The sequence below is a fragment of the Euprymna scolopes genome, chromosome 6 (genome assembly GCF_053919585.1).
Source record: "Euprymna scolopes isolate OS-2025 chromosome 6, ASM5391958v1, whole genome shotgun sequence".
Lineage (NCBI taxonomy): Eukaryota > Metazoa > Mollusca > Cephalopoda > Sepiida > Sepiolidae > Euprymna > Euprymna scolopes.
The window spans coordinates 40,391,304-40,535,482 of record NC_136487.1 but is presented as its reverse complement, the minus strand read 5'-3'; positions in this window follow the sequence as shown (position 1 = coordinate 40,535,482).

Here is a 144,179-nt window from a genome sequence, read left to right as displayed (position 1 = left end):
AGAAAAGTTGGCTCAGTTTGGTCTGGAATACAAGAATCCCGAACGTTTAAGGGAAGGAGCACGTGTATTGGGATTGGATGTTTATGAAGTAGATGGCACCCTACAATGGAGGCGTGGCAGTGAAATTCCAAGCATCCCCAACTTCGTTACAAGGCGGACCGTTTTTTCTTGGTGTGGAAAACTTGTTGGTCACTTACCGGTCTGTGGCTGGCTCCGCGCAGCTGTTGGTGTGATTAAACGCAGAGCAAATTTAACAACCACGGGTTGGGATGACATATCCGATGATGTCCTACTAACTCTGATGATTAAGGAGACACTGGAGAGAGTGAACAAGAAGGACCCTGCCTGTGGGCGGTGGTGTGTTAACGGAGACAACGTAGGTGTGTGGGTTGATGCCAGTTCTTTGGCGTTGGGAGTATCGTTGGAGCAAGGAGGAAACGTGTTCGAGGATGCATGTTGGCTGCGACCCGTAACAGATTCTCAGCATATCAACCTGGCAGAGCTGGACGCTGTTGTAAAGGGGGTAAATCTGGCCCTGCAGTGGCAGTCTAAGAAGTTGACCTTGTACACAGATTCTCTCTGTGTCTACCACTGGGTGTCTGACACACTTTCAGGACGGGCACGAATCCGTACCAAGGCAGCAAGCGAAATGTTAATACGGAGAAGGCTAGACACGCTAAAAAACCTGGTATCTGAGTATGGGCTATCACTGAGCGTCACTCTGGTGCCATCACATTGTAATCGTGCTGACCAACTGACCCGTGTACCTCACAAATTGTATGAAGCCGCGAAGATGGGAATGGAGATTACTGCTCGATCTTGTGCAGTTGCAATCGACCCATGTCAAATACAAAAAATTCATGCACAGAGCGGACATCCGGGTATCAAGAGGACCCTTTATTTTGTGAGGCGTGCATACCCAGCAGTGACCAAGATGGATGTCAGACAGATCGTCAGAAATTGTGAGGCTTGCCAGTCTATTGATCCTGCACCAGAGCGATGGCAGAAGGGTCGCTTGGAAGTTGAGAGTGTGTGGCAGCGGCTGGCCATGGATATTACCCATTACAGTGGCAAGCCCTTTCTAACTCTCATTGATTGCGGGCCTACGAGATTTGCCGTGTGGCGGCAGATGACCAGACAGGATTCAGCAAATGTTGTTCGCCACCTATCATCCATTTTTTTTGAGCGAGGTGCGCCGGAAGAGCTCCTGACTGACAATGATGCAGCGTTTTGTAGCCAGCAAGTCCGGCAGTTGTTAGATGAGTGGGGCGTCCGTCTACGGTTGCGATGTGCGCATGTGCCATCAGGAAATGGCATTGCTGAAAGAAGCCATCGCAGCATCAAGAGAATTGCTGCCAGGAAGCGATGTACTATTGCGGAAGCAACATATTGGTACAACATTACGCCAAAGGACGGGACGTCCCCTTCAACCGCACCTGCGAATGCTATTTACACGTACCAAGTCGGAGTGAAGGGAATCAACACTACGCAGCCAACCGACAAGGGAACATATAACAGATATGAAGTGGGAGATCCAGTGTGGGTGCGGCCTCCAGGAAATCGGTGCACCGACAAGTTTAAGCGAGGACACATATCTGGAGTGATTAGGCAGCAGTCTGTTTTGGTCGATGGAACCCCACGACATGTGCGAGATCTTCGCCCAGCTACCGAGGTGCGTCATACAACTACAGAAGAAAGCAGTGAAGCGTCTAGCGATGAGCTGCCGATGCACGGATTCAGTGAGCCCCTTCCAGAGACTGATAGCGATACTTCATCTGATGAGGCGGAACCAGATCCAGAGCCCGAATCTGAAACAGTGAATGTACCTCTTCGCAGAAGCACACGCACTAAAAGGCCCCCCAAGTGCTCTCTATGTGATCATCAGATCAGGGGGGAGTGTAACGTGCATCCAGGAGATAAGCGCCCGCGTGTTTGCGTGTTGTGTGGGTACGTGGGAGAGACGGATGAGGGGAAAAAGACTTACCTCGAGACCAGCTCAGCGTTACCGACCAAAAATAGAAAAGAGGGACCAAGATGGCGACCGCCGTCTTTTGTAAAGTATGATGTCTCGCAAAGTCACACGAATTCTCGGAATATGCAAATTTAGCCGACCTAGAACGACGATAAAAGCGGGTGAGGGGAAAGACGTGGGGAGTGACGATTGAGTTGGCTGGGGAATCGTGTGGCTGTTGCTTCTTGTGCCGTGTTGAGGATATCTTACCGTGTTAAAGAGAGAGTCGGGCGCCATCTTGAATTTTTCCCTACATTTTTTTTCTTACAGTAATTTCTCACTTTTACAAATGGCGGCATACGAGCTATTACCAGAAGCATACTGGCAAAAGTTTCGAAACTATCGAAAAAACGAAACTCAGTCATATACGGAATTCCTTAGACAGAAGGAAACATACTTCGACCGATGGAGCGCACCCGAGGGAGCGGAGGGAGACTACGAAAAGCTGAAACAATTAATTCTCATCGAAGAATGTAAAAATGGCTTGAGTGATCAACTGCGGCTTTATGTAGAGGATAGGAGAGTTGGAACTGCACGCGAATTAGCTACTTTAGCAGATGAACATGCCCTGACACATAAGACGTTCAAAGCAAAGCACAGCTACGCGGGAATACCAACCATGCGAGGACAAGGCCACTATACACCGATCGAGAGTGTGCCAGCAAGAAACCATCTTCCGATAAAAGGCAGAGAAATGCAGGAGATAACTTGCTTCCATTGTGGAAAGACTGGCCATATAGCCAGGAATTGTAGATATCAATTCAGTCGGGAAGAGAAATATCAAACCACACCCCAGGGGATAGTGTCGCGAAAAGAAATAGAGGACGGCTATACACCATTCATAGCTATGGGACTAGTGTCACAGAAGAACGATAGTGGGAACACTTCGAAAGTTAAAATACTGAGAGACACAGGAGCATCACAGTCCCTGTTGCTAAGAAGGCGACTCCCCAAAGGAAGACGATCCGATACGGGTGAACATGTCGAAATTAAAGGCATAGGCGGAAAAGTCACGAAAGTCCCAATCCATCAAATAAACCTCGAATTGAAATGGATTTCGAAAATGATAAAAATAGAGGTAGTCGAAACTCTACCGATCGAGGACGTGGATATGCTTTTAGGAAACGACTTAGCTGGATCCAGAGTAATGGCTACGGGTATACCAGAACAGAGGGAGATCAGAAAATGGGCGCCAAAAGCGAACCCAAATCAGAAAAAGGCGGGAGTGGTGACGCGCGCACAAACTCGAACACGTAGCAGAGAGGAGGAGGTGGAGGAGGAAAAACAAAGGCAGCCAGAGGAGATGGCGCGAGAATCAGGAGAAAATTGCGGGAAGATCAAGAAAAGGCGCGAACTACCGACAAGAAAGGAAGATGGCGAACACAACATCTTACGTGATCAAACTACTACGGAAGATCTTATCGAAAAACAGAAGATGGATCCAAGCCTTAAGAAATATTTCGATTTAGCCGAAGGGAATATTGAAAAAGATAATAGCACCTCGGAATATCATATCTGCAATGGGATCCTGATGAGAAGATGGAGACCGAAGAATACCCCTGATATCGAAGACTGGGAAAATAGAGATCAGGTAGTAATACCTCAGGACTACCGGGTGCTTATCTTAAAAACAGCACATGAGATGCCGTTAGCGGGACATTTGGGGATAAATAAATCGTACGACAAGATAACTAGACACTTTTACTGGCCAGGGATAAAAAGAGATGTAGTAAAGTTTTGCAGCACATGCCATACGTGTCAGATAGCGGGAAAGGCTAATTCGAACATACCTACAACTCCATTACAACCTATACCTATCACCGGCGAACCATTCAGCAAAGTGATCATAGACTGCGTAGGACCCCTACTCCGAACAAAGCAGGGAAACAAATATATATTTACAATTATGTGCGCAACATCTAGATTCCCAGAAACTATACCATTAAGAAACATATCATCTAAGAAAATAGTTGGAGCTCTGGTGAACTTTTTTTACAAAATTCGGTTTGCCACAAGAAATACAATCGGATCAAGGATCAAAGTTTATTTCGAAGATCTTTCAACAGGTCATTGAACAACTGGGCATCGAAGCGATTCGGGCGAGCGCATATCGCCCTGAATCCCAAGGGGTGCTTGAGCGATTCCACTTCACATTGAAAAGCATGCTTCGAGCATACTGCACGCAGAGTCAAAAAGAATGGGATGAAGGACTACCGTTTGTTATGTTTGCAGCCAGAGAAGCTACCCAAGAATCACTCGGATATAGCCCATTCGAGCTGATATACGGACACTCAGTCAGGGGACCATTAAAACTAATAAAAGAAAAATGACTGGTGGACACTACAAGACAACCGAATTTGTCGAAATACGTACTGAAGATGAGAAAACGGATAAGGGAAGCAAACGACTTGGCTAGGGAACATTTGGAGCACACCCAAACCAAAATGAATTTAAGATATGACAAAAAGACGATCCAACGGGAATTTGAAGTGGGGGAGGAAGTACTTCTTCTATTACCAATGAATACCCATCCACTCAAATCCAAGTTCCAAGGACCTTATAAGGTTATAAGGAAGGTCAGTGACCTAAACTATATCATCGGAACACCGGATAAAAGAAGGAAAACTCGAAAATACCACATAAATATGCTGAAGTCATATCATAGCAGAAATAAAGAAATGGCAAAAATAGCCGCATGCGAACCGGAGTTGAGTGAGAGCGAAACATGTGCTGGTCATGATTATTATGACGTGCTCCAAGAAAAGTCACCTAAACTTCAGAATTCTGCAATCTTGAAAAAGCTGGGGGAGAAATTGGATCACTTTGGCACAACAGAACAGGAGGAGTTATCGAAGCTCATCGAAAGTTCCAGATGTTTATTCGGAGACGTGCCTAGCAAATCGAAAATAATAAATAAGTCGTTCTGTATCCGAAAACGTTATTTAAGGAAAAAATAAGTTTTCGGCCTTTTAAGGGGGGGATGTGACGTCAGAGCAAAGTAAACATTCAATCTCTCTACTTACTCTCTATATATATCTCGCTATCTCTCTCTATAAGATCTAAATAACCAGATAACCCCTCTCTCTGTGAATGATGTGGCGTGGCAGACACTTGGCTGAGGGAAATGGGACAGAGGTTGGGTGTGAATATCGCCGTAACGAGCGGAAATACGTCGTCATGACAACTAGAGAGTGAACATTCGTGGCGGGAAACGCGGAAAATAAGAAAAAAACAGTTGGCTAAAAAAAAGAGAGACAGCCCGTTATACAAACATTATCTCCGAGAATCGGACCTCATCGAAGATTGGGATTTGAATCAGTTGAATTGCGGATTATTAGTCAAATACAATCGTATTGTCGATTGAACTCAACATTTAATCTGATTGAGATCTGAATTAATTAAACTGCGGATTATCATTCAAATACAATCGTATTGTCGAGTGAACTCATATATTCTTCTTTAGAATTAAGATTCGAGGAAGAGATAGACTTTCGCCATCTGAACTTTTTTCTTGGATATTGTGTTTGCGAACTTATAATCCGTGTTTACCCTAACGGACAAAACAGCTAAGTTTGGCCTATCTCATGCCAATATCTTTTCCTTTCCACAAACTTTTATACATATTGTACTGTATTTGCATGTCGCATAGATCTGGCAAACATCTCCCAAAATACGTCTGTCTTACTCATTCTTTTTATCGGAGCTTTTTCTTCTTCCTTTGTATATAAAAATCTTTCTTGAATTTTAAACTTTTACTGAGTGTTTGTTTCGTCATTTTTGCTCTGTTGTTCGATTCCCCTTAATGATATGTTTCACTGGTTAGTCCGACATCCGACGATTAACCGAAGATTATTATGAGATATTGGATATAAAATAAAATAAATTCTTGTGTCTCGATCTGATTGCCAATCAATTCGGTCATCCATTAACCGGGTCGTGACATTATCGAGTTATCTTGTGCTGCAGTTATTAGAGATTCAGTTTCTCGGTGTATATGTCTTTTTCCCATCCATGTCCAGGTGTTTTCGTTATTCTCATCTTTTGTAATTCTTATGAATCTTCCGTGGAGTTGTTTCTCTTTTCTCGTTTTTTGTTTGTCCATCTGTTTTCTGGTTTGTGTTTTTTTTAGTGTCTCTCGCTGCTATAATTATCTTTTCAGTGTTTTGCATTATGCATTTTTCTAGTTCTTTTTTCGTATCCTTCACACGGTCTTCCGTACAGATAAGTCCTCTCCCGCCGTCTTTCCTTTTCACGTAGAGTCTGTCAATATCATCTTTGGGTGTAGTGCATTATGCATGGTCCGAGTTGTCTCAGTTCTTGTTTTGGCCACCTATAAACGGTCCAGAGTATCTTACTAGTGATACTGCACATGTATTTATACCCTTTATTAGGTTTCTGCTATATAATTTCGTTCTTGTTCTCCTGAGGTTGTTGTCGTTATTATTATTATTATTATTATTATTATTATTATTATTATCATTATCATTATTATTATTATTATTATTATTATTATTATTATTATTTCCACTAGTTACATATGTGTCTTTTGTATTAGTTTTATTTTTGTCATGGTGTCAACTATTTTATTTTTTGTTTGTTTTTGTTTTCATTGCTTTTATTAAATATTTTGTTATTATCTGCTTTAATTATCATCTCTAAATTTTCGCAACAGCTGAAGGATAACTTTAGGATATTTTTATTGAAAATTTTGTGTAAGGGATTGGTTGCGCGAAAGTGGTTTTCCATAAGATCTAAACATTTCTTGCCAAGTTTTGTTTTTAACATTTTATTTTATGGCGCCGTATACCAGATTATATTTATTTCTTTTAGTTTTAATTTTAGTATAGTTATTATATTATTATGTTTGATATTAATATTTTTGTATTTACTATTTTTAGGGCTGTTTCATAGATATTGGTTGACCTGTTAAATACATTTTCATCGCTTGAATCATTGCTGTCTAGTTACGATCGAGTTAGGAATCTGTTTTATAATTTATGGGGGGATGATTGGATTAGGGTTTACGCATATTGGATTAGCGTTATTATTTAAGTAGGGTTCATATGTGTATTTATCTAAATATAACGAAACGTCCAGGAAGTGTGTTATTTTTATGTTAGCTAAAAAATCATGAACAATTTTGTATTGTATACTTTAAAGAAACCCAGCATCTTTTAAACTGTATGAGAGAAAAAGCTAACAACTGTATTCACAGGATATAATTTATTCGAGGATAGAGATACAAAATAATTTTAAAACTAACAATAACAATAGAAAATAAACAAATAAAATAAATAGATAAATAAACATGCATATACATAAACTATCCCACATATATATGTATATATATATGTATATATACAGTGATGATCATATTTATTGGCACGGTAAAATAAAAGTTAAATTTTGTCTAATAAATTCTAAAAAATGGATTAAATTAAAGAAAATAACAACGTATATTATGTATTTTTAACTGGCCTTTCCGATGCAGCAATCGGATTTTAGAAAAAATAAATAACAAAGGAACAACAAACATAATTGCAAAAAACCCTTGTTCAAAATTATTGGCACGATTTATTTAATAATCAATTGTATAGCCTTTGGCCTTGATTACCTTCCTCAGTCGTTTTTCATAGTTTACAGCCAAGTTGTTGCACTCTTCAGTAGTAATTTTAGCCCACTCTTCCTGGCAATAATCCTCCAATTGAATAAGATTCTTAGGCTTCCTTTGCATTGCCCTCAATTTTAATGTTCTCCATAAATTTTCAATTGGATTAAGGTCTGGGCTTTGTGATGACCACTCCAAAACATTAATATGATTGTCCTCAAGCCATTTCTTAGTCAGTTTAGCCGAATGCTTTGGGTCATTATCTTGCATGAACCACCAACGACGACCAAGTGAGAGCTCTTTAGCATCCAATATTTTAACATGATCTTCCTTTTTTATGCTACCTGTGACCTTAACAAGTCGCCCTGGTCCAGAGGCAGCAAAGGATCCTCAAAACATCAAACTGCCTCCACCGTGCTTCACTGTGGGTATGGTGTTCTTAGGCAGGAAAGCTTCGCCAGATTTTCTGTAAATATAAGACACTTTATTATGGCCAAATAACTCTATTTTCGTTTCGTCAGTCCATAGAACGCGTTTCCAGAATGCAACATCTTTATCAATATGACGTTTTGCAAAGGCTAGCCTTGCTTTCAGGTGCATAGGCTTCAATAAGGGTGTCTTTCTCGGACGACATGCTTTTAAACCAGCTCTCTTCAAAACTCTACCAACTGTATGTCGAGATACATTCACTCCAGAGGTGCTCTGTTCATCAACAATCTCCCCAACAGAGATCCTTGGGTTTTGTTTTACTTGTCGAACAATTTTCCGTTCATCTCTTGGGGAAAGAATCCTTTTTCTCCTTCTACCCTCTAAACTCATAACGTGGCCTTGCGATTTGAACTTGTTTATTATGGCTCTAACAGTGGATTTGGGAAGGTTTAGCTTCTTTGAAATCTTATGATAGCCCTCCCCATTGGTATGGCATGCTACAACAAGCTTCCTGACGTCTTCGCTGTGTTCCTTAGTTTTAACCATGGCGATTGAAAATTATAATTTAGTCACTTATAATAGTTTAAATAAATCGCTATCTAAAAATTATCTGAAAAAAATTATTCACTGAATTAGCGTTAAACAAGCATAATATGGCTATAAAAAAGTTCAGAAAGCACGTAAACCGGAAATTGATTGATATTATACTGAATCTAAAAGAAAAACAAAGCCGTGCCAATAATTTTGAACGAGGGTTTTTTGCAATTATGTTTGTTGTTCCTTTGTTATTTATTTTTTCTAAAATCCGATTGCTGCATCGGAAAGGCCAGTTAAAAATACATAATATACTTTGTTATTTTCTTTAATTTAATCCCTTTTTTAGAATTTATTAGACAAAATTTAACTTTTATTTTACCGTGACAATAAATATGATCATCACTGTATATACATATATATGTATACATATGCATATATATATAAACTAACATATAAAAAATAACCTAGATTTAAAATAGATCAAGAGTCTAGATATCTACGCTAAATAGCACACACAAAGGAGCGGGTCAACCGGAGGTCAACTGGGCATTTGTCCTGTAAGTGCCTACTCATTGGCTTATTAGGAAGGCTGCGGTTGATACTAGAAACGCGATTTGCTAACTAAAATTTCAACGGAAGGTGCGTATATAAAAACGCGAGACAACCACACAATTCTTGCATAAGCCTGAAGAATCTTAGTGTGGATGAAACGCGGAATATTCACTGTAGTTTAATCGCCATATATATTTTATATCTTACTAAATATATATATATATATATATATTAACTGATTTTACAATTAACTAATATTTTTGAGTTACTACTGAGATAATACTCTAATCAAACCAAAATCCATGCGGCATGAGGACGGCTATAAATGTCAGCTTAAAGATGAGTACACACTTATAAATCATATGGTTAGCGCTTGATTCACTATGGCGTGGTCTATTACAAGAAAGTTTAACTTACATTAATTTAACGTGATTAATTTAAATCACAAGATAATTAGATAATAAGTACCCAATAGCGTTCGATATTTCGATAATGATTGTACAAAGAAACTCAGTCATATTTGAAATTCCTCTTCTTATTTAGCTCATGGAGAGAAAAACAAAATATTCATTTCGGTGGGGCAATAAAATTAGTTGGCGCCGTCATTATCTAACAAGTAGATATAAGCAACCTGTATTTACTAGAGGACCGTCCATAACCATAGCTTACAGATAGACCAGCGAAGTCGCTTATGTAAAACGGGATTACAGGTAAGCGAATTTCTCACTCCCATTAAATTCGATGTTTTGTATTACTGAAAAAATTACTCCCCGAGGCAGCGCACCAAATCAGGACGCACTAATCAACCCAGAATATTTACCGAAAATATAACAAACATACATTTAGAATAGCTAAATTAATCCAAGAAAAAATCGATCCTTGTTTAGATTTAAAAGATTTTATTTAAATATCATGCAGAAAAAAATAAATAACGAAAATAATTATTTTGGTATTTAAAAAATCTCTCTGAAAGGTTTAGTTTGAAAAGTCTAGTAACGTTAAAAAAAATAAAACCATACTTTCTGGAATCACACATGAAATTGAAGGGCGGCACATGTTAGGATATGAAATGTGTGAACCATTATGAAAGTACTCTTGGTGCATCGGGGTACAGCTTTACTTTATTACATATATATCTACTATAATTAAATCATAAAATCTGTGTGTAAGCACTAATCTCCATGACCAATCTCATACGATCTTGTGCATATGATCGTTGTAGTGAGAATTTCACTTATTTATAGCGCAAGGCTATCAAGCAAGGAGTATTGCGGCAATGGAAACAGGAGAGAAGGATAGTGAACAATGCTTTCAATCCGAATAGAATAAACGGAATTGGTTCGTTGCACAGCCAAAAAAGTTTAAAGACATTATTCCATGATCTCCGTCCGCCCAAATGATGATCTTGTGTCATCTTAATAGATATATTAATTCCTCATAGTTACATACATGACCGTTTTATTTTTTAGCCATGTTGTCTAGCAATCGCATATTATCGTCTCTTCAAAGCTGACAAAGTCGAAGAAGTTATTTCTTTCATACACAATGTAGCATTTAGCTCGCTCACACGGGCAGCCAATCAAAGGTCGTTGATAGTCTAAACGCCAATTGCATACTTTTTGTCTCTTTTCTGGCTTGCGTGTCGAGAATATTTATTCTCATGACAACGCGATGATGTTTTTTCGAATTACCTGGCTTTTCTAGGTGCAAGGATGCGACAAGTGTTGAAGGCAATCTATGATGTTAAACATATTCTCTAATATATACCTTTCATAACTCTTGTCATGTGTATGAATAATTATTTATTTGCGTGTTACACTATAGTCCAAATTCGGGATATATTTAATAAACCAAAAGCATCTGTAATGGCTTCCATACAATTATTAATCTTTGTTGCGATGTAAATATGGGAGCAGCTAGTTTTTCGACGGTGGGGAACAGCCAGCATTAACCAATCTCAGGTAAGGAATATGATAGAAAAATTTATTTTTTTCATAGAACATATACTGCAGTGTATATGAATATATTCTATTATATTTACATGTGCATAATCTGCCGTAAACATATCTTAGTTTATTTTATTATATATATTATATATCTTCTAAAAACACTAATATGTAAGCAACATGTTGTAATTAACCTGTAAAGGGGACAAATTATTTCAAATCATAAAAATTCTGGGTGGCTGAACATAAATTAAAAGCATATGCTGTTTTTGACCACGTAGAAACACTCGTTATGCAGAAATTATTGAGTGTAAGGAAAGTTATGCTATTTTATTGAAGATGATTCATCTCCTGTGGTGCACGATGATACAGTATGTAGTATATATGTGAGTGAATTGACAGATGTATTGAATACCGAAACAATATGTTTTTACTTTGAGTTTGGCTTTCAAGGTTATTTTTTTTAATAAAAATACAGTGGAGACCAGACAATATATTTAACGAGTATGAACCGATATAGTAAAGAACTATTGTTATTTTATTTTTATTTTTTTGCACATTGACAGAGAATAACAAGTGTAGAATAACAAGGCAATTTACTTCTTACCATACCCCTTAAATCAGATATTTGCTGGTTCGAAGCTCTCTAATAACAACGGTAAAGCACAAAACACGTATCGGCGATGACTGTACACCGTTTTCGTTTCATAAATGTCGATCAATGCATAAAATATTGATGCATAAAAAGAAAGAGTGAAAGTATTATCAAATAGAAAGTGTTTCTGTGTTTAAAACAAAACATTCTAGGGCATGTTTAGTTATGCATATTATAAGAACGCCACAGGAATAATATTTAAAAAATACTGCTGTAGACTTCTATCGTATTTTTCTTACGAATACTTAGCCACTTCTACTCCTGCGTTGTAGTAACTAAGTGACGAAAAAAATGGCTAGAACACCATGTTGTAATTTCTTTGTAAAGGAGACAAATCATTTTAAAACATGAAACATCCGGGTTAGTTGAACACAAATTGAAAATATGTACTGTTTTTGTTAAATAAATGTATGCTATTTTATGGAAGGCAATTTAGCATAGGCAGTTCTACTCGTGCGTTGCAGTAACTAACCGTAGAAAAAATGGCTAGCCTTATGCGGTATTAAACTTATAATGACACGTAATGATAATCGTACAAAACGATATCAGATGTAGAATCCTATATGTGGTTCACTTACTACTGCTATATATGTAAACACAGAAAACTACATTAACACACCGTCAGGCACAACACACACACATAACATTTCGATCATCTTCCTATTATGCGATTCACTTGGATTTTACTTGTGCGAATCGAAATTTAACAAATTTTCTTGGATTCTGCATCTTTGGATTTTACCGTCCCTGGATATTTTGCCCTTCAACAAACTATCCATTCCCGTGAAATCACATTTTATTCACCCTATTCCCTCTGCTTCACTTTTTGTTATCAAGTAAGATCTATGACTTACTTGTAATTTCATTTAATACTTTTGTAAGCAAAATCCGATCCCGCATTTTTCAAAATCCTACCCTCTGATAAGAAGGAAAGTATTTCTTCGAAACTCCGCGGATTAAGTACTATCCACTTATTTATTGTTTCCTTTTCAAATTAAATATATTTTTAACTCTTTTTCAAAATGTTTTTAACATGTTTTATTAACTACTTGTTTTTTATTATAAGCTCTCCTATTTGGTTTTATCGAGCTTTTACATCTAGTTGAGATTACTTTATAAATAGTTACTCTTTAATATTTATAATTTAATGTAGTTTTGCCATCTTGGATTATTTTGGTAAACTTAACTGTAATTCTTATTTTATATATATATATATATATATATATATATATATATTACGCAGAAAAATGTGAGCATTAAAAGTAATACGGTTAAGATTTTTAAACACGGAAAAGTAAAAGGACTAGTTGTAAAAACTGGGCGAAAAAGATGAAATATTCTAGTAAAAAAATATAATAAATGTATAACTAAAAATATTGCAGCATTAAGAATCTGTGTAATAATTCAATTTAACATTATATAATCAATTCTTAAATAAATACTTCAATACTTTAACATATAAATTCATAATATTTTCATACGAGAATATCTTGTCTTTTTCTTTTTCAGTTTTAACACCTGGTCATTTTCCTTTTTCCATGTTTAATAATCTTAACCATATTACTTTTCATGTTCGTATTATTCACTGTAATTCAGTAGTTTTCCAGGATTTGTTTTAAAATAATGTTTTTCCCTGCTTCACATGGTCGCTGATAATTATAAGCGACAGTATAGCTTAGCGCCAGACTTGACAGCGGTGACTTATTTGCAACAGTGTTTTCTATATCTTATTACGTCATCCTTTCCGACGTTCCTAGCTGAATTTTCATATCTTTCTGCGTAAGTATACTTTGATAATTATGTTTCAGTTTGGAGAAATATGATATAATAAAATTATGGGGTGTTCGTTCGCACCGGACCACCATAGAATGGAAATATGTCAGAAAGTTTAACAAGGTTTTTTTTATTGTAGATCCACAGAATATTGTGATAACTGTTTCAGTGTGAACAGGTATAGTACAATAAATTATGGGGTTTATGCATTTTGTTTTTACTTTCATCATATTTTGCTTTGGTTTTGATGTCCCTAAATTCGAAGCTATCTCTTTGCAACGCTTCCATTTCATAATCTATCATACTTTCATAAAACAGAGTCCATTTTCTGTAGGCTGTTTTTGAACCCAATCAACGACGGATACTTTTGCTAGTATATATATATATATATATATATATATATATATATATATATATATATATATATAAGCTATGCAATAAATTTTGCCTCATGCCTCAATAGCTTATTATTTTAGAGACGTATATAAAATATTTTATTTTGTCGCATCACTATAGAATGTAAATTATCTAGTCACCGAATTTAATTACTGCTAAAAAGAACGTGAAAAGAATCTTATAAACGTATTATAAAAATTGTGGCAATTTCTCTAATATTTCTAAATTGTTTAAAATGACTAATAAATAAGGAATTAATAAACTAACGTTATTTTTGGAGTCCGCTAATTATACAAATAGTTAATTTGTTACTCGTGAGCATTATGCATTACAACTTAATGTTTTCGAAAATTAATATGATACGCATCATAGAAGAGATAACATCAGTAACTCCTTACTCGCTCACAATCTTTTCACGGTGTTACTATCGTTTTGGCAGTGAGAGAACGTTAAGATAGTATTTTCTCTACAAACAGCAGTTGGTATACACAGATGGTAACACATTGACTTCTAACCAATGTAAATATTGCGTAACTTAAATGTAAATGTGATTATACATCTGATTGCAAGATTTGTCGTGAGTTTTGGATATTCAGATCTTTTGCCTTTCATGACAAATTCTGTTTCGTTGTATCAGTGTTCTGATTTTGAATGTCGATTATTGTTAAATAACAAATCGCTGTATATGAAACACACACACATCGTGCTTTATCTGCAAAGAAAGCGAATAATTGTTAAGTGAAAATACAGAATACTTCTAAAACACTCTAACTTTCAATTTCCTTATGTGAGGAACGGGTTTCTAAATAAGAATATTATTAGTTCAACATAGTAGTTTATCTTTAGAAGTAGCAGAAAACAGAAACCAATTATGTTTATTATCCCGTTATAAATTTTACGTTCTGAACACAAATATTCAATTAGGCCTTAATTAACTTTGTAGATTATGACAGTTCGTATAGTTTTACTCTTTCACAACAAGAAAATATTGCTGCGACTTCATAACATTCAGAGAACGCCGAGATGTTACAGCAGACTATGAACACGTGGATTATTTTATTGATACTTATCAAAAAAAGGTTTGCCGTCAGAATTTCCATTGCAGTTTACATAACATGCGAGACGATGTCTAATCTCTGGGGAAAGGAAAGGCAACAGCGTAAAAATCATACAAAATCATTAGAAATCATGTAATTGCTATTGTTGGTTTATTATTAAAATATTTACATTAATTAAAAAATCTTTTTAAAAAAAGAATAATAAAATATTATTAGATAATTTTTGTTTGCCATCAGTTGTTTGTTATCGAAAATTATATTATGTAATCATTAAACTTACTATACAATGTGTTTCATATTTTTTGGTTTGCACTTTAATTTTATTAAAGATTTATAACAAGAGTTCAAAAATATTCCTTGTATTTTTTTTTCGCTTTCATACTTCAATTAATTTTGCATTTAACTATTTTCGTAATCATAAATTAATTACAAAATATATACTGGAAATTATACTGAACATTACAAAAAGAGAAAAAAACAATAAGGTTTTCATCTTACTAGTTGGCAACCCGGCGTTGCCCAGCCATAGAATAAGCTTAAACATACTATTTTACTCCGTGCAGATTGCGTAGGTATTATTATTGAATCAATCTTCTATTAATCATTATATATTACGAAGAATAATTTGCCCGGTGGATTAATTCACAAAGTTCATAAATAAACGAATAAATAAGTAAATAAATAAAAAAAATCGTCTGTGTTCGTTTACAATTTAGGATTGAGGATGATTGCCCTGGAAACGTTACTTCTGATTAATGTTTAGTTTTAAATCATTTGCGGGGATATTAAATGGTACTTTTTTTCTATTAATTGAACTCTTCTATAAGTAAAGCTTTAAATTAAATGGTCAGGTACACCCGGGATTGAACAATGAATGATGAGATTTGTAGTCGAATCCCCAACCACTTATTCCGAAAATCATATTAATTATATCTAACCAGGTGAAGTTCTTTAGATATTTTCTATTTGATTCTTTTTTTACCTTTACAAAGTTGTTCTAACTCCTTACTTTGAATTCATTATCTCCCTTTAAGTTACTCTTTACTAAAACGTTACTTTCTTCTTAATTTCCTTTTTTCGGATTGTTTTTACTTCCTTTTTACAACCACTGGTGCCATAGCGTTTCTCGGTCCCCTTTTTTCTTTATCCGCTCCCATCCCCGACGTCAACGGTATGTTTTACTGATTTATTCTTCTGGACAAGTTGTTTACTTACTTTGCCATGCAACATGACATTTAATGTTTCATTTCTTTACAAACTTATTCAGACATTTAATTTCTTTAACTCCTTAATTTTCCTCTTTTGTTGTTATTATTTTACTTTCACATACCCACCATTTTCTCTCTTTAAGTTTTTACTGTTTTACTTTAATAAATATACTTATGAACTATGTACTAGTTTTCAGAGGCGTTATGTTGAAGAATAGTTTATCTAAGTGTGAAGTATAAGACCTTAGTACGACATTACATTAAGCGTGTTTCTATCTATATTTTATGTTTATAATTAGAATTGTCAGTTATTTTTGTGATGTAATGTTTGTTGATCACAAACGTTCAATTAAAAGTCTAATTTATATACAATTATGTATGTAATTTGGGAAGAACTTGACACTGAGTAGAAAATAGGCCTACCGATTTTCGCGCGTCTTATTGATTTCTGGGTCAAAGTAAGGTTTATTCTCTTAATGTTAGGAATTCATGTATACGTCAGACAGAGAAAATATAGCTGAATAATTTTACATTCGTTGCAGAATTTTGGAGCATAAATTAAGACTGGCAACATTATTATTTGCGATGAATATACGTTACAATCAAACAGGAAAAGGGTCGGTAAATTTACGAAGTTTGCTTAACTTGTTTACTTCAAAGTAATGCTGAGTGAATAAAATATGGCATGGGCACCTCATCTTGTATTCATTTCCACAGCTTTTTTTATCAAGAACTTAATGAGCTGGCTACAGATTTAAATCTTTTTAAAGAATGTTTTGAACGTTTAGCTTCAAGCCTCAAAGAAAAAACTCTACTTCAGCCTGGTACTCTCCTAACCTATAAAATACGTAATAGTCAATTCTTGCCACATTTTACTTAGGAAAACGACATAGTATATTTCAACTACGTCTTCGGCCTGCTTCGGGAGTTTTGTGTCAAACAGCATTATTCTCTAGATTAGCACCTTTTTACAGAAAGTTCCAAAAGAAGTTTTAAATGTGTTCGTTTTCAGAATATCAAATTATATGGAGCAGTTCCTCTATGCTAGTTAATGACCATAAAACAAAAATATGATGAAATTAAATTTGTTCTGGAAAAGCTTTCATGCAGACACCATCATAAGTGTCGATCTGAAAATGGTTAGGTTTTTCCTCGGCGTTATTTTTTTAGACTAGTTTATCTAATTTTGAAGTTTAAGTGCCGGAAACGACATTACATTCTAGCTTTATAATTAAAAGTGTCGCGCTAAAAAGTAGCTACACGAAATTCCCTTGCTTCTCATGTTTGTGAGATAGGAGGAGAACTCTGGATGAAAAATATGGCTCATGCGCAGGGAACTAATTCATGAATCTCTCAATATTCTGGCTTCTCTTTTAGTGAAGCGTTCCAAAATTGTTTCGTCCTCTTCACATAAAGCTTGGCATCATGAAACAGTTTGTGAAGGCCTTTTAGAACGATGGCAGCTGTTTCAAATATGTGTGCATGTAATTTCAAGGTTTAACAAGGCTATGTTAAAAAAAAACATCGACACATTTACAGAGAGGATAGCGGGTGTAAACTGATGTTTGACTACCTTTTGTAGCAAATAACGTACATCACCGAAATATATCGGAAGACTTAGACAATGAAATTCTCTTTAGCGGATAAGAAAAAAAAGCCAAACATTAAGTTTTAATAAAAAAAGAAGAAATCATCTGCGGATATAATTACTAATCTCTTAAGTAGAAAATAAACATTTTGCGGAAGTAATATTTTTTTAAAATACTTTTTAACGATAATATGAAAACAACTAATATAATTCACGGTTACATATTTGCACTTTTTAAATTTTTTTCTCCGAATATTAGTAGAAAAAATTAAGTATGAAAACGATTAGTCATTGTTTGAGAGATTAAAGTTTTGTTATGTACACCATTTTTAAAGGAAACTTTTCTGCTACTTCTAAAGATAAACTACTATGTTGAACTAATAATATTCTTATTTAGAAACCCGTTCCTCACATAAGGAAATTGAAAGTTAGAGTGTTTTAGAAGTATTCTGTATTTTCACTTAACAATTAAAAACAAAAAGTAGCTTTAAAGTCTCATTATTTGATGTTCAATGAAAAACTTCTTTCAGTCAGTGATAGTATGCGCTGATCTGTTTTCCCACTCGCATTGTACATTTCTGATAGTCGCCTTCTCCAGTGACCACAGCAATCTAGATTTTATTAGGTCTGAAATTTCCAGCGTAAAAAAACATCAGTTCACGCTATACAATTCGTGTGCTCTATTTGGAATTCTGAGATCTCCATGCATAGTTTAATCTCATGATTTGTTAATGTGCATGAGTTGCTCTCAGGTCCGGCATCTTTTCGTTCTGTTAATTAGTTTTTTTTTCTTGGAAAAATTATATAAAATCCTCCAGTTATTGTAGTCTTTCCTCTAGCTGCGATAATTTGTGCTCGCTTATGACAAGGTTGTCAATATATTGATAATTGATAGAATTTCACGACATATCCCAGCGGTTTAGGTTATCCGCCAAAGAACGCGCATGAAACCTCTGCTTATTTCCACTAACCTCTCTACAAGTTCATAGTGGTCGGTCAATTAGTGTAGAAATGAAATGCATAAACACCCACATCTTCTAAATGCCTTATAATTACTAGAAGAATATCCGTACTATAACAGCTTAACTTATTTTTAAGAAAAAAAAGTGTTTTGCATTAATTTCATGTTCATTTACCAATAAATAATCTGAAGAAATGAATCAGTACATGTGTGTGTAGCTATGTAAATATTTAACCGATAAACTTTTAAACTATTTGTCACACTAAAAAGAAATTAACAGGAAGTAGTCATCATACACGAAGAATTATTCTTAAAGAGTAAAATCTTTGTTTGGATGGACAAATAACGCATAAAGACATATATCGCAGGTTTAAATGACAAATGTTCATTTATAGTAGCTGACATATTTCATATTTCTTATGCATGTTGACTAACTCAGTATATTTCAAGTCGTCTAATATAAAATCTTTCTTATCTATATTACGACAGCTACATCGGTAGGAGAAGCGGCTGAAATGCTAAAAGTTTGGTTTCAATAATAGCTGAGGACACTCGATTAATCTATTAAACATGGGTTTTTTTTTTAATTACTATGATATAGTAAGTATTATATAGCATTGAAAAGATAATTTATTCTGAAATAATAAATATGAAATATGCATTAATTACAGCATTTTAAGCGTGTTTTACTATTCGGTAAAACCGGGTGTCACCGTAGTTTTAAATATAAAAATGTTAAAGCTTATATTAATTTATAAAGGTGAAAAAACATGGGAACAAAACTAATCTGTTTTATATTAATTCTAATCACCATCGATTACATTCCATTAAAATCTAAAATATTTCTATTTTCTTTAAAGTTAGGAGATGGTATTATGCAATATAGATTATCTTTAAGATACGTCAAACAATCTGAACTATAGAAATATTTATTAATTGATGTAGTATACATATTGGGAAAATGCCCTCAAAATCATAGGTATATATAAGTGTTACAAAATGAGAATTTGTGCTAGAGATATAAATCTATTCTGACTTAAATCGGCATGTTGGAAATTGCCAGTTGTTGTGCAGGTCAGTTAGTGCAAAAACAGTTAAAAGGATTACTATTGACGTGTATAAAAAACGCGTTAGCTAGGGTCATGGCACCTGGCATAACCCTAGTATTGCACCTTGGGTGTCATTCAGTTCGTGTGAAAAAAAAACGCGCATGAAAAATAAAGAGAGGAATATACCTGTTGGTTCTCATGCAAGGCAATCTAGCTTCCGATTTTTAACGAAGCAGACAATTTGCCTTCTGGACGAGACAGACCTGTCAGCAAGACACGAAAATGCAGCGAAGAAAACGCAAAAAAATATGTTCAGGTAGACAGTGCGATGGCTTTCCCCCATTCACCCGTTAGACGAATAAATAATCAATGCCAGAAAATCTGCGTTATGTTTTCGTCAGATGTTCACTTCCAGGATTGCTTATTCTCTTGAGAGTTTTACGGTTTAAAAAAAAAGTGTGATATTGTTTTAGCGGTACAATGTATGCACGGATACGAACGTTTTTTGTGGATCTTAGTTTCTTACTTTCTTAAGAGGGTTTTTATACAATTGTCCTTATCGACACAATTAATGTTATACAGACCCTCATATCTTCTAAACAACAAGCTGAAATTTTGACTTTATCCGGGCAGTAAATGAAATTATCAATAATATTCCCGTCATCGTTTTTTAAGTACCGTGTGTTAATTTCGGTACTGATTCATTATTAGACGTCCTAAATCTCTTTATATTATAACAGTTTGAATACTTAGTCGTAATGCAGATATTGTTGAGGTGGATTTTTCGAATACCATGTTAGTTCAAATAACTTGTTGCAACACTGAGGTATTTCAAATTCGAATTTTAAACATGCGTTCTTTCATCTTTTTCGACAGTTCTGGTGACCATATGAATAGATCATAATAGACATAAACAATCGGTTTTGATAGAAAGAATATATTGCACAAAACAATGATTACAAACAAATATTGTCGGTATTTACTCACTATGTTCTTAGACAATCTGTATTCTCACGTTAGGTCACGATATGCAAGGTATTTACACAAGGTCGAAAATTAAGAAAAAAGTCAGAAATCCAAGTGGAGAACAATACTCCTACAAAAAAAATCATAGCAGCCTCGATAGCAAAAAAATAAAACACTGAAATGGCACCTTTTCGTTTTTTTTTGTTTTTTTTACACATTGATCACCGCTTATCAAGGCCCGGAAACCAATCAGGGATAAGGGTTATTGCAAGTACATTACGTTAGTGTGGAGATTTGATGAAGTGTTTTCTTAAGGATGCGGTCGATGAGGAATTTATTAACATTGGACTTGAAGACATCCAAGTTGTAGTCCGATGGGAAGCAGGCAGACGGAACAGAGTTCCACAGGCGTGCAGTTCTAAGAAAGAAGCTTTGTTCATGAAACCCGCGTTTTGATTTAGGCACACATATAGAGTGGGGGGAATTTTTCACAGTGGATTCAGCTAGACGGGTGTTTTTCGTGAAAGAATTGCGAGGGGAGACCAGAGATTGGAGTTCAGACGAGCACCTGCCATGGAAATAACGATAAAACAAGGATAGGCTCGCAACGTCTCTTCTGTTGGAGAGAGGTTGCAGGGTAGAGAAAAGGGCATCCCCCACTAAGCCACGAAGTCTATTTTGTACTCTGTCAAGGCAGGATAGGCTATTTTTAGAAGCTCCTGCCCAGATATGGCAACAGTATTCCATTCTTGGACGTACTTGGCTTTTATATAGATAGAGAATTGCATCAGTGGTGAAATATCTTCTGGAGCGGTAGAAGGATCCTACCATCTTTCCAGCGACCTTGGCAACAGACTTGATGTACGTGTTCCATTTCAGATCAGGAGTAAAGGTCAAACCCAGAAGCTTGTCAAAACACGGGGCCTAACCCAGACGAGAGCCATCCATCACAATTGATGCCAGATGGAGATCTGAGCGTTGATGATGTAAGGATAGGAGTTTGGTTTTGGATGCATTAAAGGTAACCAGCCACACTTTCCCCCACTGAACCACGCGCTCGAGATCAGAGGAGAGAGAATTAGAGAGAACTTTGTCATTTACAGCATTTGATGTGTTGCCGTACATGGTCGTGTCATCAGCATAGATGTCAACGAATGATATAAGTATGTGTTTAAGGAGGTCATTGATGTAGATCAGGAAGAGTGTTGGGCCTAGGATTGAACCCTGAGGGACTCCAGCATTTATATTGCAGGCCTCCGATTTTTGTCCATCTACCACTACTCCTGTGAGCCTATCAGAGAGAAATGATTTAATGATTTTAACTCACTGTCGAACTTTTCAATGGCAGGATCCTACACTTTTTTCTTACGAGATTTTCTTATGGTTATGGTTACAATAATCCATTATATTGTAGTATGCAAGTTTTCATAACGTAATTTTTACTATTCATTTTAAAAAGATCTAATATGTACCAAAATTTTTAATGTTAAACACATCGGAGATATCTAAATTTTGATGGTCTTGGAGTCAATTGAAATACTTCGCCTAAAAAATAAAATGTAGATTCGAGAATCTTGTTATCAATAGATGAATTGCACACTTTATCATAATCCTCTCAGGGACACGCTATCGTAAAAACCTTGACACTTCAAAAGCATGTGGACCTGATCTCATCCCAGCTGTGCTATTTTTTTTATTCAATATTCACCCCCCAAAAGGCACAGTTCCACTTTGAAGCAGGGGGCTACTATTAGGGACTTAATTAGCGAGGTCATTATGAAGGGAGATGAGTAGAAAGATATTTGTTAACATTACACTTGAACTTCTGCATATCAGTGCAGTTGGGAAAGCAGAATCCCGGAAGGGAGTTTCAAAGACCCGCAGTTCTGGGGAAGAAACTATTGGAGGAAAATGCTTTCTTGCACGTAGGGATCTCTACTGTAAAGGGATGTGACTTAGTAGCTTGTCATGTTTGTCGGGGGTAGTTACGTCGGGGAGGTACAAGTTTTTGCAGTTCGTCAGAGCATTCACCATTAAAGTATTTGTAGAACAGGCGGAGAGATGCAACATCTCGTCGATGGGACAGAGGCTGAAGCCTAGATGACAGTTCAGGACCTATCAAGTTGGCAACTCTCTTTTGAACCCTGTCCAGGAGCGAGAGACAAGCAGCAGATGCACCAGCCCAGATGTGACAATAGTACTCCATACATGGGCGAATGGTGGCCTTATAGAGGTATAGGATACTGTCAGGCGTAAGTAGTTTTCTAGCACGGTAGAGGGAGCCTACCTTCCTTGCAGCAGCCTTGGCAATGCTCTCAATGTGTCTATTCCAGTTCATATTCCCCGTAAACGTAAGGCCGAGGCGTTTAAAAGAAGTACTTTCAGGTAATGTGTTCTTGGCCATTGCTATTGGTGGTAGAGAATGTTTCTTGTAGTTATTGAAGGGAGCAAGCTTAGTCTTAGCAGCATTGAATGTGACCTACCATTTTTGTCCCCACTCCGCTACAGATTGGAGCTCATCCTCTAGTGTTTCTGCCATTTCCTTGGATATGTGTTCATTTGTTTTCCCCTTATATATGTTATAGAGTGGTGTCATCGGCAAGTATACCCATCTCCGAAACAATTTTATCAGGGAGGTCATTTATGAATATCAGGAATAATAAAGGTCCAAGGATAAACCCCTGAAGTACTCCCGCATTTATGTCATATTGTTTAGATGTACGACCGTCGAGGACAACTTTGATTTTTCTATTACTTAAGAAGGATTTAATTACATTATAGATTCTTCCAGTGATTCCATATGATCTAATATTCCTTAGAAGACCATCGTGCCATACCTTGTCAAATGTCTTAGATATATCAAGGGCCACTCCTCTACCCTCCCCTGTTTTGTCCAATGAACGGTATATACGTTCAGAAACTACAGTTAAGATATCTGCTGTTGAACGGGCTTGCCTGAATCCATATTGTTTGTCAGTCAGGAGTTTAGAAGCTGTTAGGTGCTGGACTAGGGATTGATTAACTAAAGACTCAAATATTTTGGCGAAAAGCGGGAGGAGGCTAATGGGGCGATAATTTAGTGAGTCAGTTTTTTCACCAGAATTCTTGAAGACTGGTACTACAGAGGCGGTTTTCCAGCAGTCGGGAAAGCAAGATTCGTTTAGGCATTTATTGTAAAGCTTGGAGAGAAGTAGAGCAACCCCGGCAGAGCATTTTTTTAATAGCACAGCCGTGATGAGATCTGGTCCACATGCTTTTGAGGTGTATAGTTTTTTTATAATTGCATGTAACTGAGAAGGGGTGATTTTCAAATCGTTTAGTGTGGCGTCTGTTCGCAGAGGAAAATCAGGAGTGAGTGGTGTACCGAGTTCAGTGTGGAGTTTGAGGCAAACTGACTGGCAAGCAGATTAGCCTTGTCAGTTTCCCTGCAAGCAACCTCATGATTGTTTGATAGTGGGGGAATAGTTGACTGTCCATTATTTACTACGCTGTTGTAGATTTTCCAAACATCCCGCGTTCCTAATTTCTGTGCTTCGATGCGTTTTCTGGTGGTTTCAGAGTAATCTGTCTTAGCTTTCTCTATCACTCTCTTACAATTATTTCTAGCTTCTATAAACTTCTGTTTATTTGAGCTGGACTTATGTCGGTTCAATCTGCGGAACGCTTGCTGCCTTTGGCAAATGGCAGCTGCACAAGCAGAACTAACCCATTGGGGAGATTGGGGCTTTCTATAGAATTTCCGTGCGGGAACATGTGCTTCAATTGCAGTTTGAACCATTTAGTGGTCTCATTTGCACACTGTTCCGCTGGAAGAGTAAAGATATTTTTCCATGGGGCATCTCTGATGAGCTCTCTGATGGCTTCCCAATCAGCCTTTTTGTAATACCTCGTTGTTTTGAGTAGTGCCCCTTCAGTTTTAGGGCGAGAATTTAGGCTGATTTCTACCATTATCACAGCGTGATCAGCATTCCCGAGTGGGCTGTGGGCATTAGTTGTACAGTCATTGGGAACCGTTGTCAGAAAGAGATCTAGAAGTGAAGCCTGTTATCTTGTTGGTCTGGGAAAAGTGTCGAAAATGTAACCAACTGAGATAGGGAATGGGATATAGAGAAGCTATGTGTTGCGCTACCAGCTACGTCTGTGTGATTAAAGATCCCTAGCCAGTTACTGTGGTGGGCATTGAAGTCACCAAATACATGTATTTGTGTGCTAGTATCGAGGGAGAGTGCTATATCTATGCTGTCTGAGACTTTGTTTATTAGGGTACAGTCTTGGTTTGAGGGAGAGCGGTAGAAAAATACAAGTAGCTAATATTGTATTGCATATTTAGTCTGAAGCACACAAAGGCCTGGTCCTCTGATTCTAGTTTTTTTTTCTCTAGTCAGTGGGAGGGTGTTACGAATATAGACTCCAAGCCCATGCCTATGTCTGTCCGAATCCTTACGGTAGAGTGGGAGATAACCAGGCATGTTAAAGTGGTTAGAGGGAATGGAGGAGTGAAGGTTAGTTTCACTTAATGCTAAGATATCCGGGGTGTTTACAAGGAGAAATGATTCAACATCATCTAAGTTAGTTCTAAGCCCGCGGATATTAGTAAATGGAAGCCTCAAGTGGGGCAGGTTGTTGTATTTTTTAGTTTTGTCCTGGTTTAAACGTAACTTTTGCTTGAGATTTCATTTTATTTTATTTAAAGTTTCAGTTAGGGTAAGTGAGTGAGGGGGTGCTGGACAAGTAGTTGTGCAGAATACCAGACATGCAATACAAGTAGACCATCAGCTTTCATCACCCACAGGATTGTGGTCTCAGGAAAGCCCACCGGGGATGAGTGCAGGGTCCCTTTCTATGCGCGACATGGCACTACAAACATCCCGATATTTTACAACTGTTGATGAAGCAGCCGCTCTAAGCGCTACCAAAGAGTTAGGGCTCCTGTACTATCAGTCGGAAACAGCAGCCAGGAACTGTCAATCCGGTACCCTCAATCCACAAGGCAAAGCTAGCCCAGTCCAGCTGCACCGACATATATGGCACTGAAGCACCCCACTGTGTCCAGTTTAGGGGGATGGGATGTGGCGGCGTTCAATGCCCTAGTCAGGAACCAAGGTAAACCACTGGGTGATTCAGACGAGTCCTTGTGAGAGTACCTCTACGCCTGGCCAATAGGCAAAGAAGGAGTATGAAAGCCGGGTCATAGACAGAGCCGATCTCCTACTTAAGCAGTTTAGGTTTACCAACCGGTGATTTGTTAGAGTCACCAGCTCTAGGAAGGTTGTCGTCCAGGACTGAAGAGGCCTCCCTCCCCTAGGTTTAGTTTCAGAGTTTTCCTTCTCCTAGACGGATGGCCTGGGAAAACCTACGGGTCCATCAGCTCCTAGGGGGTTCGCCCAGCTCCTGGTTCCTAATCCAGGTATTTCTGCGACCCCGCATGAGTAGTTAATATTTATTGGTTATTTAGGTTAATATCTCCTTAGTTTATTGGATATTTAGGTTAAGTAGCTCCAGTTCTCTCCAAACTCTACAACAAATGCCTTAATGAATCATGCTTTCCGGGCTGTTGGAAAACTGCTTCTGCGGTACCAGTATTCTAGAATTCTGGCGAAAGAACTGACCCATCAAATTATCGCCCCATTAGCCTCCTCCCACTTTTCGCCAAAATATTTGAGACCATAATTAACCATGCTCTAGTCCGACACCTTACAGATGCTTATCGTCTGACTGACAAACAATATGGATTTAGAAAAGCCCGTTCCACAGCAGACATCCTCATTGTAATATCTGAACTATGTACCATTCACTGGACAAAGCGCGGGAGGACAAAGCGGTAGTCCTAGATATATTTAAGGCTTTTGACAGGGTATGTCATGAGGGTCTCCTCAGGAACATTAAATCGTACGGTATCCCTGTTAGAATACTTAACATAATTAAATCCTTCTTAGGTAAGAGAAACATCCAGGTTGTCCTCGACGGTCGTACATCTAAACAGTGCGATATAAATGCGGGAGTGCCTCAGGGGTCTATCCTTGGGTCTCTATTGTTCATAATATTTATTAATGACCTCCCCGACAAAACTGCCTCTGAGATCGGTATATATGCTGATGACGCCACCCTCTATAATAGGCATGAAAGGAAAGCAAATGAACACATAACTACAGAAATGGCAAAAACACTAGAGGATGACCTCCAATCTGTAATTGAATGGGGGCATAAATGGATGGTCACATTCAATGCTGCCAAGCCAATACTAACCTGGTTTCCTTTAATAATTACAAGAAGCCTTCTCTGCCACCAATAACAATGGTCAGTGACTCTCTGTCTGAGAGTACATCTTTCAAACTGTTTGACATAACGTTCACAGGAAATATGAGTTGGAACAATTATATTGAAAATATTGCCAGGGCCGCTGCGAAAATGTAGGCTCTCTCTACACTGCTAGAAAAGTACTGACACCTGAAAGTATCCTGTACATCTATAAGGTCACCATTCACCCATGTATGGAGTATCGTTGTCACATTTGGGCTGGTGCATCTGCTGCTAGTCTCTCGCTCCTAGACAAGGTTCAAAAGAGAGTCGCCAATCTGATAAGCCCTGAACTGGCATCTAAGCTTCAGCCTCTGTCCCATCGACGAAATGTTGCATCCCTCTGCCTGTTGTACAAGTATTTTAACGGTGAATGCTCTGATGAACTGCAGACACGTGTGCCCCCACGACGGAGACATCCTCGACAAACCCGACAGGCTGCTAAATCCCACCCCCACACTGTAGAGATCCCTAGATGTAAAAAATCTGTCTACTCCAGTAGTTTCTTTCCCAGAACCGCTAGACTCTGGAATTTAATTCCAGGTCCCTGCTTCCCTAACCGTAATGACATGCAGAAGTTCAAGTGTAACGTGAACCGACATATTGCTGCCCAAATCCAAACATAGTGTCCCAGCAGTTGCTGCCCCTGATAGTTGCCCCCTACACCAAAGTGGCAATGTGCCTTGTTTGGGGTGAATATGTAATAAAAAAAATCGCTTCATTATTGTAGTTATAAATCCTTGACATACACCATATAAACACACAAACAAACACACCCTTTCACACACACACACACACACACACACACATATATATATATATATATATATATATATAAATAAATATGTATATATATATATATATAAATGAATATATATATGCACGTATATATGTTAGTACGCGGGTTTCAAATCTATATGTCAGGAGAAAGAGATATAAACACATGCTCATTTCTGATAGCTTCAGAATAAGCCAAAAACGTATCAATGTATAGTACACGTGGTGATAGTAATAAAAAAAACTTGTTCTCTCTCTCTCTATCTCTCGTTCTCTTTCTCTGTATATATATATATATACATATATATATATATATATATACATATATATATAATGTAATTCTTGGTTCGTTCAAAGTCTATATAACCGTATTTCTACATTACGAATTTAATTGAAAATTTCATAAAAATTATCTGTAAAGTCAACGAATGTTTGCATGTTATTAAAATAAATTAAGATCATTAAGATCGCAAATTATAAAAATATATTAAATAAAATAAAAATATTTTTTGTAACTGCGAGACTGTTCGTCATTTCATTTCCTGTAGAAATTAGCCTTTCACGTGCACCACACGTGGACGACTTCCGAATTACAACATTTCACTATATAATATATAGATGGGTAAAAAAATCCCTCTTTTAAAATTTTATATATATATATATATATATATATATATATATATATATATATATATATATATATATTTGTACTTTAACCTTACAATTGAATAAAAAACATATCATAAAACTTTAATTAAACTTGGAAATACGATTTAAAAAAAAGTGCGGATCGGTAAGTGCACTAAGCGTCATTTGTTTATATTATTTTTTTTTATTTTTAAAAGCTTTCCTTGCGAAGCCTACCTAAATAAATTTGTCTAATTCTTAATTTCTTATTTTATTGGGAAAAGGTAAATATGAAGAATTACTACCACTCTTATAGGTTTTCGGGGTCGCCGAAACGAAAATAACGATTATAATTTAGGCAAACCAGTAGTTTCCCAGATATAAAAAATGTTAGTTTAAAAAAGTGGAAGATCACTTTTCCATAATATTTTAAAGTAAAATGATCACCCACTTTGTAGCCACGATTTTTTGTTGGGGGGGTTCTTTTTACCCTTGGAAACTCCTTTAAAATTACTTGTTTAAATTGCAAAATGCAAAAGAAATCAAACAAAACACTTTTTAGCCAAGAAACACACAGAATTTTTTTTTTTTAAATAGCATCCATTTTTTTCTATCGAATTCATTTGCTGTTTTTATTGAAAACTATTTTCTCCTGGATTTTTGATAAACTTTTCCATAAAGGGCCGTGCGTCTTACGTTCGTATATAACAAAATATTTTTTGTAGATTTCGGTGTGCTAATAACGAATCTGCAAACCGTTTCCGTCGAAAAACATAGTGTTTATGATATGAATAAATTACTTTTTCGAAAAGTAGGCGATCAGTTTTCCATGTAAATTTAACTTAAAATAAGCACCCGCTGTCTAGCCACCTGAGAGGGGGGATTTTCTCCCATGTTTATTGGCTAAACAGCTTTCGTTTATGATCGCGCGTAGCATAAACGAAGGCTACGGCTGTGAAATGGAAAATAGTCCCAGAGTTCAGGGGTTATTACCATGCAAAAGAAATTAAAAAAACAACTTTTTAGCCAAGTAACACACAGAAAAATGCCCCTCTCTCAGGTTGTCAGAAAGTGGGTGCTCATTCTAAGTTAAATTTACATTGAAAAGTGATCACCTACCTTTCGAAAAAATAATTTCTTCATATCATGAAAGCTTTCTTTTTGCGACGGAAATGGTTTGCAGATTCGTTTTTAGTACACCGATCTCTACAATAAAATATTTCGTTATATACGAACATGAGACGGGCCTTAAAGTAAAATAATACCGGATTTTGGGGCAGATTTGCCGTTTAGTTGTACAAATATCCTCAAACCAGGTAATCACTAAAAGGGATTCTTAAAAGTCGTCAGCTGTATCGAGCAAAAGTTTAAAACCACTGATTATATATCAGCCTACGTCACAGAAACATATATTGAGTGAGTTCCTAACAGTAGTTGTATAGTTTTTAGTTTAAACTCATTTTCCCAAAATTTCTCCAAACTTAACGTGTCTGATACAGTCTGCCGCCATTTGTATTTTTCAAATATACCGATAAATACTGCATGTATTTGAACCGATTGAACAGTATACATTACATAAAAACACTACAATCTTATCCAGTGAGGTAGAACATTTACTTTTCTTGACTTTGATAACATTTATTTGTCATACATATATTTTTTGACAACTTCTTTTTATCTTTGTTTAGTAATACTACTCCTTTTCATTTAATGTAACGGTTAGTCGGCTCGAAAAACAGCTTTTATCGGTGTATTTGAAAGATACAAATGGTGATGGACATTGGTGATTACGTTAAGTTTGAGAAAGTGAGTTAAAACTAAAAAAAACTATACAAAATACTGTCACAAACCCACCTATTATGTCAGCCTATGTCATGGTGACATATATTCGGTGGGTTGTTACACTGTATTGTATAGTTTTTAGTTTTCAACTTACTTTCCCAAACTTAACGTATTCAACAGAGTCTGCAACCATTTCTGTTTACGAGCCGATTAAACATTTTACATTCCATAAAAAACACTAAATAATTATCCAGTTAGGTAGAAACATAACTTACCTTACCTTTGCTTTCATTTATTTGTTTTTGGACAACTTTTTCGAATTTGTGTATAGTACCCCCCACCCCCATCACTCAAATATCAATTACTAACTCACATTTTTGTATACAGAAAAAAAACATTTAGCGTTTCAACATTTTTACTGCGTTCAGATTTATCCATGTTGGTTGAGCCGAAGCCATGCTTGACGGTAAACAAGGGGATCAGGATCCAATTCTGCAAGAGTAACATTTTTTTCATTTTCGCCTTTTTTAAAACTTTTTGGAGGGGATTGCTGTACTAAGAATATAAGAAACATGCAATTTCTCTTTTTATCTGAATTTTCCATTACACAAAATTGAGCCACAGCAACGCATGCAGGGTACAGCTAGTATATATATATATATATATATATATATATATATATATATATATAAATACATATATATATATATATATATATATATATATATATATATATATATATATATATATAGCGGAGACAACCTGGTAAAAAAAAGCAAACTCCATCCAAAACGGCAAAAGTGAAGCTGCTCTACTAGGACCCTATATATACAAATGTAGGCAAATTTCAGCATTGAAAATATAGGTTATTTTTTTTATCAATTGTCATAATATTTGTAACCCTTGATTGGTATCATGGTCTTCCAAATTCCTGCAATTTTCATGTAGTTTCGTCCCATAGAACCAATGATGTGAGCATTTCAATATTAAATTTGGCTACAGTATAGATATGTCAATATATAATATACCACTTTGTAGAAATTTCCTAAGTTCAAAATCTCAGCGACTATTGATTAGAATTTCACAAATGAATGCTCGTTGGAAAGGTAATGACCTGAACAATGTAGGATGCTTTGCGGCCTTTATCTTTAAGGTCGCACATTAAGGTGATCTTCCGTCATCCAGAGTTTATTTTTTTAACGTTTTAAAGATATAAAATGTTTTGGTAAACGTGCAGTATATTTCCAGCCTGAAAAGTCATTTCAAATAACAACTATTATATTTTCCGAGGGCGATAAAAATGAAAATAAGGTTTAAAATTCCAGGAGAAAATTTTTCCCAAGATATGAAAAATTATAGTTTCAAAAATTAGGAATTACTTTTCTGTATTGATTTAACGTAAAATGAGCAACCCCTTTATGACCCCCCCCATTGTTGGCCGGGGTCTTATTGTTTTTAGGCGTAGTGTTTATTGTAGCCTGGTCTATATGTTTTCGATAGTGCTGAAAACGAATATAGTATTTCAATTTTTTGCAAATACGTATTTTTCGAATATTAAACAAAATATGCGGCTTGCGTGTATAACAATAGCCACCACTTACAACGTAAAGAATAAAATTGCTTAATTCCGGGAAAAAATTACCGAAAATATTGATTCGATATTCGTTTTAAACACACCGAAAACCTATAACATTAATAACGGACGCCTTTCCTCCCCAAAAAATGGTGGCTATAATGTTGGCGTTCAATTTACGGTTAATTAACATAGAAAAGATATCACCCATTTTTTTAAAACTATGATTACTCCATATCTTGGAAACTATTTTTTTCCTGAAATTTTTAACGTTATTTTCATTTTGTTGTATTGAGGTGTGGCCCTGGGAATCGTAGTAGTTCGTAGGACCCCTGATGTGGCACACAGTAATTTTAATTACGTCGATCGTCCGTCTTTTTCTATTTACATTGCGAATTCTTTGTTTGTCTTTAATTCATACTAGTGGACTATCGACATTCGAAGTCAACCTTTCAAGTTAATAAAAAGGGATTTTATTTTAACCTTTATGTATCGGTTGGCCCTAGCCAACCGCTACATAACATCCCCCCCCCCTTTCTTTTTTTTTCTCGTCCCTTTTTCTGTTTTTTCGTTTAACTTAACAAAAAATAAAAATAAAAATAAACAGCAACACGAAAAGCATAAGGTCTTCTTCGGTATAAGTGCATCGGCCGCACTTAACAGCAAAATATACGCTGCAAATTTACCAATTTTACCGAAGTGGTCGATTTGTCCAATATTCTCCACTACCTCGGCTCTTTAATTAATATGACTAATTAACTAAATACGAGTCTAACATTTTAATTACTTGTTTAAAATGTGGGCAGCATATAGTACAAAAATTTCGACCAGAACGCCAGGATCCTAATTATTGGTGGTAACTCCGAACTCCCTATGATAAGGATTTTGCCTAACATCGACAGAGTAACTTTCTCACCCAGTCCAAACATCCTGTTCCGCGCTCCCGACCCGCAGTTCGATTATAACCTGAGTTCCCAACCCCCGTGCTAGCCCTAGCTACGGTTGGCTGATCCCTACTATTATAAACAACTCCGCACGACCTGGGCACTAAGTTATATATATCTTCCTTCGATATTTCATCAACTTCTTTAGCCCTTTCAGCCGTCATGCTGCGTGTTATTATTTTCCGTTCCATCAACGGGACCCTGTTTTCCTGACTTAGGGATTCCGGTTGATGGCGACAGATCTATTGGGAATAATTTTCTTCCTCCCCACTAGAGGATTCTTGATCTGAACTACTTTCTTCTACCGGTGCTGACAGGGTAGTTTTTCTACAGCCCTCTTGCTTGTTGGGGATATCCCATTCCTCCAGTCCTGCTTTCCGAAGGTGTTCCCCATGGGCTTTTGTTACTGCCCCCGTCAGTTGGCTTCTAATTCTATACGAGACTGGCCCCGTCTTCTCTATTATTACGTAATATGGAGACCATCTTACGTCTAGCTTTCCCTTTTTCCTATTATTTTTATAATAAACTAAATCACCAACTTGAAAATCGACTGCTTTCGTTTTTTCGTTGGCCCTATCTATCATTTTCTTCCTAGCTCTCTTTACATTGTTCCTGACTAATGTAAAGGTCCGATGCATGTCCTGCAGAGCGATCTCATGATCCTCTTCCCCGTAGTAAATTCTACGCGGCCTCAGTATGTTGTCTAACAGCAAGACAACGTCTCTATTATCGAGCAAGTAATAGGGGGAGTACTTCGTTATTTCGCTGACATGAAACCTTACAGCAGCTAACATCTGGTTCAAGTACATGTCCCACGAACAGCCATTGTCCCCTATTTTCTTTGCTAGTACATCATTCATCGTCCTATAGAATCATTCTATTTTCCCGTTACTTTGCGGGTGGTAAAATGAGGTGGTCACGTGATTAACATTAAGCTCTTCTAACACCCTTTTCGTGATCCCATTGACGTTCTCCGGTCCGTTATCCGTAAGTAACTGCAATGGTGCAGCAAATATGGGAAATATTTCCTCAATTAAGAGATGCACCACTGTCTCTGCCTTTTTATTAGGCACAGCGAAAGCCTCAGGTCAACCACTATACATGTCGATGAACGTGACTATGTATTGATTGCCTGACAAAGTCCTCGGATAGGGTCCGGAAATATCCAATGCAATCTTAGCAAAAGGAAAAGAAGGCATGTCGGTCTCCTGCATTTGAGGTTGTTGCTTCCTCAAATTTCTGGTCTGGCATGGGACGCACTTCCCTATGTGTTCGTTTACCTTCTTGAACAAACCAGGCCAGAAATAATTCTGTTTAATGGAGTGGAATGTTTTCTCCACGCCCATATGACCATTTTCATCATAGTATTGATTCAATACCTTCATCCTTAAATGTAACGGAATATATAATCTAATTACAGGATCGTCGTCGGGTTGCGATAAATAATATACGATATCGTCCATTACGATGTACTTTTTTCTTCCATCTTGGACGTTTTACCGCTCCTCAACCGTTTCTTTAATTCGACGATCTGACTATCGGCGTCTTGTTCTTTACACATATCCAAACCTGATAGTGTAGGACGCTCGCTTACTACCGGTGAGTCTTCGTCATCCTTATGCGATACAAACTCTCTTGGTTCAAAACGATTCGAGTTTATCGCACCCACCGTATAAATTCTATCGTCTATCTCTACTGGAGGATCGTCTTCATCCCGACTCGCATTTACCGCACGGGATAAGAGATCCGCACAGACGTTATCCTTTCCTTTCAGGTACTGTATGGTGCAATCATAGCCAGCCATACTTAATGCCCACGTCTGTATTTTCCTATTCTGTATCGGAGATTTCAGCAAGTACTCCAATGGTCTGTGATCCGTGTAGATGTGAACGTAGCACTGTGCAAGTAGTGATTCAAATTGCTTAAGGCATAGTGAATCGCATATGCTTCTTTCTATATTGTTGACCATCTAGTCTGGGTATCAGACCACTTATGTGATAGAAAATAAATGGGTTTCTCTATCTCCCGACCCTCCTTTGGGTCGTAGACCATTTGAGACAAGGTTGCTCCCACCGCATAATCGGAGGCATCCGTGTATAACCTGTATCCTTTGTTAGTGTCCGGGTATGCCAGCATCACCATCTCTGCAAGCTTCGATTTCAATCGATTAAAAGCAGACTGACATGCATCGTCCCAACAGAAACGTGCATGCTTCCAAGTTAACCGAATTACCGGTTCGGCGATCCCGGAAAAATCCTTGATAAATCGCCTGTAATAGGATGTCATGCCTATAAAGAATCTAACCTGCTTCACAGTGGTTGGGGTCGCAATTGCCTGAATTGCTTTAACTTTGTTCCCCTCCGGCTGGATACCTTTCTCACTTACTCGGAATCCCAGATATTGCACTTCCTTGCCGAAAATCTCACACTTCGCCGCCTTTAACCTTAAATTATGCCTACGTAAGCTACCTAGCACTTTTTCTATATACCTAACATGTTCCTCCTTTGTTTTGGAGAATATTAAAATATCATCCAAATAAGGCACAGCGAATTCTTCCTGTCCCTGTAATACTACAGACATTAGCTCCTGAAACACCCCCGGAGCGTTAGCAAGTCCGAATGGCATTACATTAAATTGGAACAGTCCTCTATGACAGGTGAACGCAGTTTTCTCTTTATCCTTTTCGTTCAACTTTACCTGCCAATACCCTGATTTCAAGTCCAACTTTGAGAAGTATTTTGCTGACCCAAGCGAGGCCAGTATATCATCAATTACTGGTAGCGCTCGGGCATACTTCTTTGTTATCTTATTCAGGGCCCTAAAATCTACACAGAACCTCTTTGTTCCGTCTGTCTTTTTTACTAAAACTATCGGGAAACTCCACGGACTGTTTGACCTTTCTATCACCCCTGATTTCCTCTAGTGTTACATTAACTTCTTCTCGTTGTTTGAGAGGTGTTCTATAAGGGTTTTTCTTTATGGGATCGTTTTTTCCTGTATCGATCCTCATCTCTACTGTGTCAGTCCGGCCTAAATATCTATCCTCTGTGACGAATACATCAGTATTTCGTCGCAGGACTTTATTTAAAACTTTCCTCATTTCTTCCGGCCCATTTATGCTGTTGAGGTTACTTTTGTTTTCCCGACTTCCTTTGTTTATTTGGCTTTGATATCGCCATTACCACTTCTGTTCTTCTACATCTACCTATCTTGTAACCTTTCCTTAATTTTACTGTCTTGTTCGTGTTATTCATAATTAGCAAGGGAAAGCTTTTCCTACCTTTAATGTTAACTACCGTGTTCGCTACGGATACACAACTTAGATCACTTAGGAAGCCCTTATCTATATGCACTACTTCGTAATCTAAAACCTGACCGTTTCTCATTTCGGCACGAGCTGTGCACGCATGTAAATGCTGCGGTTTCAGGGTGAGATCGTGCCTTAATCTAACTATACTCGAAAAATGAGCCTCCTCTTGCAGCGCTATATACTCGCTGCCTAATCGGCTTGCTCCTAAATCAAAGTACATTCTAACACTATTTTGCTTGAGCCAGTCTCGGCCCAATATGACGTTCCTATTAAGGTTTTTCGTCACTACAAAATCATGTCGAATGTACTGGCTTCCTACTTTAATCTGTAAACGCGCCACTCCTTGCACTATGAGAGGTGGCCCGTTTGCAGTCCTTAAATTCATCTCTATTTTCTTTATCTCAGGCTTCTCTCTGAGACCTTCTAATACAGTGCTTTTTATTACTGAAATTTCGGCGCCAGTATCTACTAAAGGCCTAAACTTATTTTTCTCTATCTTAATAGGGATGCAATTAGCGGCGCCCATATGTCCTATGATTTTTGACTGTTCACCCCTCTTCCTCTCGCTGGACGTCTTGCGACTGATGGCTGCTCGTTTCCCGACTTAGGGAAGGTGCAGTTCCTGGCTATATGGCCTTTTCTGCCGCAATTGTAACACTTAATCCCCGGCCAAGGGCGCTCTGTTTCTCTTGCCTTGAAGCCGGGCCCCCTATTACATCCTCTATAATTCCCCTGCCCCCTAGCGTGCTCTGGGAATCTTTTTTTCTTATCGCTTCTATATTCCTCTGGCGCCTACTATAATTTATTTCCTATAATTTATTATCTGCCCCTCAAGCTCTGATTTAGGACTAGTTAGTAAGAAAATCTTAAACATAATTATACCGCTGATAAAAGAGAAAATACAATTCTCCCTCTAGCAATGCTCCCAAACTGTCCTCAATTGGTTTATTCAACTCAAAGATAAAAAAGACTTAACTTTATAACTTTCGATAATCTATATCCCTAATACTGCTTAATAAAGCCCTGATTTTCGCTAAGAACAATTCCAATATAACAGATCTAGAAATGAACTCATTGTCCTGGCTAAACGTTCTCTGATTGACTTTGACGGAAAGTACTGGTCCAGGAAAGATACACCATCTAATTTTGACATTTTAATGGAATCGATCGACTACGCACGAGTTACTGATTTGGTCTATCTCTACTTGTTAAGGGAGCTCAGCTTAGAATTCAAAAACTTGCAGGGAAGCCTATATAGAGATGATGCCCTTTTCATCACAAAAGACAGGCCCCGACAATGCAATAATACCGTACAGAAATTACATGAATTATTTAGAAATTTCTATTGAAGTACATCCTAATAAGAAGGCGTCTGATTTGCTGGACATATCCTTAAATCTTAATTCGAACACCTACTCCCCTTAACATGAGCCTAATTTGAACCTTTTCTATGTGCATAACAATCGAATCATCCCAGATCTATTATCAATTCTCTAGTACCATCCGTTTCAAAAAGAATGTCAAGCCTATCAGTCGATAAAAATACATTTAGCCAAGCAGACACCTTTTACAATAATGCCTTACGCAATTCAGGATATACGGATAAGATATAATACTTAGGTTACAAACTGGAAAACAACAAAAAATAAATCAATAATTACGCATAACATGACCCAAAAGAAAAGCAATAATCCCATCCGTAACTCCTCGAACAAGCATAATCTTAATCCTAAGCACACAAAGTCTAAGAGTAAATCCAATAGCAAACAAAACAAAAAGAATAACAATAAATTAAGGCGAAAAAATCCATATGGTTCAACCCGCCATACAGCTCCAACGTCAAAACTAATATACCAAAGGATTTTTTAAAAATAATTGAACAACATTTCAACAACCCTATGGATACAGCACTATATTAAATAAAAATTCAATAAAAATCCCTAACTCCACTATGCCTAACATAGCACAAACGATAATAACATCAAGCAACTCTAATATAAGAAATTCCCAGGCACATCCTCCGCAGACTCCAACCACACAAAATTGTAATTGCCGAAACAAACAATCATGCCTCTTAGGAAACGATTGCATCAACAAGGACGTAATTTATCTATGTACAGTTACTGAACTCCAAACCACAACAAGTGCAACGGATAGAACACCAAAAACTCGTACTCTAAACACAACTACTGAACCTACAGCATTAGAGAGCTCCATTGACTCAACCTATGCCAAGCCCATAAATAAGACACATGATAACAGCCAAGGCACTCAGGAACCCCATCCTGGAAACGATTCGAACTTAATCATCCCGTCCCCCTCTGTAAGTTTATCCCACACCCATAGTAGAAACTCCGACAACTTAAACACAATTAATGCAAATGCAAAATCCTACACATATACCGGCGCAACGGCAAATATAATTAAACTGAGAATTTCCAACAATGTAAGCTCCTTTAATAATAAAAATCCAAATAATAATTGAGGCACCTCTCTAACAACTGATTAATATTCCATACTCGCTGAAATGGGAGTTATTGAAAAAATCCAATTCATACACCCCTAAATCCAAATTCTGCAACCGTTATATATAATTAACCACAGTATATAAAGCACTCACTCAAACATGAATTCCAACTCAACGAACAACAAAATAAACTCATCCATAGATCGCCTCCAAGCAGAAACATACGCATTTTAAATAAAATTTAAACAAACTAAATCTAGATCAAACTACGACAACAAGCGTATTAACCTGACTTAACTCAACTAACCAAGTCACCTTTAAAATATACACTCAAAAGAACCCTACCTTAAACTTAATTAAGTAACCCTCGAACCATTCCATATTTTCACACCATGACTCGTCTCTATCTCCACCTCATCAGCTCACCCATCCCCACAGCAAAAACAGCACACGCACTCCCTATCACGCACCCTCCCATTGAAAATAACAAGAATATCCATTTCCCACTTGAACTTAAAATCAAAAGGTCAACTCTTTTAAAGAATACTAAAACACAAATCCCACCCCGCAGAAAAATTCCATTACGAACCTGTATGCTCACCCAAATTTAAACCCCCTCTCTCTTAACCCTTTCGACTTCACCTCACTTTCCTCTTTCCGTCGTCTAAAAGGCTCCCCTTATCTACTATAAACAAGAAAACGAACTATCTTTCTACAGAGACGCACATCTGAAGCAAGCCGTTCGAACACACCGTTCCGAATATCATCTCCAGGATTATTTTGCTATCTTTGCTATTTTGATAACTACACTATTGATTCAGAGGTCCATTGCACACTCAATGCTCAATTTCTGTTACTCAAGGGGATAATTACAATGGAATGCTATATCCACCGAATCTCAGATATACTTTGTCAACACAGAGAAAGCATTTGGACTACAGCAACTAACACACAATCAACGCAACAATGAATAAGGCTGCCCGGTATACTTTTCGAAATATCAATAAGGAGCAGTACGCTTTCGTTATATGGGAATATCACTTTCTCCCATGGGCCTAATTTCTGCCCAACTGGATTTATAACCCCAAACGACATTGAACTCCTTCCCATAATGCATCACGCAGATTGTATCAGCTTCTCTTTGCCTATAATTTTCTTCATATTATTATCCACAACCACTCAAAAAACTATTTTCAATAATTGTTCTGAAAAGCAAAATAGCATCCATTCGCAGCTGAACATTTTGCTAACTGCATTTCATTTCCTCTGATGATATGTCCATTGTTGAAAATCGATGGATGAAGGGAAGTAAAATAACCCGTTCTATATATTCCTTTTGTCAATCAATAAATTCTTAAATCGAATATATGTCTCTATATGTTGTTTTTTCAGAATTTAAAAGTTAACCACGAAACTTATATATATATATATATATATATATATATATATCATTAATTTACGCGGTGTATGGTAAATATTGAAAACGGGCTAAAAGACTTTGTTGTCTTTCTACCTGAATATTGGTGAGTATACGTTTGGATAGTTCTAGTATTTGGACGGCTTTAGAAACGTTCCAGTTGCCACATGCACAAAAACAATTTTGGACATGTGTGATAAACCACGAAAAAAAAGAAATGTTAAGTTATTTTTATGTCTGAATAGTGTTAACTACTTTCTTGCTAGGGAGTCGCTTATTTTGACAGTAGAGATCCTGGTAGGATATTTTGAAAACTTCTACACCTGTGTTCCGCGAATGTTTTGTGTTACTGACTGACCATTCACGAGCCACCAGTTTTGTCAAAATCGTTGTTTTGTTTTCTGCGTGTCGTAAGCTCCTGAGATTACTCTGTGATTGTTTTGGAAATATCAGCCAATCGGGTTTTAAGCAGTTTGTTTTATTAATTCGCCAGAATCATTTACAGAAAAATTTGATTTTTTAAAAGTCAGTACATAATGTATAAAATATTTGTCTATGCATAAATTAGTCTTATCCAAAATAAATTGCAAACGTAGTAGGAATACAGTCTGTCTTGTAGGAGTAAATGCCGTAAAAATATCAAGTATCAGGAAGTACTATGTAAATTGTTAATTTTAAATACAAAATATATATTGATTTCTGGTATGGGTTTATATATAGACAGTTTCATCAGATCAGCTTGATTTTCCGATTCAGCGATAACATTTATTTAAGACCATCCCATATATATATATATATATATATATATATATATATATATATATATATATATATATATACATATATATGTATATATATATATATATATATATATATATATATATACATATATATGTATATATATATATATATATATATATATATATATATATATATATATACATATATATGTATATATATATATATATATATATATATATATATATATACATATATATGTATATATATATATATATATATATATATATATATATATACATATATATGTATATATATATATATATATATATATATATATATATATATATATAAGTGAATTTAGTTTACAAACACATGGCTACACATAAGCATACATGTTTCAGGGAAAACCCACTAAGGGAATCGCTTCGTCAGGCCCAGGACATCGTAAACTTTTTTCAAAAAACGTAAACTATTTATTTTATTTTAAACGTTAGTTACCTAATGAATTATTCACATAACTATATATTTTAACTGATTAATATTAATGTTAATAAATAATTATACTTATGATGTACATATTACATTTGAATACAGCCGTTCCCTTTTTAAAACTTGGGTTCCTATTCTACACAACTTACCTACTGAACTAGGAATTTACTGATAATATTGAAACTCTACTTGAAACTCTTGACGCACTATTAATAAAAGAAAATAAAAATAAATAAATTAATATAATTAGCATAATGGATGATCACATTTTAATGTATATACTTTCTCTTTAGGTCCTGTCTCCCCCCTTTACACTTAAATATGATGTAGTCCTAGTTATAAACAGACATTGTTTGAGTTGAAACAGCCAGAGATGTCCTTGTCCTGACGAAGCGATTCCCTTACTGAGTTTTCGCTGAAACATGTATGCTTATGTGTAGCCATTTGTTTGTAAACTAAATTCACTTATTTTGGCTCTGTCTAAACATTGGGCACTCTTTTGGGTGACACACTTGTATATTTTGTTTTGAACAAACAAATAATTACTACCAATACAATATATATATATATATATATAAATATATATATGTATATATATGTATATATATACACATATATATATGTGTGTGTGTGTGTGTGTGTGTGTGTGTGAGGCGTAAAGAAGGTATATATGTTGTCTCTTAGGAAAGCTAACACTTCAAAGTGTAAGTATCACATTCCTAATAGCTTGGGATTTCAACTCTTATGAATTCGCTTTATTGTTTTCGGATGCAAAGAGCGAACGCTGCGTGATAACTTTATTTTAAATTCTTTCTTGAAAGTTTAATATTCGTTTGATGTTGTTCCTTCAATGCAAAGAAAATAGTCTTGCAAAACAATCCAATGTATTTAGATATGAGGATCACAAGAACCATTAAAGGAATCACCAATAGCCCTGCTAACTTTTGGTGGAAGTTACCTTTCTACCCAACTGAATAATGCTTTTAATCACTTTAACACGTTTGTTCACTTCAAAACCTATAGTGTTGAGCGTCAGGTAAGAACAAGTAAAATGGGAGCGAATTTTTAAAGTCTTGAAAATTAAGTAATGATAAAAATGGAACAAAACACTCTGAGAAACTTCTCGAATATATGTAAGCGTGACATTTATTGTTGGGTTCCTAACAGCATGTAACCTCAATCTATTATTATTATTTTCAAGTCTTTACATATCTAGGTGTAAACTTGCGGCAATTTCGACTGTTCTCACAAACCACTTGGCACTATGTTTTCGAAGCGAATAAACAGCTTATAGTGATTAAAATATTTAAAATACAATATTGTACATAACTCGCCCTAAGTAAGGAAATGTTTTCCACATACGTACTGTAAATTTCCTGTCTAGTAAAAGTACAATTATTCCATATATATGTTGAGTAATATCCGTCCTATGTTAGGTAAGCTATTCCTTTGCTCAAGATGGCAAACGATACATAGACATAAAAAAGTCCTCTATCCTAAGAATAACAAGCATGTTCAACATTTTTCTCATCGTCTTATACGGTCCCAAGCAACGCTGGTTTGCTTTGCTTGTACAATATAGGTAGAAGGGTAACTTATGTGTCCTTTGGTAACATTTATTTATTTTATATTAGAGTTTAAAGATTTTTTGAATGTGGATTCTCCTATTCTTATATTATCTCGTGTGAACAGGCTGAAAATAGCCCCCCCCCAAAAAAAAAGAATAACACAAAAATCTTAATTATTTCCGAATTTACAGTGAAGCATCAGTTTCACCTAGACATTTAACAATACGGTGTAACGTTTTCTAGCCGTTATATAAAAATGGTATATGTTATACGTTTACATTTGGGGGTACTTTTTAAGGTGGCAGTTCAACGACTTTGCAAGTTAGACTTAGAGGTACTTGTAAAATATTAGTAAACATGCATAATCAGTTGGAATGTAAAAGAAATGATGATTAGTGATTATAAAATTATTTGATTCAAATAACGTCTAAGACTAGAACTTTAAATTTTGTAATACATGAGATTTTGCTAAGAATGGTAAAGTTGGTTTAATTAACATTCCATTAGATTATTTTAAGACTTCCAGATTGCGTTCAAATGTACAACAGTCAGGAAGTTATTTACATTTACAACTATGAATAATATTAAAACTGCTTACTTGTTTACAAAGAAACCGATAATGTGTAGTGGTGGGTTTAATCTTGAAACTGGATATTTATGTATAATTTTCTTATGACTATAATAATTAAAAAAGATATTATAAACCCGTAATCTTAGAAATAGCACTTACCTTTAAAAAATTGATTACACTTGCTTAAAAACACCAGTAAATATCATTAAATATTTTTAAAAAAATATTAAGGAAAATAGAAAATCTCTTATTTAGAAACATTTCTAAACTCTATCTCCGGTCGATATTTATTCCATATTTGCCTATTTTAGTACATTGCCAAAAATGTTCCGTTCCTAAATTTTTGTTGCCTAATTCTTCTAAAATCATTGTCAGTAGCAATAGCCAACTATATATATATATATATATATATATATATATATATATATATATATATATATATACTTACCGTAAAAACGTTAAATTCCTTGCTATAGGGAAATTACAAAAATAGTAAATAACGAACAACCGCACGCCTTTCTGTTAGGAATTGTTTTCAAAAGAACACTATTTAAAAATTTATTCTAGACGTGAGGATACGCTTTTTAAATTTTTTACACGGTATTCCTATTTAGTATATCAATCCTCTGATATTTTCAATTGATTATGAAAAAATTAGAATACAAGTTAGTCGAAAATAGCGTCGTTTTTGAAAGCAAAATAAACCTTGTACGAGACAACGTTTTGCTAAGTAGATCCCTTCTGACTTTCACGGACGTCCTGTCTAAAACCTTACCCGTCCACCAATTCGTTGCGTATCAAACTGATCTCCCTCGTAACTAGAACTCTACATCTCACAATCTATCTTTTCTATTACGTCATCACTACACGTAGCTTAAAGATTCCTGACAGTTTTTTGTCACATATCTTTGTTTATATTATGGTTAGCTTTATTTCTATCTATCAAATTTACGTTCCTGATATATTAATTGGCATATTTCAACTTCACATAAGTTTTGACATCAATATCACCTTTCTATAATACTATTAACAATCATAATGATCAACAATTATATTTTCATGCACAATCGACCATTTTAAGAATTTTAATGCTTTTCGGTAGACTAACAACATAAAATTTAGATACAGCGGCTTTTATTTACAGGATCTGCAAATATATTATAAATTTAAGGGACCATAAAAAATAAGACAACAGTGGTATATTAACACACACACATACACACAAATAGAATATATATATATATATATATATATATATATATATATAAAGGTATAAAGTACCATTTTAAACAAACTTTGCTCCAACACACGCTTTTCGCAATACATATTACCGTCTAGAATAGTCCAATGATAATAAGAATATTACCATTATGCCATTCTGTTTAGTGTTACCCTGGATGGAGTAAATACTTTTTCGTTTAGCGTTTTATTACAGTACGCAATCCACATTTACCTTTTTATATTAGCTATACAGCATATTTTTGTAGCATTGAAATCTCAAATGTGTCGAACATAATAGTTTTTTAGTTCATCCTTGGAAATGTTATGATCGATTATATTTAAATATCGTTTCCACATCTATTCCTGTGCTTTTACCTTGTAAACGTTGACCCCTACTATGAAAATCATGTTTCCCAACGTTTTATATTATTCATTTTTCCACAGTAGGAGTTGATTTTGTAACATCTGAATAAAACAGTTTCTCCAAGTGTAAAGCGTACTTTCGAAACAACTGGTCAGGACCAGATTTCTAATAAGTTTGCAATAAGTTATCAATCAGCGCACAATTCTTCCATACATATATTTCTAGAGTTATGCAAGAGAAAATGTTATTATTTGGGGCTATTTTATGTACTTGCTTAAATTATATATTTTCCGTAGGTGTTACTTCCGTTATGTAAGTGTCTCTGTAATCCATGCACTGCTATGTCAATATGCAAATTTACCAATTAAAATAACATAGTAAACTAAAAAATAACATGCTTAAATATCGGAGAAAATAGTCTCACATAGAATCTTGTCTGTCTCTCAAAAACGATACATAACTCCAGATATATTTTAAGACTTTATTGCAACCACTTTTACAAATAGAGTTGAGTTACAATGTGAGAAATAAAACGATCTGGGTCAGTTCATATTTTATTTGCACGTCCATTTTGTTTTCAATGATTACATTTACTCGTTGTACACATACTTAATGACTGCTTTTATTTTATAGAATTAACACTTGATTATAGCGGATAGATTTTTAATATAGAGATAAAGGGTTTTATTTTCACATATGCTAAGCATATATATCTTTCTAGACAGTATTTTATTCCAGCTGTTACGCAGCCCGTGTAAGTTGCGTCCTATTCTATTATTATCAAGTGTTCCGTACTTTTTTCGCAAATATAGGTAACTTTTCTTACATTTTATCATTGATATGTCATCACCATCTGACAGTTTATTTTTTATTGAAAAAGAGCAATCCTGCATTCTAAGAGAAAAAAAGCGCAATTCCAGCACACTGTTTCATTGCAAGACATGATACCGATTGTGTAAAAATATTATCTCGCATGCAAATCATCGAAAGTACATACCGTTTAAATGTTTGATGTATATTGCGATGAAAACAGCTAAGAATCTGGTAAAACACTTTTCGAACATCTAAAACGCTAATCCTTGGGAGTATCAGTCAGATTCTACATATGTCACAGAATGAATTACAGGATTGATTTTCAAAAGGAGCGGATGGTAACGAACAAATATATACTTCATTGTCCAACAACTTAAAGATACGTAATGCCTACGTGGAGTGCTTTCACCAACAGAGCATATGATTTACTACACTGTAAAGGATAATATAATATCTAGGGATGATATTATGAAAACAAAACATATACTACGCTACACTTCCATGAATGGAGCAATTAAACATAGTGCAATAGTACAATTTATAGAAGTGATATTATACTCCCAGCTTTATATAGATACATACTTCCATTGATATTAATCATTGGTCACATGTTATTAGAACTTGTAGATCATAAAATCCTTCATCCGCAGAGGATTAATTATCCGTTTTTGCTGATGAAGTTCCTATTTATCGACATCAAAGTGTGCATGAGAAATCCCGCTCTATTAGCTTATTTCACTATTATTGTGACCGTGTGTACCAGGTACCTCTATTTTACTTTGAGGAAAGTTAGTTAATTGAGGTAAATGTGGGTCGACTAGGGTTGATATATGTTAACAAAATGTATGAATTTTCGCTGTTATGATTATATTCTACAGCATGGCTAATCTTAGCTTGATAATTTAATAGAAATAAATGTAAGTATTTTATTCCGACTCAGCATCAATAGCGCAGCTAAATTTGAACCAGTGTATGATTTAATGGCATAAAATGACCACCATCTTTTAGAAACTGGCGTATTGTTTGTCTTTCTTCAAGGGATGTATATTCAAACGTCACTGCCTTTCATTGCTTGAATACGTGCATATGTACGTCGTAAGAAGAAACATGATATGAAGTCATCTCTAAGTCTGTCGTTAAATCATTATACAAAGTGTTTTAACATCTGATAATAATTTAGATATAAGTATCAGAAAAAAAGTTCAGAATAAAGGAAAATGAAACTAAACAATCCTTGAATAGCATGACATCTATTGCTTCGGATATCAACATAGATAAGTAAATATGTATATTAAGAACAATTCTACCATTTACAATATAGCAGCCACTTAAGAAAGAAACTGTCTTTTCCGATATTATTTACCGATAAGATGAGACAAAGAAAACTTTCCTGTTCTATTTCTTATGCTATGCCTAAATATAGTGCGCCATTAATAATCTACTCACAAAGGTAAGACGCCATCTTGACAGACTGTTCGTGCATACGTCAATATGCAAAATGCATTTTATTTTCGTTAATATCATTTTTATTACTTATAAATTTATTTTCTCATAAATCATATGAGTCTCCTGTTGGCAGCTGCCTATCGTAGAAGTTAGGGTTATTTCTTGAACGACCTCGGGTAGTAATAAAGAAGACTACCGAGGGTTGTCATAATTTTAAATAAACCATTCCTGTGGACTGAAATTGATTCAAGATTGTCAGTCTGTGTCATGAACTACTTAAATATGGTCACGTTATTTTATTATTAGTGTTGTTAACGTTTTATGATTTTTGAACGAAAACTGTCCAAGTTATTTGATTGCGAAATTATGCTATCTCATTTTCGAAGTAGTTATTCTGTCAATCACCTTATTCATGTGTCCAAGTATATTTCGATTTACTATGTTGTAACGCTGATTGTTATATGCAGGTTTATGTCTTAGGAGCATAGAAAGTGTTTTTTCGAAATACTGATATTAACGAAACCGATCCGTTTTATTTATCACAGTAAACAAAGTGGATTGCAACTTGGATGTAAGGGACGATTATGTGGAACCGTGTCTACAGAAGACAATGTAAAGAGTTGAGCTGGGAGACCCTTCTTTGTATTAAATTCAAACACTTTCATGATATTACAGTAAGGAAAGCAGGAAACCTGGAGGAAGTTTCAAGGGCTAGCAATCCGAATAAATATAATATGAGAGTAGTAGCCTTTTTGGCATCTCTGTATATCAACAGACAAAAGTCGGATTTTACTGCTTGCCAAAGTTATCGGGGTATGTACATTGAAACTGTTGTCATAAGACATATTTCATAAAATTATGGAAGCAATTACGAATTAAAATATTCGTATATGATAATCGCCTACACACTGTTTCTGTCCTAATTTAGTTGGAATGATTTTGTATTTTAACTCGGCGTTTTTACGTCGAAAGAAACAAAATTAAAATATAACAATTATCTTGAAAGACGGGAATTAAACGAAACAGATTTCACAAAAAAATGAAAGTAATTAACAATCCTTATATTTGTAAGTGATAGCCATATAAACAATGTGTGCTTAAAATAAAGGTTTACTGGATCAAACTATATTTTATTGATTTTATCTTGTTTCTACATAATGGTCCACCGTTATGTGCATCGATAAATTACTCGAAACACAGCGTTCAATTCGCCAAAAAAATACTCAGATCAAATAATTTCATAAGATGTCCTCCTCGCTTTATTGTGAATAAAATATGCCGTAATACTTTTTACGATCCAATCAATAATATTTTTTCACACAACATACTAGCTTAAAATTTTTAATAAGAATAAAAAATTGACAAATAATTTTAAAGGGGGGGGGGAGAGATTAAAAATACAAAATAAATGTTTGCTAGAAAATGTGAGTAAAATAGCAAAGAAAAAAAAACTGCAAAATAAGGGAACACTAAGAAAAGACAGAAATAAGTTTCATAAGTAGAGAGAACCCGAGAAAGAAATAAAACGCAGAATTTTAAATACGGAAACGTGGAAATAACAATGCAAAAAAATTGGACGAAAATAACATATATAGGAGAAAAACTGGGAGAAACGACAAGAGCAAATATTCTAAAATTATAATAATCAAAATGTTCCGTAAAACATTGCTTCGGTTATCTTAATATAATCTCAAATGTAAATGATTTCTTTAATTTCAATAATTTTAATGTCTGGTAATACTGTTGAGTATATGCTCCTCTTTATGAACATTATATTTGTATATTTTATTTTATAAAATAAGTGAGGATTCTACTGTACCTATATGATAATCGATGCTTCTGTTCAGTCTCAAAAGGCAAAGGATACCCTCTGTGCGGGCAGTTGTTCTTGTGATTATGTGCCAAAGGTTGCGCAATCCTTAACAACACATCTCCTTATTCAGTACTGCTTATGCTCAGGGGCAAGGGGAAGTCCAGGACGACTGTAAACAATGTCAAGATAAGCGGAGCACATACCTCGAACTCCCTAATGGTCACCCATCTGGTACTGGCCATGCGCATCGTTGCTTATACGATAATAAAACGATAATAAACAAATAAAAGTTTCAGCTAAATAATAGCTGTGAAGTGTGATATAATTTCTAAGAAATGAAGTATATATCACTAATCTCAAAGAATTGCACACTTCTACTATACACCTAGTTCTTTAAACATGTAGAACAATAGAACTACAAGTCCTACTATAAAGAACTGTTAATAACCAAGTCACGTATAATACACACTAGTCAAACAAATAGAACTGATGACGTAGAAGGAGAAGACTACAAGATTACTAGTAGCCAGAGAATTAGACGAAAATGATGCAATAAGAAATGCTGATAAATATGAAAGAAATGTTAAGCTTACAATGAACATTCTCACGATAAGACGCAATAGGATCAGGTCAATAACGCGAGAATCAAAAATCAATAAACAAAAACCAGGAAGAGAAGTAATAATTTATTAAATGATGTAATAAAGAAAGTCCACATCGCGAAAATAAACCTAAAAGAATCTTTACTCACAACACGAAGCAAAGTGATCTAATAAATTACATGAAACTCAAAATGCACTGGAGATAGCAGGTTAGCAAATGTAGGCTATATGAACAGAGATCTAAAACAGTGAACTACATGAAAAAGGGTTCATCAAATTGTGTCCACTGCCCAGACAAAACGTTTCATTTATAGACAGATAATACCTACGAATATCATAGATATTTCATTAATTCAATTTAAGAAAAATCGCTGTTACTAAATCAAAATGTTAGAATGACATTAAAACGTGTCCTTTTAAACGCCATTTTTTTTACAGCAATATATAAAAGAAGCTATAATAAGAAAATTTAATAGGTGGAAATATGAGACAAACTCTCAGTAACTTGATGAAGTTAAATAAAAATTAAATTTACTAAGAAACAAATTCTAGATCAATAACAGAATATAAACAGTCTGTTGAAGAAATAGCGTGTTAAGCAAAACAGTACGACAAAGATTGTCAATGAAATTTTTGATAAGCTGTCGATTGACTAGGTATGGTAGCTGAATCATAATCCCATATATATATATATATATATATATATATATATATATATATATGTATATGTATATATATATATATACCAGTTATATAATAGCTACGCTCTTCTCTCTGAAAATGTTAACGAATGACGGATATGAAAAAAATATAAGTCGTGTGTAACAAAACATATTTAATCTTAAAGTGTTTAACAAGTGGATATTTGCGTGATCGACTTGCAAGAACGTCGTTGATAAAGCCTGGTGTAATCAACAAAATAAAACCATTTCAAATGCGCTTGAATCAGAAAGGTCGTTTACGAATATCGGGAAAAATAAGAGGTCCACGTATCAACTCGTTGCTATACATGCAATTACGCAATTTTTGATTTATGGTCACCGAAAATAAGTATGGTATTCCGTTTAGTTCATAATGTTCTGATTACATTTAATATTGGCACTTTAATACTGTACAGATACATTTTCCTGGAATGAGCATTGCATCAAACCTAGTCAAACTTCAGCTATAGCTACACCTGCCTTATGCACTTTATGGCATATGTATTGGGATATTACCATTAGTACAACCGCAGTAGTACGGGGTTTTGCTGTGGTCAGGAATAAGTTTAGAAATTTCGAAGAGGTGAACTATAATAAATTAGATTAATAATTTATAGTTTAAGTAAAGAAATGTAAGAGTTTATGATGTGGTAATTTTATGTCTAAGTTCTTTAGCAAGATTTTCTGAAGACTAGTAAGAGAGAAAATATTTCCAGGTATAAACAAAGCAATGTTCAGTTGTAAAAGTTGAATTTGGCTCAGTGGGGGCATATTTCTTACTATAACCGTGATGAGATCCGGTCAAAATGTTTTTAAGGGTTTATTGGTAAAGTCGTCTGATTCGATTTCTCATTATAGAAAGGGATTTGGAAGATAGTGTTTTGTGGAATACAAGTAGGATTTAAACAACAGTCTAACTTTCTCCACTGCCATTTTATAGATATTGCTGTCTTGCAATTTTTTAAATTCTTTTTTTTTTACTAAGCACGGGTTTAGAACTATGCGTTTCATACAAAGAATCTCTCCAGGACTCCTTGCCATAGCTTAAGTAATTTCAATTAACAAAACCTAAGCCAAGTAAACATGCACAAAGACAAATGAAACACATCATACGCACAAGCACACACACACATACACGCACATATGTATATATATATATATATATATATATATATATATATATATATTTGTGTGTGTGTGTGTATTAAGCGCTCTTAGAGTTTAATACAGTTTAAACAAAGCGCTGATGATCATATTTGTGCCGGACTTCTATCAATTGAATATGTTCATGTTCATATACGAGGGCCGTGCAATAAGTAATGCCCCTGGCTCACTTCCCATTGCAGTAGAGCAACGAAACTTTGCAGGGTTATTAGCTTTTTTCTACATAGAAAGCACCCAGAGTTATGCATTTCTCCCATCGTTTCATGCAGCTCTGGAGACCGTTTTTGTAGAACACCCCAGGTTGTCCCCCCCCCAACAACAACTTAACTTCAGAAACAAGGCTGCATCATCTGGGAAATGCTTTCCTTTCAAAAACAACTTACTGGCTGGGAAGAGGTGAAAGTCAGCGGGTGCAAGGTCAGGAGAGTAAGGAGGATTGGGGAGGATTTCATAACCACACGCCCGTGCTTCTGATCTGGCGACATGCGTGTTGTGGACGTGAGCGTTGTCCTGCAGGAGCAGGTTACCTTTGCTGATCTTGTCCAGCCTCTTGATTTTGACAGCTTCCCTTAGTTTACTCAAAAGTGAAGCATAATTGGCTTCTGTAATTGTGGTACCCTTTGCCAGGAAATCTGTCATCACTACTTCGTCCTGGTCCCAGAAAACTGTGAGCATGACCTTGCCAGCGGAGGGTCGCACCCTTGCTTTCTTTGGAGGTAGTGAGTCCAAATGATTCCACTAGATTGGCTGGACTTTGGTCTCTGGATCATAGGGATGGACCCAGGTTTCATCCTGTGTAATCAGTCTTTTGGAAAATTTTGATTCCTCTTCTTGACGCATCTCTTAATTCATCCTCGAGCACTAGACGCGTTCTCGCTTCTGGAATGGTGTGAACAACCTGGGAAGCCATCTGGCAGACACCTTATCCATATGTAAATGGTCATGAATGATAGTTTCCACAGACCCTGTACTAATCTTGACATCTTGGGATATTTGGCGATTAGTAATGCGCCTATTTTCCAAAATGCCAGCCTCAACTTGGGCTGTAATTTGCCACATAACCCGTAGAGATGTAAATCATTGCACAGGAAAAAAAATAAGCTAGATCAGACAAGTGGGTCAGGGGCATTACTTATTGCACGCCTTTCGTAGATGTAAAACTCATTAACCACAAAATATGAATCATGATATATGAAACATTCACATGTTACTGATACTGTAGAAAAGCTTTTTTTTATTTTTACGTCGACGTTTACCTACGAATTATTGATACATTTAATTTATTTTTTAGTGCTTGACATTTGAAATTGACTATATTTTAAAACACCTTTGTCTGGTACTACTATTTTCTAATCAATAAAAGTGATAATATTGCTTCATATATATTAAGACAATATATGATAATGTTTTAAGTGCTGAATGCTATGATATGAAAAATATAGCTTCCCTTAAAATAATGTAACGCAGTTACTATGTTGAATGTCCATGATTAAAATAACCTATTGTTCTTTGTATATAACAATATTTAAATAGTTATATATTAACTAGTCAGTATCAGTGGAAATTCTACAGCCGACTCTTCCATATAAATATATATATATATATATGTATATATATATATATATATATATATATATATATATATGTATATATACATATATAAGTTTCGTGGTTAATTTTAAATTCTGAAAAAAAAAAACATATAGAGACATATATTCGGTTTAAGAATTTATTGTTTTACAAAAGGAAAATATAAAAGTGGTTATTTTAATTTCCCTTATCAATGGGTTTTCAACAATGGCTCATATCATCAGAGGAAATAAAATCCGGTTAGCAAAATGTTCAGGTACAGATGGGCGCTAATTTTGCTTTTCAGCAAAATTGTATCAGTGTCTTATCTCGCTTATATATATATATATATATATATATATATATATATATATATATATATATATATATATATATATATATATAAAGTTGACAAGAAAATGCCTTCGATTTTTAAAATTAAAGGTCAAATGAACAAATCGCGGCTTAGAAATAAGCACTATCAGAATCAACACGTTTTGCCAACGCAAAAGAAGTGCATTTATTTACAGTAGCCTTAAAATCTTGCGTTCTGAGCGATGAAGTCGCTGAACGTGTTTTAATAGCGCTTAGGTCTTTAGCTTTTCTCAAAGAGAACATTTTTAAGATGCTTAAGAAAAGTGGTAGTTGGTAAATGAGAGGTCGGGAAAGTATCGCTGCCGAGGCAGAGCTTCATAACCCAATTCGGTCACCTGCTGTATGGACGGTTTAGCTACGTACGGTCAGCAATTTTCGTGGACAAATATTGAGCCTTTTCATTTGACTTATGCTGGGTGTTTCGAAGTTACTGATACAATTCAGCCATTTGTTGACAATACTTTTCCACCGTAAATGGTTTCGCCTGCATTCAAAAACCGTTATGTATAAAACCGGTTGCAGACAACAAAACAGTTTGCATGACCTTCATTGGTGCAACTGTTGCTTCGAAAAATGTCGTGGCGTTTGGTCATCGTATAACACTGAGCTGAGTGTCGCCGGTTGTCGTAAAAAAACACTTTTATTGCAAGCAACAATCCGGTCAAGGAACGAGCTGTTCTTGTATAAAAAAGGCTAAATGACACTTAATAACGGCGATATTTTTGTTGCCGTTCAGTTCGTGAGGTACCTATTAATCTTTTTAACTCTTCCTTAAGTGGTAGAAAATCAACGTATATTATATGTCTAATTAAGAAGCAAGTTCTCGGACAATCGTGCGCATAGGATATTAATTGATCGTTGTAAAAATCTGATGGTCGACAACTACACTCATTAACTTAAAAACTTTGTCGCCGCCACGAAATTTCTCAAAAGAAACATTGTGCGTGCGATCAGTGGTGATTCCTGGGCCAAACGCTTCTTTGATACTGCGATTTGTTTCAGCGGATTTTCTGGTCTGACTTATAATTGAGATGAGAAAGGTGTGCTAATCTGCAATTTTCAATCTTATTATTCAGTATTATTATTGGTTGAGAACATAAAATTCTATCAAACACATTGTCATAAAAAACGAACATATCACACCTTAAACATGATTGCCGCTCTACGTACACGAATAAGTACTTTCATTCATATTAAGCTCCCCAAATATCATACTACTCTCCTATTAATACATTTACGGAGTTATATCATCACCTTTCACTACACACGTGAACAGTCGACAGAGATGGCGGAAATGTTCTGTTCTATGTCTATCCTTGTAGCCATGTCACTAGTAAGGGTGCTGGAGGTAAACGTTTTATCTGGGCTGACGTTATCCGCCTGATAGTCAGGGACCCGAACCTTGGATTAACCACTAAGGAGGCTGTCCTATCAGCAGGCGCAAAGTACTGGGGCTGCTGTATTGCCATTTGGTGAATGGATTCTGGACCATGCAGTAGTCTCTGGTGGGGCCTCTCGATGCCATACAAGTCGGTAATTGTTACGGCCTTACCTTATGTGCTACAAAAAAATTTCTTCGTTACTTTTCTCTCTTTGTTTCCCCTCTCTGTCTTGCTCTAAGCAAGTCTGACGACCTAGTGCACAAACTCCAAAATTCCATCATGACAAGTTTCAATAAAAATACACGATTAAACCCGGATCTGAAACTTCCAACGTAGACCCCCACTACCATGCCTCCTTCTCCAACATCAGGGGTCTACGTTCTAACCTTCCAGAGGTTGAAGCCCTTTTATTTTTAAGCGAAACTGGAATTGGACAGACTATTTCCCTAACTGAGTTCGTACTTAAAGGATACTCTAACCTAACTTCCGAATCTGACCCCCAAGGTCGCCATGGGCATGGAATATGTGCCTATATAAAAGATGGCTTTCCATGCGATAGGGACATATCCAGAGAAGATCCTAACTTACCCTATATGTGGTTCCGAGTAGCACTAGCTCACACTACGGCATTTATATTTATCTCTATCGCCCCCATAACAGCGGAGTTACAATCTTTAAAGCATATCTGAGAAAATTGACCAAGTTCTATCAGCATATCCTTCAGCTAACATTCACGTATGTGGAGACTTCAATGTTCACAATGTGGAATGGTTGACCCACTCAAACAAGACCGATGATGATGGGAGATTCTGTCATGATTTCTCCATTGCTTATGACCTCACTCAGATTGTTCACGAACCCACCCGTGTGCCCGACAATGACGGCCAGTATGCAAGTATCCTAGACCTTTTTCTCACAACTTGCCCTGAACTATGTTCCGTTTCCGTTCTGTCTCCTATTGGATCTTCCGATCACTCAGTTGTATCAATAAAGATGAAAATGAAATGTAAATGTCATCAGACGTACCTCTTCATTGAACAGTATATCGATGCACTATGGCTGACTGGGATGGTTTCCGTACATTTATATGTGATCCTCATCTGCATTCCATGTTTAAAAAGGATGTGTTGTCTATAGTATCAGACCTGACAGAATGGTTAATTGTAGGTATAGACAATTTCATACCCTCGAAAAAGTTTCAGCAAAAACCTAACAGCCATCCCTGGTTTTCTCCAGAATGTGCTGCTCCTATTGCGCACAGAAATCACTTTATCCACTGCTTCCAACGTAATAGACGTATAAAAACTAAAGCCGCTTTCAGGACTGCCAGCAACCATTGTAAGAAAGTAATAAAGAACGCAAGAGAGTTGTATGCTCAGTCCGCAAAGTCCAAAGTAGCTGAGCAGCGGCTTGGTTCCCACCAGTTTTGGCAAATTGCAAACAGAATCCTGAACTGAAGCGTGTGCTCTATCTTAACTATCATCAATGGACCTGAGGTTATCTCGTCAGCATAAGACAAAGCCAAACTCTTTGCCAAGAACTTTGCAGCCAATTCTACCCTTTGCGACCAAGGCCGCAAACCCCCAATATTTCCTATTTATCAGAAAACACACTATGTGATATACAAATATCTGTATGTGATGTTGCCAAGCTAATCAAAAACCTTGATTCTAGTAAAGCAACCGGCCCTGACGTTATTCCAATTATAGTACTCAAAAAACTTCAACCAAAACTAGCACCCATATTTACAAAACTGTTTAAACGTTGTCTTAAAGAAAATTGCTTCCCATCACCCTGGAAAATCTCATCAGTATGCCCTGTATTTAAGAAGTCAGGTGATCGCTCATCCCCCTCTCAGTACAGGCCAATAAGTCTCCTGTGCGTCATGAGTAAGTTGCTGGAATCTGTGTTAAATAGACAAGTAATCAACCATCTCAGCAAAAAAATCTTCTTAGCGACATACAATATGGTTTCCGTTCTGCTAGATCTACAGCAGATGTGCTTAGAGTTACATCTCATAGGATTAGCGAATCTCTCGACAGAGGCAACCTTTCTAGGGCAATTGCTCTTGACATATCAAAGGCCTTTGATAGGGTATGGCATAAAGGTTTACTTCACAAGATCTCCAGCTATGGTATAGCTTGAAATGTCTTCTCAATTATAAAATCATTTCTCTCTGATCGGTTCATAAGAGTAGTAGTTGAGGGGCAAAATCAGAAGCTCACAGTATAAATGCTGGAGTCCCTCAGGGGTCCATCCTAGGCCCAACTCTTTTCCTGATCTACATTAATGATCTTCGAAATCACATCCTTACACCATTCGTAGACATTTTTGCTGACGACACTACCATCTATGGTAGCACATCTAAGACAATAAATGACCAAGGTCTCTCCAATTCTCTCTCCTCTGATCTTGATCACGTTGTACAATGGGGAAAAGAGTGGCTGGTTACTTTTAATGCATCTAAAATCAAGCTTCTATCTTTACATCATCAACGTTCTGATCCCCATCTGGCATCAATTAAAATGAATGGCTCTCGTCTTGGGGAGGCCTCAAGTTTTGACAGGCTTCTGGGCTTGACCTTTACTCCTGATCTTAAATAGAATACGTACATCAAATCTGTTGTCAAGGCCGCTGGAAGATGTTCGGATCCTTCCAGTAGATATATCACTGCTGATGCAATTCTCTATCTATATAAGAGCCAGATACGTCCAAGGATGGAATACTGTTGCCACATATGGGCAGGAGCTGCTAGAAAAGACTTGTCATGGCTTGATAGGGTTCAAAATAGACTTCGTGGCCTGGTGGGAAATGTCTTTTTCTCTTCGCTGCAACCTCTATCTCACAGAAGAGATGTTGCGAGTTTGTCTCTGCTTTATCGTTATTTTCATGGAAAGTGTTCAACTGAGCTTCAATCTATTGTCCCCCCTCGCCAAACTTTCACAAGAAACACTAGACTAGCTTAAATCATTATCAATAATTTTCCCCACTCTTTATCTGTACCTAAACCTAAACATAGATTCCATGATCAAAGCTTCTTTCTTAGAACTGCACGCCTGTGGAATTGTCTTCCGTTTTCCTGCTTTCCAGCTGTCTATAATATGATTGTCTTCAAGTCCAACGTGAACAAGTTTCTGATGAGCCGTTCCACTTAAGTTAACAAATTTACCGAACTTCCATTACTATCGATTACTATATTGTCCTTTTGACTACTCTACACTCTTAAACCCTCATCTTTGAGTGGCCTATCGGCCTTGATAAGTGGTGACGCCTATGTAAATAATAAAAAGATCACACCCATTGCCGCCACGCATTCTTTTAAATCAATTATATTTTCATGCCGTCGTTTTTCTGCGAAGTTACAGACTATTATTTACGAGAATTTACTATAGTAATTCGTTTTAAGTCACACAAATAAATAGTCATTAATTTGTTCAAACAATTAACGATGCTTTTTCTGGTAATGTTTACATCTATTGCTAACAGCGTTACTTTGTTGGTTCCAGCGTTGCAAATTTTACCATTTTTCATTATTTACGTAAATATTATCTACATATTGCTGAAATAAAAAAAAAATCGTCGCAGGTTTCTATCTATCATGTTCAGATATAGAGTATTAAATTATATGATGATAACAATAAATTAACTCTTAGTAAACGAATACAAACTGTTGTCAATACCTGACTATTAGCAAAATACCAACGAGCCAACGATACATTAATAACATGAAAACACTTACTAAAGAAGCGGCGCCATATTTCCTTTTAATTTTAAAGTAAGAGATATCGTACGGTTTTAAAAGAAAACAAACAATCTTTCCATTAAATGAAAACATTTTTAAAATAAGCTGCAGCAAATATTATTTCTTTTTTTTTAACCAGACATGTTATAGTTACGTTTTAAAATAATGTCTTTAACATTAAAGAAAGACTCGTCCCAACTTTCTCTCTTAAATATTTTTATTAAGTGAAAACTGTTGTTGGATCGAGCGTTCGAACTGATGAGATGCAAATAAAAACGACTCTCTTAATACCAGATTGTTGTTTCCCTCTGTACTGAACAAGTGTAAAACAGCGAAAAAGTATACTGTAAACAGACAAATTGCTGCTCAACTCATTACATACTGCCCATGTATTTACGCCCCAGATAGTAGCCACCTTATCCAAACTGGCACTGAGCCCACATTGGGAAGATTAGACATATATATATATATATATATATATATATATATATATATATATATATATATATATATATTGATGGCTACATATGTGCATACATGTTTCTGTAATCACCCGAGTTGGGGAATTACGTCTTCAGGCCAAGAATTATCGTCGAGAACTCGACGATAATTCTTGGCCTGAATACGAAATCCCTCAACGCGGGTGATTACAGAAACATGTATGCACATATGTAGCCATCAATGTTTGTATAAATAAATTTCATATACCTGCTCTGATTACTCATTGAGCACTCTTTGGTAGACACATGTTGTTTCATTGGATGCACTTCTAGGAAACTAAACTCTATGACTATATATATATATATATATATATATATATAAATATATATATATATATATATATATATATATATATATATATATATATTGGAGCGTTTGCTAAATCCTTACACCATCCAATTAACTTTTATGTGTTTTCTTTGTCTTAAGGGGGATGTATTCGATTCTTTGTATGCTTCGTTTGTTGACAGACTAAAAAATCATAGAAAATATGTATTTTAATATAAAACACATTTTTTCAATTAGAGCCTGAATAACATACACAATAATTCTCATTTTAATTACCTTTGATTCAGTTTGTATTAGACTACATTTATGTCAGTTTCTTATTTTTTTGGTCTTTCATTTACGCCGCTTAAGTACAAATTTACCCTTTTTATTACAGTATCTATTAAATTACTTATTTGTTATATAGCTGTTTATTGTTTAGTATATTGCACTGCTTAACCCTTTTTTACGTAAGTTCCACCTATACAATTTCCTTTAAACTAAACAGCGAATACCAAAGATAAATTTGGGGCAAATACTCGTGCAATCGCCCTCATAACTGGAGGGGCTAATCTGAAAGCCGTTCTTAACCATGGATTAGTTGGACCTGTCTATTTCATACGACGTTCTTAACATGAGAAAGTGGGGATGTCTAGTCCGATTGCTCTTCTTTACATTCGGGATTGACTACCAACAACTACTATAGTTTATGTCTTCGAAGGCAGGGGGCATGCTTCCACTGGGCAACGCCAGTTAACGGGTCCTGCTATTATAATAAATAATATCTACTTATCAGATGTTGATATTAATTTTTTTATACCTTTATTCGATGTTACAACAATATAGACATCAGTTGATATAAGGCATGGCCAAAAATGGTAGAAAATCCAAATTATTGTTTTTGTACGAACGAATTTAAATCTATTATAATCGAATATTCTTGAGCAACTTTTTTTCCAGGAAGATAAATATGTAAATTTTATCATATGAAAAGCAGAATAATATAACACTTTTTCTACTATTTGTAACAGAATTTTTAATTTTAATTTTTCTAACAAAATCAACATTGGCCGCCATTTTTTCTCGATGAATAACACATTTATATATTTTTAAAATGGTTTTTGAATCAATGTTTTTGTCTAAATATAATTTCAAATAATGTGCTATAAGAATATGCAAAACTATGATACCATACGTGCTGCCTTTAAAATAATTCCATGTTTTATCTCAGTCTATAGATTCCGCGAAGCGAAATTAAAAACACAAAGTTTTAACTCTATTATGGAATAAACTACTGTTGCCTTTACATGAATAAATGAAGTCATTTAAACCTGTAAATTTCTATGTATTTTTAACGTTTGTTTTATGTGAAGAATCAACGCTTTAATGGTTCATTTTTTTCATAAGCGATGCATATGTGCTGCCCCGAATTTAAATAACGATGACACGGGGCAGTACTTGATGGGTCACCGTTTTTGGAATGCTAGGGCTGTGTGTGCTGGAGACAACTCCTGCATCTAGGTCATCTTGTCCCTGTCTTGTCTTTCTAGACGAGAGAGTGTGGTAAATGCAAACCCCCCAAACTTTAAACTAAGTTAAGCGCAAGTCATACAAAAAAGGGGTCGATAACAATTGTTTGTATATACGAACAACTGCTTGAAGCTCTTATGATCTACCATAGGTGAAGAAATATAACGTAACAGAAAAATTGCCGAAAGAATTTACGTATATTTAGAAAAATGCTAAGTTATTTATCGATATTTTCCTTTTTGGTATCAATTCTTCAAATCATTTCTTATTTAATGGTATATTTGCATTATTTTGCTTACTTGTTTGTTTGTTTGTCTACCATGCTCAACATTCCCGCAATACAATATTACAATATATTTTGTTCAGTTTCAGCTGATTATTGTTTATATATTTGTAACCAAAATAATAAAAAGTGGGGGTTTGTAGGCTAAATATCTATCTATGCATCTATCTATCTGTATATATATATATATATATATATATATATATATATATATATTCAGGCAAACACTATTGAAAAAAACAGAGATATCTTGCTTATTAATTCTTTTTTTCATTTTTTTCGATCTTTCGTAAGATTTTTTTAACTTCAAGATGGAAGGTATTTACAAATGTTCCATGGTTCACACGAGCGCTTTCGATTCTTTCTTGAATCATCATCAGGTGGAGATAACATATTAAAAATAGAAGTGAAATATATAATTACAAATGATAAAAAGAGTCAATTAAAAGTCGATTAAAATATACATTTACGAGTGAAAAAACTCAATTAAAAATTAGGATGATAAAAGGCAATGTTAGTAAAACCAGTCGTATACTGGTTATGCTAAACATTTCAGCACATTATTGCTACTTTCAAAATTAATGCTATTTATAGATGGGTGTTGGGTTTTTATATATAGTGCTTCTAATATTTTGTATTTTTTACAATTACTTTCTCGTTGCAAAATCCTTGTGTTGTCTACGAGGACATTTCTAAGATAAGAGGGGGGACAGCTATGTTGATTTGTTAAATGCTGGTATATTGACCTAGTACTGTTCAAATGCATCGTTAATCGACGGGACAATTTTGTTTTTGTATTTCCAATATATGCGTTTTTGTTTTTGGGAGTTACACTCTCCTATGGAGCATTGAAATTTGTACACAATATTGGTTTGCTCCAACATTTTTGTCGCCGGCGAGGAGTTATTTTTAACGATGAGGTTCTGGGTTCGATACTTCTTATAGTATATAATACATCTAATCTTAGAATTGTTCTCTAGAGGTGCTGTATATCTATGTATGATACTTTATTACTTTTGTCTTCCACTCTTAAATTTGGTGTCATTTGGTTTTTATAAAATATGTCTATAGGGTTAGTGTTAGAAGATTGACTAGTATTGCTGTTAATGTTTTTAGGGGACTGTAACAATAGTTTAATTTGTTGATCAACAATATAATTCGGAAAGTAATTATTTATAAGGACCTGTTTAATATTCTTAATTTCTATTAGTAGTTCTTTTTTCGTAGAAGAAATCATCTTAGCACGGTTTAAAAGATTTTTGATTATGGCAATTTTATAACGCTGAGGCCACTCACTCTTAAAGTTCAAGGGGCTGGATTTTGTACTAGTTAGTTATTTTGTTTACAGCTGTTTCGAAAGTATTGTTAGATGAGTCTATAAGGACGTCCAGAAAGTCAATTTGTTTGTTATCATTTAATTCTATTGTAAACTTAAGGACATGTTTTTTTTAAAGATCTTGAAGTTTATATATCTGTTCGTCATTATCAGCTAAGAGGAGTATGTTCTCAACATAACGTACATACATAGCGGCTTTATATTATTTTTAAATGTTTTATTTTCTAAGTCTGCCATATAAAATTCGCTCAGGGTAGGTCCGGGAACCTATATATTTCACTTCTATTTTTAATATTGTATCTCCACCTGATGATGACTCAAGAAAGAATCGAAAGCGCTCGTGTGAACCATGGAACATTTGTAAATACCTTCCATCTTGAAGTTAAAAAAATCTTACGAATAAATTAAAAAAAAGAATCATTAAGCAAGGTATCTCTGTTGTTTTTAATAATGTTTGCCTGAATGAAGGAATGCTGCCTAAATACACTAATATATATATATATATATATATATAAATATATATATATAGAGAGAGAGAGAGATAGAGAGAGAGAGAGAAAGAGAGACGGAGAGAAATTATAAAAATAAGTACACAGTTATAATGTTTATATTTTAATTACTAATTAATGAACATTGTGTATTGATTTGATAATTACACAATTTTGGTAGATTATTAAGGAAATACCGTCCAAAATACTTATTTCCTGTTTCCGTTTTGGCGGACCTATATTATATCATTTTTTAAAACTACACTATTACTTATATGTTCCATTTTGTGGACTCAACGATGCAGAGCACCGTGTTTAGAACTAAATATAAAGAGCTAATATTATTTGAATCTAACTTTCTTTCACTATTCCCATGCTAATAATTATCTTCTAATGAATATGGGAATGAAAATATAAAAGCTACCGGTCGACTGTTCAAAAGAACACACTTGTCTCTTAAGGCAGACCCTCCGTCCCCCATTTCTGCTCTAAAATATGGGGTAATCTTAGCATTTCAAATCCATTTTACGAGGAGACACTGGTCTGTAAGGTTGAAATATATGGGTTGCTCAAAGGACACCAGGTTGAGTGCATGTATCTCTCCCTGCTGTTTGTAACCTCGATATGTAAATCTAATCCCAATAATTCTTTGTTTTGCTTTGTAATTTCCTATATATCCAGGTATGTAATATCGGTATTTTATTCACTTATTTTAAAATATATTAATTACTAAAGGCACATGGGGTTTTTTCACAATAATCAATGGGTACACGATTTATTCTTAATATTGAGGGGAATCTACCTCAAATCCTTCCTTTATTTATTTAGAAGAGAGCAAAACTTTAAAATAAGATACTTAATATTTTCATTCCTGCGGTGACGCAGAAATACCTGGTGTACAAACCAGGCGCATGGTTACCCCTCTCTGAATGTTTGACTTGTAGATCTTATCAGGTCACCTATCTCTTTGCGAAATTCTCATATTAAAACACAGCGAGGGAGACCTGTAGAGTCATGGTCGAAAATCTCCCAAAAACTCCTGACTCGAACAAATTTTCAATTTTGCAAAGCTTAATTGCTTAAGGAGTAGATAATATCTGCCTTTCACACTCCTTCTTTGTCTATTAGCCAGACTCATACAATACCAGCAACTCCCCAGTGCTACCCTGTGCATGGCCTTGTTTTCTGACTAGGATATTGAACAAGAGTTCACTATTCCCAATTCCTTTGACTTTTTCTCTCAAAAACTTGGAAAATTCTTTTTGCTTGCATGCCACTTGTGCTAACTCGGCTGGTCTGGGCAGGTCTTGCCTGAGAGTCTGAAATTATCTGATTGTCTTGCTGCTATCTCCGACTTCGAGGAGGGGAGCCATAAATCTTTGGCAGCACTTAGGGTTCTATAATATGTTGAATTGAGAATTCGTTCATCGAACTGAAACGAATACATTGAAGATATGACAAAGGCTGCTTAAAAGCTGGTAGGTTTCCCCTGTCATACTAAAAAAAATAATCGAACCATAGAGTATCCTGTACCGCTGCAAAACCACCATCTTCTCACGTATGGAGTATTGTTGCAACACCTGGGATGATGAATCCACCACGAGTCTTTTTTTCTTAAGTAGGGTATAAAAATATTGTTCAATTTAATAATTCTCTCTTTGTCAACGAAAATCCGACGCTTGTCTCCTTGCCGCAATGTTACATATGTGTACTTGTTTTATAAGTATTTTAATGGAATATTCACTGATGAACTTGTTGTACTTGTTACCCTTCGACAAACACGCTTAGTAACAAAATCAAACATTTTTCTGTTTAGGTCCGTAAATGACAGAAGGCCTTCTACTTTAATATTTTCTTCCTTCAAAGAGCTACACTTCAGAATTTTTTTCCTGTGTTGTATAGCAGGAGATTTCATATTTGGGATGATATATCAACAGGTGACGGGGACATGTAACGGGTACATGTAATACAGGATTGACGATGATGAGAGAGATGATGAGAGATGAGAATTTATTATTGATGGGATGTGCAATACTGTTCTTTTGCATCAGAGTGGAAGAGTGGAAGGGACACAACTTGGAAGAGGATTATACAACGTTCATACTAAGATGATAAACACATTACCTTCAACTGTTGAATGACGACACGAAGAAAAAGCAGTTACAAAATCGATCATGTTCTTTATTTCATTTGACCGGTCGAATGATAATGACGTCAGGTTCACATTTTTTCTATATGGTAAAACTTCGATCCCACTAATAGGGACCCTCCTCTGACGATGTCAGCTCTTTCCGACCGACTCTGCTGACTGCTCGAACTCGACTCCCCGACTGCTCGATGAATCTAATCTGCTAATCTTGGCTCCTATTATTGAGAATTCCCTTTTTGCTATGAGGTAAGGTGAGTGGTTCCAAAACGGGACCAACTCACATGGCTAAGAACATGTTTGTCCAAAAACACTTCTGCAAACAAAGAATTCTCAACTAACCTATTTTTACAATATATTCTTATTTGTATTGATCATTCTTTTAAGCTGATGTTTTTAATTCAGTTCTCATAAAAGAATGAATAATTAATTCTTTTTACAATACAAACAATATAGAACTAATTTATATGAAATTTAACAATACCGAAATTCTAACATTCCAATTTTAAATCTATTTCTGAACCTTGCTTACAAGGTTCGAGTCTCGGCTTATCCTAATCTCATTTTCCACTTACCTAATGTTTTTCATATTTACAGGAAAGGTGGGTATCCCCTTTTCCTGTAACATTTCTATCCTTCCCATTTTTCCAACAATCTACGCATTTGGAAATTCTAGTACATTTTCCCTATATATATAAACACTTGGATGAGAAACATCAGGCACTATCAAGAAATTACTTCATTTGTCAACCCTGTTTCAACTGACTTCATGATTCTATTTTCTAGATCAGAATCTCTCTCTCATCCTCCTGGCATTTCCTGTTTGGGTGTAGGTTATACCTCCTATGATTCACATCAGCTGTTCATCCAGCCACCCTTATGTAGTAAACCGAGGTCTCATTTTACCTCTCTCGAAATCGACGACGTATTTCCTCCAAAAGTGTCCTGATCCTTTCTTTCGCCTGGGTGTTCTACTAATTAGAGCTTTGTATTATTTTCTATCTCATTTCTTTTGGGACATACTCAGAGCTCATTTACTTAAATCTTTGTGGTTGGCTTCTAATTATTAAGATATACTATTTCATCACACTGATTCGCTCGGATTTCCTTGCTTGGACCCTTAGAACTTGATGGAGACTTAGAAAACATCACACTTAACTAAATAACCACCCATCCCTTGCGACAAAATTCCTATTTGCGCACGTAATGCTAACTATGGCCCAGATTTCTGTGATTGCTCTCTTTTTCTTTTCATCAGAGCGTCCAACATTCCAACAGAGATATTCCACTTCATATATATCTAAAAAATAAAGGTTATATCTTCCTACGTACTTACGGTATATTTTACTATTCTCTCCATTTATAATGCTATATGTGATTTGCCCGTGACACTGGCTCTTTTAGTCTTTTTGGTACTCTAAAGAATCCTCGTATTATTCACCGCCTGCCTTTTTAATTTATTGACCAAAGACTTAGAATCCTGCTTGGTGCCGTCACCTGCAGCATGCTTTATAAGCCCCCAGTTACGCAGGATCCATTTATATTTTCCTAACAAGGTCATCTCTAATGCTATTTCCTGATAAGCTACACTTCTTACGAAAAATGTTTATTAACATAAAAAAATAACAAAAAGCAAAAATCAAAAAAGAAAAATTCTCTCTTTTGGCTTATCGCATTGGAAAAACTCTTAAAATAGCTATTACGCAATTTTCCTTCTTCCTTCACTCCGTAGTCTTCCTCTTCCTTCGCCACACCTCTTTCCGACACAGTTACTGCTCACATTCAAATATACGGGTCACTTTTTTCTAGAGTGTAAACCACAGCAAAATATATTTTTTAAAAACTCATGTATACATGACACTTCTTTCGATATCGCTTCTTTTTTAATATTATGAAATGATCTTCGTTAATTAGGATCCCATTGAAACATGTATGCACTTATGTAACCAATAATTCTCATATAATAAACAAGCTATATATATATATATATATATATATATATATATATATATGTATATGTGTGTGTTTTTGCGTGGGTGGATCTGTGTGTAGCATCGTGTGTGTATGTTTTGTAATGAGAACTCTAATGTCAAATCTGTTACACTGAGCATAAATATATAAACGAGTTTGAAAATATGTGCTGAAATGTTAATCTGAGTTTTATATATCAAGGTATTGATTGATTAATGCCCGTTAAAACATTTTTCATATACTTAGATTTTTTTTCCAGTTGAGTAACAACTGTGTTTCCTTTGATATAGGCGTTCCTGATCGCATGGAAGGACTAATGAAAAGGATTCATGGATGAAATCACCGACATGGAAAATAGAAGCTTAATTTGATTCAATGATTATTTTTTTTTCTCGTTTGGCCGAGAAAATGTAGGTAAAACAGATAAGCGTACTTCTAAAAACGCAAAGACAGCTATTTATACATAGTCAATAATTTTGCCCGCTATCATTTCACTAGATAAATATGCCTACGTAATAAGGCTATTAGTAAATCAAACGGTGCTGCATATATAAATTATGAAAAAAAAGTGATATTTGATAACTTGCGAATAAGATTAGTTTCAAAAGCATATATAATTGTTTAGCTTAAGGGATTTTCAATTTAATCGAAGGTATAATCTTTTAGATAACTGTAAATACTTTTGTAGATATTATTACGGCGCTGTTTGCATAATAAAACCATATAATACATCATGGAATAAATCCTTTGCCTTACTCCTGTATAACCTGAGTAATAAACAGAAAACACGTGAAATTTATAAAATACGTACTTCATAATTACACACACCAATGTTTCATATTCACTAGATTATAAATTTACAAACTACAAATATATATATATATATATATATATATATATATATATATATATATATATATATATATAAGTGTAGTAATATTTGACACTTTGGAAAACATTAGAAAATGTGAATTTCTATGTGTGGAAAAGCCTAATTGATTGACCGAACGAAAGACTATTCAATTAAATTGGTTGTATAATAAGTATTATTCAGATTTTGGCCTACTTGAAACTACGATTAAGAGATTATATATTTATATAAACGCAGTTGTATAGTTCTTACTGAACGCAAAGATGGCAGAAACTAGGTGGTTGTGCCAGATAACGTTTTGGTAGATTGTAAATTTAAGAATAAAGAAGTAGAGTGCAATCAGTAGTCAGCGTTATAACAATTTGTATTGACATTTGTTAATTAAAAACATGTTTTCAAAAATGGTGTCGTTTTGTCACACAGTCGATACAAAAAATAATTTTCATACCTGCTTCAGAGCGTTGTTTAATGTTGAGTCGAATTTTCCCTGTAAATATTGGAAAACGGATTAAACATCAATTTATTATACATTTTCGGATTCTAATCGACAGTAACTTAAGTGAACAGCAACAGCTGAAAACCACCAGAAGAGAGTAAAACAAAAAAACATCAAATATGTTGGTCCCAGTAGTGTGTGAGACGGAAGATAGTTTGGCCTATTGAGTAAGAAATCGCTATAGTAGCTAATACGTTTATAGCATTATTGCTAATTTTACAAACGAAGATAGACTAGAAAACGTTGAAAAGATAAGGAAAAATAGGCAATGACAACCTTTCGTAATCACGCCTATATATCGATTACATTCATCATATTTTTATGTGATGTCCATATGATTATTATCTGTTTTAGAAAATTTAAATCGTCATAGAAAAACTGTACAATATAATGTTTGAAAGGTAATATTCGGCAAAATGTGTTGCTAGGCTTACCTAACACAGTCACAATCAGTGAACAAGATTTTCTCTTTGCAGTGTTGGTTACGTAAGAAAATCATCTCAAAGAAGGTCATTAAACGTGGTTACAAATACTTATAAAATAACAACCGGAAATGATATCGTCGTTGGTTGACGGTTGGCTGGATAATTATTTCACGCTCGATTTCCCCTGTGTGCTTGTGTTTTTTGACACCAGCTCACATATAAAGGCTATCAAAAATGAAGAGCAAAACTATCAGGAAATTATTGGAGGTTAAATCTATATATCTATAATAGTGAACGTGTATGTATGTTGGTCTGTTTGTCTGTGTGTCTGTGTACATTTCTCTATGCAATAACTGTCAATTTTACGTCTACATACTCGAAATTTGATATATAAGGTACTGAGATTTGGGAAAATCTTTGTAATCCGTTTTCGGACAGAAAATTGGCTGTTTAAGGGGTCAAAGTCCAACGATTTGACCTTCCAAACCCCTTCGCCAATTATTGATATAAACAATTAAAATTTTAGATATAGGTTCATTCGACATGGATCGAATTGGGCCCAAAATAATAAATGTTAAGAGGTCATATTGGAGGTCAAAGTTAAAAAAATTAGCGTTTTTTTTTTTTTTTTGCTCAACATACACCTCCAAAAACCCGGGCAACACAGGGCTGAAATTCCAGTATTAAATAAAAAAGAAAACTAAAACTTGATTCTGGTACAGACCTATCAATGATAAATGATCAAACATAAAAATAGAAATACAATAAAGTTGATAAGAACGTATAATACATCAAATAGCGAATAAAACAGAGAAGTAAATTTTCAAGGATATTAAACACCTATATGACAACCGAAAAACATACAGAAGCGTGCGTTCCATCTCAACCATTACCAATGGACCAGAGTCCATCTCGTCAGCATCAGACAGGGCCAAACTATTTGCCAATAACTTTGCAGCTAATTCCACCCTATCCGACGAAGGGCATCAACTCCCTATATTACCTCCTATAGCACAGAACACGCTATGCAACATTCAAATATTTGTGCATGGGGTGGCCAAGCTAATCAAGAACCTTGATTCCAGTACAGCAACTGGGCATAAAAGCTTCAACCAGAACTTGTTCACATAGTTACAGAACTGTTTAAGCGTTGCCTTAAGGAGAAGTACTTTCCAACAACCTGGAAAACCTCATCAGTATGCCCTGTATTTAAGAATTCCGGTGATAAGTCCTCTCCCTCTCAGTACAGACCAATAAGTCTCCTGTGTGTCATAAGCAAGTTGCTGGAATCCATAGTAAATAGAGAAATAGTCAACAACCTCAGGACAAATAACTTTCTTAGTGACACGCAATATGGTTTCCATTCTGCAAGATCTACCGCAGATATGGAAACGGTTATATCTCATAGGATTAGTGAATCTCTTGATAAAGGCTCACTTTCTAGAGCAGTTGCTCTTGACACATCAAAGGCCTTCGACAAGGCATAGCATACTTCACAAGATTTCCAGCTACGGTATAAGTGGAAATGTTTTCTCAATCCTTAAATTTCTCTCTGACAGGCGCATAAGAGTAGTGGTCGGTTGACAAAAAATCAGAGGCCTGTATTAATGCTGAAGTCCCTAAAGGGTCCATCCTGGGCCCAACTCTCTTCCTGACCTATATAAATGATCTCCCTAAACACATACTTAAATCGTTCGTTGAAATCTCTGCTGATGACACGATCATCTAGGGCAACACATCAAAGGCTGTAAATGCCAAAGTTCTCTCTGATTCTCTCTCCTCTGACCTCGAGCGCGTGGTTCAGTGGGGGAAGAGGTGGCTAGTTACATTTAATGCATCTAAAACCAAGCTCCAATCTTTACATCATCAACGCTCTGATCACCATCTGGCATCAATTGAAATGGGTGGCTCTAGACTAGGGGAAGCTCCATGTCCTGATGAGCTTTTGGGCTTGTCCTTTACTCCTGACCTGAAATGGAATACATACATCAAGTCTATTGCCAAGTTCGTTGGAAAAATGGCAGGATCCTTCTACCGCTCAAGAAGCTATCTCACTGCCGATGCAATTCTCTATCTATATAAAAGCCAAGTACGTCCAAGGATGGAGTACTCTCGCCACATCTGGGCAGGAGCTGCTAAAAACATCCCACACTACCTTGACAGAGTACAAAATAGACTTCGTTGCTTAGTAGGGGATACCGTTTGTCTTCCCTGCAAACTTTTTCCCACAGAAGAGACGTTGCGATCCTATCTTTGTTTATCTTTATTTCCATGACAAGTGCTCGTCTGAGCTCCAATCTCTGGCCCCCCTCGCCAATCTTTTACGAAAAACACCCATCTAGCTGCAACCACTGTCAAAAGTTTTCCTCACTCTTTATCTGTGCCTAAACCAAAACGTAGATTCCATGAACAGAGCTTCTTTCTTAGAACTGCACGCCCGTGGAACTCTGTTCCGTCTGCCTGCTTCCCAAGGGACTTCAACCTGGATGTCTTCAAGTCCAACGTAAACAAATTCCTGATGAACCGCCCCCCCTAATTAATTCACTTTATTAAATTTCCACACTAACGCACTGTGCATGCAATAACCCTTATCCCTGAGTGGCCTCCGGGCCTTGATAAGTGGTGGCCACCTTGTAAAAAAACATACTTTTAAAATATTCTAAACAAACAACTCAATAATAACGTAAATAAAAGAAAACGATTATTGGAAATGTACACATATTCCGTTGGTTCTTATTTAGAATTCGACACCATAAAAACATATATAAATATATGGATTAAAATGAAATAGCGAAACGTACACATCTTAAGCTACATAATGAAAGTAATTTTTAAAGATCCACTAATAAAATTACTCTTGATAGGATATTTAAAAATAGGATACATCTTACTGGGAACCATGGAGAAATGCTAAGCAAATTGCACATACGCTAGATGGCTAGGGAGCCAAATATTTTCAGATAAGTCGCCTTAACATTAGGAGAAAATCTCGTTCAGATTTTGTAGTAAACACTGCTCGAGAAAACGAACCTAAATGATGGGGTTATCGAAACTTTGGAGATACAAATCGTGCAAACTTGTTCTGAACACCAATTATGAAAAAGGTAAGGGTATGGCTTATTGTAGAATACTTTAACGCTAAAATTGTTTACACTATGTGAAAGAATCCTAAAGCTGAGAGGTGTTACGGTATGATTGTAATTTCGTGAATATTCGCTATTATAAACACTCTGTCCAGAAAAAACCTGCAACGTTCAGTTATCCTATAGTTCTTTTAAATGCGGACTTCGTTAAATATATTATGCTGATTTCTTTCTTGTTTAATGAAGTTCACAGCAGAGACGGTATATATATATATATATATATATATATATATATATGTGTGTGTGTGTGTATATATATATACATATATATGTGTGCGTGTGTGTATGTGTATTTATATATATATATATAGAGAGAGAGAGACAGAAAGAGACAGATATACAGATATATATATATATATATATATACATACATATATACTTTGTTTATTATAAACACATTATTAATTGCATATGTGCATACGTTCAAAGTGACCGTCACACTAGACAGAAAAGAGGACGTTATTGAAACGAGAATCAAGCTCATATTCGTTTTTTTTTATAAAATATATTCGGGTGTGCTTTATGCTCTGAACGAAAAGAGTGTGTATCGTTTATGAATGTGAATAGTATAGGTTTTTGAGCATGGTAAAAGAAAAGGAGTGGGGTTGGTAGGAAGAAAATTGGATAAGGAATGGACGGACTACGTGTGATCAAGCTGCCGCAGGTATTGGTTTCATTTAAACTTGGTGTTTTTTATTGTCCTAAGTTTTTGCTGTGATCTGAAGTAATATTATACCCTCATCGTCGTAGCTACCTTCTCTTGAGGCTTTATGGCTGAGTTTGCATTTCTGATGGCGACTTTCTTAATCATCTATTTCATTGATAAGCTCTATTTATTTATTTATTCATTTTTTCATATTTATTCATTCCTTGCTATTTTATCCATTTATTTGTTTTACGTTTTTAATCATTAAGTTATTTATTCATTTGTTTATTTTTTCAAAATGAAATATACGTCCACATTGAAAAATACCAATAACTGGAGAGATAAACAAGCTTATTAATATGTTTAAATAAACATAGTATACTGGAAGTCATAATTGCACTCTAACACATTTTCGAATCAAATTCAAACGACAAAATATATATCTATATATAAATTTTATTTCGATATGTGACAGTTTTTCATTTGTGCTGTTTATCATTTCCTCAATAATGGAATATAAATGTATTTCATAAAATTATCGGTCTCGTAATAGAGATAGGTTTCACAGACTATATACATAAAAGCAGATACATGATAGCATATATATGTCTATATTGGTAGAACATTCCGTTCCCATAAATCTTCTAGCTAGAGTAATAAGTTACCAGTTGGGATCGATTATGTTGTTAGTTTCCTTATTTATGCTGCTTTACGATAACGATTCTGGTAGGTATGTATCAACATTCCAATTATAAGCGTGTGCGACCCATAGATTATTTTATTTCATCTGTTTTGTGTTTTATTATTAAGTACGCAGAGTGTACCTACCTTTATCCAGTTCGTAGTATATTGTGTTTTTGCTGGTTTAGTTTAATATTAAATGGTAGTTTTAGGTGGTCTTGAGTGTAAGAAGAGAATGGCCCCTTCCTTAGTTTAACAAACTTATTGATGTTAAGCTATTCTTTTACGCGTTTCGGTAAGTATACTTATTAATTAGAAGTATGTCGGTTTATAGTAAGTATAATTATTCATGTGTGGTGTATCGTGACTACTTTCAACTATTGCCTTGTTTCATTTATTTATTAATTAAGTTACTGGGAGTGAGGGGTTATGTATTGTAGTATAATAACTATGTTGGGATGGCTGTTCATATTTATACTTTATTTTAACGTAGTCTCCAAAATCTTTTCAGCTTACAGCCGATTCTACTTTAATATTTAATAAACTTTCAAGTTCCTAAAATCTAATAATCTCACATTTATCTGCTAAACATAGACATATGAACTACATATTTTAGCCACCCTAAGAATTTTTCATTCGACTAAAGGTGTTTTGTTCGTTTCGATTAAGTCTGGATGTCCTGTAGTTTATCATGAGTGACAAATTCGCAGCATAAGTATTTTCCATTCGAGTAACGGTGTTTTGTTTGGTATGATTAACGTCTACTAGTATACTGTGCGTGAAGTGTTCGTAGCATATGTTTTATTATTCATTCCCATTGTATTACGGTTGAATCTGTTTTCTTAAAGGTCATTGAGGTGCTGCCCATGTAGTATTTTTCCATTTCTAGGTTTTCTACAGTAATTTTTTTAGTCTGGTATATAACCGAAGATGTTAGGCAATTATTGATTTGTGGACATTCGGTCGGTTTTGTACAGTTGCAGTTCTTTTTGTCACTACTATTTATATCATCCGTAGTTGGATTATTTATCTTTAATGATTTATTATTGTGCTTTTTGTTATTATTTCCAAATTTTCAATAAATCTGTACCACAGTTTGAAGGTGTGTTTGTTAAAGATTTTATGTATTGTACCACCTGGAAGTGCTTTTATAAGATGCAGGAACATATGCCAAAGTTTTGTTTATTTTACCATTAGGTCGACGGAGGGAGAATTAGCTTATTTTTCTACAGTGATAATTAGATCTTGTCGCATCTATATTGTTTCTATTGTATTTAATGTGGCATTTTAGGATCCGCTATTTTTAGTTCAATTTTATAAATATATTGAACGTTTCCTTACTGGAGGAGTTATTATTTATCATACGTTCGATTGATTTTGGAATGTGCATAATAATAGAGGGTGGGTTGTTGGAACGTGGTTCGATATATGTGGGCTTTGCGTTTTCTTTAATGCATGGTTTTAAGGTGTCGGTAGCTAAATCGAAGGTGGCGTCCATAAAGTTGGCTTGCTTAATATTGCTGGTAATTTCCACCCAAATTCGTTATTACCGTATATATATATATATATATATATATATATATATATACATATATATACATATATATATATTTATTCTAAGCACATCACATTTTATGCTAGTTGCGTCCGTAACTATCATCTGATTGTAAAACTTGTATCCTAAATTTGTATTTAACCATTTAGGGTAAGGTTAAATACTATGAATTACCCATCTAGGTCTGTAACTCTTGCAGAGTCCATGGGCCCATAGGTTAGTCAAAGAATTCATTTTGGTTATTTTTGTCTTTTGTTCACCGTTGTATCCTAAATTTGTATTTCACCATTTAGGGTAATGTTAAATAGTATGAATTATCCATCAAGGTCTGTAACTCCTGCAGAGTCCATGGAGCCCATAGGTTAGTCAAAGAAGTAATTTTGATTATTTTTGTATTTTGTTCACCCTTACTAATAAGTACCGTAGTACGGCTCCTCATTTTTATATCGATATTTCTGACTGATTGTTTTGCAAATTCAATAGCCTTCTATGAACAGTTTGTTAATGATCGGCGGTTAGTAATCCATAATGTCAATTTGTACGAAGGCACTTATTTCCTTATTAGCCATATGGTGAACCATTTTATCAAGATAAAGGTGTTAATCCATTGGATTAATTTGTACTTCGCTCTTATTTCGAAGTTTATTTTTCTAGAAATGTCTTGTTAATTTCCCAATTTCCGATCCAGTTTATTTTTAGAAAGTGGGGTTTGTGTTTACGTATGATGTCTGATTCATATTCATTGAGGTTACTAAGTTTGCTGCTAATCGGTAGATCCTCCGTAATTATCCGGCTCACAATGTTGATAATTTCAAATAGGTCGGTGTTGTTTGCCTTTTGGTAGTATTTAGTTAAATTTTTATCATTTTTTTTTTAGTATTTTTGTTGGTTAAGTTCATAACAATTCCTAGTTGTATCAGTCTTTACAAGGACGTAATTTGATTTCTTGACCTTTTTAACAATATTATGGAATTTCCTTTGGAAGGAGCCTTTGCTGTTATAGAATTTTATGTTTTTTGCCCGGTAATAAAGATCCTTTTCAAAAAGTGTGCGTACGGAGGAAGCTATGTGGCGATTTCATGCTTTTAATTTCAATTTTTTCTTCGGGCTGTTATCCTTATAATTAGCAGTTGTTTATTGGCCTAAGTTTTTGCTTTAATTTTGATACACGCATTATATATATATATATATATATATATATATATATATATATATGGACTCTGATTTATGAATGTACGATAGCTTATGAAAGGAAAGGGTTGTAAAGAGATAGCTTCGATTTTGGGGCTATCAACACCAAAGCAAAATATGATGAGAGTAAAAATAAAATAGATAACCCCCATAATTTATTATACCATACCTTTTCACCCTGAAAAACTTATCACAATATTCTGTGGATCTATATTAAACATCCTTGTTAAACTTTGTGACATATTTCCATTATATGGAGGCCAGGTTCAAATAAAACCCTCATAATTTTATTATACCATATATCTTCAAACTGAAACATAATTATCAAAGTATACTTACGCAGATAGATATGAAAAGTCTTTATTAAAGTTTGTGCTTATTTCCATTCTATGGAGGTCAAGTGCGAAGGCAGACCTCACAATTTTATTATACAATTCCTATTTAATTTACACATACTTATCAAAGTATTCTTATGTACATCTATATAAAAAACACTTGTAAACGTTTTTTTTTTAATTTTTAATTTTATTATTTTCATACTTTGTGGACCAGGCGCGAATGCAGACCCCACAATTTTAATGAACCACCGTTCTGCCAGATCAAATATACCCATTCCTGTGTCTCGATACATCTTCTATCATTATATGTAATCATTGTTTTTAAATAGTCAACCATATAGGAGCCTATTCGTGACCAGACACACACACACCCAGCATTATATTATAGATATACAGATATGTGTGTGCGTGTCTGTGTGTAGTCTCTTCCTTCTATATTTAACTCCTTCATCTATTACTGTAGCTGCATCAATATAAGCAGTACATTGTTGTCACTTAGATTGTATCACGTGATTATATCTTGGTCAGAAGAATCCGGCATCACGGACGCTTTTTATTTGCTAACATGTTTTGAAAAGCTTCTACTTCATAACGAGAATAGAAAAAAAAACACAACAAGGGTTGGTGTAATGTACGGAGACCCAAAAATTTTAATGAATCATCATTATGCCAGATCAAACATACCCATTTCTGTGTCTCTATCATTATATGTGATCAGTTTTCTATAATCGCCAAAAATATAGAAGCCTATTCGTGACCAGACACACACACAGACGTTCAGCTTTATATTATAGATAAGTAAAATTTTCTGAGTGTCTGTCTGTCTGTGTACATTTCCCTACCAATTACTCTGGCAATTTTCAGTCTACTGACTCGAGACTTAACATGAGGGGTATTGAGATTTAGGAAAATCTTTTTAATTCAAGGATTTTACCCGTGAAAACTCTAGCAAACATCTCTGCAAATTTCATGTACAAACATTTAAAATTTTAGATGTAGGTTACTTGGACAACGATCAAACATGTTAAATTGATTTTAGCTCAAACTAATAAACGATAAGGAGTCAGAATCGAGATAAAATCTTTAAAAATTGACTACAAAGTCAAGTTTTGGTTTAATCATTTAAAATTTTACATAATAAGTATTAAAACATATCGCAAGCTTTTTAATGGGTTTTAGCCGAGAATTTTACTACCAAGAAACAAAGTTAAAAATATTTTACTTTTGCGATCTGTAGCAAATTATTCAGAAAATGTTGGGTCTAAATTTTAGAAATTTTGCAAAAATTGTATTCAGACATGAGATTATTGATCAGTTTTGTGTGGAAACGTTTGCTGCCATAAGGTCAAATTAAAAAGTTAACCTTTGCAGACTCTACCAAACTCCTCCGCTAATTATGGGTCTGAACACTTGAGATTTTAGATGTAGGTTACCTGGACATTAGTAAAACTTTTAATACACACACGCGCATATATATATATTATATATATATATATATATATATATATATATAGTAGCGTCCAAAACTAAGTGATAGCATTTTAAAACCTAATATTTGTTAGAAATAACAACTCTGAAAAGCTGAAATTATGACAACTGGTATTCGTCTTCATCCATAATAACATACAAAAAAATTGAATAATTGCAACTATAGAAAAAGATAATAACAATTATTTATTTATTTTCAAAATAAGAACGCCCAAAAGTCAGGGACAAAATTGAGAAAAACAATGTAAACAGCCAAAAAAACAATAAAAATACATGTACAAACAGTATTTAATAAATGAGCCCTTGCCCTCAATTACTGCTACACATATTAGATCTACAAGAACAAATCAGTTCTTGACAATCCTTGATACTCATTTTACACCATTCATCGTGAAGCTTCACCTCCAAATCCCCCGTGTTAATGGGATTTCTTTCCATAACTTTAATTCCTAAGGTCTTTCAAAGATTTTTTTATTAGATTTAAGTCAGGACTTTGCGGTTGCCAATCCATAATTTCGAAATCTTGCTCGCTAAGATAACTCATTACCACCTTTGCCTTGTTTCATGGGGCATTATCTGGCATAAAGGTTGCCCTATCAAAACATGAATTCTGTATGATTGGCACAACATGATCTCGACCAATGCGTTTATATGTCTGCGCCCTTACACAAGTTTGTAACGGGACAATGGGCGTTGTACTTGAGTTAGAAAACATTCAAAATACCATGACGCTTCCGCCCTCAAACTTGACAATTTTCGTAGTACACTTTTCACTTAATCTTTCACCAATACGTCTGTTTACATTGTTTTTCCATTATTTGCAAACAAATTCACTGAAAAATATTTTTGCCCAATTTTCATATGTCAAAATCACATACTGTTTGCAAACTCTAATCTTTAATTCTTATTATTCTTCGAACTAACAAGTGGTTTCTTCCCTGGGTTCGATGGAACATCCCTATTTCTAACAGTCGTCTAGAGGCAGTCTGTCTTGACACATTAACAAATAGGGTCCTATTTTTAACCCTTTTCATTTCTCTGCAAGACTTAAAACGTTCCTTTAATGAAATACGCTGAATTATTCGATCTTCTCTTGCCGAGGTTTTGCGGGGTCTGCCGATTTTAAAATTACTAATTATTTTGCCAGTATCATTGTAGGATTTTTTAAATTACATTTTCACCCCAAACAAGGCACATTGCCACTTTGGTGTAGGGGGCTACTATCAGGGTCAGCAACTACTGAGGTACTATGTAGGGATTTGGGCAGCAAGATGTCGGTTCACGTTGCACTTGAACTTCTGCATGTCAATACAGTTAGGGAAGCAGGATCCTGGAATGGAATTCCATAGTCTAGCGGTTCTGGGGAAGAAACTACTGGAGTAAATGATCTTTTACATCTCGGGATTTCTACTGTGTGGGGGTGGGATTTAGCTGCCTGTCGGGTTTGTCGAGGGTGTCTGCATGGTGGGGGCACAAGTGTCTGCAGTTCGTAAGAGCATTCGCCATTAAAGTGCTTGTAGAACAAGCAGAAGGGGTGCAACGTTTCGTCGATGGAACAGAGGCTGAAGCTTAGATGCCAGTTCAGGGTCTATCAGATTGGCGACTCTTTTTTTAACCTTGTCTAAGAGCAAGGGACTAGTAGTAGACGTACCAGCCCAGATGTGACAGCAATATTCCATACATGGGCGAATAGTGGCCTTATAGAGATACAGGTATTTCAGGTGTCAGTAGTTTTCTAGCACGGTAGATAGAGCCTACCTTATTTTGTAGCGGCCCTGGCAACGTTTTCAATGTTCCAGCTCATGTTTCCTGTGAACGTTAGGCCGAGCAGTTTGAAAGATATACTCTCAGACAGAGAGTCACTGGTCATCGCTATTGGTGGCAGAGAAGGTTTCTTGTAGTTATTGGAGGAAACCAGTTTAGTCTTGGCAGCATTGAATGTGAACATCCATTTATGTCCCCATTCCACTACAGATTGGAGGTCATCCTCTAGTGTTTTCGCCATTTCTTTAGATATGTGTTCATTTGTTTTCCTGTCATGCCTGTTATAGAGTGTAGTGTCATCAGCATATATACCGATCTCAGAGGCAATTTTGTCGGGGAGGTCATTAATAAATATCAGGAACAATATATGTCCAAGAATAGACCCCTGAGGCACTCCCGCATTTATATCACACTGTTTAGATATTCGACCGTCGTGGACAACCTTGATTTTTCTCTTATCTAAGAAGGATTTTATTATGCTAAGTATTCTAACAGTGGTACCGTATGATTTAATTTTCCTGAGGAGACCCTTGTGCCATACTCTGTCAAAAGCCTTAGATATATCTTGAGCTACCGCTCTGCCCTCCCCCGCTTTGTCCAGTGAATGGTATATACGTTCAGAGATTACAGTGAGAATGTCAGCTTGGAACGGGCTTGTCTAAATCCATATTGTTTGTCAGTCAGAAGTTTAGCATATGTAAGGTGCCGGACTAGAGCCTGGTTAATTATGGTCTCAAATATTTTTGCGAAAAGTGGGAGGAGGCTAATGGGGCGATAATTTGATGGGTCAGTTCTTTCGCCAGAATTCTTGAATATTGGTACCACAGAAGCGGTTTTCCATCAGCCCGGAAAGCATGATTCATTTAGGCATTTCTTGTAGAGTTTGGAGAGAACAGGAGCTACTTCGGCTGAGCACTTTTTTAATAGCACAGCTGGGATGAGATCAGGTCCACATGCTTTTTAAGTGTTTAACAACACTGCCTACAAAACACTTAGAAGTATCACTTTCTCTGAAATCTCTCTAATGGCGTGGTTTTCCTTTTGTAGCTTCACAATAGCTTGTCTCACAGAGTAATCAAGTTGTGGCGTTTTGCCATGGTGCCGGCTGAGGCAACCTTTACAAATGACTAGGTAAGACCTTTTTTTAGTGGAAACCAAACAATTTGAATATAGCGTACTGTTTACATTGTTTATATATTTGTCTCAATTTTGTTCTTTACTTTTGGAGGTTACTATTTTGAAAATAAATAAACAATTGTTATAATTCTTTTTCTATGCTTTGAAAATGATTCACACTTTTGTACGGCATTGTGGATGATCACGACTACCATTTGGCAAAATTTCAGCTTTTCACAATTGTTATTTCTTACAAATATTAGAGTTTAAAATGGAGTCTCTTGGTTTTGGACGCTACTATATATATATATATATATATATATATATATACATATATATATACACATATATATATACATATATATACAGTATATAATAATAATAATAATAATAATAATAATAATAATAATAATAATACTAATAATAATATATTTGTGTCTGTGTGTTCTGTTCTCTGAGTAGGCACCTGTGTGTTTGTTTATTATGTCAATTGCTAACAAGGTACATTCATATGTATATGCAGATTTTTAAAGCGAGAAATGAGTTTTATCGTGTAGAGAAGTATATAGTTATTGAAGCATCATTTATGTTATACTTTTTATACTTGGAAGTTTATCCAACGCATATATCAATTATTTTGGTAGTTAAAGCTGTACAATATTTTCTCATAGATTGATCAGAAAATATTCCAAACTACAACTGATTAAGAACAGGGAAAAGTTTGGTAAATTGTTTTTTGTTCAATTTCATATAATTGTACGCCTCTGATTCTTCAATATGTAATGGCACAATCCTCATCATAAGACTCATTTATCTTTAGCGAAGTCTCAAGTTGTGCATACCGTTGCGTATCAAACGTGATTTCTATTGATAATGATGCTTTACATCCTATAGACGGAATAATGAGGAGGTTAAAAGAAGAATCATATTTATAGATAAAGTTTGATGCGATTATAATGCGTAGTTCGTCTATCACATTAATCCTAGGCTAAAAAATGATTGAAAAAGAATTTACGGAGAATAATATAAATACATAGTTTATTGTATACATAGATCGTTAAGTTATGTCATTTTTTAATTTATTTAGAATCTGTACTAGACAAGTAAATACTGAATAGTGATATAACAAAATTGCATGCATAATACATACATATATACACATATTTAGTGTAGTATATATATAGCTGTTTTTGTCGTGAGGAATTAAAGTAGTATAACGTATATAGTTGCTATTTTCTAGAGGAATTAAAAATAAGCTATAATTATATATATATATATATATATATATATATATATATATATATATATATATATATATACACTGATTTAAAAGTTATGAGGGTTTTTGGGAGCATAAAAAACGATGTTACTTTTTGTATTTAATATTTTTATTGTTATTTTTTGAAGCGGACACCCGCTCTTGGTCACAAAAAAGTATCGATACTTAGCTGTGACCAAGAGCGGAGGTCCGCTTGAAATATAAAAAATATCAAATACAAAAATTAACATCGTTTTTCATGCTTCAAAACACCCTCATAACCTTTAAATCACTATCCAAGAAGCATAAGTGGACTTTTAACATTATATATATGTTATTTTTAAAATATAATCATCCACCGACACGTATTTCGTCGTCAACGAGTGGCCGAATCCAACGAGATTCGAAAGCGGTACCTCGTGATAAGAAGCCTAAACCTCTACTACGGTGCCAACCTCGCCGGACTGCTAAATGTATCACTTTTCCGTAGATGTTTTATTTGTTTTTGTTAGCGATACTTTCTTGAATGAAATCAAGTATTTATACGAAAGTGCATTTTTACCTAAATGCTTGTTGAGAATAATTTTCACATTGACCAATCTGGTACCCTCTTATCACGAGGTGCCGCTTTCGAATCTCGCTGGATTCGGCCACTCTGATGAGTCGTGGGGGACGAAACACGTGTATGATTACATGTGTATGATTATATTTTTAAAATAATATATATGCCGCTCCCCATTAAAAGGGAGTACCAGATTGGTCAATGGGAAAATTATAGGGATTTGTTAATTAAGAAGTTTGTGTTGCTACTTTCGCTGACGTTTAATTACGCGATGAGCATCAAATAATAGAGCTGAACTGGGTTACCTACTTTTAGATTCTAAAGTGGATGAAGAAATGCGAATAAATATAGTAGTCTTGCTGCTTGCACGGTTAGTCAACAGAATTGATCAACTCTCTTTGTTTAGTGATAACATTATTCAATTAAATTTTACGGCGAAATTCAACTGATTAAATGTTATCATTAAAACTTTTAGTGGTCGGCAGGAGTGATATTATGCCTTATTACAATAACCTCAGTACAGAAACAATCTTGATCCCCAATGCTAACAGTAATTTCATATACAGAGTTAAAGCACACATCATAAAACATTGAGAGAATAAGGTAAATATGGAGTGTAACTTGCAATGATATGCATACTGTCATGTTTTCCACAAAATTAGGTAATCTGCGTCTATATCATATCGGAAGCCACCATTAACCTTACAAGCTGGAGTTCCGAGCATAGCATTGCGTATCATACGTAGTATAGTGTGCCGGAAAGAGCTATTGACATGAGAATTTACAGAATTTAAGTGAATGATATATTCTTGGTAAAATCCTTAGACGCTATACATACACTTCACATGTGTAACAAAAAAAACTTTAAATCCCTTGAATGTTTAGAACTCGGCGATCGGCATGACGCAAGGAATCTATGATTATTGTGTAAGATTGTATGCAAAGCACATATAATCATCCATCTTGTCGCATATTTAAGGAAGCAATTAATGCTAGACGCCACACCCACATTTCAGATTGATCATGTGTGTGGTCTCCGTGGCGGGCTATGTCGGGCAAGATCTGAACTACTGAAGCAGATTAATTCGAACGATCGAAAAAAAACAAAAAACTAAACGACTTTTAGCTTTATACAAACAGAAACCCGCATACTAACATTTCATATCTGCATCAAATACGTCAAAATGTTTGTCACCTCTGCAAACATATTTTTATATCAAAATCAATATAACTTATTTTTGAGCGTTAACTTAAGTATGATATTCTTACAGTATATTGCAAGTGAAAAGTGGATCTGTCTTCTTTTTATGTATGGTAATGGTAGGTCGTAACGGCGCTGTAAATATATCGACACGATTATTTGTGGTAAACAAATTTTCGAAATCAATTTCCATGTATAAAGATTTCTCTTCTGCAATTAACACAGAGGCGTTGGTTTGCAACTTTATAATTTTCTATACACGCTAGTGATTACAACTTTTATTTTATTATCGATGTAGGCTTTATGTTATTAGAGTAACGTTCACAAAATCTGTATAGTTATTCGCTTTGATCGTTGTTTTATTGTCTCGATCTCAGTATACGATCGATATTTTATTTGATTTACATACGTGGTTGCATATTTTAATCTAATATATTATAGGAATGGATACAGCATAAATATTATATATATATATATATATATATGATAGTAAATTTCGCATATAATTGCTTACCTTGATTTAAACATTGTCCAGAATAAAACTATTTATTTCTTGGTTGTCTTTACTTTAGAAGTTTTGAATTAATTAATATTTAAAACAAGGACAAAGACACATACACGTATATATATATATATATATATATATATATATATATATATATATATTAGTGTGTAAAAAAATTGGAGCCATGTGCAGTCGAGACCAATTAATACATGGTGTAAAGGAGAGAAATTTTATGAAATTCAATTAGATTTAATAGTAAATAATAAATAAATACTGTCAAATATCATAACGGTTTATACGCTGCCCTTTTTTCCTACTCCTCCCTCTATTAATTGTCGCTGACCCCATATGACCCCATCTATATATATATATATATATATATATATATATATATATATATATATATATGTATGTATATATATATATATATATTAAATTGTAAATTATTATCGAGCAATCCTTGTTTAGATGGGATAACTTACAGAATATTACTGCCAGTAATATTTTGTAAACCTACAATCTCACGTTTCCATTACAACTGATTGTTAAATAAAAACTATTCTGAAGTATATATATATATATATATATATATATATATATATATATATATATACGCCAATATGATGAAAAATTCTTAGATTTCATTATCTATTGAATAACATTTTTTTTCTTTTGGGAAGTTTTATCCATCCGCTGCCTTTTATAACGTCGTCTATAAATCTATACAATTATAGAAATGTTATGTAAGGGAATGAAGTAAAAATCGATATGTCCTAAATATTGATATTAAAATCCAATTCATTTAATTGTATTTTACTTTCGTTTCTTTTCATTCTATTTTCCTCTTTTAGATCTAATTTGTTTTCTTTTATCGTAACTGTCAAATGTATTTACTTATTTTATGAGATTGGCTCTTAAATTGTAAATATCAGACGTTTTTTATCTGTATGAAATTTAAAGAATAATTTTCATGAATGAATCTTTTAACAAGTGTACATATTTTTTCCAATATTTTTTTAACTATTTATCGTGTTCTTTTGTATTCTTGTTCACTCTGTTGTTTAGACATAGACGTCCGTATGTGAGAGTTCTATGAGACTATACTGTTGCTTAAATTTTAGATGGTTCTATTTCTAGTTAGATTTTGATGACAATGCTCACACAAAAAATTTCATTTAAATTGAATTCTTGAAGCTTATATACGTACTGATGAATAGGTGATATATATATATATATGTCTGTGTGTGTGTTTGTTTTTGTGTGTGTGTTTGTATAAATATAAACTGTATCAATTTATTGCAGATAAGAAAATATCTATACTTCACTAAATATGCGTCACACAAAAATTAAAATTGTATAATCAAATGATTGTTCAAGGTTAGTTATTTCCAAAAATTTAATCTAAATCCATGCTATATTCAGGAAGATATGAAATTGTATTCATTATCAAGTAATTTATGCTACCCATCGCTTTATTGCACGTCTTTTATAATGCCAAAAAGGGGCGATTAACTGTTATCGAAAAGGAAAGGATTGTTGCCGGATTCGCTGAAGGATTGTTAATAAAGGATTAAGCCATGGAGCTGGAAAGGGACCCAAGAGATTTGGCTTCATTCGTGAGCAATCCCAATACCAAATCCAGGAAGGATAAGGGCACCAGGGGAAACTTTTCACATTGTGATAGTCGCTAAATTCGTAAGGAAGTCAACCGAAACCCAAACAGCACCAGTGCTCCCATTTTTGAAAGAGCTAAAGTCGCCCCAAAATCAAGACACCCCGATGTAATGTGTTGAATGAAATGGGACATAAAAACTATACAAAAGCCTCTATTATCAAACAGCAGAGGGGTAAAAGGAAAGGCTTGGGCACGGAATTACCTGAAAATAGATTTCCAACGTGCCCTATTTAAAGTGACACCCGTGCTGCTCTTGACGGTCCGGATGAATAGGCCAAAGTTCGGAACTCTAACCGAATTCCAACCCCTTACAGTTTTCATCGCCAACAAGGAGGTGGAGTCATCATGTTTTGGGCGGAAACAATTAGAGATACGTTGGTTGGATCATTTCGAGTTACAGAAGGTGTAAAACTTACTAGCAATGCGTACTCGGCCTTTTTGCATAAACATTTGTCACCATGGCTAGAGGACCTACCATTGTCACGTCGTTTTTCAGATGATTTTTATGCATGAGAATACACCATCCCATTCTGTTAGGGAGACTATAGCCTCTCTTGAATCTATGGGATTCTTTGAAGAAACTCTCATGGCCTGACCACCGTGTTCCTCAGACCCTATTCCTATTGAATATTTCTGGAAAACATTAAAAAGAGGAGTTTATGAGGGAGAGAGCAATTTACTTCAAAATATGCCTTATCGAGAACATAGTTGATATTGCTCGAGCCATCACTTCTTTTTGAGAGCAAACAATTGACTTTCCGGGGGGATAAAACGTTGTTTTAAGTTATTTTAAAAATGGTGGATAAGCCGATAAATAATTTATTTATTTGAGGCTTAACACCTAGGCTGTGCTTTTTTCCATTATTCTTTGACAGAAAAATATTATAAAAAAAGTTCGCATGATAAAACATTGTAGTTTTGTCAAAAATTAATATTTTTAGAGACATGCAATAAAGCGATTGACAGTGGAAATTCAACGGTAAATATTAAAATGTCATAAATTCGTGAATATTGCATGAATTAAAATAATTTTCTTTTTAAATTACAAACCTTAAAGCAGTCGTTTAATGATATAATTTTCATTTTGTTGTGACGTATATTTAGTGAAATATTGATATTTTACTAATCTGCAATAAATCGATTGACGCAGTTTATAGGTGTGTATATGTTTGAGTGTGTGTGTGGGCATATTTAGTGAGCGTGTTTTATCGGAAGCATATTTCATTTCATAAAATAGACGTTATGTGTCTATAAAATCTATTCTTTCTAACTTCCGAATAACATTCTTAACTTTTGGACAGAAATGACTGATGTGTTTATCGCTATATTTATCATAAGTCTATAAGTAATCGTAAGGGATAGATAAACTGCTCCTGAAACATTTGCGTACATTATTTCACTGTGTTAATTATTTATTTTTTCATTGCTTAATAGTAATAACATCCTGAAATGTTTGCAAAGTGATTAAAATAAATAAATAACTATTCAAATATCCTAGGATGTAATTACTATTGGTAACGTTTATTTTATCAATATTAAGCGTTTTATTTTTATTAGTAATGTTTCGTATATTTTAAGTTTTCGTTTATTATTGGCCCCTTTAGTATAGATGTGTGGTCAACCAAACGCATTTTTAAGTTTGGACAAGAGGACAGGAACATAGATTAGACAAGTGGTTAAATAGAACAGTGTTCTCGGAGGATGCATAATTGATTTCCTCTACAAAGTGGGGGTAATCAAACCTACAGATATGCTTTCACCTTTATTATTGGAGACGCAGTCTTCCAAATGGCAATTTAATTCCAAAATTATATTAATCGAATACAAGCAATTAAATCGACAGGGAGGGGTTATTAGTAGATGTTTTAAATTCATTATAGTAAATTATTAATATTATTTTTTGTTAGAATATATAGGGTGCACATTCTTATTAATGATAGTTTTAATATATTTTCATAAAATCTATAATTAAATGGGGTTTTACATTTTAAAATCCAATCGCTTAATAAATATGTATTTTTGTGTAATATTTGGTATTGGTCAATTCAATTACAAAGATTGTTTTTGGATAGACAGATTCCCACACGTTTGTGATACTACCAAATGATCTCGGTATACGATTTCTGATTCAGCTTAATGGTAGCCTTTTATATATATATATATATATATATATATATATATATATATATATATATATATATGTGTGTGTGTATATGTCAATTTAACAGAAGAATAAGGACTGAGTTTGGGCAATTCGACAGTTTTTCAGGTCTTATTGCCAACAGCCAGTATGGCGTTGATTGTAACTTTTCCTTCCGCGTGAATAAACATTCAAAAAATGTTGTCAACTAGTGCTGACTTTCCGTTTTGCAGGTATAGCACTGCGGCTTCAAATTAATGTCTCAGGATACCCAAAAGAAAGATTCGGGCCTCTAAAGGACTTAATTCTGTTGATGGCCGTGATTCACAGGAATAAGGTAAAGGTGCGACATGTGATAGATTATCGCGAACATGAATCACGTGAATGCTTTCATGGCAAACAGATTTGATCAGTTGCTACCAAGCGCAAATCGGTTCAAGAAAATTCATACGTGTCGCTGCTGGACCTTAAAAGTGCGTATTTACAAAGTACGAGTCCTGAGACACTGTTGAATATCATGATAATTGATGAGCGGAAATACTGACTCGTTTTGGGTTTGGATTGAAAGAAGATCATCATCTGGAAAGTATTATCGCAGGTAAAATATGTGAATCATTCCACATCTGCCTACATCGACGATATCATTTTCGAGGAAAACGTAATCACTGCGTCTTCAGTCCAGGAATATTTGTCCCGATTTTGATTAGAATGCTAACAGCAAGAACAGTTAGAGAACAGCACATGCGTGTTGTGGTGGGCGCTCTAGGGTAAGCATTTCTTCTTACGGTGGAAGCGAGAAAACACGGCTCAAGAAGTCTCTAATATCGATGATGTCTGTTCATTTTCAGAAGACAATGGATATCCAATTTAAAGGCAATTCTTAGTGTTAGTGTTAGTGCAATTCCCAACTACACCTCTTATAGATCGGCACTAATCGTGTCACGTAGCATGGAGAGGCCCAGGGCCCCAGGACTGACTACAAACAATGCCGAAATAAAGGGAAGATAACACACTGCACCTGAGAATTCCCAAATGGTCACTTATTTCAGGACTGCCCAAGCTCAAACTGGTGTACCAAACTGATGATACCGTATAACACTAATACCATCACACGGCGAACTATATTATCCTTGTGCGGAAGGCTTGGTGTGCACCTCCCGGTATGTTATTCGTTACGGTGCCATGCGGCGTTAACAAATAGAGCTACTTCGATTACGAACAGCTATGATGAAAAGATTACAAGCGCCCTACTTCAGGATATAATGTGTGATACTGTGCATTTAGTGAAGCGAAATGATTCAGCTTATAGGGGCTGATAGTGTACGACGGGCAACTGAACGTATGCGTCGATGCCAGCGAGCTAGCAACCAGAGTTGCGCTGGTAAGACACGGGACATTTGTGGAAGACGCTTGTTGGCTGAGAGATGAGAATGATGCGCAACATAATTATTTGGCAGAACTGGATGCGGTTTTGAAGGGATATAAAAATAAGGTTTAAGTGACGGCCGAAAGTTACAGTAAAGATTACTCTGTGTGGGTTTGGAACTGGGTGTCAGACACTCTCCGCAGGAAAGTGCCAGTTCATATTAAGGTTCCCAATGAGATGCCTATAAGGCGACAATTAAGTACAGTCAAGATACTCTTATTTGAGTGTACTTGTTAATGTAATTTATAATTACTAACGGCAGGTGAAGAGAGTTTATGTTATGCAACTATCAGCAAATACTGAACAAGTCTCTACTTGATTGGTACTGTGTTTTAGTGATGGCACAAGAAAGTTGCTATACTACGAAATTTGACATGGGGGATAACGGAAGTAATATGCCCACACTCCGTTCTAGTGGATAGGAGGCCCCGACGCGTAAAGAACATGCGCCCCTCGCTACAACGTCCCATGCTAAGAAGATACTGACGGAATAACTACTTCGAAGAGCGGGTCAAATGTTTAGCATACGGTGACGATGAAACAGAGCCAAACGATTTTCACGAGGCAGAAGTTGACACATATACCCCCGATGAAGCGCACAGTTCTGAATAAGCCCCACTTCTGCGAGGAAGTACCCGATAAAAAAACGAGCGCTACTGGGATTCGCCTGTGTGGTAGGAGAGGTGTACTAATGATGTGGAGAGCCACAGCAATAAGTGCCCACAGTTAGTGCATGCCCTATGTAGTGAAGCCATGGCATTTGAACCTGAAAGCCGCCTAATACGAAAAGTTATTACAAAAGTAAGATAAATGAAAATTTAACCGTCATCGGGTTGGAGGTGGCGGCATAAAAATACATTTTTCTTTGTTCCGTGGTATTGACATTATCTCGTTGACGTGAGGTTGTTGTCAGTTTAGAGGAATACGCAAATAAATGCGACGGTTGCCTGGGGAAGAAGCGAAGAAATTGCAGAAGAAAAAAAAAACCTCTTAAGTACACTGACAAGAGTCAAGAAAAAGTACGACCTTTTTCTCTCTTCTTTACTTTGACGATAAGCTAAAACAAACACAGCTTTGAAGTTGAAAGAAGGCACGTGACTGAAATGCGAATTAATTCAGGGAAAATAGTGCTCGGCTACGAACAAATTTATAGACACTCTTTCAATATAATCTTACACTTTTTTCGTGGTGGGTATCTATTGTTTTTTTTTTTTTTTTTTTTTTTATTACATTTTCACCCCAAACAAGGCAAATTGCCACTTTGGTGTAGGGGGCTACTATCAGGGGCAACAACTACTGGGGTACTATGTAGGGATTTGGGCAGCAAGGTGTCGGTTCACGTTACACTTGAACTTCTGCACGTCAGTACTGTTGGGGAAGCAGGGACCTGGAATGGAATTCCAGAGTCTTGCGGTTCTGGGGAAGAAACTATTGGAGTAAAAAGATCTTTTACATCTAGGGACCTCTACAGTGTGGGGGTGGGATCTAGTAGCCTGTCGGGTTTGTCGAGGGTGCTCGCGTCGTGGGGGCACAAGTGATTGCAGTTCATCAGAGCATTCACCACTAAAATACTTGTAGAACAGGCAGAGGGATGCAACATTTCGTCGATGGGACAGAGGCTGAAGCTTAGATGCCAGTTCAGGGCCTATCAGATTTGCGACTCTCTTTTGAACCTTGTCAAGGAGCGAGAGACTAGTAGCAGATGCACCAGCCCAGATGTGGCAGCAATACTCCATACATGGGCGAATGGTGGCCTTATAGAGGTACAGGATACTTTCGGGTGTTAGTAGTTTTCTAGCACGGTAGAGAGAGCCCACCTTTCTTGCAGCGGCCCTGGCAATGCCTTCAATGTAATTGTTCCAACTCATGTTTCCTGTGAACGTTAGGCCAAGGAGTTTGAAAGATGGACTCTCAGATAAAGAGTCGTTGGCCATTGCTATTGGTGGTAGAGAGGGTTTCTTGTAATTATTGAATGAAACTAGTTTAGTCTTGGCAGCATTGAACGCGACCAACCACTTTTGTCCCCATTCCACTACAGATTGGAGGTCTTCCTCTAGTGTTTCTGCCATTTCTTTAGAAATGTGTTCATTCGTCTTCCTGTCGTGTCTGCCATAGAGTGTAGTGTCATCAGCATATATACCCATCTCAGAGGCAATGTTGTCGGGGAGGTCATTTATGAATATCAGGAACAATAGAGGTCCAAGGATAGAACCCTGGGGCACTCCCGCATTTATATCATATTGTTTAGATGTGCGACCGTCGAGGACTACCTGGATTTTTCTCTTATCTAAGAAGGATTTAATTATGTTAAGTATTCTACCAGTGATACCGTATGATCTGATTTTACTGAGGAGACCCTCATGCCATACCCTGTCAAAAGCCTTAGATATATCTAGAGCTACCGCTCTGCCTTCCCCCGCTTTGTCCAGTGATTGGTATATACGTTCAGAGATCACGGTGAGGATGTCTGCTGTGGAACGGGCTTGTCTAAATCCATATTGTTTGTCATTCAGTAGTTTAGCATCTGTAAGATGATGGATTAGAGCGTGGTTAATTATGGTCTCAAATATTTTGGCAAAAAGTGGAAGGAGGCTAATGGGGCGATAATTTGATGGGTCTGTCCTTTCACCAGAATTCTTGAATACTGGTACAACAGAAGCAGTTTTCCAACAGCCCGGAAAGCAAGCTTCATTAAGACATTTGTTGTAGAGTTTGGAGAGAACTGGAGCTACTTCGGCTGAGCACTTTTTTAATAGCACAGCTGGGATAAGATCGGGTCCACATGCTTTTGAGGTGTCAAGGTTTTTTATGATAGCATGCACCTGAGCAGGGGTGGTTTTCAGATCGTCTAGTGTGGCGTCTGTCCGCATAGGAAAGTCAGGTAGGGGGTGGTTGGAAGGGTCCAGTGTGGAGTTTGAGGCAAACCGACTGGCAAGCATGTTAGCCTTGTCGGTTGCTGAGGAGACAACCTCGTGATTGTTGGTTAGTGGGGGAATTGTCGATTGCCCATTATTTACTACACTGTTGTAGATTTTCCAGAAGTCTCGAGTTCCTAGTTTTTGTGCTTCGATGCGCTTTTTAGTGGTTTCCGTAAATTCTCTCTTAGCTGTCGCTATTTCTTTCTTAACGTTATTTCTAGCTTCTATATACTTCAGTCTGTTTGAACTGGACTTATGTCGGTTAAACCTACGGTATGCATGCTGCTTTTGAGTAATGGCAGTTGCACAAGTCGACGTAAACCATTGGGGACAGTGGGGCTTACTATAAAATTTCCGCATGGGAACATGCGCTTCGATTGCAGTTTTGAACCAGTCAGTGGTCTCGTTTGCACACTGTTCAGCAGGGAGAGAGAAAATATTTTTCCATGGAGCATCTCTAATTAGTTCCCTGATGGCTTCCCAGTCAGCCTTATTATAATATCTCGTTGTTTTGAGCACTGGCTCTTCAGTTTTGGGTCTAGAGTTTAGGGCGATTTCAACCATTATCACTGCATGATCAGCGTTCCCGAGTGGGCTGTGGGCCTTCGCTATGCAGTCATCGGGAACTGTGGTCAAAAACAGATCTAGAAGTGATGCGTGTTGTTCTTCCTGGTCAGGGAAACGGGTTGGAAACGTAACAATTTGTGATAGGGAGTGAGATATAGCGAAGCTATGGGTTGTGCTGCCCGCTGCATCTGTGTGAGCAGAGAATCCAAGTCAGTTTTTGTGGTGGACATTAAAGTCACCAAACACATGTATTTGTGCGCTAGTGTCGAGGGACAGTGCCGTGTCTATGCTGTCAGATACTTTGTTTATTATGGAGCAGTCCTGAGTCGAGGGAGAGCGGTAGAGAAAATAATAGTAGCTAATACTGTGTTGCACGTTTAGTCTAAAGCACATAAAGGCTTGATCATCTGTTTCTAGGTTTGTTTCTCTAGTCAAGGGAAGGGTATTACGAATGTAAACTCCAAGTCCGTGCATATGTCTGTCAGAGTCCTTACGGCAGAGTGGGAGATATCCAGGCATGTTAAAGTGGTTAGAGGGAATGGAGGAGTGTAGGTTAGTCTCACTTAGTGCTAAGATATCCGGGGTATTTGTTAAGAGAAATGCTTCAACATCAGCTAAGTTAGTTCTAAGCCCACGGATATTTGTGAATGAGAGCCTCAAGGGAGGAGGCAAGTTGAATTTGTTTGTCCCTAATCCTGGTTTAAGCTTATTTTTAGATTGTACTGTCGTCATATTTTTTTTTTAAGAGTTTCGGTAAGGGGGAGCTAAGCAAGAGGTTATGCGGAGCTTCAGATATGCATCACAAGTAGACCATCAGCTGACCTTTCTCCAATTAGGATTGTGGCCTCAGGAAAGCCCACCGGGGATGAGTGCAGGGTCCCTTTCCATGCGCGTCATGGCACTGCAAACAACCCGATATTATTCAACTGTTGATGGAGCAGCCGCTCTAAGCGCTACCAAAGAGTTAGGGCCCCTGTACTACCAGTCGGGAACAGCAGCCAGGAACTGTCAATCCGGTACCCTCAACCCTTTAGGAGAAGGTCAACCCAATCTAACTGCTCAGGCATATCTTATACTCAAGCACTCCCAAATGTTCAGTTTTAGGGGTGGGGCATGCTGGGAATGGGGGAAGAACGGCGTTCATTGCCCTAGCCAGGAAACAAGATCTACCGCTGGGTGTTTCTGTCGAATCACTGAGATAGTGTCTCTGCGCTTGTCTAATAGGCAAAGAAGGAGTATGGAAGCCGGGCGATAGACAGAGCCTATCTACTCCTTAAGCAATTTAGGTTTGCAAACCGGTGAATTTGTTTGAGTCACCAGCTCTAGGAAGGTTGTCATCCAAGACTGAAGAGGCCTCTCTCCCCTTTGGTTTAGTTTCAGAGTTTTCCTTCTCCTAGACGGATGATCTGGGAAGATCTACTGGGTCCGTCAGCCCTGAGAGGGTTTTCTCCGCGCCTAGGTTCTAATCCAGGTATTTCTGCGACCCCGCGTTGTTAGTGTTACTGGGTTAGTTTGTTGGGGATTATATCTACTGATTAGTTACACTCCTCAAAGTGATTTAGGGACATGCTATTTACTTGTTAATGGATAAAGGGGGTGGGTGAAGTTCATGCAGTGTAAGCGTCTATGTTTGTAAGAGGGCTTGTTAGGGAGGAGATAATGTGATTTTAGTCGTACCCTTTTTTATTTTATTAATGTTAGCTTAGGTCTAGTATAGTGTTACAGTATGAGTAGGTATTAAGAATTGAGCTACGAGTTGTGCCCGAGCTATTTTAGATGATAGGAGGGTTAAGATGTAAGTGCAATATAGCATGGATAAGACAGCAAGTATTGAGTCATGCGTAATTAGGTGAATAGATATATATGGGCAGGTTTTCAGTAGGTGCGAATAGAGTTGGAGTTGTAGGTATTTTTTAGTAAGAGTCATGGGGCGTTTTGCATAACAAGGAGTGTCGTTTCAATATCGTAATTAATCGTTGCAAAACTCGAGACAGTTGTGTAGTGCATATCGCTTTGTTTCTGGGTACTTTGGCTGTTAAGTACCTGCCTTTGTGTGCATAGGCTGTTAAGTCCCTTACTGGATAGGAATGAGCTGTAATGCATGCCTTAGAGGTAGAAATGTATAGATGTTTAGTGATGGTTATTAAAACAGTTTGCATGTGAGGGATTAGGGGCTGGAAGTTAGCGATTCAACTACAGATGCGGAGCACCGGAGCAATGTGGGAGTTTAGTGGCGGATAGGTTGGAAGGAGTAGATTGTTAGCGTTCAAGAGCAGAGGGGTTATTTATTTACAGATGGATTTCCATTAGGATTTTTGAGTTACAGGTAAGGTTTAGTCTGAAGAAGGGAGGAATTTTTTTTTTTTTTTTTTTTTTTTTTTTATGCATGCAGGTAAGACAAACGCAATCGTCTTGGAGGTAAAATGTATAGGATTTCGTAGCTAGCTATTGGGTTTTTCCCTCCCAGTTATAGGGACAGCTAATTCGTTGGGATTTGGGATTGTAGTCATTAAGGTCAGGCGCAGAGTGTTGCATCTATTCAGAAAATTAGCCCTAGTATCACAGCTGGGATTATGTGTATTGCAGTTAAAAATATAGTGCCAGTCAAATTATGAGCCACGTGCAGTGGTTTGGTATGGTATGGGTATCATGGAGGACACTTACATACAAGCAAGCGTACGGTGATTGCATATATTAAGTATACTACTTAAATAAAGTTCTTCTGCCTTCTATAGTAGTAAGAAAGTTGGTCCTAGCTCTGTTCTATATTCTTGCATAGGCTATTCGTTTTCGAGTAGAGTTCTGACCTTAAAAACGGCTCGCGTCGGACTAAGTGTTAGAGACCATTTTTACGCATATGTAATTAAAATGCATTAAATAAATACATTTAAAGAGAAGGTATACACAGTTGGTAAAAGCAAAACGAGAAATAAACAAACAAAGTGAATAAATAAATAAAAAATAAAGTAATAAGAAACGACTCGCATGGAAGCAAAGAGTTAAAGACAATATATGCGCATATAGTTAAAATACATTAGTCAAAATTTTTAGAAAAAAAAAAAAAAAAAAAAGCAGTTGCCATTTTGGTAATATTAGGATTTGTTAAATTAAACTTAGCTTATATTGTTTGCCCATTTTCAAAATTTTCGCGTCTGTCAGCGAGCGAACCCTGCTTAGTGTGTCGGCTTCACTTCCTTTCCCCGGATTTTATATCTATTTATAGTTTAGTGCGCACATGTGTATGGTAATTTTACTTTTTTTTTTTTCTTTTTCCCTTTTATTCTTTATTCTTTTTTATTTTTTTATTTAGGTTAATCTTCTGCCTTCTATAGTAGTAAGAAAGTTGGTCCTAGCTCTGTTCTATATTCTTGCATAGGCTATTCGTTTTCGAGTAGAGTTCTGACCTTAAAAACGGCTCGCGTCGGACTAAGTGTTAGAGACCATTTTTACGCATATGTAATTAAAATGCATTAAATAAATACATTTAAAGAGAAGGTATACACAGTTGGTAAAAGCAAAACGAGAAATAAACAAACAAAGTGAATAAATAAATAAAAAATAAAGTAATAAGAAACGACTCGCATGGAAGCAAAGAGTTAAAGACAATATATGCGCATATAGTTAAAATACATTAGTCAAAATTTTTAGAAAAAAAAAAAAAAAAAAAAGCAGTTGCCATTTTGGTAATATTAGGATTTGTTAAATTAAACTTAGCTTATATTGTTTGCCCATTTTCAAAATTTTCGCGTCTGTCAGCGAGCGAACCCTGCTTAGTGTGTCGGCTTCACTTCCTTTCCCCGGATTTTATATCTATTTATAGTTTAGTGCGCACATGTGTATGGTAATTTTACTTTTTTTTTTTTCTTTTTCCCTTTTATTCTTTATTCTTTTTTATTTTTTTATTTAGGTTAATCTTCTGCCTTCTATAGTAGTAAGAAAGTTGGTCCTAGCTCTGTTCTATATTCTTGCATAGGCTATTCGTTTTCGAGTAGAGTTCTGACCTTAAAAACGGCTCGCGTCGGACTAAGTGTTAGAGACCATTTTTACGCATATGTAATTAAAATGCATTAAATAAATACATTTAAAGAGAAGGTATACACAGTTGGTAAAAGCAAAACGAGAAATAAACAAACAAAGTGAATAAATAAATAAAAAATAAAGTAATAAGAAACGACTCGCATGGAAGCAAAGAGTTAAAGACAATATATGCGCATATAGTTAAAATACATTAGTCAAAATTTTTAGAAAAAAAAAAAAAAAAAAAAGCAGTTGCCATTTTGGTAATATTAGGATTTGTTAAATTAAACTTAGCTTATATTGTTTGCCCATTTTCAAAATTTTCGCGTCTGTCAGCGAGCGAACCCTGCTTAGTGTGTCGGCTTCACTTCCTTTCCCCGGATTTTATATCTATTTATAGTTTAGTGCGCACATGTGTATGGTAATTTTACTTTTTTTTTTTTCTTTTTCCCTTTTATTCTTTATTCTTTTTTATTTTTTTATTTAGGTTAATCTTCTGCCTTCTATAGTAGTAAGAAAGTTGGTCCTAGCTCTGTTCTATATTCTTGCATAGGCTATTCGTTTTCGAGTAGAGTTCTGACCTTAAAAACGGCTCGCGTCGGACTAAGTGTTAGAGACCATTTTTACGCATATGTAATTAAAATGCATTAAATAAATACATTTAAAGAGAAGGTATACACAGTTGGTAAAAGCAAAACGAGAAATAAACAAACAAAGTGAATAAATAAATAAAAAATAAAGTAATAAGAAACGACTCGCATGGAAGCAAAGAGTTAAAGACAATATATGCGCATATAGTTAAAATACATTAGTCAAAATTTTTAGAAAAAAAAAAAAAAAAAAAGCAGTTGCCATTTTGGTAATATTAGGATTTGTTAAATTAAACTTAGCTTATATTGTTTGCCCATTTTCAAAATTTTCGCGTCTGTCAGCGAGCGAACCCTGCTTAGTGTGTCGGCTTCACTTCCTTTCCCCGGATTTTATATCTATTTATAGTTTAGTGCGCACATGTGTATGGTAATTTTACTTTTTTTTTTTTTCTTTTTCCCTTTTATTCTTTATTCTTTTTTATTTTTTTATTTAGGTTAATCTTCTGCCTTCTATAGTAGTAAGAAAGTTGGTCCTAGCTCTGTTCTATATTCTTGCATAGGCTATTCGTTTTCGAGTAGAGTTCTGACCTTAAAAACGGCTCGCGTCGGACTAAGTGTTAGAGACCATTTTTACGCATATGTAATTAAAATGCATTAAATAAATACATTTAAAGAGAAGGTATACACAGTTGGTAAAAGCAAAACGAGAAATAAACAAACAAAGTGAATAAATAAATAAAAAATAAAGTAATAAGAAACGACTCGCATGGAAGCAAAGAGTTAAAGACAATATATGCGCATATAGTTAAAATACATTAGTCAAAATTTTTAGAAAAAAAAAAAAAAAAAAAGCAGTTGCCATTTTGGTAATATTAGGATTTGTTAAATTAAACTTAGCTTATATTGTTTGCCCATTTTCAAAATTTTCGCGTCTGTCAGCGAGCGAACCCTGCTTAGTGTGTCGGCTTCACTTCCTTTCCCCGGATTTTATATCTATTTATAGTTTAGTGCGCACATGTGTATGGTAATTTTACTTTTTTTTTTTTCTTTTTCCCTTTTATTCTTTATTCTTTTTTATTTTTTTATTTAGGTTAATCTTCTGCCTTCTATAGTAGTAAGAAAGTTGGTCCTAGCTCTGTTCTATATTCTTGCATAGGCTATTCGTTTTCGAGTAGAGTTCTGACCTTAAAAACGGCTCGCGTCGGACTAAGTGTTAGAGACCATTTTTACGCATATGTAATTAAAATGCATTAAATAAATACATTTAAAGAGAAGGTATACACAGTTGGTAAAAGCAAAACGAGAAATAAACAAACAAAGTGAATAAATAAATAAAAAATAAAGTAATAAGAAACGACTCGCATGGAAGCAAAGAGTTAAAGACAATATATGCGCATATAGTTAAAATACATTAGTCAAAATTTTTAGAAAAAAAAAAAAAAAAAAAGCAGTTGCCATTTTGGTAATATTAGGATTTGTTAAATTAAACTTAGCTTATATTGTTTGCCCATTTTCAAAATTTTCGCGTCTGTCAGCGAGCGAACCCTGCTTAGTGTGTCGGCTTCACTTCCTTTCCCCGGATTTTATATCTATTTATAGTTTAGTGCGCACATGTGTATGGTAATTTTACTTTTTTTTTTTCTTTTTCCCTTTTATTCTTTATTCTTTTTTATTTTTTTATTTAGGTTAATCTTCTGCCTTCTATAGTAGTAAGAAAGTTGGTCCTAGCTCTGTTCTATATTCTTGCATAGGCTATTCGTTTTCGAGTAGAGTTCTGACCTTAAAAACGGCTCGCGTCGGACTAAGTGTTAGAGACCATTTTTACGCATATGTAATTAAAATGCATTAAATAAATACATTTAAAGAGAAGGTATACACAGTTGGTAAAAGCAAAACGAGAAATAAACAAACAAAGTGAATAAATAAATAAAAAATAAAGTAATAAGAAACGACTCGCATGGAAGCAAAGAGTTAAAGACAATATATGCGCATATAGTTAAAATACATTAGTCAAAATTTTTAGAAAAAAAAAAAAAAAAAAAGCAGTTGCCATTTTGGTAATATTAGGATTTGTTAAATTAAACTTAGCTTATATTGTTTGCCCATTTTCAAAATTTTCGCGTCTGTCAGCGAGCGAACCCTGCTTAGTGTGTCGGCTTCACTTCCTTTCCCCGGATTTTATATCTATTTATAGTTTAGTGCGCACATGTGTATGGTAATTTTACTTTTTTTTTTTTTCTTTTTCCCTTTTATTCTTTATTCTTTTTTATTTTTTTATTTAGGTTAATCTTCTGCCTTCTATAGTAGTAAGAAAGTTGGTCCTAGCTCTGTTCTATATTCTTGCATAGGCTATTCGTTTTCGAGTAGAGTTCTGACCTTAAAAACGGCTCGCGTCGGACTAAGTGTTAGAGACCATTTTTACGCATATGTAATTAAAATGCATTAAATAAATACATTTAAAGAGAAGGTATACACAGTTGGTAAAAGCAAAACGAGAAATAAACAAACAAAGTGAATAAATAAATAAAAAATAAAGTAATAAGAAACGACTCGCATGGAAGCAAAGAGTTAAAGACAATATATGCGCATATAGTTAAAATACATTAGTCAAAATTTTTAGAAAAAAAAAAAAAAAAAAAGCAGTTGCCATTTTGGTAATATTAGGATTTGTTAAATTAAACTTAGCTTATATTGTTTGCCCATTTTCAAAATTTTCGCGTCTGTCAGCGAGCGAACCCTGCTTAGTGTGTCGGCTTCACTTCCTTTCCCCGGATTTTATATCTATTTATAGTTTAGTGCGCACATGTGTATGGTAATTTTACTTTTTTTTTTTTTCTTTTTCCCTTTTATTCTTTATTCTTTTTTATTTTTTTATTTAGGTTAATCTTCTGCCTTCTATAGTAGTAAGAAAGTTGGTCCTAGCTCTGTTCTATATTCTTGCATAGGCTATTCGTTTTCGAGTAGAGTTCTGACCTTAAAAACGGCTCGCGTCGGACTAAGTGTTAGAGACCATTTTTACGCATATGTAATTAAAATGCATTAAATAAATACATTTAAAGAGAAGGTATACACAGTTGGTAAAAGCAAAACGAGAAATAAACAAACAAAGTGAATAAATAAATAAAAAATAAAGTAATAAGAAACGACTCGCATGGAAGCAAAGAGTTAAAGACAATATATGCGCATATAGTTAAAATACATTAGTCAAAATTTTTAGAAAAAAAAAAAAAAAAAAAGCAGTTGCCATTTTGGTAATATTAGGATTTGTTAAATTAAACTTAGCTTATATTGTTTGCCCATTTTCAAAATTTTCGCGTCTGTCAGCGAGCGAACCCTGCTTAGTGTGTCGGCTTCACTTCCTTTCCCCGGATTTTATATCTATTTATAGTTTAGTGCGCACATGTGTATGGTAATTTTACCTTTTTTTTTTTCTTTTTCCCTTTTATTCTTTATTCTTTTTTATTTTTTTATTTAGGTTAATCTTCTGCCTTCTATAGTAGTAAGAAAGTTGGTCCTAGCTCTGTTCTATATTCTTGCATAGGCTATTCGTTTTCGAGTAGAGTTCTGACCTTAAAAACGGCTCGCGTCGGACTAAGTGTTAGAGACCATTTTTACGCATATGTAATTAAAATGCATTAAATAAATACATTTAAAGAGAAGGTATACACAGTTGGTAAAAGCAAAACGAGAAATAAACAAACAAAGTGAATAAATAAATAAAAAATAAAGTAATAAGAAACGACTCGCATGGAAGCAAAGAGTTAAAGACAATATATGCGCATATAGTTAAAATACATTAGTCAAAATTTTTAGAAAAAAAAAAAAAAAAAAAAGCAGTTGCCATTTTGGTAATATTAGGATTTGTTAAATTAAACTTAGCTTATATTGTTTGCCCATTTTCAAAATTTTCGCGTCTGTCAGCGAGCGAACCCTGCTTAGTGTGTCGGCTTCACTTCCTTTCCCCGGATTTTATATCTATTTATAGTTTAGTGCGCACATGTGTATGGTAATTTTACTTTTTTTTTTTTCTTTTTCCCTTTTATTCTTTATTCTTTTTTATTTTTTTATTTAGGTTAATCTTCTGCCTTCTATAGTAGTAAGAAAGTTGGTCCTAGCTCTGTTCTATATTCTTGCATAGGCTATTCGTTTTCGAGTAGAGTTCTGACCTTAAAAACGGCTCGCGTCGGACTAAGTGTTAGAGACCATTTTTACGCATATGTAATTAAAATGCATTAAATAAATACATTTAAAGAGAAGGTATACACAGTTGGTAAAAGCAAAACGAGAAATAAACAAACAAAGTGAATAAATAAATAAAAAATAAAGTAATAAGAAACGACTCGCATGGAAGCAAAGAGTTAAAGACAATATATGCGCATATAGTTAAAATACATTAGTCAAAATTTTTAGAAAAAAAAAAAAAAAAAAAGCAGTTGCCATTTTGGTAATATTAGGATTTGTTAAATTAAACTTAGCTTATATTGTTTGCCCATTTTCAAAATTTTCGCGTCTGTCAGCGAGCGAACCCTGCTTAGTGTGTCGGCTTCACTTCCTTTCCCCGGATTTTATATCTATTTATAGTTTAGTGCGCACATGTGTATGGTAATTTTACTTTTTTTTTTTTTCTTTTTCCCTTTTATTCTTTATTCTTTTTTATTTTTTTATTTAGGTTAATCTTCTGCCTTCTATAGTAGTAAGAAAGTTGGTCCTAGCTCTGTTCTATATTCTTGCATAGGCTATTCGTTTTCGAGTAGAGTTCTGACCTTAAAAACGGCTCGCGTCGGACTAAGTGTTAGAGACCATTTTTACGCATATGTAATTAAAATGCATTAAATAAATACATTTAAAGAGAAGGTATACACAGTTGGTAAAAGCAAAACGAGAAATAAACAAACAAAGTGAATAAATAAATAAAAAATAAAGTAATAAGAAACGACTCGCATGGAAGCAAAGAGTTAAAGACAATATATGCGCATATAGTTAAAATACATTAGTCAAAATTTTTAGAAAAAAAAAAAAAAAAAAAGCAGTTGCCATTTTGGTAATATTAGGATTTGTTAAATTAAACTTAGCTTATATTGTTTGCCCATTTTCAAAATTTTCGCGTCTGTCAGCGAGCGAACCCTGCTTAGTGTGTCGGCTTCACTTCCTTTCCCCGGATTTTATATCTATTTATAGTTTAGTGCGCACATGTGTATGGTAATTTTACTTTTTTTTTTTTCTTTTTCCCTTTTATTCTTTATTCTTTTTTATTTTTTTATTTAGGTTAATCTTCTGCCTTCTATAGTAGTAAGAAAGTTGGTCCTAGCTCTGTTCTATATTCTTGCATAGGCTATTCGTTTTCGAGTAGAGTTCTGACCTTAAAAACGGCTCGCGTCGGACTAAGTGTTAGAGACCATTTTTACGCATATGTAATTAAAATGCATTAAATAAATACATTTAAAGAGAAGGTATACACAGTTGGTAAAAGCAAAACGAGAAATAAACAAACAAAGTGAATAAATAAATAAAAAATAAAGTAATAAGAAACGACTCGCATGGAAGCAAAGAGTTAAAGACAATATATGCGCATATAGTTAAAATACATTAGTCAAAATTTTTAGAAAAAAAAAAAAAAAAAAAAGCAGTTGCCATTTTGGTAATATTAGGATTTGTTAAATTAAACTTAGCTTATATTGTTTGCCCATTTTCAAAATTTTCGCGTCTGTCAGCGAGCGAACCCTGCTTAGTGTGTCGGCTTCACTTCCTTTCCCCGGATTTTATATCTATTTATAGTTTAGTGCGCACATGTGTATGGTAATTTTACTTTTTTTTTTTTCTTTTTCCCTTTTATTCTTTATTCTTTTTTATTTTTTTATTTAGGTTAATCTTCTGCCTTCTATAGTAGTAAGAAAGTTGGTCCTAGCTCTGTTCTATATTCTTGCATAGGCTATTCGTTTTCGAGTAGAGTTCTGACCTTAAAAACGGCTCGCGTCGGACTAAGTGTTAGAGACCATTTTTACGCATATGTAATTAAAATGCATTAAATAAATACATTTAAAGAGAAGGTATACACAGTTGGTAAAAGCAAAACGAGAAATAAACAAACAAAGTGAATAAATAAATAAAAAATAAAGTAATAAGAAACGACTCGCATGGAAGCAAAGAGTTAAAGACAATATATGCGCATATAGTTAAAATACATTAGTCAAAATTTTTAGAAAAAAAAAAAAAAAAAAAAGCAGTTGCCATTTTGGTAATATTAGGATTTGTTAAATTAAACTTAGCTTATATTGTTTGCCCATTTTCAAAATTTTCGCGTCTGTCAGCGAGCGAACCCTGCTTAGTGTGTCGGCTTCACTTCCTTTCCCCGGATTTTATATCTATTTATAGTTTAGTGCGCACATGTGTATGGTAATTTTACTTTTTTTTTTTTCTTTTTCCCTTTTATTCTTTATTCTTTTTTATTTTTTTATTTAGGTTAATCTTCTGCCTTCTATAGTAGTAAGAAAGTTGGTCCTAGCTCTGTTCTATATTCTTGCATAGGCTATTCGTTTTCGAGTAGAGTTCTGACCTTAAAAACGGCTCGCGTCGGACTAAGTGTTAGAGACCATTTTTACGCATATGTAATTAAAATGCATTAAATAAATACATTTAAAGAGAAGGTATACACAGTTGGTAAAAGCAAAACGAGAAATAAACAAACAAAGTGAATAAATAAATAAAAAATAAAGTAATAAGAAACGACTCGCATGGAAGCAAAGAGTTAAAGACAATATATGCGCATATAGTTAAAATACATTAGTCAAAATTTTTAGAAAAAAAAAAAAAAAAAAAGCAGTTGCCATTTTGGTAATATTAGGATTTGTTAAATTAAACTTAGCTTATATTGTTTGCCCATTTTCAAAATTTTCGCGTCTGTCAGCGAGCGAACCCTGCTTAGTGTGTCGGCTTCACTTCCTTTCCCCGGATTTTATATCTATTTATAGTTTAGTGCGCACATGTGTATGGTAATTTTACTTTTTTTTTTTTCTTTTTCCCTTTTATTCTTTATTCTTTTTTATTTTTTTATTTAGGTTAATCTTCTGCCTTCTATAGTAGTAAGAAAGTTGGTCCTAGCTCTGTTCTATATTCTTGCATAGGCTATTCGTTTTCGAGTAGAGTTCTGACCTTAAAAACGGCTCGCGTCGGACTAAGTGTTAGAGACCATTTTTACGCATATGTAATTAAAATGCATTAAATAAATACATTTAAAGAGAAGGTATACACAGTTGGTAAAAGCAAAACGAGAAATAAACAAACAAAGTGAATAAATAAATAAAAAATAAAGTAATAAGAAACGACTCGCATGGAAGCAAAGAGTTAAAGACAATATATGCGCATATAGTTAAAATACATTAGTCAAAATTTTTAGAAAAAAAAAAAAAAAAAAAAGCAGTTGCCATTTTGGTAATATTAGGATTTGTTAAATTAAACTTAGCTTATATTGTTTGCCCATTTTCAAAATTTTCGCGTCTGTCAGCGAGCGAACCCTGCTTAGTGTGTCGGCTTCACTTCCTTTCCCCGGATTTTATATCTATTTATAGTTTAGTGCGCACATGTGTATGGTAATTTTACTTTTTTTTTTTTTTTCTTTTTCCCTTTTATTCTTTATTCTTTTTTATTTTTTTATTTAGGTTAATCTTCTGCCTTCTATAGTAGTAAGAAAGTTGGTCCTAGCTCTGTTCTATATTCTTGCATAGGCTATTCGTTTTCGAGTAGAGTTCTGACCTTAAAAACGGCTCGCGTCGGACTAAGTGTTAGAGACCATTTTTACGCATATGTAATTAAAATGCATTAAATAAATACATTTAAAGAGAAGGTATACACAGTTGGTAAAAGCAAAACGAGAAATAAACAAACAAAGTGAATAAATAAATAAAAAATAAAGTAATAAGAAACGACTCGCATGGAAGCAAAGAGTTAAAGACAATATATGCGCATATAGTTAAAATACATTAGTCAAAATTTTTAGAAAAAAAAAAAAAAAAAAAAGCAGTTGCCATTTTGGTAATATTAGGATTTGTTAAATTAAACTTAGCTTATATTGTTTGCCCATTTTCAAAATTTTCGCGTCTGTCAGCGAGCGAACCCTGCTTAGTGTGTCGGCTTCACTTCCTTTCCCCGGATTTTATATCTATTTATAGTTTAGTGCGCACATGTGTATGGTAATTTTACTTTTTTTTTTTTTTTCTTTTTCCCTTTTATTCTTTATTCTTTTTTATTTTTTTATTTAGGTTAATCTTCTGCCTTCTATAGTAGTAAGAAAGTTGGTCCTAGCTCTGTTCTATATTCTTGCATAGGCTATTCGTTTTCGAGTAGAGTTCTGACCTTAAAAACGGCTCGCGTCGGACTAAGTGTTAGAGACCATTTTTACGCATATGTAATTAAAATGCATTAAATAAATACATTTAAAGAGAAGGTATACACAGTTGGTAAAAGCAAAACGAGAAATAAACAAACAAAGTGAATAAATAAATAAAAAATAAAGTAATAAGAAACGACTCGCATGGAAGCAAAGAGTTAAAGACAATATATGCGCATATAGTTAAAATACATTAGTCAAAATTTTTAGAAAAAAAAAAAAAAAAAAAGCAGTTGCCATTTTGGTAATATTAGGATTTGTTAAATTAAACTTAGCTTATATTGTTTGCCCATTTTCAAAATTTTCGCGTCTGTCAGCGAGCGAACCCTGCTTAGTGTGTCGGCTTTTAGAAAAATCGAATATAGATGGGAAGATTTTATCCGAATAAATAAGTGAAAATAGTTTAAATATATAATTTATTAAGTTGCGCGATATAGTCTACCTTTCTGAGAAAGTTGAGAGCAATAATGATATTTTCCCCAGAAAATGGATGTAGCCACTTGATGTAATGAGAAAAAAAAACGAAACATGATGATCGCAACGAGAGTTGTTTACTGCCCTTAATCTTTGAAACACTTGACAGGACTAGAGCTACAGTAAAACGTTAATTACTTCTTTGATTTTCTTGCTCAGTGGTATTTACCTGTAACACACATCAGAATACAAACAATAATGACACATAAGCGAAAACTGGTAGCAATATGTAAAACTAATCCAGCAGGAATAAAATAGGGAGGGCGTCAATTAGGTCGGAACAGAAGTTTGCAATTATTGCAAAAATAGATCAATGAGATATATTCTATCCAATTATAAAAAAGCATGTAATAGAGCAGTGATAAAAAATGTGTTATATTGAATGTACGAATGTAGTTAAAGAAATCTTTTTAACGTCAATTAAAATATTATTATACACTACGTGGTCCACGTTGACGATTCAAAGCTTTAGCAGATTTTCTGCCTAAGCAATGAGAACATTTTTTATAACATCTCACAAAATAAGTAGACAATATCGTTGGGAGTATGATGCAGTGGTAGAATGATGCACACATTTTTCGAGTAACACATTTGATGCAAGTCTTCTATTTCAGGTAAAGGGTAAAGGTCAGACCCAGACACTTGTCGGAAAAGGATGCTTCTTTGAGATAAGATCCATTCATATCCATTGTTGCATAATGAGGATCAAAGCGTTGGTGATGCTAAGATAAAAGCTTGGTTTTGAATGTGTTAAAATTTTCTGTTTGTTTTATCCCGTTCACCACGTGCTTTAAGTCGGAGCAGAAGTACTTTGATCCTGATCGTTGCTGGCCTTTTTTTATTGGCATATATGATAGTGTCGGCTGCGTATATGTCGACAAGTGAACGGTAATATGATTTGGGAGACAGTGATAAAGATAAGGAAGAGAGTTTAGCCAAGGATGTATCCTTGAGACACACCAGCGTTAGCTCTTTGAGACTTTTATTTCTTCTCATCTGGAAATACTTGAATAAAAATACTATAGGGAAATAATTCGATTATTGCGAATATATTTCCAGACATTCCAATGGTATATATCTTGTGAATTAAACTTATATGACAAATTCTATTAAATTCCCTTAATACGTCTGAAACGGTTGCATTAGAGTGGAAACCGGCGTCAACAGATCTACTAAACCTATGTAGAATCACGATTAATACGCCTTGTGTAGATCACGCAAGTTGAACAATATACTACTTGCCTTTACTAAATTGATCATAGAACCTCTTATTTAAGTTTAAATTGAGCGCTTTCAATAATTTTAAGAGAAGATTATTTGACTATATATTCCCTAATTTGAAATTTTAAAAATCTCAGATTTATATCAAGTTTGATAAATAATCGTTCGAAACTAATCTAGCATAATTTACAGAATTCAAATTTAATCTTAATTCCTTATAATCTAAAAGCTTCAATTTAAAACATTGTCACAAATCAAAACCATGCTTTCGATTTTGATCTAAATTGGAAAATGATTCTCGATATAAACTTTTGTACTATTCTACTTTTATATTAAGCTTTAAAAAGCATTAATGGAAGGCGTATTAATAGTAATCCTATTCAATTTTTTAAAGTAAAGCTATAATTCTGTGTTAACCTGTGGCTGAAACAACAGCAGACACCGGTTCATCACTTGATTCAGTGTGGCTCAAATATTTATAAGATAGACATATAGATAGTTTTTCACTATTAATTGCAATTAGTGAAATAAACATCCTTTAATTAGATAAAACTGATAGTAATCCTCTGTAACTTTTCTTATGTTTTCAATTATATAGAGCATGAGAGAGAGAGAGAGAGAGAGAGAGAGAGAGAGAGAGAGAGAGAGAGAGTCGAAAACATGGTTTGGGGAAGTGACATGAATAGGAAGTTCTATTGTTCACTACTCCCGGGTAATACAAAGTAAACATCATTGCATTTTTTTTCAACAGATCTAGAAGGGAATAACTCAATAGAATGCCATTTAATTGTGCTTTTGCTTTTTGTTTCACGTCATTCATATGCATCTTGTATTTTCTGTCAATTGTAATCCCAAATATAATTCAACAATGAATTCCTCCCGCATCCCGCTTACGTGAACAAAGCTAAAGAAAATTAAAAGAATATATAGTGATAAAACGTATTACATAAAGAACGAACGTATTTCCCCAGGGTAAATCTCGGTATTTTTTTTATATTTTTTGTATAGTAACTGGGTTTATAGACTATGCTTGGTTTGTTAGAAGACTTATCATTTCAAAACGGTAAAAAGTATAATCGCTGATGTTTCCTCTATTAAAATGATCAGCTTTAAATCAAATTATTCTGTTCTTAAAAGCCAATGCCCAAATAAATAATCGACGCCATGTTATTTCTATCATTTCAGCACACGTTTTTCTTTAAGACTGGTAACAAATGAATAAATTCTTTGTTGGCTCATTAATCGATTTAAAATAATTATGTTGCCAATTTATGTTACAATAGATTTCATGGCGTGAAATTGCATGAAATATAGTTTTTTTTATTATTTGTAAAGATTTCGTTACTGTTCAATAATTGTGTGTTTAAACGAACGTCTTTACGTTCACTTTGATCATCGATTTACTCAGAATTTAGTCGTTTCGTTCATTTTTTCGGTCGACCAGCTTAGTAGAATGTGAGAGAATTGGGTTTGAACCGACATTGGTTTATCTCATTCATTCTCTCTCTCTCTCTCTTTCTCTCTCTCTTTCTCTCTCTCTCTCTCTGCCACTCTGATATGTTTGCCCACTTATATTAGGGTGGTGTTTAATTTGTAACTTTCGTCCCCAAAAAGAGTCATACGAGAATACTCTACCTATATTATGACTTCATATTAAAATAGACATTATTGCAGATTTCTGCGAAAATTTATATCCTGTTCGACAAATAAAGAAAAGAGATACATACATACACACATGATGATTGATGATTTGCAACGTCTTGCCAGACGAGCGCCATTCCCTCGAACGCTTAATGTCCATGATCCCAAATGCCTGAGTGAGTATCTATAAAAAATGATGCTACAGACTTTTAGCTTTGTACGACAGCGAAGTCTCTCTATCGGTTCAAAATGTTGAGATCCAGCAACATGCAAGAGCAAGATAGCAGCAACAATCTAAACTGCAGACCAGCTTAATGCGGGTAATGTTCTTTCGCTTCATGGGCTTTTTAAATCAGAGATTTGCTTCTCCTAGAAAGGTTACCTTCACCACGGCTTATGAGAGCCCTCTCCACCCCATATACATACGCACAAATATACACGGTGCTAGTTGGTCGTTGACCCCGAAAAAGGGTTCATTCGCCCTTTGAAAGTTTTGTTTTAAATCTTTCATGGAGACAAGCCGCCCTCTTCACCAAACAAGTCTGAACCAGTTTAGTCGCCGGTGACCAAACCATGAAAAAAGTAGTACTGGGTTACATGGTACCAGTAGCATATGACATGACCTGACACATACATACATACATAAATACATACATACATACATAATTCCAAGGTTACTAGTCCCAGAACAGACAACATAATTTCCGAACAGAATATGTTACATCAATTTTATGCCCGATATGAATACTAAATATGCAGATAATTTTATTGAACATTAGGCCTAGATATACAATATAAATGTGTATCAATTTTATTATTTAATTTTTATTCTAGAAATGCCGCCTACTAAGAAATTAAAAGATTTTTGTTTTATACATATGGATTAAGTGTTTATCAACTCCAAAGCAAATCCGAATTAGTTTAATTTATGCATCTATACACTATTAAAATACTGACAAACGGAATTTGAATAATATTTATTAAATAAAATCTCATATGTCTCGTAAAAAGATTAACAAAAATGAAAGGATCATAAACAGGTTTTGACAAGAAAAAAACTGACTATTGTTCGGCTCATTTTGTATTCAGACGGAAAATTCCAAAGTATTTTTCCAATAGAAAATTATAGAAAAACAAGTTAATTTGTAAAATTATTCATGCATGAATAAATGTTGCGAAAAAAATTCCCTGAGACGCAAACTGAATTTAAATTAACTGAATTGATTAAAGTTAACTTGGATTCAATTGAGTAAAAAAGTGATTCAATATTCCGAAAAAAATGTTGACTAAAGAAAAAAACTTGCGCATCATTCCGAGAAACCCAAAATAAATACTATTACTGATTAATATTATTGAGTATGTTACATTGAGTATTAGCATTAAAATAATTTAATACTTTTTCATAAAAAAATGGTGAGTATATTTGTTCTGTGATTTCATTTAAAAATAACGAGAAAATTACCCAATGACAATATGAAAATCAAATGTGTTCGTAATAAACATACGATGCATATAGGTTTCTCCCTTTTTTAAAACATCGAATATCTTTGGTTACGTTTTATTATTTTTTCCTCGTGTCTATGTAAATTTTCGTCCTTAAAATAAACATTTATTTCCGGTTTAAAATGGATTAGTACTCATTTTTTACAAGGGACTTCCACCCGTTTGTACCGCATGTGCATTATACTGAATTATACTATGTCCTTTACTACGGAATATTGCGCCGGTTTGTTAAGCATTGAAAAGTAATAATTACATCTTTTGTTCGTTAACAGTTAATATTGCACAAGCAAATATGAATAGCTGCACAAAGACGTAAGCTCTATACAGATAAACATTGACAAAAGAGAGATCTGAGCAATATTATACTAAAAGTATGACGCCTACTGAGATCCAATAGGATGCTTATCTTTATTCAACTATCTTTTTCAATAGAACATCCGTTTCTGATGAGACTTATCATGTAAATAAGTTTATTGCGTCATCTAATCGAGGAAGAGAGAACATAGAAAATATGATCAATTATATTACGCAACCTTAGCCAATGATAAAAAAGTACTTGCCAATAATCTTATGTATTTAAATATATGAAAACATGTTCGATATCGAAAGTATCTACTTTCATTATTTTCGTTAACATGTTGAAAATTAATATATCGAGTTTAATTAGTGTTTTAAAAAGATTAGAGGGGATGAAATGCAGCAATATCTGTGCAAACGTGATTCACTTAGTTTGGAAAATAATATTGTTGCACAGAAAAAAGATATTATCCTGTACTAAATTGGATTCGCCATAACTATAAGAAACAACACAAAACGGTTAATGACTGTAACAAAAGTGCACCGTCTAATAAAGTTAATTAGCTTACATAATTTACTGCATTGATGACGTTTATGGCAATGAAACGATTTTCTAAAAAAAAATTCAAAATACAGCGGAGCAGATTCTTAATTTATAAGTTAGTAAAATATAGTATATATATATATATAAGAGAATACTACGATAAGGACAATGAAAACAGATAAAAACAAGTAAAAGGATATATTAAATGGTAAAAATATAAATATAAAACAAATACTAAACAAAATCAAACTGGACAAGACATACCTTGGTTTTGATCTCCCAAACAATTCTGCCAAAATATAACGTCCTTTGTTTCAGGGTATTCTATTTTAAGCAAACACAAAATGATGTTTTTTTTTTTTAAATTTTATTGTCTTCGAATAGAATTATCGATATTGACGAAATAGTACTGGTAAGTATCTCATTTACGTGATTATTGCATGATGGGTTATACAAGATTATTCTGTTTAATTTTGCTCAGGATATATATATATATATATATATATATATATATATATATATATATATATATATATATATATTAATCTAATGAAGTAACTTTCAATGATTGCAAAGCTATTTATAATATAGCACTTAAAAATAGTGGGTATAAAGACATAGAGATAAAATATAAAGTAACTAAAGCTAGCACAAATGGATCTAGAAATCGTGGTAGGAAAATTATTTGGTTTACACACATTTAATATTATGTTGAAAACAAAACTTGGTACCAAATTTTTACAACTTATTAACAAGCATTTCCCACCAAATAATATATTGCATAAAATATTTAATAAAAATACATTAAAATTAAATTATAGCTGTAGTGATAACTTAGAAAGGATTATAAAAAAGCATAATGGAAGAATCTTAAGGATGACTAATAGAGAAGGTGTAAATACTAGTGCAAACACTGCGGTGAATAAATGTAACTGTAAAAAGCCTGAGGAATGCCCGATAAAAATGAATGTCTGACCTCATCAGTGGTATACCAAGCTAGGATATTCCCGGTAGAGAACCTTAGGGACGAAAGATTCTACATAGGGAGTACCCAAATTACTTTCAAAAATAGATTCTATGGACATACACGCTTAATGAGTAATCAAACATATGAAAACGACACTTCCTTATCGTTATATTACTGGAAATTAGTTAGAGAAAATAAAACACCTAGTATAGAATGGAACATTATTAGGAGGGCCAATACTTGCTATTCATTGATCTCACCATGTCCATTATGCTTATCAGAAAACTTGAGATAACTAGGTTTAAAGACAGGGATAAATTATTAAATATTAAACAAGAAACTGCTATATCCTGCAAACATTTCAGGATACACGCACTTAAAGAACTCTAAATTCGTAGACCAGAACAACTATGAGTACAACTAACCCCCATCAAATAACCCCACCTACAAAGAGGATAAGTGAGGTCGCAACTATGATCATACCCGTATGGATTACGTAAGTCGCTTAATATTCTACTTCATCAAGCAGTTATAATATTACTAACCTAAATAAGTACCTGTATGAAGGTATATTTGAACCAAACGAGTAATAGATTGTTTTGGGTGAACCTCGTAATAATGTATGCATATGGGTATTTTTGGGTGTATTCATGTATGGATATATAATCTTTATATACCTGGACAGGAAAATTAATTTAAAAAAAAGGATAAATGAATAAATAGATGAAAGAAAGTAAGGAATGAAGGGTGAATGAAAGAAAAGGGGATAAAGAAATTAGGGTGAATAAATAAAGATGAAGGTAAGTACTACAACATATAAGCTTTTATTCTCAGTTTGTATAACCTAAATACTCTGATTTCTGTCATGTGGTATAATGAATTATTATTGTATCGTTATACATCCTATGTATATCTGCCTAACCATCGAAAGAGTGCTTGCTTAATATGAAGATAGGCCTATGAACCTCATGCTGAATTCAATATAAATTTTTACGTAGCAAAAAAAACCTACAACTTAGGAAAATTTTACAAGCGGGTGGGGCCATGAAATATAACTAAGCGTGTGGAGTTTGATAGAAAAAAAGGGAATTTATGTAGTAAATATATTCATGTCTGTTTCTACTTTAGATGTATCATTTGGTGGCAGGGTACATATGTATATATATGTCTATATTTGTGTGAGTATGTATGTATAAGTGTATTTTTTGTATGCATGTATGTTTGTATATATATATGTGTGTGTATCTATATACCTGTGTGTATGTTTGTTTATGGATGTATTCGTATATATGTATGTATGTATGTATGTATGTATGTATTTGTATGTATATGCATATATATATATATTTCTGAACTATTAAAATAGGCTGTCTCGTATATGATTGTTGTAACAATATAGATTACAAGAATGTATGGATGTCCGAATGTTGTTTATATATATGTTATATATATATATATACATATGTATGTGGCGTGTATGTGTATATATATGTATATATATGTATGTATATATATGTATGTATATGCGTATGTATATATATATATATATATATATATATATATATATATATATATATACCCGTCTGGAGTATAGTAGCATACTATTTCATATTTGAAGGGGTTACCACGCCACTGAAGTAAAGAAAATCCCATTATTTGTCTCTGTATGTCTGTATGTGTGTGTATATATGCGCGGGTGTAGCAAAGTGTCGGCGTTTATAAGTATATATATATATATATATTAATATATATGTACATGCGGGGGTTAGATAACTTTCGTGTTTTATGTTTATTCATATTTTGTTTGTTTATTTGTTTTTATTTTTATTTTTATTTATTTTTATTTATTTTATTTTGTTTTATTTGCCTTATTTTACTTTTAATTTTAACTTTATTTCTGCGTAGTTTAGGGTTATTGCCTAGTTTCAGTATGTGTGGTGTGAGTAAAATAAAAGCGAACTACATAGATCCGCTTTTGAATATATGTATTAACGTGAGTATGTGAGTGTGTGGTGGTGTATGTGTGTGTGTTTTTCATGTATGTGTGTGGATGGATGTAGATTGAAAGGCACCGGTCAGTACTTAGTGACCATAGCTAATGTTCTTAATTTACAGACTCCAAGACAAAAAACTTAATTCTCAAGTACCTTATGCCATAAAAACCAAAAGATAGGTTGGATAGGGGGAAAGGGAAGTGAAATATATGTTTATTATCTTCAAAGACCTCACTTGTCCTCTCACCGTTTTTTATGACTCCCACCCAAGTTACATTCTAACTTTACAAACGAAATAGGAAAATGTATTTGGCTGAAATATCACTTTCGACGGTAATTCTTGGCCTGAAGACGTAATCCCCCAACGTGGGTGATTACAGAAACATGTATGCACATATGTAGCCATTAATGTTTGTATAAATAAAATTAATATATATATATATGTATATTCAGCCTTTTCTATTTTGTATAAATGTCTATTAATACATACTCACCCTATACAACTTCGTGTATAGATAATGTGTTAAGTTTTGAGACATTGTGTTGAACAAAGGTGGCGGCGTAGTTCAGATCAGTAACCAAGATGGCGGCCAAGAATCAAATTCGGCCCGTGGCGTAGTTAACCTCTTAAGTACTGAGATATTGTGTTGAACAAAAATGGCGGCGTAGTTCAGATCGGTAACCGAGATGGCGGCCAAGAATTAAATGCGGTCCGTAACGTAGTAAACGGCTAACTGATTGAATCCAAAATTCGACAATTTTTATAATAATTTTGGGACGTTTTCCTTGGTTGTTAAGTACGGCCGTTGGTTATAAAAATGATTGGCGAATCCATTCGTTTCATCCCCCCATCAGGAGTCAAAAACATTTTACATAATGTTTGTTGATTCTCTAGTAACATATTTGGACTATTTAATAAGCTTATAATGGAGAAGAATAAGACACGTATTTTTAACTTCAATGGCTGAAAGTTTTTGGAGCATTTGCGTTACATGTTATTACATTCTTAACGACTGTTTGTTTTAAAAATTAAAAGCAATATGATAGCGATACATTCACATATTTATACACTTGTAGTAATACTTTAGTATATAGGACTAGTTCCATATATTGGATGTAAAAGGATCCATTTATATGAAAGTAATGCTAGAGTTTCAGTAGTTAACATTAACTACAGTAACAATAATTCAGAATGGCAGTCATTTAATGCTAAGTAAGTGTTAGATTTTAAAATAGTTTTACACTGTAGACTCTCTTTTGACATACACTTTATTGCAAATGTACGTTCTGAAAAATAATTTATTGAGTTAAGGAAGTTTTAATAGCGACATTAGAAGAATATATTGAGGATAAAGGAATAGTTGAAGAGTAAATTGTTGAGAAATAACGCAATATTAGAGAATTTTTTTACGAAAGAAGTTTTTCCCTTTTTATAATTCACCGATTTAATAAGGAGAATGATATTACGTGTAAAAGAATTTAGTATAGCTAGTAGAAACTGAACGAAATAATAGCATGTGTGGTACCGGGTGGCATTTGCAAAAGGAGACAAAAGAAAACAAAAATAACCTAAAACTAAAAGAACCCAAAAGATAAAAAGATAACGTATTCATAGAATCACACAAAAACGACGACCTTTTATAACTATTATAAAACAACACAGCTAAGAAGAGAGACCATATGTTTCTTCTGAACAATTTAGTGGACGAAATTAATTATAGATTTTCTTATTTGTCAATATTTCCCAACTGGAAAATAACTCGAATATCTAATACCAGCATCAAAGCCTTCAAGGGATATTAAACATTAGCGAATATCGCCAATATATCAATTAGTTTCTGTGTTGTTTTTCTTATTCTTACAACATTTCAACCCCTTTATCTTTATATATTTTTAGATGCAAATCTATATATCAATAAAAGTGAAATGTATATGTGTGTGTTTGTCTGTGTACATTTCCCGACACAATAACTCTGTCAATTTTTAGTCTACAGACTCGAAATTTGAATATGTAGATTTTGGAAAATCTTTGTAATCAGTTTTTGGCAGGAAATCGGGCTGTTAAGGGGTAAAAGTTCAACTATTTGACATGTGAGAACTCTACCAAATTCCTCCAACAATTTTGGGTCTAAACACTTGATATTCAAGATATAGGTTCCTTGGACATGGAGCTAACTTAATAATTCGATTCAAGCCCACAATAACTGTTAAGGGGTCGTAATAGGGATCAAATGTAAAAAATATACCTCTGCGGTATCTACCAAATTACTCAGACAATTTCTGGTCTAAACATTTGAAATTTTATATAAAGGGTATGTAGAGATAGGGTATCGCTTTGGGTGGAAACATTGATTTACCAATATATAAATGTATGTATGTTTGCGTGTCTGGCTACAACTTTTGACAGATGCGACAGATTTTCACAAGACTGGTATCGTTTTCTTCAGACGGCAAATACCGGACAATTGGCTACAAACATTAATTTCTTCACCCCTTACTGGGCACTTTCCTACAGGTAGGGGTCGCTTTTTACACCGATATTTTCGAAAGCCATCCCCTTTTTTCGATTGTCTAGCCTTAATTTAAACCTATGTCACTTCTAGTTTGGCGGTGGTCGTAACAGCAAAGATGTCACGTCTTTTCTTCCCTCGTGGTACGGGTTTGAACCTGCCTTTCTATTACCATTTTCTCTCCTCAACACACACTTCCAAACACCAGGGCAACGACGGGCATTCATGCTAGTTTACAATGAAATTCATTTGAACTACTCATTTAATGTGTGCACTATTGCCATAACGTTTCAGCCGATGAAAGCTTCGGGCTTTTTCATGTACCTCTAGTCGTGCTCGGGAATCTTTATTTCGAACTCGAGATTTTTTTTTATTGAATTGCAGATGGAACACTTTATTAAGTCCAACGTATTGTCATAAATTGCATGGATTGAAATTTCCAAAATTGCATGACTTGAAATGTACGAGACTGCATGAGTTTCATAGGTTTATAAGAATTTTATGTCATGTTTTATTATCACCTTTTTGATTGGTTGATTTAAATTTGAACCCCACGGAATCTTCAAACTGAAATAACTATTGTTTTTTAAGGATGGACGGGATTTTTTCGTCTGTACTCCCTTCATGCACGGCCTCATTTATTTAAGGGCGATTAAAGCCCGTTCTCCTCTCCTCGGAGAGACTATTCGAACTAACTTTTTAGGTTTTATTTCTTGACGTTATATCGTCTCCTTTAAATCAGTTCATAATATTGATATCGTAATTAACTATTCGGCCGAACCAACTGCCTACTCTTTTGGAATCATGATTAAATTGATCCTTTACTAAAAACTGACCAACTCTACTCAGTAGAGATGTAACTAATACTTCTTACGAAGCCACAACCGAGAAACAACATGACACAATTATTTTACAACGTAGACGAAAGGCAACTGATGTTATCATACTGGGCAAGTTTGCCATTCATTCGTTGTGTCAATTTTTATCTCCCAGTTAGTTCTAAATTATGTTAGGTTCAATTTGTCACACTATCGGTATCGCAACTAAAAAGTGCTAATTAAGTATGATCATCATTATTGCTGATACTACTAAGTTAATTAGAATTATTAAGACTTGAAAATGTACATGGCAAACTGAAGTTTCTAGAGGCTATTATATAGTCAGCTTCACGAGAAAAAAAGAACATACTTAAATATGTATATGTGTTATAAGGTTATTTTAAGAGTTATCCGGACTGTTGCAATCCTAACTCTATATTCTCTAATGATAGATCTTTAACAATAAAAGAATATAAAAAACGGCAAAGCCTTTAGTATGTTTGAAAGATAATGTGTCCGAATGTTGCACCTTGCCTATGCTTATGTATTCTCTACTGACATGAACATTGTGCCATCGACAAATTTATGCTTCAGAAGGATATTAAATTTAAACTGCGAATCATGTACATTACAGAACACTATTCCACATAAAGTTCGTATCTATCCTCGAAATATGCGATAAACGTAGCCAGAGAAGGGACTGGAGTGACTACATAAAAAAATTATATAGGCATCCCATACATAAATACATCTCGCGACAAAATGTAAGGAGACATATTAATGTTATATTCAGAGGACACATGAATATTTCTTGAATGAACACGGTGTAGCGAATTGATTCGAAACGATTCTTGGGGTGTAATTCACTCTGTAAATTGAATACATTTTTTTTCATTTTAAATGGATCTTTAGAAGCAATTAATATCGAACCTCCTGGTAATTTTGCATCCAGTTATTATGGCAGAATTATTTATAAAAAAATGATCAACTTAGTTTACTGTGTTCATATTTAGGAATCAATTGTAAGTAAAAAAAAAAAAATTAAATAAGTAAAAATGAGATTAGATAGACCTAGATTCGAAACTCGTGAGCAAGGTTCGGAAACAGGTTCAGAGATAGAGTCAGAAATAGGGTCAGAAATGGAATGTAGAATTTCGCATTGTTCGATTTAATATAAAATAGTAGATGTGTTTGAGTAAAAAGAATTTTGGTTGTTAAATTCATTTTTATAAAAACTGAATTAAAGTAAGGTCAGTTAGAAGAACGAACAATAGCAAATTTAAATATGCTTTAAAATAAGTTAGGCCGAAAATTTGTCTGCAGAAATGGTTTGGACATGTGCGAACCATGCATGTTTAACCTACGTGAGTTTCCCTCGTGTGTGTGGCACGTGTTTGAAGCCATACAGGACGTCATACAAGAAAATGAATTCTCAATATAGTTTGCTAGTTTTATGAGATTAGAGAGTTGGACAGAGTTGGATACAGGAGGCAGCCAAGTCCGGATCTAATCAAAGGAGTTCCCCCTTTAGAAGCGAACGGTTAGAAAGTTTTAATCATGTAGTCAACTTTGAATTCCTGGAACCAACATCATTGCAACCAGTCGAATGTAATAAAAGAACACATCATATTTTGTAACTGCGTCTTAGTGCCGTCGATTCTACCAAATTGAAGGTAATGTAAAATAATCGTTAATATGAACTTTGTGTCCTCTCATCTTAATGAACTTTGTATCCCTCACCGTTATAATGAACATTGTGTATAACTCATCTAAGTAATGTGCCCCCTCTCCATCTAAGTAATGACTGTCTCCTCCCGTGTCATAAGAATTGATAACCCTCCCCTCTAAATATATGTTATAAGAACCACAGACGGTAAAATGTATAAATGTTCTCCTTCTCTCTTCTATGTCTTCCCCTCATCAATATGAATTCCCCTATACAACACAATAACGCGACTATTAAATTGGTGTAGTATGTTATGTACACAAAAATGTCAAATGTCTCAAATACATATCTTCAGAAAGACATGTAAAATCATATCTACATTATTCATCTCCGTTTCTTCGTTCCCATTTCCGGATATTACATACTTATAATTGGCTTTCTTCTGAAAAGTATTGAAAGTTAAATCGTTACAGAAACGGAAGTCGTACCATTAAAATAAGCTATCTTTTATGTTTAAGGATTTAATTTTCTACATAGTCATAACTATTCTCAATGTATTTCGCTACCGATGTAGGATGGTTGTACAAGGGCGTCCGGAATATACATTATTATACAAAAGTCGTTTCCAAAGTAAAGCCGTCTATTTTTCATTAAACAGAAATAGTGTAGACGTAAAGGGAGTTTTACAATTAAAAGGAGCGAAAATTTGTTGTCTGCATAATACAGCAACTCTTAATGCACTATTACTGGAAACCTTTGACGTGTCTTGTATTCTGGTGCGCTTCCATTACAGAGGTGTCTTGTTTAGATAGCATCGTAAATATGTACAACAGAACGATATAAATTCCAGGTCATTAATGAATACATTCAACTACCATACTAATGGCATACTTATTAAACACACTCTCTGACACACAAATATATATATATATATATATATATATATATATAATGATTTTCTTGGGGGTACAAAACTGTATTAAGGCAATCATGAAGGGAATACGTATTCCTTCGGAATTCATTTTATATTAAAAAAAAATACCGAGGAGAAAATGAAAATGGATAGCGACTAAAAAATAAAAGTGGGGAAAAAATCAAAACGAGTCAATTGACATGTTTCGCCCTCACTCATCAAAATTGGAATTGAGGGATTTATTTTTTAGTAATGTGTTTTTCTTAATGATAAAATCTAAAAAAAAAAAAAGAGACGGGAACAAGAGAAATCGTATGGGGATGAATTTTAGAGGCTGATCACATTCAAATCCAACAAGCTTACAAAGGGAAGGCTTCCTAAGGGAGACGTGAACAGTCTCCAAGACTTTTAGATGATATACGAGTGAGCTCAACTCAATACATAGAAAGGGTCGATGCTAAAGTTCGTTGCACAATCCCGGTATTTAATAAAGTGTTCCGTTATAGAGGATCCATATGTGTTGTTTACAACGTCGGTCGGTAGGAATGTTCCATTCCCGATTTTGCTCGGTACATGTTGTATACGACTTACCAATTTTAAAGACGTTCGACCTACGTAGCCGGCACCGCAACCACATTTAAATGAATAAATGACATTACTAATATGATGAGGGGGTAGAACATCTTTTTTTATTGCAAGCCATTAATGGTTTTGTATTATACACAACACGAACATTTGAAGCAAAATAACATCCTTCAACAGTTGAACTAATTTGTTTTATGAATTTTCTACTTACTTTCCCCAACCATATATATATATATATATATATTCAACTATTTTCCGCCGGGGAGAGTTATTCTGGAACCGTTGTTACGTCCTGTCAAGCCAACCTAACCAACTCACGGTGCGTTGCACACGATGGAATGATACATTTTTTAAGACTAAGAGATTGATACGATACAACCGTTGCTGTTACATCAATCTAGATCACTCAGATAAGTTTGACGTCGACTGTATCTGCTAGTGGGTCTATCCTGATCTGTTGGGTCGGCGGAATTACTGGCAGAGTTTCATCGGAATTGTTGAGAGGGCGATTTTGCTGAAATTGAACGCTTGTACAAAAAAAACAACAAATCTATTTTCTTATAAACATAATTATTTCTTTCGGAGTATGTTAAACCCGGTGATTGTGGACACACGTACGCCGTCGGTTGCAATCGGGCTCAAACTGCCATACGAAGTCCACAGGGAAACTCTCTAATACAATTATAATTAGTCTCTTTTTAAAAGAGAGAGAAAGAGAGTGCTCAGAAAAATTGAATAACGAAAGAAAAAAGGGGTTAGAAAAAGACAAACATGAATGAATAAAAAAAAATGAAAATAATACAGAAATATAGTCATTATTTAATAAATTGGGATGACATTCACCAGGTTTGGCCTTTGCGGCTGTGCTCACGCCACACATCAATCTCCAAGGTTGGCAAGCATGACATAAGGAAACGTGTGATTATGTTGCATCTACACGAGCACAAGTCCAGTACGAGGTTTAATAATGTGCGAAACGCGAGTTTTCCAAAAGGGACATTATCATTATGCCAAATACACATACACACACACACACACACACACACAGACTCACACACACACACCCATATATATATATATATATATATATATATATACGTTTAGAGAATATGTTTTCTTGTACGCGGTTTCGTTAAATTTTGTCTACTGACTTTTATTTCGATCCTTTCCAGTGCTATAATAAGATTGATTTTTCTGGCAAAAACCGATTTATTTAACTGCTGATTGATTTAACAATGCTCATTATAGCTCTAATGTAAAACTCGTCCAGATAAACCTTCATGCGTGGTGTCTAGGATATTTGTCAGGAGGATGTTTAATTCCTAGCAATTACATAAAATATTTAAAAGAAGAATATAACATCTGTCATTAACATTTATTTTGTAAATATTCACTGTGTTTTTTTTTTATTTTCCTAGTTGAACTTCTTGAAGTTAATGATTTCGCTTAATAGTGGTATGTCTCTAAAAAGTTCAGTAAATTAGAAGGAGACCAATAATATTGGTTAGGTAAGTGTTCAGTAACAGGCTGTTGACAGAAAGGTGCATGGTTAATATACTAACAAGACAAGGTTAAGACGCATATGCATGTGATTTCCTTTACTGATAAAGACACACGTCTTTAATCAAAACTCAGAGACAATTTTGCTATGCCCAGACACGCACAAAGATATATATATATATATATATATATATATATATATATATATATATATATATATATATATAAAGATATATATATATAAACTCCGTGGATTAAGGACAATCCACTTATTTGGTGTTTCCTTTTCAAATTAAATATGTTTTAACTCTTTTAAAAAGTGTTTTAACATGTTTTATTAACTACTTGCTCTTATATATTTTTCTTTAGTTTTTCTAATTATGTGTTTGTGTTTATCAAAGGTATTAATAAATGCCCCGATTTTGTTGTTTTTGGTGTTTCGTCATGACATCCTCAGAAATGTATAAAATTTGGTTTGCTGACAGGGCGAATGCTAGTAGTAGTAATCGGAAAACGGTTAATGCGTGCGAAGCCGTTTGCTCCCATTAGGGAGGGAGTGTCATTTTTCGAGGTGAGTGCATGGTCAGAACTAATGTCCAAATTAAAAATTATTAACTTCCCAAAATTATCGGTGAGTATGCACCTGTGTGTTCATACAGAACAGTAAAAATACATAAACCGAACTCTCATTACAGTTTATCATATCACAGGTTACCAATACAGTGTTAAATCAAATTCCAAAAGTCAAACAAAAGTCATCATCTCCCTCGAAGTAGAAAGTCTCTTTACAAATATTTATGAAAAAAAAAACATCGACATAATCTTTAATAACATATACAACAACCCGTCTCTACATTCACGTAAAATAAACAACAGATGCTTAAACAATAATTATTAGTTTGTACAACTGAGGTAACCTTTTACCACTATAAACGGAATATTTACACAAAATTGAGGGAGCCTCAATGGGTTCCGTCGTCGGTCCGCTTTTTAGCTAGTTCTATAGTAGTGACCTCAAGAACTAGATATTTAATAACACCATAAAACTCACTATCTATGTATGTTGGCGATATTCTCATCCTACGCACAGATACTTAGTATGAAAGGACTCTTTCAAGATAATTCCATACTAAAATTCCTTTCATTGACGTCCTCATTTATACTTCTAACAACACTTTCAACACCTCTAACTACAAAAAAACATGCAACGCTCAATTCACACCTTTTTACCTATTGATATAATAAAGCAAATCGTATGGTTGAAAAAATATCAATCAAGAGTCATGGTCGTGATTTGCACCGCGACACCAAGCTGTAGAGGCGCAATAACAACTCTTGTGCGCACTGTTCGAACGTGTTATTGTCTGACGCTGGAAACCCTTTTTTTTCGTGCCCTTAGAAACAGATATTCTGATAAAACCGTAAACTTGCTAGAATAAAATCTTATACGCCTACTAGTCTTATATTGCGGTTGTTGGATACATATCCTTAATTTACACAACTTGTTTTTTGGGATCAGTTTAGCTGCGATTTCTTATGGTTTGGAGAATTTGTGTGTTTTCTCATCGTGCTCCTGAAGTGAATAGTTGTATTTAAGAAGAATATCACATGTTTTCCCCCTAAATTTCAGAATACTTTTTTATGCCACTCCGGCATTCCGTCACACATATAAAGTTTCCATACTGACTTAGCAGCTTTTCCTTGAGGTATTGATTTTCGTATGCCGTGAATTCACTACCATTCCCCATTTTAGTGACAATGTCCGGTATATTTAGCTGTTATCTAGTGTCTTCCTCTAGTACACTTTCCAATGCCCTATCCTTATCTCTGTGTTTTGATCTACTACTTTTATGTCGTTTGGTAGATTAATCTGACGTGAATTGTTTTGGAATATTTTGCATTGCACGAAAGTTAAGGCTACATGCCATGATATGCACATTGCTTCATTAAGATCCACACTCGGTTTTCCGATCCAGCTCTGAACAGCAGTGTCTTACTTATCTCCTTTTGTTTAGAAATGGCTGAAAATAGCTTGAACAAGTTGATTTTTTGTTTATTTGTGCTTAACTACCTCCCAAACTTTCTATGCTCTTTTAAGGTCATATAGGATTTGTGTAAATTTTGACGTGTTATTTTGTGTACCATGTTTTTCAGGTTAGTTCATATTAAGGTGAAAATATTTATCTCTTCCAGAAAGTCTGTTATTTTTGCTGGTTCTATTTTATTGAATAACTCTATAGGGTGCAATGTATTATACTGTCATCTAGAGAAACACGAGTGGTCCTTTACACCGGTCGACAGAATCACCCTAGTTGCAAGCAATAGCAATATCCTTTTTATTGATGTGGTTTACTTGACGTATTTTGTGAACAGGAATTTCTACTTCAAGTTGTACTTTCACACTTCTTTCGATATTGCACGATTGATGGTTTCACCTCTTTTTTCCCGAAACACCACGGTCTCTTCACCGTCCTAACCTCTTTCATATAAAGCACAGGTGTCTGCGTTGGCTAAGTTTTACTCTTTAAATTTATGTATACAGTGTATTAGTATATGTTTGTATGTGAAACGAGTGCGGCACTACAGGGTAGACCCAAAAACCAGTACAAACTTCTCGTCTTGCTAAGTGGGCCAGATTTTAATAGCAGATACGCATAATATAATATCCCATACTGAAATTGCTGCAGGTTTTAAGCCTACTCTATAAAAGCGGCTGAGAGAAGAGGAATGGTTAACCCTAGATATGGTATTTGCGGTGATTCGACATCACAGACAATCATTTGATATGAAAAATGTACTCTGAAACTATGGAAAAAATGTATTGGTTTCTCATGTAATCTGAATATCTTAATGTTTTAGAACGTAATGAAAATGTTCAAAATGTTTACCGTCGAAATTTGAACATTTTTCGTAATCATATCTTTGTTTAGCTTTTTGCATGATGTTAAGAAGATTCAACCCGAATAAAATCATAATAGTAAATGTTGCAATTTTTTGTGCTTGACACTTTGGCGTTATATTGACGAGAATATATGAAATAATTGTTTTATTTCCTAGCTAGCAAAACAGTTTTTCCTATAATTTTCAACATTACAAACCTGAACAATTTGATTGTTTTGAAAATCGTTCATGTATTAGGTTGAGAAAAAGGAAATGCTAATTTTCGTTTCAGATAATGTATTTCCAAATAAGCTTTCATTATAATACCTTTGCATTATAGATCAATAAAAAAACGTTTTTTCTCTATATATAACAGTTTATATTACAATCGTTTTAGATCAGTTATGTCAACAATATATTCGGGACATGCTCTTATTTGAATTCAAGCAAGGCTCAAAAACTGCTGAAATATCTCGAGATATCAACGAAGCTTTTCACTCAGAATTCACTACTGATCACACAGCTTAATTTAGGTTTAAGAAATCTTTTGGCGGTGACGCGAGTTCTGAGGATGATGAGTGTGATGATCGGTCATTGTATGTTGACAACTATCAAAAGCCTTACGTAAAATTGCCCAAGAATTTGCTTCTGAATTAGAGGTAACGAATACAACGATGTTCATCCACTTGAGACAATCTATCCCAAGAAAAAATGATTAATAAATGCACCACTAATTGAACAACAACAAAAAATGCAATTGAAGTGCCATTTTCCTCCTCTTTAAAATAAGAAAATAGGCCTGTTTCTCGATCGGGTTGAGACTTGCGATTCAAAGTGGCTTCTTTACGAGAGTCTTGAAGATAATGAGCGGTCGGCCACCGGATATTTACGACGATCAATTAAAAGCTTTAATCGAAGCCAAACCAGGAACAAAAACTGTTTATCAACCTGATACTTAGTTCGAGACAAAAAAAACGTGATAATTTCGTGCCTCACGAACTAAATGACAACTAGAAGATACGCCGTTAGGAAGTGTCATCGTGTCGTTTATTAATTTTGTATAATTATTCATTTTGTATAATTATTCATTTTGTATAATTATTAATTCTGCGATTATTCACATCTATTACAGTTGTTTGAATACAGGCAAAACCATTAGGACGGGGAAGTATTGTCAACAAGTGAATGAAATGCATCAGAAACTTTGACAACAAAATCCAACATAAGTCAACAGAAAAAGCCATACCCACCTACATGACAATGCTGGACTGCACGTTGCTAACCCGATCATGCAGAAGTTCAACAAATTGGGCTACGGAAATCTACTCTCCAGACTAATAACCTACTAACTATATATCTTTAAGTTTCCTCGTGTGAAATGCTTAAAACATCGAAGCGATATTAAAATTGCGTTCAATGACTCTATCGCAACTAGAATTCAACATTTTTAAAATACTGGCATAAATATTCTTGTTTTGCGTTGAGAAAATTGTGTTGATTCTGATAGTGCTAATTTAGATCAATAGATTTTAGCTTTAGCCGAGATATGTTTATCTGAATTTAAAACCGCAAGAACTTTTTCTCAACCTGCTACTATACTATTCTTTAATAATACTATGGTTATAGCACTTTCTATCGCTTCATTTGCTTAGCCAATTGAATACCAAAGATAAAGTGAAAACTTATATTGGTTTTATATATTAGTTTCTGAGTAGAAAACTGAGAAAGTCACCCTTGTTTTATACGGATCGTACTGTTTGTTCGACATGAAATTATTCTTTCTCAGTCCTAGATACTCCCCACCCGCTTGTACGAACCGTTTCTGACGAGAACAACGTAAGTAAAGACTATTTAATAACTCATTCATACCTATTTGTGTTCGACAGCTAAGTAAAGAAATATGCGTGCTATATATCAATTTACGCATTAAGATTATGAAAAGAAATAACCTTTTATTATCCTGGGTTCTGCAAAAGAATATTTGAAAAAATGAAAGCACGTAAATCATTGTTGATTTTATAAGAAAAGTGTCCACATACTCATTTAAGATATGCATCGATATTTCTTATATAGAATTGTATATTTATGGATCATTTAATGAACTGAACAATACATGCATAGATACTATTCCATTAGTTTTATCTTTAATTATGACTTGATGCAAACTAATTGAACTGTGATGTCAGTATTTAAGAGTTACATGTTTTACAACGTTAGCTACCAATACCACAATATAAAATTCATACGAAATGGATTATTTTAGCCATACAGTGTGAGGTTATATTATAGATTTATTAATTTCAAAATATTAGCAGGTGTTTCAAAAAAAAAAGAAGAATTTCTTCAATCGAAAAAGTTTGACATTACACCAAGCAACAGCTGCTCAATTATAAAATTTCAAATGTGGATAAAAAAATTAAAGAAAAGTTGGATGCCCGTTCACCGTAGTATTGCTTCAGACTAATTCAAGGAATTCCCAAAAGATTGCAGGCTGTCAAAATGGAGGAGGGCTATTCAACAAAATATTAACTAGTTGGTTGTGTTCCTGTTGTATTTGTCTTTTCATTTATGTTCTAAACTTACATAAAAAATTTCCATTGTGCGGAGTTTCTTTTTGCCTCCTTGACTTGAAAGTTTTTATTTTTAAATTGACGTGAACAGAAAGATACTTCAATAAAATATGAAATATAGACATATGAAATTATAGAGGAATCAAATGTTATATGATAAGTTGCTTAATCAGTTTCATTCAATTTAGCTTAAATTTGCAGTTCATGAAAAAATGGCATGTGCGACTATTTTGCCCCTAGGTTTACTGTCTATAAAGAAGTTAGTTCATGTTTTCTTTATTTAGATGCATGTGTTTATAAAATTTCTTTTGTATGTTTCATTTCCTACGTTTTCAGGTTGTTTATAGTCGCTGAGATCTTTTTGTCCAAAAATACAAAAATGATTTTATTGAGAACCTTACACAATGTTAGCGCTTATTTAGATAATGGGATTAACTTTATCACAAAAATCTGTTACCCTTTGGATGTCGCAATGGTTATTATTTGGGTATCGAAAAATCTACTATAAAAATAAGGTTTCCACTTTTAAAAGTATAGAGAATCAGTAGATAGATATCCTGCTTACATCCGTTTACTTTGGCTGTCTTCTATTGGAAATATTATTGCCTTGATTATTCATTTAAATATCGTGAATGCACTACGTTGAGAAGACATTAACTTATGATTCCCGTATCAAACAACATTCAAGAATCTACGTGCAAATTTTGTACAATCACATGCCTTCCATAACATACGGTTCGGCTATTTGTGAGCACTTAATAGATAACCGCGTTTGTATCTAAAACTTCGGTGCTGAATTATTGGCTGTTCTCAGCAGCTCAATTCTCCATTTCACATGAAAATTTTAGAAACTATCTACATTAAGTTCTCAATATCTTCTCTTTGCAAACAAAGAGATTTAAAGGAGTTAATGTTTCTATCCAACCCCCTGGTTTTTTGTACTTGTTCACACGCTATATTATTACCTCATATATCTGTATTAATTGTTATTTCTCGACTTTAGCGACATCTGAAACCGATGAGCTAATTTTTCACGTTTTATTTTTTTTATTCAGTATGATTTATAATTACGGTCTGTATATAGCTATTATATATATATATATATATATATATATATATATATATATATATATATATATATATATATATATATATATATATTAAGCTACACTGAATATTCCGCGTTTCATCCACTGTAGGACTCCTCAAGCTTATGCGCGAATTCTGTGGTTGCTTATCGTTTTTATATGCTCTACTTCTATTGAGATTTTAGTAAGCCAATCAGCTTTCTAGTATCCACCGCGCCCTTCCTATAAGCCAATGAACATGCATTTTATCGGACAAAGGATCTGTTTTAAAAATAGGTTAGTGTTTTTTTTTATTGTTCGTTCATATATAAATATATATATATATATGTATATATATACATATATATACACATACATATGTGTGTGATCGTTCATGTATATTCATATTTATTTGATTTATTTATTTGTTTATTTTCTATTGTTTTTGTTAGTTTTAAAACTATTTTGTATCGCTATCCTAAAGTAAATTTTATCTTGTGAACACAGTTATTTGCTATTTCTCTTCTACAGTTTAATAGACGTTGGGGTTCTTTAAATGCAGGATAGCAAATTTTTCATGAAGGCATAATCTACATGGGTCGTCTAGGTCCCTACACGTTGTAGCTTGTCTTATTATTTTCCATTCGACTACCGGCGAATGTACGCTTTCTTTGAGTTCCCAGTATTTATTCGCTAGTGCTGTTTTATACGGTGTTTTTTATTGTTGAATGTACTTTTGTGGTCATAGTATTGGGTTTTGAAATCTAAGGAAGTAATGCCTACGTGATATTTCTTTTTATTTGGGTTTTCTTTCGCAAATATTGTTGCCTGATAAACTACGCTTTTGGTTAGACATTTATTTTGAACTGGTAAGGACATCTCCCGAGCAGATGCTAACTTTCCCTATATGTGCTTCCTGGTTGCAGTAGCTCGGACTACTGCATTCATATTTACTCTCTATCGTCCCCACAACAGCGGAGTTACTATCTTTAAAACATATCTGAGAATATTGACCACGTCCTTTTTGCTTATCCTTCAGCTAACATTCACATATGTGGAGACTTCAATGTTCACAATGTGAAATGGTTGACCCACTCAAACATGACCAATGATGAGGGGATGTTCTGTTATGTGTGTCCGACACTGACGGCTAGTATGAGAGTCTCCTAGATCTTTTTCTCACAACTTGCCCTGAACTTTGTTCAGTTACCGTTCTGTCTCCTCTTGGATCTTCCGACCAGTCTGTTGTATAAATTAAGATAAAAATGCAAAATGATAAATCCTCAGACGTACCTCTCCATCGTACAGTATATCGATACACTATGACTGAATGGGATAGCTTCCGTGCATTTTTATCGGATCTACCTCTGCGTTCCATGTTTAAAAAGAATGCGTCCTCTATAGTATCGGACCTGACGGAATGGTGATTTTAGGTATAGACCGTTTCATACCCTCAAAAAAGTTCCAGCAAAAACTTAACAATCAGCTATTGTTCTCCCCAGAATGTGCTGCTGCCATTGCGCACTGAAATCACTTTTTCCATTACTTCCAACGTAATAGATGTATTGAGACTAAAGCCGCCTTCAGGATTGCCAGCAGCCATCGTAAGAAAGTAATAAAGAAGGCAAGAGAGTTGTACGCTTAGTTCGTCAAGTCCAAAGTAGCTGAGCAGCGGCTTGGTTCCCACCAGTTTTGGCAAATAGCAAACAGAATCCTGAACAGAATCGTGTTCTCTATCCCAACTATCAGCAATGGGCCTGAAGTAATCTCATCAGCATCAGACAAAGCCAAACTTTTTGCCAAGAACTTTGCAGCTAATTCTACCCTTTGCGACCAAGGCCGCCAACCCCCAATATTTCCCCCTGTATAAGAAAACACGCTATGTTGCATGAAAATATTTGCACGTGATATTACCAAGTAAAAAAACTTTATTCCAGTAAAGAAACTAACCCTGACGGTATTCCAATTATATTATCACAAAAATTTCAACCAGAAATAGCGCCCATACTTTCTAAACTGTTTAAATGTTTCTTCAAGAGAATGGCTTCCCATCACCCTGAAAAATCTCTTCAGTATGCCCTGTATTTCAGAATTCGGGTGATCGCTCATCCCCCTCTCAGTACAGGCCAATAAGTCTCCTGTGCGTCATGAGTAAGTTGCTGGAATCTGTTTTAAATAGAGACATAATCAACAATCTCAGCGAAAATAACCTTCCTAGTGACACATAATATGGTTTCCGTACTGCTAGATCTGCAGCAGATGTGCGTACAGTTATATCTCATAGGATTAGCGAACCTCAACGGACGCAACCTGTATAGGCAATTGCTCTTGACATACAAAGGTCTTTGAAAGAGTATGGCAAAAAGTTTTACTTCACAAGATCTCCAGGTATCGTATAGCTGGAAATGTCTTCTCAATTATTAAATCATTTTTTTCTGATAGGTTCATGAGAGTAATAGTTGATGGGCAAAAATCAGAAGCTGACAGTATTAATGCTGGAGTCCCTCAGGGGTCCATCCATCTTCCAAATCACATCCTTACACCATTCGTAGACATTTTTGCTGATGACCCTACCATCTATGGTAGCACATCTAAGACCGTAAACGACCAAGTTCTCTCCGATTCTCTCTCCTCTGATCTTGAGATGGGGAAAGGAGTGGCTTGTTACTTTTAATGCATCTAAAACCAAGTTTCTGTCTTTCCATTATCAACGTTCTGATCCACATCTGGCATCAATTGAAATGAATGGCTCTCGTCCTGGGGAGGCCTCAAGTTTTGACAAGCTTCTGGGCTTGACCTTTACTCGTAATCTTAAATGCAACACGTACATCAAATCTGTTGCGAAGGCCGCTGGAAAAATTGGGGGGGTATCCTTCTATCAATCCAGTAGATATCTCACCGCTTATGCAATTCTCTATCCATATCTAAGAGCCAGGTACGTTCAAGGATGGAGTACTGTTGCGACATCTGAACAAGAGCTGCTAGAAAGGACTTGCCCGGCCTTGTTAGAGTTCAAAATTGACTTCATAACCTCGTAGGAGATGCCACTTTCTCTTCCCTGCATATATTACAGAAAATATGTTGCGAGTTTGTCTTTATCATTATTTTCATTGCAAGTGTTCGACTGAGCTTCAATCTATGGTTTCCGTCGCGAAAGTTTCATAAGATACACGCGTCTAGTTGAAAACACTATCAATAATTGCCCCCGTTCTTTATTTGTGCCAAAACCTAAACGTAGATTCCATGAATAAAACGTATTTCTTAGAATTGCACGTCTGTGGAATTGACTTACGTTTTCCTGCTTTCCAGCTGACTACAATATCGTTGTCTTCAAGTCCAACGTAAACAATTTCCTGATTAACCGCTCGACTTAAGTTAACGAATTTATCGAATTTCCATTACTAACGATTACTATATTGTCCAATTGACTACTGTACAATATATATATATATATATATATATATATATATATATATAAATTTAGTATGTTTTTTGACTTACTTGCAGTTTCATAAAATACTTTTATTTGCGAAATCCGATCCCACATTTTGCTTATTCCTAAAGCTCCGTGCTCTATTGAACACTTTGTAATAACGTATTCCTTCGAAGTTCATATTGTGAACTTAATTTTTATATCTTATTTTGTGATCAATATGATGTTATTTTTGTCATGTTAACACAATATTTTCTGATATTAAATGAAACATTTACAGATACAGTTATTTAGCTAGTACGGTTTGTTTACTTAGGTAAGCAATCCTATTGGCTGATATACGTCATTAATTATATACTTATATCGAATAAACAGGAAATACTTTCCAATTACTTTATATTAACTAGTACAAAACATCAAGAGGAGAAAACTAAAAATAATCTTTTAATAAATGTACGCTATTTTCGTTACATCGATTAATTATCATAGATTAAATGTCTCGGCAATCTACGAGTTTTCTGATTGAAACGGTTTAAAAATTGCCCAAACAAAGCATAAAATATTCTAGAATCAAAAGTGAATTTCTCAAATATAGTTATTAAAAATTTTTAAACAGATCATTAATGTTAAGTTAATGATAGTTCATTAAAAATGCATAATTGATGTAATGTAACTATCTTAATCTAGACGCACAGAAAATGTAGCACAACAGAAAATTACTTGAAAGTATCGAGGTCTTTCATTTTTAAATTAAAAAGGTACGTGTACAGTATCCTACATTGAAATAAGATACTTGTACAGTGAAGTACCCATATAAAAAACTAATAAATTCTTATCTGTGACGTACATAAGTTATCAAAATCAAAAAACATGCAATATATTCGAGTAGTATAACATTTGTATAAAAACTCCGGTGCTGCTTCGCTATAGCACTCTAATGTAAAAACAAACAATCTATTACCTGTGACATACCGAAAAATTAGCACAACAGAATATTATGTAAACAATTTAAAATACGTGTTGTACATCACCCTCTCTAGGTAAGGACATTTTTTCCACACACGTGCTGTAAATTTCCTGTCCTTGTGAAGGTACAATTATTTCATATATATATGTTGTATAATACCTGTTCTAGAGTAGTTAAAATACCCTTTCCTATAGATTGAAAATGATACATAGACATAAACATTTCCTCTATCCTATGAATGATAGGTAAGTTTAAATTTTTTTCTCGTTGTCTTATACGATCCCGAGCAACGACGAGTTGCCTTGATAGTAAATAGTAAATTTTATAAAATACACAATTACAAAGGCGTGCTATGTTTACATATAAAATAAATATACGTACACAAGTGTTGGACGTTTTAGAATGTATACTATTTCGAAGTGGGCAGATCCATTTTTAAACTTTCTTTTGGTATTCCAATACAATAGGAAGAACGCACTTGTATGCCAGAGGCTATAAATGCGAATGTTTTATTGGGACATAATTTTATTCTACTAATCGAACACGCAGGTTACTTTGAAAGCCGTAGTTTTTATTAGTAAGTTAATAAATGTTTGTCAGAAATAAAGATGTTGTTGTGGTCCATTAAGTATAAAAACAAACAGGTAGCAGGTTGAAAATCTTGGAAAATATACTTAGTTTAGGGTTATATAAAATAACAATATTTAATCCAAATTTTCTAATATGTCAATTTTGACATACCATTATGTATAATTGTTTTAATGTTTAGAAACAGTTGAACAATTCACAATTTAGCATGATATTTTTTTTAAATTAGTGCAATTTAAATTGATGAAAGTATGTGCGGTTATTACATAAGTGCGTTTATGTTCCGAATAAAATGCAAGTGTTTCTACTTGTGTGAAATCACAATACGGAAAAGTTGTTTTCTTCGTTCGATATATCTCTATAAAAATACTGATAACCTTCAAATAATTTTGGCATTTATTTTAGTCTTCATTACGGTAAGGTTGCAGTACCCTCAAATTCCCTTAGCTACTAAACACAACTCCAGGAAAAATGGAACATATCAAATTGGACTCGTGGAGACTGAACATATTTACGTAAAGGGTTTAATAATGAAAAACAGATGTATATGTGCCCTTTTCTCTTCCCTGCAACCTCATTCCCACAGAAGAGACGTTTCAAGCCCATCTTTGTTTTATCGTTATTTCCATGGCAGGTAGTCGTCTGAACTCCAATCTCTGGTCTCCCCTCGCCAATCTTTTAGGAAAAGCACCATCTAGCTGAATCCAATGTCAAAAACTTTCCCCACTCTTTATCTATGCCTAAATCAAAACGTAGATTCCATGAACAAAGCTTCTTTCTTAGAACTGCACGCCTGTGGAACTCTGTTTTGTCTGCCTGCTTCCCACCTGACTACAACCTGGATGTCTTCAAGTCCAACGTAAACAAATTACTGATGAACCGCCCCTTTACGTAGACACTTTATAAAATCTTCACACTAACGTACTGTACTTCCAATAACCCTTATCCCTGAGTGGCTTCCGGTCCTTGATAAGTGATAACCACCTTGTAAAAAAAGGAGAAAACACGATACTAGAATAACTTGGAGTTTTAAAACCAATGCGTTTCCTGTCAAAATTTATCAGAAATATTATTGTTAAATCGGAAAGTATGTTGATAATAACATAATTTCTTCGTTTCGTGATTTTTGTTTAGAATACTCTCTCTCTCTTTCTCTCTCTTTCTCTCTCTTTCTGTCCCTGTCCCTGTCTCTATCTCTCTTTCTCTCTCTCACTTTCTTTCGCTCTCTCTCTCTCTCTCTCTATATATATATATATATATATATATATATATATATTGTTGTGGAGACGCCCACTAATTAACATAGGCGGGTGAGTGAGATATATAAAGGTATCAAGCACCAATACTGGGAGAGTCCGACAACGACCACTAAACAGGCGAGACGCCCATGCTGCCTCCAGTAAGACATGCAACACGCCACCTGCCGGAATATCTTCAACTGAAGTATAACTGAGGACATGTAAATATGTATATAACTTTTCTTCCTAATATATTATCGTATACCTTTACTTTCCGTGTTCTTGTTTAATATTTGCGCAGACACAACATATATATTTTTTCTGGATATCTTTTCCGTCTGCTGAGCGGTCAATTTAATTTTAACTGGCATGTTATACAAAATGGCGCCCAAAATTGTTGTTCAGCCATATTCTTCTCAAAGTTGTACGTTGTATTATATATGACATTAGAACAAATCCTTGGCACAAGTAAGTTGTTTTACAGGTTTCTTAAATACTGGATAGGGGACAACTCATTAAGGATTTGATTTATCTGAGCAATTCCGATTTCGGCGCGGTTTGCTTGATCTGTGCTAGTTATTTTTTTAATTTTTTTTTCTACACAGTGATCACCACTTATCAAGGCCCGGAAGCCACTCAGCGATAAGGGTTATTGCAAGTACATTACGTTAGTGTGGAGATTTGAGGAAGTGTTTACTTAAGGGGGACGTTAATTAGGAATTTGTTAACGTTGGACTTAAACATATCTAAGTTGTAGTCCGGTGGGAAGCAGGCAGACGGAACAGAGTTCCACAGGCGTGCAGTTCTAAGAAAGAAGCTTTGTTCATGAAATCCGCGTTTGGATTTAGGCACAGATATAGAGTGGGGGAAATTTTTCACAGTGGATTAAGCTAGACGGGTGTTTTTCGTGTAAGATTGGCGAGGGGGAACCAGAGATGTGAGTTCAGACGAGCACCTGCCATGGAAATAACGATAAAACAAGGATAGGCTCGCAACATCTCTTCTGTGGGAGAGAGGTTGCAGGTTAGAGAAAAGGGCATCCCCCACTAAGCCACGAAGTCTATGTTGTACTCTGTCAAGGCAGGATAGGCTGTTTTTAACAGCTCCTGCCCAGATATGGCAACAGCATTCCATCCTTGGACGTACTTGGCTTTTATATAGATAGAGATTTGCATCAGTAGTGAGATATCTCCTGGAGCGGTAGAAGGATCCCACCATCTTTCCAGCGACCTTGTCAACAGACTTGCTGTACGTGTTCCATTTCAGATTAGGAGTAAATGTCAAACCCAGAAGCTTTTCAAAACACGGGGCCTCACCCAGACGAGAGCCATCCATCACAACCGATGCCAGATGGGGATCAGAGCGTTGATGATATAAGGATAGGAGTTTGGTTTTGGATGCATTAAAGGTAACCAGCCACATCTTCCCCACTGAACCACGCGATTTTTGTTGTCATCTTTTTTTTCTTTTCCTTTGATACTTGGTGAATGCATATTGTTTTAGTTGGTTATAACATACAAATAACTTACAAATAATAACGAAATACTCCTTAATTACCATAGCGAATGCCCATAAAAATATAAAACTGCCCTTATAAAAAATTTGTTTGACCACTCATACAATATAACATCGATCTGACAAATAGTTTACAAAGAACTAACAAACATAAAACAAACCCTAATAAACTATAACTTTCCCAATAACATCGTTGATAAGCACATAAAACTATGTTTAAACTCACCCCACAATAAAAACATAAACCGTAACCCTAATAAAAATGACACTATAACAGTATACTATGAAAACCAACCAGACACTAACTACAAAACAGACGAAAAAATAATAACACACCTTATTAAATGATATACCAGACCCACCGACCAGAACAAAAAGATCAAATTAATAAATTTTACTAAATTTAAAACCTCCAATTTAATAATTAAAAACAATAATTATGCTTACACCACACTAAACCAAACTAATGTAGTGTATTAATTTATTTGCCCCTTCGAAGAATATCTCCCAACCCACTCTTAAAACTCTTACAACTCATACATAGGGTACACCACAATAACGCCATCCCGACGACTAGATGAATAGTGCAGTTTTAGGCTTTGACATATGTAAATTTTAGTTTTGCACCATGAAAAAATTGACTAATTCAATCATCCCCCAACATAAAACCCCTAAAACCCCACGGCTTTGATATATTATAAATTTGAGTCCAGCACCATGCAAAACGGCTATATAGATATACACAGAAAATTTTGGACAAATATAGTAAAATAGTCCCAGAAATGGAGTTCTTATAAGCCCTAACGAAGTATAGTACAACCAAATTATATATTAATCAGTTAGTTACAACTTTTCAGAAATATTTATAAAAATACAAGGCATTAATTTGTTTTTAATAAGTACAAACGTGTCAATTTTAGCCATTTTAACTCGAAAGGCACCCCTTGGTAGGCAATCGGAGTTTTCCTGGAATATCCGTTCTGTTACTTTTTTTTTTACTCATATCTTGTTTAATGTGTGTGAAAAACTTCCACAAATTCGAAAGCATAGTTATTGAGAACAGAGCAGACAGACGAACAGACGAAATGACGAACAGACGAATGAAGGGACAGGCAAGGGTGAATTAACAGGTCAACTCTCCTTTTGAAGCAGAGTCAAAAGAGAAATAGGAAAGTATACAGAAAACACGTTCAGTAATGTCCACGATGTTAGGCCATGATACGCATTAAACAACTTCAAAGGGAAACGACAATCTGTTTATCAACATAAATAGATTATATATACAGGATCCAAAAACCATTTGACGAAATAAAAATAGGTAAATCTTACTATATACAGTGAAGCGTAAAGCAGCTACTGTGATAGAACTTAAATGTGTTAGAGCAGTCGGGATGGAAAGTTGAGTAATAAGAACTTTGTTCGAACTGTGTTTAATATCATTCATGGTTGTACGGTCAGGTAAGCAAATAACAGGACGCGATCATAAATGATAGCGGTTAGAAGAAAAAAGATTTACAGTAGAAACTCTTCTAGTATTTATGGATCTGTGTATTTAAGGGACAGTTTTTTTTCTGTTGAGCAAATCAAATCAGGTATTTTTCTTAAGAATTTCAAATTGCAGCAGATGTATCGGATCATATTCCCTTGATGGTCTTGTAAAATACACACAGAAATTCCATGCTCTGGCGGTCAGAATGAGGCTGTAAGCTAACTTTAAGCAGATTTACAAATATATAAATGTGAATCATTAATTTATTCAACGTGCTTACAAGAGCAACATAAAAAGGGTGTCTTTAGAGTTCATATATTTTAACGTTTGGGCGATGATTGAAATCAAAATCGAGAACCAGAAAAATTTAAATTTTATTGGGTGCCTGAATAAATATCATAATCCGAAACGTTGCGCTTATTTTCCGAGTCCAAAAACGATGCCTTTTATTACAACGTTTTTTTTTTTGATTTTGTTTAAAATATAATCTTCCGCTGTTGGTAGTAGTAATAATAAAATAATAAATATCTATTGATTTTTATGACTATCAGTAACACCAATATGTATAGATCATTCTCCTGGGTGTAGTTTTATATTTGAGAAAATATATGTGCATTGATGATGTGCTTTTATGATAATCGGGAAAAATAACACGTTTATTGTTAAATATTAAGACTTTAGAAATAGTCGGAATCGGCAATTGTATCGAAATCAGGAATTTAGAGAGGGATCTGTAGTTATATCGAAATCGGGAAAATATTTCAATTTTCACATCAATAATACATTTAGTTGCAATGTTAGTATATTATCGTTATATGCTTTTAACTACACACACGATAAATAAGTTTACGTAGGCAATGTGCGTGTTATGTGCGCATGTATGGGCACGCTTTTCGATTATGATCAATGACGAAGAAAAACAAGTTCTTATGAAAAATATACACACGTAATTAGGAGTTGTGTACAATAAGTCATGTAGCACTGCATAACCTATAAGTGATAGGATGTAATGATGCTTCTAGATCAAATACTTTTTTCGAAGGATGTAGAGATATATATACTTAAAATGGAATTATAGCTGAAACGATTCATACGATTGGAGAATGTTATCATCCGCAAATAACGTGAAAAAATTTAGCAGGAATGACGACAGCGAAAAAAAAAAGAGAGAATAAAAAAACAACGAAAAAAACAAGTTCAACGACAAAAAAGCCTATATATATATATATATATATATATATATATATATATATATATATATTTATTTGTATACAAACAGCTTAGTTTAGTCGCTGCCAACAGCCATCTGTTTCAGTCAATGAAACTTCCTCAGGCAGCTCTGAACCATTCGACCATTCGACGCTATAGAAAAAAAGAAAAAAAGTGAGTCTTTCCTAAAAACCATAAAAGTGGCGAACTCTCTATAGAGAATTATATATATATATATATATATATATATATATATATATATATATATAAATTCAGGTATGAGATATTCAAACGTAGCAACAAGTGACTTTTACGAGGTTATATTAGATAGTAGTCGATAACAAAAGCAAAATGTTTTTTTGTGATTTATCTGAAGATAAACAGTTACATTTGGTCGTTACAAACCGCCATCTGTTTCGGTCAATTAAACTTCCTCAGACGCCGCTGAACCATTCAACGCTATAGAAAAAAATGTGACCATATTGTTAATCGCTTTAATCATGTCTCAACATAATTAAAGCAATTAACAATATGATCACGTACGCATTTCTATGTTCGAAAATGTGTGCGTGGGTTTATATTCACACCCTTTTACATTTTACATTCAAATAATAACTACATAACAGTATTTCGTCGATGACTTAAATATAAAACATTAACTAATCAATTTTTTTTTTACACAGTGATCACCAATTATCAAGCCCGGAAGCCAGTCAGAGATAAGGGTTATTGCAAGTACATTACGTTAGTGTGGAGATTTGATGAAGTGTTTACTTAAGGGGCGGTTCATTAGGAATTTGTTAACGTTGGACTTGAACACATCCAAGTTGTTGTCCGGTGGAAAGCATGCAGACGGAACAGTTCCACAGGCGTGCAGTTCTAAGAAAGAAGCTTTGTTCATGGAATCCGCGTTTGGATTTAGGCACAGATATAGAGTGGGGGAAAATTTTCACAGTGGATTCAGCTAGACGGGTGTTTTTCGTGAAAGATTGGCGAGGGGGGACCAGAGATTGAAGTTTAGACGAGCACCTGCCATGGAAATAACGATAAAATAAGGATATGCTCACAACGTCTCTTCTGTGGGAGAGAGGTTGCAGGGTAGAGAAAAGGGCATCACTAAGCCACGAAGTCTATTTTGTACTCTGTCAAGGAAGGATAGGCTGTTTTTAGCAGCTCCTGTCCAGATATGGCCACAGTATTCCATCCTTGGACGTACTTGGCTTTTATATAGGAATATAAAGAGGATATTTTAAAAAGGATATTAGATTTTTAGATTTTAGATTTTTTAAATTTTTTACTTACTATATATATACATATTTCTGTAGAAATATATTTTCTTATTATATATCAATCCTTATATAAGAAGTTCAATGTAATTACAAAGCAATATAGAGAATAAATAGCAAAAAGCTATATTCCAAAATTCATGATGTTTACCCTGATATAATTTATTCCTTTAATTTAGTTGACTTATACAATTCTTGACAGTATCTGTTTTGTAGCGCAAAATCAATCACTTAATAATTATATCAATTGGTCGTCATAATAGATTCACTGATTTATATAATAATTAAGTGATTGATTTTGCGCTACGAAACAGATACAGTCAAGAATTGTATAAGTCAACTAAATTCAAGGAATAAATTATAAGATGGTCAATATCATGAATTTTGGAATATAGCTTTTTGTCATTTACTCTCTCTCTCTCTCTCTCTCTCTCTCTATATATATATATATATATATATATATATATACATATATATATGTAAGTATTTGTGTACGTATGTTTGTTTATGTGTATGCCCGTGCGTATATATTTGTGTATATGTGTATATGCATATATATATATATATATATATATATATATATATATATATATATATATATATATATATAAATATTTTTGCGGGGTACAAAATTTTATTATAGCTATGTAAAGACCAAATTTAAACTTGTTCGAAAATATTCTTTATTCTAGATTATGAAATTAAAAAATTAAAATGAATGTGTCAGCTGACCGGTGTCGAAGCTCGCTCAACAGAGTTGAAATCGATCTTAATTAAGTTTTTAAAAGAAAAGGGTGGAAACAATGAATCGGAGATGAAAAAGACGCATTAATTTTTATTTTTAATTTCACACTATAAAATAAAGAATATTTTCCAACAAGTAAAATTTTTTACCCCGCAAAAAAATATTTAAATATCTTAAGACTAGGTACCATCTTGAATTAATCAATGGATTAAATTTATTTTGAAAATTAGGAGTATAATAAGAACTATGCAGACTAACCAATCCTTTTTATATATGTGTCAGAGCAATAAAATCTGTCCCTCTTTTATTTTATTTAAAATAAAAAGAGCTAATTTACATCCTGGACAAAAGATTGAAGATGTATTTATCCCCAATGTTTTGTCTAAACTTTCTTGCGATCTGGCGTACTTGAGAAGGAAGTGCTCTGAATTATGGAGAAATTATGTAGGCAGTTTATCCTTGTTTGATAAAATACTACTTATTCGTTATGTTGCAAGAATGTGAAAAGATTTATTCTGAATTCGAAGTCTTTTTTGCTCAATTACCAAGACTTTCCCCTGTTTTCAACAGTAAGTTTAGTGACCTTAAGGCGAAATTGAATGATATTGCTCATTCATATGCAGGTACACAGGTCTCGTTTAGTGAATCCAAATGGCGAAATGAACATTTCCGTGTTATCAAAATAGTACGCCAGAATAACTCTCTTACTATCACTAAACCGAACAAAGGCATCTGGTGTTGTTATACTTGACCACCAGGATTATATCAATAAAATGATGACAATTCTCAATGACACCTCTAAATTTTAACAGCTAGGTCCGGTAGAGACACATGACTCTACTGTATCTATTGAATCTAGATTCCAAAGACGTCTGGTTAAATGGGTGAAGAGTGAAGTTCTTTCTTCCTCCATTTCTGATTTAATCAGACCGACTGGTTCGTTATGTCCCCGTCTCTAGGTTCTTCCTAAAACTCATAAGAGTGGGGTACCTTTAAGACCGATATTATCCATGATAGGTTCCGCCCAACATAAAGTAGCCAAATGGCTTACTAATATTTTAGAACAAGTTTTGGAAGAGTATAATTCTTTCTGCATTAAAGATTATTTTTTTTTTTGCTAAATTTATGCAGAATTATATTCAGACTGACAAATTTATGTGTTCTTTTGATATTGAAAGCCTATTTACCTGCGTTCCACTCTCAGAGACTATTGGTATATGCGCCGATGCACTTTATCGCAGTCAGCTTCCAACTCCCTCTATTCCTGAGAATTTTTTGTGGAACTTATGGGATTTACCACCATGTCGGTCGATTCAGTTTTAATAACATTATGTACAGACAGATAGATGGTGTTTTAATGGGTTCTCCCCTGGGACCGGCTCTGGCAAATATTTTCGTAGGTTTCCACGAAAAGGGTTTTTATCTTGATTTCAAAAACCAAATATTTATTTTCGTTATGTTGACGACACTTTTTGTCTGTTCAACAATGAAACGGAAGAAGATACCTTTTATGCATCACTTAATAATATTCACTCAGTTCTAAAATTTACTATAGAAAAGGAAAGTAATTCATCCCTTCCTTTTCTAGATGTACTGATTTGTAAAACACCTTCCGTTTTCTTGACTTCCATCTACCGTAAACCTACATTAATTGATCTTTACACACAATGGGACTCTTTCTGCCCTACCAAACAAAAATATAATCTTATTAACACCCTTATCCATAGAGCGTGTATGATATGTTCAGAGACCAAATTAAATGATGAAGTCAAATTTTTTACCAAGTCTCTTTGCAATAATGGTTTTCCATTGCAAATCGTGGAATCTAAATTAGAAATAAAATTTCTAATTTCAATAAAATTAAAGGAGAATCGGTCGACAAATGCCTTATCTACCTCCGCCTACCTTGGCTAGGTAATATTAGTGAAAGATTTGCCAAGCAAATTTCTTTTGTCGTGCAACAATGTTACTTTGCATCAAATACCCGTGTTGTTTTTTCTTGTAAACCCATTTTGTCTTCAATTTATAAAGACATTCTGCCCCCTCACCATAACAATTATATTATTTATTTATTTAAATGTAGCTGCGGTGTGCGCTACGTCGGGCGAACGTCTCAAAGATGAGATAATAGGGTAAAACAACATGTTCTATCCAAAATTCGAAATGGAAACTACCTACCTTCGGACGTTTTGAACAATACCCATGGCTCATCTACAGGAGAGCACCTTATTAATAATCGTATTTGTGCTTCGAATTTTAGTGCGGACTTTTTTTCCATCCTTAGAAAATCGCACTCTATTTACCATCTCAAAATTCTAGAAAGTATATATATTAAGACTCTGAGACCTTCTCTTTGCAAACAAAAAGAGAATCTTTTAGAGCTTAATCTAGTTTCTATTTAATAATTAATCCGCCTTTTTTTATACACATATTCCCCCTACTTTTCATCTCCGATTCATTGTCCCCCCTTTCTTTTTAAAACGTAATTAAGCTCGATTTTAGATCTGTTGAGCGAGCGTCGAAACCGGTCAGCTGACGCATTCATTTTTATTTTTTAATTTCACAATCTAAATTAAAGAATGTTTACGA